The sequence below is a fragment of the Carya illinoinensis genome, chromosome 3 (genome assembly GCF_018687715.1).
Source record: "Carya illinoinensis cultivar Pawnee chromosome 3, C.illinoinensisPawnee_v1, whole genome shotgun sequence".
In the NCBI taxonomy this organism is placed as follows: Eukaryota; Viridiplantae; Streptophyta; class Magnoliopsida; order Fagales; family Juglandaceae; genus Carya; species Carya illinoinensis.
Window position 1 is genome coordinate 18886476 of NC_056754.1, and position 144179 is coordinate 19030654.

Sequence of the window (144179 nt, forward strand, 5' to 3'; positions counted from 1 at the left end):
CAATCTCTGTTTGGTTAATGTTTTTTAGTATAATAAAATTACAAGTCTCTTAGACATTAGGTCTGAAGAGTTGTTTTCCTTGGACGGTTAGTCTGTAGGGTGTTTGTTCTACCGGAATGTTGAACGGGTAGAGGCAGAGTGCTCTGTTCATAACAGAGTGTTGTTTGTCTCACAAACAATAGTATTGTTTGGGGAGGATGCAGCAAGGGCAAGGCCATGTCAGTTACATGTGTACTGGGGATCTTTCAGAGGTTTAAGTTGGCTTGTAATGAGAATTATAAGTCCGGTTTGTAATGCCCAATTTATATGAATGCAAGATGCGTTTTTATCAAAAAAAAAAAAAAAAAAATTATATTATTTTATAATAATTAACACCTACTAATATATTATTAAATTTAACTATAGTATATATAAGTTTTAGATTTCTTATATAAGTATATATAATCAAATAATATGTAGTTTCAAAAAGAATATTTATTATAACATATTATGTCAAAAATATATGTATTCTTGATATAATATATATTATAATAAGTTTATATTAATAACTTAGTATTAATTCTCATGTTTAAGATTAAAATTTCATATTATATTAATTTTATGTTATTTAATTAAAATTTATATGTTATATCAAATGTTATATTAAAAATTATAAGATTAATTTTATATTATATCAAATGTTATATTAATTTTATGTCATAATATTAATAGATATTAATAGACATGAATAATAAGATTAAATCTTCATTTTATATTAATTAAAAATTTAACATATAATATCTATAATATAATATAAAAAACTTATATATAATATAAAACATTAAATAAAAATATTATATATAATTTTAAAAAGTAATATATATATATATAAACATTCAGTTATTTTGAAAATTGACACCACCAGTTTCCAACCGATTTTTATTTTTTAAAAATTAGAATCGAACCAAACCGGTTAGCAACCAAATTGAACCGATAGGTTTATCGGTTTTTTCGTTTATCGGTTTGTCGACCGAATTTGTTTTCTTCTTGAACTTTTGTTAAATTGGTGATAATTTTAGTAATTTTAAATAATTTTATTTGAAAAATAAAGAAAATTTAATTAATAATATCATGATGAATGAGTGGAATGTAGAAATATTATTGAGAAACAAGCTGCATCATATGCCAATTGCATGTGTCATAAAAAAAGTAAAATAATGATAATAATAATAATAATTAAAAAAATACTAATAACTTAAAAAATTCAAATATAATTGCCAAAAAGAAAATTGAAAAGGTGGAGGCCACCTCCTTTTCTCTTCAAATGGGCCACAGGGTCCTTGATTTGGTGGAATTCTTAGTTTTTTTTAAGACTATTTCTATTTCTTTTTTTAATTTTTCAGTTTTTTTTCTTTTTTTTTTTTTTATAGAAAATGCTTCACTGCATATATTTATAAACGAAGTTACAACTGTGACTTAACAAACTGGAGAACCAGACCATAAGCCAACTAACGCATCTGCTCAGGAGCTTCCCCGTCAACAAATTTCTTTGTAACGGACATTGTCTAAAACTTATATACCTCCTCTCTTGACAGCAGTCAAAAGAAAAAACTCTCTGTTAAAACAGAGATAAACAACCTCTCTTCCGAAGAGGAGAGGTACACCCACGCTCCATCCTCCCAAAGAGGAGGAGTACAACCACACTCTCTCCTCCTAAGGAGGAAGAGTACCAACACCTACCTTCCTCAAAAGAGGAGTAGGACAAAACCCACAATCCTTTTAAAAAGGAGTGGGACACTAGGCAATATTTTATTTATAAAAGCTAAAACAAAATAAAAACAAATACAGAACAACAAAACAAAAATAGTAAAGGGCTGTGCAAAACAGAAAGCCCAGCCCAAGCCAATGACCCAACATCCTCGTGGGGGCCCAAACCGTTAACAAAAGAGGCGCCTAAGGATCGGACTAGGGTTTCTTCGCTACATCCGCCGCCCCTTCTTCCTTCTCTGCTCCTGTCCAGCGTGTGCTGCTGCTGCCGATCACCAAAACCGTCTGCCAGAACCAGATAGAGAAAACCAGCAGCCCCATCGTATATCGAAACCCATCACTATGTTACGAAACAGAGTATTAAGCCTCTTGCCGTCGAGCCACCCTGCCGTATCCTCGCCTCACCATAGCCCATCGCCGTCAGCCTTGCGTCAATAAGAGTAGCTAGCTTCTCACCCGTCCAAAACCTCCTATCTATTACGCCCTCGCCGTATGTCTCCACTACAAAGTGCCACCTCACAAGATTGCTCGGGGCCCTCCTCGATTCAGAATGGCGCTGTAAACAGGGGCCATGAGCTCCTCTGCAAAGTGCCGTCTCGCAGGGTTGCTCGGGGCCCTTACCAGTGATCCTCGCTCCAGGAAGGCGCTGAAACTAGGGGCGAAAAGCTAACCACCACAAAAGCAAGAGCCAACTGATATAAAACCAAATCGAGCCAAGACAACAGACGAAACAGGAAAAAACAAAACAACAAAGGAAACAAAACTAAAGGGAGGAGGGAGGGAGGGAGGGAGGAGCCGAGGCTCCCACCTCCCTCAACGGCGAGGAAACGATTTGTTTTCTTTCTAGAGAGGGGGCAGAGCTTCTCTCTCTAAGATTCCAGACTGGAATCTCCCCAATTTCTATTTTCAGATTCAGTTTTTTTTCTTGAGATGTGGCGTGTGACATCATCATATCAACATTATGGTTAATTAATAAAACGTTAACATATATATATATATATATATATATAAGGCCTGATTTAATCAGAACTGAAACTATAGAAAGCAAAACATCAAGCTTAATACATCGAGAACGTGTCTAAAAGATAAACCATATCAAATATTATAATATTTAATCCTAATAATTGATTTGATTTGAATGTCATACATTGTATTGGTATATTTCTATTAAACAAATCTTTATAATTACAAAAGGGCAGATAATATTACACCCACCATGATTTGGTATTGGCTGAGGTCAAACTTTCAACAACCAAGCACCTTTGTTAATTCCAAACCGTTAAATTAAGTTAATTAAAAAGGCCCACCTTTTATTATATGAGTGTCCCCAATTTTTCTTGCATAATGAGTAAAATTTAGTCTCAAAAGCATTTACAAGTTTTCTCATTACATCAACAGTTTGAGAGCGAGGTGGAACAAATGATTCCATGAGAACACAAGATCTAGATCGTTTGCTAAGGAGCAAAAAAGTTCAATATCAAATGATTGACCTGGATGGGTTCGTGATCCTAACAATTCAATATTTTAATATTAAAAAATTATATTATAATAATATTTTATTTAATTTTTAATAAAATATTTCATCTCATCTATACAAACTGTATAACTAAATGAGATCTTAATATTATTTGTACGAGTATTATTTTTTTATTTTTGAGTCTTGTAATATTTAACGAAAGTTGTTCTATTTTAATAATTGTATTTGATTATATTGAATGGATATAGCATCGTTGTATTTTTCTTTTACTAGCTTGGAGAGTTGGCATGGTTGGTTGATCCGTGTATTTAATTACCACATTATAATCTTTTCCCGGGGTTCAATGGAATTCGATTGATTTTAATACTTCTAATCTTTCCCTAGCTTCAATACTTGTACGTGAGTCATTACTTTCATCCAATTTTTACTATAACTTTAATGAGTTCACATAATATATTAGTTTATCAAAATATAGACTTGCAAATAGATTTTTCAAGTGCATTTTTTCTTGCTATATATGACACATCATATAGAGTGAAAAAAAAAAAAAAATTGAGAAAAGGGAGTAATTTAGTTCCCTAAATATATAGCAATTGACATTATAGATCTTCATACGGTCAAATGTTCTCCCCATTATTACTCGTCAAATGTGTATGTGAACAATGAGTGAATTGGGTGGTCATTATAGGTCATTAATGCGGTCTGCGGACATGTAAGCCTCTCAATGACTACTCTTCTGCATACTGGCGAGTTTTGACAACACATGGGATGATGGGGAAGTCCATTTTTGCATTTATTATCATATATTTGTGGAGGAAGCGTCCATTCTAGGAACGCGTGGTCATGAATCATGCAGAGAGAGTCTAATAACTTCAACGAATCCCATTCACAAATTCGAGGAGTGGGGCGGCTCAGCAATCCGGCTTTTTTATTTAGGAAAAATTTATTTGTCATCCTCACACTTCACATATTATATTTATTTTAATTTTTTTTTCATTTTTTTATAATAAATATGTAGTGTGTGGATAATAAATAAAATAATTTAATTAGTTTAATAAGAATAAAATAAAAAAAATAAAAAATAATAAAAAATAATATTTTAATATATAAAATGTGTGGTGTGGGATGATGTGTAGCATTTCTCTTTTATTTAAGGCTAGATATACGCATAAAGATAGTTTCAAATCGATTATTTATCTTATTTAATTATTATAATTTTTTAAAATTTTTATATAAAATATAATAAATAATTTAATTTTTTTAAATTTTAAAATAATAATAATATTAAAAAATAATATTTTAATAATATTTTATTCAACTTTTAACTTTAATCTCAACTCATACATTTCAATTCAATTTACTATTTAAATTTTACCTAATTCGTCGACCTTAGTAGAATATGGGAGTACAATCCACTCAACCGCTAGCGTTGGGGGTTTCCTCACTTAAAAAAAAAAGGGTTCGTAGTCACCCACTCATTTGTATACTTACAAATTTAAAACAAAAAAGTAATATAACCATAGCATGATTAAATAAAAATAATCTCATAAATTAATATAATTTTATATAATTCGAAAAATCTATTTTATAATAAAAATAATTTTATAATTTGATAAATTACATCAAATCATATCAAGTCATATCAGTTTATAAAATTATTCTTATATATTCTATTTGTATTAGAATATTTCTCTAAAAAAACTTAAATAAAAATTTACTGATTTCTCTTTCCTATTTCTCTTGTTGCTCTAGTATCCCTTCCTCTTCTCTCTCCCAAGTCCCTTCCTATCTCCTTCTATCCTCTCTCATCTTCTCTTATCCTCCTCTTCTATTCTAATCATCCTCCTCTTCTCACTCTGGCTTATGTTTCCATTGTCGTAGATCTTCAAATTTGTGCTCATGTACCACTATGAGAAACTCTACTATGTTGTTCCATTGTTATCGCTTCAGTTGATCGCTCATCCAAATTTTTTTACTTAATAATGATTAAGTAAGTAATTTTTAGTATATTGATATATTTTTTATTTTTTAAAAATATTTAAATATATTAAAAATTATGAAAAGGAAATGAACCAAAAAATAAAAATTTAAAATATGTTAATGGTAAGGAATAGCGATGCTATTCAGGCAGCAAAGTAGTACCACTCATACCACCATAGACCCACGCATGCAGTCGTGGGTTGTAAAAGTCATAGACCCATGGTCATTGTCGTGGATTGTATAAACATGTAGAATATGACCGCAAATGAGTGGCTGACATGGATGGAAGAAGAATCAAATATATGAAAGAAAAAAAAGCTACACAACCTCCTATTATTCACACAACCTCTACATACTACACTTTTTTATTCGTAGGGTGTAATTTTGGACTGGCAAACCAGTGAATCGGTCCGGTTTGACCGGTTTATAACCGGTCTAGTTCCGAAACCGATTCTTATGTTGTGCAAACTAGCCAGAACAGGTTCGGTTTCGGTTTTCTACTTTTCGGGATTAGATTGAACCGGTTGTGAAAAAATTAATATATAAAAATTAATTTTATATAATTTTGAATATTATATAAAATATTTTATGTATATATAATTTTTATATATAATTATATATGAATTTTTGATATATAATTATATATCATATATGAAATAATTTTATATTATAATTTATAACATAAATTCTTAATTATTGCCCAGATGACTAACACAAGAGGGGGGTAAATTGAGTTGTATTTAAAAATTAACAATTATAAATCAAATACACAATATAAAATATAAACAAAATATGAAGTAGCAATAAATATAAAGAGTAAGGGTAAGAGAGAAGCAAACTCAGTATGTTAACGAGGTTCGACCTCACTGCCTACGTCCTCGCCTCAAGCTACCTATTGAGGATCCCCAAATTCACTATTCAACCTCCTTTAGGTGGAAATAGAAATCTATTACACTTTTGAACAACACCGCTATAAAGGATCTGAATAGAATATCCTATACACTTGCAATCACCTTATACGTAGTGATTCAACTATTCCCTGTGTAGAACACTTTCTACATGTACAAGGGTTATACACATCCTTATACTGATACAAGAACTGATGGTGGGTAGGTTATCAGAAAACATTCCTCAATGAGTTAAATAAGAACAATACAGCGCAAACTATATCTCTCAAAATAAACAAGGGTTAAGGCTCAATACTTAGAAAAGAGAGAATGAAAGTTTTGAATGAATATTGTATGCTCTTAGTGTTGTAAATGTGAAACTCTCAAATTATATATTTATAGGCCTATGAGACTTCATATTCAAATTTAAAAAGATTCACATGTCAAAGACAACATCATTCACTTTTCAAAAATTTCATACCTAATCTTTTTACTTTTTGCATATGACAAAAGGAGCACACTTTACTTTTCAAAATTTTCAAACAAAATCATCTACCTTTTGCATAAATCAAAAAAAGCATCAATCACTTTTGAAAATATTCAAATAAAGTATGCACATGTGAAAGATGACAATCAATCATTTTTAATATTTTAAAAATTTCAAACAAAATCATCTACTTTTTACATAAGTCAAAAAGAACATCAATTACTTTTGAAAATATTCAAATAAAGCATGCACATGTGAAAGATGACAATCAATCATCTTTAATATTTTTAAAATTCAAACCTTTAATCATGTCATGCACATGTGAAAGATGACAATCAATTATTTTTCAAAATTTTCAAATATAATTTTCAAAATATTCATGCACATGTTGAAAATGTATTTTAATGCTTTATGATAAAATATTAATTTTGAGTCTTAATCCTAATTTCAAATTTTTAAGAGATTTACAACATTACTCCATGATTTTAATGTGAATTTGTTTCCTTCTTGCTCATGTTTGGTTCCTTGTTGTGCTTGACTTCATTGTATGGACAACTTGAGGTTGAGATTCTTTTATTATTTGAATTAATTTGTTATCATCAAAATCCATGTGTACATATATAATTATTCGAAACTTGAAATATTGGGTTCAACATTAACCTTAAATATGAATATTTGCAACTTGTTTGGTCATATGTTGTTAATAACAAAAAATAGATTAATTACATTTTATGGCATAATAAATTCTTAACATATTCTTCTAAATCTTTGATAAATACATAATAGGATTAGTAATCTACTAATCAACTTTAATTCTATATATAAACATAAAACAACTATATAAATTATTATAATATTAGTAGTTATATTAATGCTCTATCACTAGATGATACTATAGTGATATAGTACCATAGTGATATCACTACAGTTTATCTTTTTATAACATCATCTTTACTATATATATAAACTGTAGTGATATCACTATAATAGTATAATATATAATGAGGATGATGTTAGCATAGTTAACTATCATAATATATTAGTAACTTAATAGTATTAGTACCGATAGTATTACTAATATTTATATATGTTAATATATACATATATATATATATATAAAGTATACTATATTAATGTAAATATCATAGTATATTGCATTTTTTTTTTTTACAAATTTGCATTTTAGTAAAACTGGATTGAAATAGTAAAATTGGACGTATCAGTTTAGAGGGATAACTAGTATGTAATTGATTTTTGAAAATGTAAAACCGGTACATACCGGTTCGGTCCTAAGTTTTCTTCAAAACTGGACCGAACAGGACCGATCACACCCCTAAATTTTCGTATAAACGTGACTTGTAAATTACAATGAAAATAAAACATATGATCATATGCCATAACTTAAATAACGATTGTGTGCGCATATTGATTTCTTGAAACACAAATCCACTCTAGTATGGGCGTAAAATACATCAGTTTCATTGCGAAGCGGTCTGACTTGTAAACCTAGAATAGCACCCCTTCATTCACAAGGCGACACGTAGGCAAAAGCACAATAAATCTGTTAGACCTCATCAAACAAAATCACCTATTTTCCATCACAAAAATCATGTTCTTCATTCTAATTTCTCTCGATTTTATTCTCCACCTTCAACGCCGACATTAGTGCGTCTCTTTGCACTGCCACTAAGACTTCCGTCCAAGACGAAGCTTAGTTCCATTACCACCATCTTAATCCAACACCGACCATCAGTTGCCTAGCTTGGTTTTTTAGACGACCTGACCCACACAGATTGAGCATCTCACCCACATGTCTGGGTCACAGCACCGTCAGCACAGATTTTGCACCACCCTAATCGGTTGTATTGAATAGACTAGAAAAATGTATGGTTACATTGAATATACCAAAAAAATGTACAAAAAGATGTTTCACGTCTTTATCGCTAATGAAGAAAGAATCTATGAAGCATAAACCATAAAGCATAAACAATCTCATCCTTGGACTCTCTCTTGCATTCTACAAAATACAAAGACAATATGACCTGGGAGGCAGCAGTGGGGGAATGTGCTAAACTGCACACAAGCAAGGGTTGATGTAAACTATGATACACTTCACGAACATAGATTATTCTATTCCTACCTGTCATGAACAATAATTCAATACCTATGGAGGATTACAATATGACCAATGCCCTATGGAAAGGAGGAAAAATGGTAAGTGTAAATGCCAAGGAGAGTGATTGTGAACATCTATCAAACACTTCATTCATACAAGGAATATAAGAAATTCATTTTATTGAATTCAATGAATTGGAGGGTTACCCCTTGACTTCAATCTCCCAAGGCAATAAGGATTGAACTTCCTTCCTTGCACTGCCCATATGGATAACTGCTGTTGAGATGCACATTTACTAAATCTAAGCAGAAGGGTGCTTTTCTTTCTCCTTTTTTCTCTTGTCTCCCTCTCATTATTAGCTCATTTGCTCCCCAATTGAATCAAGACCCATAAGCAAGAAGGCCACCCCTTGGAAAATCAGGAAATAGAAGTGGACTCCTTGTGCAGACAACAGGCTTTTGACAAAAGCAGTGAGCAAAAGGAATGCCAGAGCAAGCTCCTTCCTACATATCTTGTTAATTTTCTTAACAGGATCTTAAGCTACTTCTTTCTGTTCCTTAATTTGGTTCAATTCACAAAGCTCACTCTTAGAAGCTCCTTTAGATAATGATGAGAAATACACTGTTTGGGTCTGAGCACCGTCATCGATTGCGCCAAGCTCCACCACCGTCTAGGTCAAATGTCATGCAGGATGAGTGTGTTGAGATCTTTGTTCGTGGGGGATGGAGTGCAAGAAGTGAGGGAGGAAAAAGAAATTGAAGGAGCGAGGAAGGGATGTAGAGGTTGTGATCCAGTGTATGTATCTGAGTGTTGTATAATTAAAAATCTATAATAAAATATCTGAGTGTTGTATAACTAAAGAGAAATAGCAAGATAATTGAAAGATAACAATATAAACTTAATTAATTAGGAGATCAGTATCGTTCTTTTTTAACTTCTTTTGTTATACAAATGACCCTCAAGACACTATTTTATAAGCAAGTGACTCTACAGCCACCGACTTAGGAAAGTGTACATTTTTTCATGTATTTTTAATATACTATTCAATTTTTTTTAATAAAATAAAATTTACAATATCAATAAAAAAAATACTTACTTAATCATTAAGTAAAAAAATAAACAGTGTTGGGAGAAATGCTCGATTCCCATCCCAATTATTTTTCTTCATAAGTATATGAAGATAAAGAATATTAAAGAATAATATATGAATTAATGAAATATATTAATGAATTTAAAAATTCTAAAAAGTTGGTACATAAATGGGCCAACTTCTAAAAATGTATAAACCAAATAATCACCAATTCATGGATGCATTTATAATATAGTTATTCTATACACAATCATCCCATATAGACACTATGTATATGGGATGATTGTGAAGCTCCAAGCTCGTCGATTCTTCCCACGAGCTTCTTCCTCTTTTGGATGCAATAGATTGGGTGGGGGGAGGGGGGGAATCTGCTTTGAGTAGGTCAACAAAACGCTAATCGTTTGCATTCATTGATGTGGGTTAAGGCCGAGCATCGCGTTGGGTTAGCTCCATGGGCTTGGTTTGGGTCAGCTTCATGGGCCAACATTTTAGGTCAACTTTGTGGGTACCGTCACCATCAATACGTACCATCATTGGTTGAGTTTAATCCGTAGAAAAGTTATCTTCTTCAATATGCAATTTTTACATTTGCTTAAATGTTTTGGTACTGATAAACAATCATGTTGTGATTTAATTATTGTTAAATATAAGATTTTTGCATTGCATATAATTAGATATGTAGAAATTTCTTGGTTGAAATATTAATTTTTTGGTTAAATATTGTGGTTTAATTATTGTGGTTTAGTTATTGTTAAATATATGTTTCTAGTTGGATGAACAAAGGATGGCATGTTTCTAGTTGGTTTATTAATCGCTGCTGCAGTGGTTGTTCATGTAATTTATATGTGAAGCTATTGAGTCTAATTTACATGTTTATGATGATTGTGGTCAATGTGATAAACAATCAAGCATGTTGTGTTTTAGTTATTGTTAAATATAATATTTTCGCATTGTATACAGTTAGATATGTAGAAATTTCTTGGCTGAAAATATTAATTTTCTGATTCCATATTGTAGTTTAGTCATTGTTAAATACATGTTTCTAGTTGGATGAACAGAGGATGGCATGTTTCTAGTTGGTTTACTCATTGTTGCTGCCTTGGTTATTCATGTAATTTACATGTGAAGCTATTGAGTCTAATGTACATGTTTATAATGATTGTTCCCTTGATGTATTTGTATGGTATCATATCTCCCAAATTTTTGGCAACTCAACCTTTTTAGCTTCATTTACTACCTCAATTAATAGGTTGCATTGATATACTCTAGGAACTTAGTGGTTAGCTAGAAATTTAGCCAAGTATGAAGGTGTGATAAAACATGCCTCATGCATTATTTTTTAAAAAGTTTTGAAATGGTTGCAAGAACTTGACCTGAATAGGAGTTCCATTAAAGGGCATGACTTGATGGGTTTTTTGAGCCGTTGTAATTATCATAAATAATTAAAACAAAAAACTCAAAATCAAATTTATGGAGCTCTGTCCAACACTTTTTCCACAGCTGAACAATTTTGCTTAATGAATCTTTCAAATGCCATCATCATAATACATTAGAGAAATGTCTTTCCATTTAACTAATCGGTACATAATTAATTCAATTTAAATGCATTACATTAACACTTTAATTGAGAATGACAAATTTAAAATGAAAAATTAATTTAATCAGCTATAGTTTCACTTTGATAAGAAAAAGTTGGCCTCTCTTACATAAGCTAGATTTTTATTGATGTGTTTGTTTTCATTTTCTTTTGTTTGCTACTATAGGTGCACCTTGTATTCTATGCTCTTTAAAAGTATATAAAAAAAACCTCACGTAGTTTTGTTTTTTTTTTCTTGGAAGAAGTATATACAAGATTAGTCTTCACTCTCTCTCTTGGTCGATATAATTAATTTTCCTAAAAAAATATCAAAGACTGACCTTGGATATTGAACAACTTGTATAGGGCATGGGAAAAAGGGAAGAACACCCATATATGCTAACACCATCTAGGTCAAATCCCCCAACCTCAGTATGGTATTTTAGAATTAAAAAACTCATTGCAACTCAATGTTTAGTATCCTAATTATCATTATTATTTTTAAGTTAAGATATCCCTCAAATTGATTTAGTAAACTTTACAAATTACATGAACGGTTGCTTTGGACCAATGCCTGCATGGTCACCAACTTTCCTGCCATATGCTGGCAACCAAAATCTAAGCAACATTTAGGAGGTTTTTCAACTTCTACATTATGGATTTTTAGTTATAAGTTAATTATTTCTTAAGCAGTTTAAATGTTTACATTTTTTTGTTTTAAGCAAAACGTTGGTTACCCATTTCAATATGGATGAGGCCTCCCAGGCCATTTATCAGTACAAGCTCCGCAACTAGCGCAAGAGTTGGTTAAGAAGATAGACCCGATTGTCTGGAAATTGAAGAGCCCTGTACTTTCGCTAGAGTTGATGAAGAAATTCTGTTGGATAGACCATATGGACAGGAAACCAATGATGGCACTACTGGTACACAACAGATAGTGCCATCATCGGATGGTGTTGATATCATTGAGGAGCCAAAGTCGGGGATGGAGTTCAGTTTGTTTGAAGATTTGTTGAGCTATTATAAGCATTATGATAAAAAATGCAGGTTTGGAGTGATGATCCAAAGGAGTGAGAGATCAGAGAATCAAAGTGTCATATATGTCACTCTTGGTTATGCATGGGAAGAGAAGACCCATAAGAGGAGTTCCAATGTTGCCAACCCTCATTCGACGGGAAAGACGGACTGTAAGGTAAGGATTAATGCCTTAAGTGTCGAGGAAAAAATACAGTTGACAACAGTCTATAATACACATAATCATGGACTCAGCCGATAGAAATCCCGTTTCTTTCGATGTAACAAAGAAGTGAGTGAGACCGTTAAAAGAGTCTTAAACACAAACGACTTAGCTGGCATTCAACTAAATAAGAGTTACAGATCTCTTGTCGTTAGCGCAGGTGGCTTCGAGAACCTTCCATTTTTCAAAAAGGATTGTCACAATTAAATTAACAAAGCACGACATCTACGACTTTGTGTAGGTGGTGTTGGAGCACTTCGAGATTATTTTATAAGGATGCAGTACAAGAATAACGGATTTTTTGCATTGATGGATTTAGACGATGACAGTAGGTTAAAGAATTGTTTTGGGCAGATCCACCCAGTCGGGCAACCTACTAGTATTTTGGTGATATGGTGACATTCAACACCATATACCTGACAAATAGGTATGGGATGCCCTTTGCACCATTTTTTGGTGTAAACCACCATGGGCAATCGATTTTTTTTTAAAGCTAGGTTGATTTCTACTGATGACATGGAGACCTTTACATGGTTATTCTAAAATTGGTTGCAATGTATTAACAGTATAGCTCTAAAGGCTATTATTACTGATTAAGACAGAGCAATGAAAATTGTAATTGCTATTGTCTTTTTAGAAACTCGACATAGATTTTGCCTATACCATATACTGAAGAAAATCCACGAGAAACTTGGGTCATATGCTGCCTACAAAAATGGGCTTAAAACTCAGCTGATGAAATGTGTGTACGACACATAAAATATTGAGGAGTTTGAAAAATGTTGAGCCGTGTTTATTAAGACATACGACTTACATGAGAATGCGTGGTTGAAAAGTTTATATGCTGAGCGTGAACATTAGGTAGCAATATTCCTAAAAGAGCACTTTTGGGCTGGAATGAGTACAACCCAGCGCAACGAGAGTATGAATGATTTTTTTGACGGTTATGTTCATTCAAAGACAAACTTGAAGGAGTTTGTCGACCAGTTTAATAATGCACTGAGGAAGAAAATTGAGAATGAAATCATGCGGAATTCTAGTCACTTAGCGGCACCATTCCCTGCGTATCTAGATCTCCAATTCAAAGAAATTTCTAGAGTTGTACTCCAGCACTAAATTTAAGGAAGTCAACAGTAAGTAATTGGTGTGCTCGATTTGGATCCATCTCTACTGACATCGGATGGTGTAATGAAGAATCATTTGATAGAAGATGAAGTTCATCTTTAAGAGTTCACTAAACTGGTTACATATTCAGTGGACTTTAATGTGGAAGATTGTAATTGGCAAGTATTCATGTGGGTTATTTTAGATGAAAGAGATATTGTGTTGGCATATTTTGGCCATATTCAAATCCAACGGTATAAAATTATTGCTAGATCGGTATATTTTAGATTGATGGAAGAAGGACATCAAGAAGATATACACATTAATTTGCAGTAGCTATGACGCAGGGGATCAGAGGCCAAATGGTAATAGATATTCAATTTTGTTGAATATGTGTTATGGGATGATAACTTATATCGTGGATTCTAATGAACAATTTGAAGATGTAAAGAAGAGGATACATGAGATGACTGAATTATATCATGAGAACCAACGCCCCTTATCTTTGACCCAAATAGGTTCGAAGGCAACGAATTTTTTTATTCTATTTCCTTAAATAGTTCTTTATAACTACTAAAGAGGAATTAAAATTTCTATAATTATATGATGTCCTATTTAACAGTTCTTTGCCCAAACGGGTTTGGAAACTGGTTTATGACACTGGATACAACTGCAGTTGGTAGTTCATAACAAGTTAAAAGTCCACTTGTTGTCAGAGAGAAATGAAGACCCCTATCTTTGAGGAGATCATATAGGATGGAGATAGACATGCCAAACAGAAGAAAGTACAAGTGGGAGGAAAACGCAAACAAGTACATGTTTTAACATTGGGAGAATTAAAAATTATTTTTATGTTCATGTGTGTTAGATTTATAATGTAAAATTAGAAAAATAAGTGTTTTTACTTGTTACTTTATTATTACAAAGATGAAGGAGATACAGCAGCCATGAGCACACACATGAATTTATTTGGGCTATCAGAAGTAGATGTCACCAATTCTGGACAAGTGCGGGTATTAGAAATAGATAGCAATCAAATAATGAATTCGTCCCCATCATGATTAGTCAATATTTATGTTGTGATTAATCAAATTCATCCACAAAGTTGAGATGGTAAATAATCCTGCCTGTAATATGTCCTAATAATTATGTTAGTTATAAACAGTTTATTCTAGACAGCTCAACTTTTGACAGTAGTGGAACCCAGCACCGAGAAACAGTGATTGATGGTCAAAAAAGTGTATCATTTCTAAACTTTGCACAATTTAATTGTAATATTTGCATGATAATCCTATTAGAATTTTTTCGGTTGGATGGCGCACAACCAGAATTCCCTGGGTGGTGATGGATCACAAGCAGCGCAATAATGTGGTTAATGGTTAAGCCACATGAGATTTTTTGGTATTTGATGATATATCTAAAAATGTTAGAAGTGTTATAAACAAATTTATAAGACCATCTTTAGCCGTCAATTAAGACCATATTTAGCCATCAATTAAGACCATCCTTAACTGTCAATTATGACCGTTCTAAGCCGTCATAATTGACTGCCCTTAGCTATCATCATAGACTTAAGCTATACCTAAACTTATTTGTACTCCTATAAATATGGGTATCATTCAAAGTTTTCAATATTGGATAATCTTACGCATTTTTTCATCTCTTTCTCATTCTCTCTATCTTTCCCTCTCTCTCTTTTTCATTAGTTTCATAACACGTTATCGACACGAGATTCTGTTGATTTTGAAGCTAGTGGTCTTCTGCTTAAAGTAAGTTTTTCAATATATTATTTACAATCCACAAGGTGGGTATTAAAGATTATATTCTTTATTATTACTTGATAAAATTCTACGTTTATTCACATAGTTTATATACAAGTTCTATTTATTTATTTTATACTTGTTATGAATTATTGATAATAAGATTCATCTTAGAATAGAAATGAAACATCCCTGAAGGATTGCCCTAACAATAATTTTATTGAGTACCTCATAATAAAAGATCTATTGATTCTGTGAGATAGTTTAAAAGAGTGATACGTATACCAAAAGATCGGGATCCTCCCAAAAACTCATTATGATTAATGCACCTGAAGTTGCATAAATAAAATTGTGTAGAGAAAAACCACTAAAGAATATTTGTTTAAAATTAATGCCTCAAATGTGCTCTTGAAGTAGCAATATCAAGTGCGAAAGTTTACAAGATATTCTAAACTTATATCTTGTCTTCTAATAACTGAGCAAAATAAAAAGTTTTTGTTAAGAAATCATTAGTCACGTCCTACTAGTTCCACATCATTCCCTGAAGTGAATTGTATTGGATTTATATCATTCTCAAAAGAGAATTGTGCTTTTTTTTAAAGAAACCAAGAGTTTGGACGTGGTAATGAATATCTTTATAGTAATTCTATGATTTCGGGCCAGAAGCTCGTATTAGAAATGTGATAACCCGCTTTTGAGTGTATTTTCGCTGAAATAATTGTTTTTATTTTAATTAATATATCAGTTATTTATTTAATTTATTTGATGTTGTGTCTTTTTCCTTTTAGTTGTTTTATGTTTTTTTTTAATCTCTTATCGGCGTGTTTTCCGGAATGAGGATTGGATCTCATTTCTTTTTACATCTTTTTCCTTTTTCTCTTTTTTTCCTTTTTTTTTTCCCTTCTTTTCTTTTTCCTTTCTTTTTCTTTTTTCCTTTTTTTTTTCTTTTTTTTCTTTTCCTCCTGCCTTCCCGCTCGACCCCCCCCGAGCTCTCTCTCTCTCTTCTCTCTCTCCCTCACGGCCGGAAACTTCAACAACCCAGACCGTCGCCGTCCGGCCACCGTTTGGCTCGCCGCCGGTCCCGTTCGAACCCCCTCCCTCCGGTGCACCTTCCCACCAAATATCTTCCCCTGCCGGCCGGCCGTTTGGCCGGAAAAGCCATTTGAAGCCCCACGGATTTTGCTCCGATCCTCCGCCGTCGCTCCACCTCCGGCCACTATTTCTTCACCACTTCATCACCGGTCCCTTGCCGTCCTAACCCACCCATTTCCGGCCTCCAACGACCACCGGAACAGCTCCTACGAGCTTAGTTTCAGATTTGCGTTTTCCGGCCATTTCCGGTGATTCCGTCGCCACCCACGGCCGTTCATCACTTCCAATAGCTTCACAACCATCCCTAGACCATTCCCTATCAATTTCGTGTCCTAGTTTGTCCCCGTTCAAAAGTGGGTTTTTCAAACCCACGGCCGCAGTGAATTTTCACTGTGACGTTGCTTTTCCGCCGCCGTTTGCAACGCTGCTTGTTTTCTAAAATTACCGTATAGCGCTGTAAGTATTTTTCAAACCCTATTTTCAGATTTAAATATATATTGCTCTTTCAATTAATTAATTTGCTGGTTGGTTGATTCCGGACTGAGTCCGAGGAGTTCGGGGGTCGGATGGATGGAGGACGGAGTTGCTTGTTTTATTGTTTTATGTTGGTTGGTTATCTTATTATGCATTGATATGGCATTACATGGTGCATGCACGTGTGTTTTTGTTTATGTGTGAAAAGCCTGTGTATTGGCGTAAGTGGTCTTACGGGTGCGTGTGTATCACGACCCCAAGCCGGGATGAGGTATTATCCCGGTGGAGCTCCTCTGGTCACTCGGGAGCGGAATAAACTGAGTGACGTCCCCTGAGTTGTCGCTAGACGACGGGAGCGGGGGCTAGGGGTTGCTTGGCTACGAACGCGCCGGGCGCGGAACCGAGCATCGCCCTACGCACCGACTCCATGGCCCTTCGTTGGTGAGGGCTAGAGGATGCTTGGCTACGAACGTGCAGGGCACGGAACTGGGCATCGCTCATTAGGTGTCACATGCGTGGTGGTACTCTGCGGTGTGGCACTGGAGCCAGGGTGTGCGGATGACCCCTAGGGGAGGTCATGGTGCATACGGATAAAAAATGTGATTTTGGCGTGTGTGAAAAACTGTGTCTTTGGGTTTTGTGCATTGGGCATGGTTCATGCATATTGTTTGAGTTCTATATGTGTTTTTATCTGGTAGTGTTTGGGTTTTACTTACCTGCGGTACCATTTTTGGTTCCGTAGCTTTTGGTGCAGAGTTCGAGGAGGAGGAGGAGGAGGCTGAGCCCGAGGATGCGGCTCCGCCGGGTTGCTGATGTTATGCCTTGTATTTGATATTTTATTATGTGCGTGTTTTGTAATATTTTATTTTATGTATGTTTTAAACAGCTTGTATTACGTTAAGAAAATTCTGGTACTTAGTTATGACTTTCGTTATCCACTGCGTGTTCTTCCGTGCACATTTGTTGCTTTTGCACACACTCGGCACCCGTCGATAGGATGGTGACCCGGGTTGTCACCATTCGGATGTCTCGATTTCCCCGTGTTCGGGCGTGGGGATTTAGGGGCGTCACAAGAAAAACTACCAACTTTTTCTTTGAGATGATATTATATAATTATTGAATCAAATATTATGATACATCAAAAGTGATATAATTCAAAATATTTGTATGTTTTTTATGATTATCTTGATCATTTAAAATCAATTACAATAAATCGAATAATTTTTATATGGACGTTTATAAAAGAATTATGAGATTTTTTTATTATAAAATCTTCCCACCATGAGCGGAAAGAAAAATTTGTTAGAAGCAAATAAAATGAAATAATTTGACATTATCTTGATTATCATAGGTGAACTGGAACTTCAGATGATAATTACTTTATGGATACAATAAGATAGAAAGGTCTCATATTCTAGCTGCTAAAATTCCAACGAGAATTGAAATCCTTGTAGAATAATTAAGAAATTTAGTAGTCTAATGAACATAAGACATGTCTATAAGAGTGAGAGACCTATTGATACAAAAGATAAAACATCCCGAAAGAGAAAAGCACAAAGAAAAGAAATTGGTACTCCTGAAGAGACCATACTAAAAAAAGAAGCAATAAGATCCATCCAAACTCTCTGTATAAAATTCTCTCATAATAAAAAATCTTTGAAAAGTATAATTCTCATGAAGAATACATTCTGAAGAGATTTTTCATGAAATGTCTTCCCTTGAAGATAGACATGTACCTAAAAATAACGAGATCTCAATACATTTCATGAGTATTGGAGAAATTCTGAATAGAAATAAAACCATTGTCAATAACATATTTTCATATAAGATGACATTTGATGTTACTAAAGATAATGAAAAAAGTGAGCTAAGAACCATCGAAGAATACCGACGTAAAAATATTGGCCAAAATTAAAAGAAACAATTCCTGCAGAATGGATATCACTAGTAAAATGTGATACATATGTACTTATAGTCCAAATACCTAAGAAATGATGCTTGTTGAATATCAGTTGGTATTTGTATAAATGAAATAAAAATGTGATATATAAATCATGAATCGGTTTCTCGGAGAAATAATATTGATATGCTTTTGAAGTTGATGAAATTATATTAAGGTTTTTATTAGCTTGATAGCTACCGAGAGTTTGGGTATGCATGATTAACTGCATATTTATATAGATCACTAGATATGAAATGCATGAAACATATAGTCCTGAAATACTTTTTCTATCAAGTTTTAAAAATCCTTAAATGATCTAAAACAATCCAAAAGCATGTGGAGCAAGCTATTTTTCATATATTTTTAGTATCTAGATTAGTTTTTATTGCAGTTTATATAGATGATTTAAATGTCAATGAGGTTCCAGAAGAGCTCATAAAAACTGCATGTATTTGAAATATAAATTAGAAACCCTTTCGGTTTCGAGGGGGAGATGAATGAAATTATTAGTTCTGAAATACCATCTCTTAAATACAATTAGTATTTTAGATTCATATTCGATTTTGTAAGAAATGTGCATGATTAAAGGAGAAATAAAATGAAACTCACAGAACATCTACCAGAAGATAGAAACACAACGTGAATATTTGTGAAATATTATTTTATTATCTCAAAATAAAATTACAGAAATTTGAGGCTCTTTGCCTCATTCTTTAAACGATCTTGCTTTTCATAAATTTGCATAGCGTTCCTGTTTAAAGGAGTAGGCAATCGAAAAGAAGAGTCAAGTAAGGATTTTAAATTCCTCTTCTCTTGTTTTATTGCTCTTATTTTCATGTTGGACTCTAGAAGAAGTCGCTGAATGATAGAAATTTTCTCGTTAAGTTTGTCAACCTCACAAGTTTTAGATTGTAGTCGCTAAGAAAATGCGACAATGGTTGATGAGTATCGAGTACCGAGACTCACAAGCTCGCAGATAGCATTATCATCTGACTTATTAGTCAGATTATTATTATATTGCACTATAGCACATACAGTAGAAGCAAAAACAACTGGTGACGAGATATAGAATACCTTATATATTGATCACGAGAAGATTGCTGGGCTATTGTAGAGTAAGAATACAGAAAGAAATTGCAGAGTAAGAATGTAGAAAGAGATTGTAGAGTAAGAATGCAGACTAATTATGGAAAATTAAAAAAGATGTGATGCGAATGAAGATGAGCTGAATATTTATTTTATAGAGAAAATTATGAAAGTAAGACAAAATTACATATATTGATAGAAGATACTTAAACACAGATATCCTACAATTATTTACTAGGTCGTGAAATTAAAAGCAGCTTGCCCCTACTCTCTTAGAAGTTGGATTTTTTTAATATCCACAGCGAGATTAAATGCAACTTATCCTTATTCTTTAATTATTTGGACTTCTTCAAATATCCGTTACTGTTGATCCTGAAGATCACGAGCATACTGTTTTAGCGCCTTATTCTTCTCATTCAGTTTCTTGTTCTTACGACTCTTCGCAGAGAGCTTATAACACAATTAAGATATTTGATTATTGAGTTGGTTGACCTGATTCACTTTAGCTAATAACCTCTGAGACATGGTCATAACAAAGGTAAAATATTGAGCACTAAGAAATCTTGATTCTGAAACGACATCAGAATAAATCCTTCCAGAAAAATGAATCTATGCGCCTATAATAAGAGTAACATCCTTAGGTGAGTAAAAGGAAGGACAAAGCATCTCTATTGTTTCACATCATCTCTCGTGAAACATCTCTCTACAATAGACAAGAGATGTAGCATCATAGTCTTGCGGCGCCTGACAGCTACAGAAGAGTTGTAAAATTTTGTGATGCTAGTCTGGTCTAAAAATGTGGCTACCATTTTTGTTGAATATGGAGGTTGATGGCTTAATTTTGATGACTTCTCCACTAACTATTTTATTTACAAGAACTCCAAAAGAGCACAACTCTAGAAGAGTAATGAATTTAATGTTAAAACAATCTTGAATCAATATGGTGAATTTGTTTACCAAAACATTACCAATTACATAATTTAAAGAGTTGGTACATAATATTGAGATGTATTAACCAAAGACCTTTCATTATAAAGTCTTGAATAACTTTTATATGGACAAAATTTATCCCCTGAGTACTCCAATGGTTGTTCAATCACTTGATGTGCAGAAAGACCCGTTTTGTCCTTGTGAAGACGATGAATAAATTCTTGATTCTGAAATATCTTATCTCAGTGCAAGTGGAGTCTTGATGTATCTTGAAAATTGCACTCGATTTGATATTGTATTTTCAGTTAATTTACTTGTAAGATATAGTTCTGTGTTGCGACTAAATTTGACTCAAATTAATGAATCAAGAATCTAGTGCAGTTTTACCTGCAAGTATACAGGCGTTGTAGTATCTTACAGGATCGAATTCACAGGGAAAGGTTACTTAAAATTAAACTTGTTAGAAAAATGTGAAAAACTTCACAAAGAGAAAATAAGAGAATGATATGTACAATAGATGGAAAAGTGCAATGAAAATCAAAATTTATTGGTCGTGAACCAGATTCATGTTTGTTTATTGGATTTAAGTGCAGCGATGAAATGTAAGGAATTAAAATGCAAGGAGAAATAAATGACAGTAATTTAAATAGACAGAAATTAAAGGTGAAAGGAAAAGTAAAAGACATTAAACTGAAATTAAATAAAAACAGGAATTGTAAGGAATAAGCTTGATGTTAAGAAAACTGAAACTTGCTGCTGAAACTAAACAGAAAATAAATTAAGAAAACAAAAACTCAAAACTGAAAACTGCTTCTTCCAAAACAGAAAATAACTTGAGTAACAAAAAAAACTAGAACTCTGTCCAAAACCAACTAGCTTCTAAATGGAAAGTAAAAACAAATAATACAACTGAACTCCTAAAACAACTACCACCAAACAAACAAGTAAACAACTGAACAAGTAAACAACTGAACAAGTAAACAACTGCTGCCCAACAGAAAATAAAACAACTGAACAAGTAAACAACTGCTGTCCGAATGAGAAAACAAAGAAAATAGAAAATAAACAAACTTAAAACTCTGCTGTAACCGAATGAGAAAACAAAGAAAACAGAAAATAAACAACCTTCCTACTGCTGTCCGAATGAGAATAAAAAGAAAAACAACAAGTTCAACTCCCCTAAACTCCTAAGTCCCTCCGTATTCAAAGCAAAGCAAAAAGAAGTCCATAACTCTCACGAAAGAGCCAGTAGCTCTCCCCTAAAATTCTGCCTTCATCCCCGGTTGAAAGCAAAGCCAGCCAAACCCCTCCTTTTTCAAGCAAAGCAAGAAGTTTCCTCCACTAAATATTCTGCTCTCCACCTTGAAAGTAAAGCAAGAAGTCCTACCACCAGCCGTCCCTCTCCACTTCAAGGGCAGCATCATTCGGTCTCCACTCAAAGCCAAAAAGAATTCAAACTCTCTCCACTCCACTCCAACGAAAAAGATAGGGAGGGACCACTCTCTCCACTCAAGCTTTCCAACTCCTTCCGTGACTGCCAGCCAAATAAGTCCAATTTGAATATTCTCCATCGGTGGAACGAAAAAGAAAAGCACCAAGCACCAAGCCGACGACCCCACACCTCACCACACTTCACCTTTCTCTTTTCTTTAATGACCAGCTGTGGCATTTTCCACTCATCACTCTCCCACTCATCACTCTCCTTTCCGTCCAGCCTTTCACCTTCACTCGGCAACATCTCACTTCTTTTCTTTAATGAAAGGGTCCACATTCAGCACACTCATTCCCTTCTCACTTTTTCTTCATATCGGTGCACTTCTTCCTCTTTCCGTGTTCTTTCCTTTTCTATCTTTGTCGAGCATTATATATATATACATATCATCAGATTACTTTAAAATTCCATGCTCACCCACTCTCACACCTATTCTTTGGCTTTTGCTTTTTATTTGTTTGCTCATGTTTTCTTCACACGTCTCTCCCTCTCTCAACTCAAACGGAACCTTTTCTTCTCCTGTGCCTCTCCGTGAAGTGCCAGCCTAAGTAAAGTAACATAGCACTTGGAAAAAGAAATAAATAAAAAAACTCTGCAGGTCCCTTCCGTGCTCCAGGCTCCTTATGTCCGAATGATGAAATGCTTGTGTGTGGTTTTGGCATGTTTGCTTCGTGTGAGTTGCATTTGGCATGTGCATGGTCTAGGTTGCTGCACTTTGTCATTCTCTTATTCAATTTCTCTATCTCTTTCAATTTCAGATATCTTTCCGTCCTTTCCGGCTATAGTCTTCTCCAAAGTCTCAACAACCGAAGCCTTCTTTGCAACTTCTTCCCTCAACCCATTCATCGTTGCTTCAAGCTGAGAAACCTCAATGACAATCTCATAATTCCTCTGCTCCATCTATTTGATGCGGAGTAAACTCTAGCTCTATCTCAAAATCAGCATCATTATCTTCATCTTCATCATCAAAATTTTCGTTCTCTTGATTTGGCTGATCATCACCATCTCCACCATGTAGAACAGAAGCAAGAAATCGTCAACAGTTCCAATTGGATTTATTTGAACTGAAAATAAAAATAACACTCAAAAAAATAAATTAAAAGAAAAATAGATTATCACAAATAAACTATATATGTGAGGAAATATTGTCCCATTAAATCATAGTTATAAAATTAAGCATAAACATGATATTAATCAATTAAAAATCGCAACTCGTATTTATGCTTATTAACTATTTTTCCATCTAAAACCAATAATAATGTCATGATGAATTTAAAATACATTGGTTTTAAATAGCTAAAATATGCAATATTTCAGCTCAATCATTCTGCATCAACTCGAAGACATTGGAATGGTATTAAACATATCATTCGTTATCTTCGAGGTACAATTAATATGAGATTATTTTATCAACATGGATCAAGTCCACAATTAGTTGGATATGCAAATGCATGTTATCTTTCAGATCCACACAGAGAGATCATTGCAATTCATGAGAAGAAAGGTGAAATTGATGTCAAGCAGATATAATCAAGTGATAATTTGGCAGATTTATTCACTAAGGCATTACCAATTGCAACATTTAAAAAAGCTTTACAAAATATTGTAATGCGAAAACTTCAAAACCTATCATAATTCACTTTTCAGGAGGATTAAATGTTTTGAAGACTAGTGTTGATTGTGCTCTTTTTCCTTCGCTAAGGTTTTTTCCCATTTAGTTTTCCTTTGCAATGTTTTAATGAGGCAATCCTAAAATACTTGGCGGTATACATGACTACTGTACTCTTTTTCCTTCGCCATTTTTTTTCCCCACAGGATTTTTCCTTGGCAAGGTTTTAACGAGACATATTTTTTATGTATGGTCATCCAAAAGGAAAGTGTTATAAAAGGATTTGTATGACCATCTTTAACTGTCAATTAAGACCATGTTTAGCCATCAATTAAGACCGTCCTTAGTCATCAATTATGACCGTCCTTAGCCGTCAATTAAGACTTAAGCTATACATAAATCCCTTTGTACTCCTATATATATAGGTATCATTCAATGTTTCCAATATTGGATAATCCTATGCATTCTTTCATATCTCTTTCTCTCTCTCTGTCTTTCCCTCTCTCTCTTTTTCATTAGTTTCATAACAAGAAGATATTTTCTTAAAAATCATTGTAATGTTTGGTTGCATTTTAAAAGAAATATTTGTGTATTTCATGTAATTCCTAGAAATGGGAAAAGGGGAATTGTTTTTGTGTATTTCATGTAATTTATGGAAATTAAATAGGTTATGAATGTATGTGGATAGAAGGAGGTTATTAAATTTTTTTTTGTGTATTTCATGTAATTTATCATTGAGATCTCTATTTATCTCTCTCTCTGTTTTTTTTTTCATTACTGGTTCGAATGGAGGGGTTAGTGTATTTCATTAATGGTTTGAAGTCTGAATTTTGGGCAACGGAAGAGTGTGACCCATATGTGATTTTAAATTTCCGTATCTATATTTGAATTATGGGTTTGAGCTTTTAGGCAATAAATAGTTCTTCCAGTAAAGATTGACTTGTACTAAATTGGGTTTATGTTGCTGGCACCTGGTGGAAGGAGGCATTTGACTTCAAACTTTGTTAAAGCCAAGACTTCTTTTGTTTTCCAATGCTTGAGAGTGATGTAGTTTTATAATTGTAGGTAAGTTGGAAAAATAGGATTTTTATCCAAAACTTATAACACTATCCCCCCCCCCCCCCCCCAACCAAAAAAAAAAACAAAGATCCTTTCATGTAGTTTGGATAAGCTCAATTGCTTATCTGCCTATAATTAGAGGCCAAAGGGTACGGGTATACTGATCCTATATTCCTCCCAAAAACAATAGGGGGTCTAAGAAAAACATCACCAATATACTCCCAAAATGGTCATGGCATTCCTCCCAAAATGTTCAAAGAAAATATAATTCATCAAACAACATCATCAACATACATGAAACAATTAGTCTAAATAAGTTTTAAAATTTAGAATACAAAGTAACCAGGTAACATGAAAAAACAAATACAAAAGCCTAACACACTTGGAGTAATGTGTGTGAACGCCTTATTTGAGCATGTTGCTTAAGAAACACCAACTCCTTCTTTAGAACATCCTCATTTAGAGCGGATAGCACCATCATTCTCTCCTCGATCTCATCCCCTCTCTTATGGAGCTCATGCTCCCTCTTCTCGATCTCATCCTCTCTCTTACGGAGCTTAATCTCCATCTTCTCAATGTCGTCGAGTATCTTCTCGAGCTCTTACTCTTTCCTTAAAATATCATCTTTTATTTTTTAAAGCTCTAGCTCTATGTATTCATTACTGTCCGCCCACTTGAAATACTTACAGTATGGTAATCCCTACATATAAGAAAATTGTCAGATGTACATAATATTCACCATTGTAGTAAACCTTCTATGTTAGAAATGATGTATGTACCTCTTTGTTGTACTTTTGCCACCCAAAGAAGGGTCGTCCTAGATTTCTTGGCTTAGTTGAGTATCACAATATGGCTTCAACCACACAAAAGCATAATGGTTAACCCATAGTACGTTTAGCAAATGATGAAGAAGACATTGATGATGATGACATTCTAAAATGAACCAGAATCACAATGTGATTTAGGTTATTAAAGAACCAGAATCGCAATGTGATATAGGTTATCAAAGAACTAGAATCATAAAGTGATTTAGTACATAACAGGCTTGTTGCATGAAATGCTGTTTAAACAAGGAAGTTTTTTTTTTTTTTCAAAGTATGCAAATGAGTTTTTGCATACTTAAGAAGAGACCAAAATGCTTGCATATATCAATGCTACAAGACTGCAAAAGTTTGCAATGTCATAGAATTAAAGGAAGAAAAGAACCATAACACCTCACTTGAATAGCCAAAATCTCACCTAAGCTAATAAAACATAGACCTATACTCAAACCTTCAACAACAATGAAAACAATTATTTTGAAGTTTTGATTTGGTTCTAAACATATAAACAAACATAGATTTTGTCATAAATCATGCCTACAGTCAATCGAGTCTAGGTGGTAAAGTCCTAATTTGCTTACAAAAGGGTCAATTGTTTGGTTATTTACTTGCTCCAAGGTCAAAATGTTTCATTAGCAACTTATTGATCTTGTCCATTATCATAGCTTGCTGCTATATTTGGTAGTCAAAAACCTATTCAAATAAAATCTGATTCAATAAGTTAGTAGCAAGGTCAAGCACATACTCCATGAATATATAAATATATATCAAAGTTCTGGATTAGTTTTTAAGCATATAATCTTTCACACTTAGTAACATAAATATAATATCAAAATTCTATTGTCTGCTGGAGTACCCAGCTTGTTGTTGACCTAAAAGTCTCATTTGTAATTTAGACAAGATGGCAACCACCCAGTTCAAAACCAAACGACTCAGTGTGTACAACAGCTGGATGTTTGAACAATTTCCACACACACACACACACACAAACATATTTATATAATCTTGTCCTCCAAGATTCCAAATTGGCTAAAAAGTTTTCTAACTTTGAAATTTTACCCATAGTTGTAGTTGAAAATTCCACAAGTCAGTACATGACTTAGAGTCTTGGACCACAAAAGTAAGAAAATCCTAAAAAAAATCAAGCTCTTCAACTTTTCTTCTTCAAATATAAAAACTTACTCAAATAAATAACTAAAAAATACTAGACCACAACTCAAAAATAGTAGATCATTTCATATACAACTCAAACGACCATCAAAAGCAACTCAAAAATACTGAACATCACAATAAGCATGATCATCACAATACATGGTGGAATATGAAAAGCATATTTACAAAAAATTCAAGAAATGCATGCCTTCCACCTGGACAAGAAATGGGCGATTGAAGGGGAAATGGCTGGGTTAGGTTTAAGGCTTCGGGATGAAGGGGAAGGGACTAGATAAGGGGACGAGTTTCGGAAGGGGCTGGGTTAGGGTTTTGGGGTGAAGGGAAGAAACTGAGGGAAGGAGGATGGAAAATGGGAACTGATGGGGCAGGGAGGGATGTGATTTCGAGGGAAGCGAAATGCAAACCTAGAGGGGAAGGGAAATGGTGTTTGAGGAGAGGGAGGCAAAATGCAAGGGTCTTGCAAAGTCAGCATGAGGAACAAACGAAACTCACTGAGAATAGGGAGGGGGCTTGGTCGCGTGATATGGGATTGACCAAACTCACTGAGTCTCGTGATTTGGGACAAGACTCACTGAGGAGAGGGAAGGGTCTCTTGCATCAGGACAACGAGCAGTTCAAAAAATGCAAAACGCTGCGTTTTATTTTTTGCCAACTCAGCAGCCGTTTACGTGGTGCTTGAGGGCAGGCAACTATCTTAAGCGTTTTTGTTTATAATATCGAGCTAATTATTCTTGTTTTTTATTTTGGGAGTGCCCCAATCAACTCAAGGCCACAGCTTCAAACTGTATAGCATATATTCCAATTCTACAATCAAATTTTGACTGTTGATTTATCATCACATTTTCACTTTACCCTACCATCTTTTAAAATGTTGTTCTCTACTAATATGATAATGTGGTGCATGATAGTAGATGTTTAGAGAGTATAAAATTTATAATATAAAAAAAATCTATCACAATATAATATATAACTAAAATATAATTTTAATTGATAGGCTAAAAATACTATATATCTGTATTATGGAAGTATTTAATAACTAGTCGATATAAAATAATAATATTTTTTAAATTGGGATAATTATTAGTTTACCTAAAATAAATATCAAAATTTTTTATTTTAATTATGAGCATATTTAGAAGAATCATTGTGGGAGAAAATGTTAAAATCAAAAATATTTAAATTGGGACAAAATGAATAGTATTATTAGCCTACATTTGAATGTTGAGATAATATCAAATAATTTATAAATAATAATAAAAAATAATAAATCATTTATAAATAAGAATAAAATATCACCAAACACAGTTTTAAGGTCCTGTTTGGAACTTGGACTTCAGTTCAATCTAATTTTAAACTGAGTATAATATCCAAACACTCAACTATCAAATTACTAAATTCATCTCAACTCAAAACCTCTTAACCCATGGACCCACAAATTTTTTTTTTTTTTAACTCAACACCTTTTTACACATGGGATCCATAACTTTTTTCAACTTCTTATAAATATATCTAAACTCATCTTAACATCTAAATATATCTAAATTTATCTTAAGTGAGCTTCACAAAACTTACTTCACCATTTCAACTCATTACTATTCATGACAATCTCAACTCAGTTTAACTTAACTCAACATCCAAATCTAAATGGGACTTCCTGGAATTCAACTCTTAAGTCGTGAAACTCCTTCTCACAGGAGGACTTTCTAAAAGGTCTCACGGGAGAAATTTCTGGAAGTCTTCAAGCTATACATCATATGTTTGCTTCAGTTCGGTTCTCCCGAAGAGGATACAAGTCTCTTTTTCACTTGGGAGCAGATGAATAAAATATGAGCAACGACTGTATAAAAAATATGTACGTTTACCATATGTCCTCGTCTTAATAATTAATATGATCTGACATCAAGGCTGATCCAAGTCCAAGTTTTGATTGGCGTGAAAAATGTCCAAATTTTGTTTATAAATTCAAATTTGAGAACGGGAAGTTAGTGCATTCAAAGCCTTCTTTTATAGACAAGCTCTTTGTATAGTTCACACACTTAATTCCTCAAACAACCATTTAGTTAAGGTTTTTGGCCTTGGTCAACGACTTTACCTCATTTAATAGCCTGGTTTATATCAGTGAAGCGGATAGTTAATTGATATGTACTCAATCCTAACTAATATTATAGGAAAATGCTGTATGAACTAATGGTTTCATGATTTTAGTATTTTTTTTTAAATTTTTTTCTTAGTGATTAAATAAATGAAAAATTCTGAAATGAAGCAATGGTTAGATTATTAGTAGGGCATCGGACCCTCTAGCATGATCCAACATTATATGAGAAATATTTTGTCTAGGCAAAATTTTAATAACTTTACAATTTTATATCCATTTAATGTGATCTATTGTATTATAATTTTTTTTTATAAAATAGATTTAACAGATTATATTGGATGACTTCATCATATTACATGTTATGTATTGAACTTCGTTGAGCAACATTCTTTCAAGAATTATTCTGGTTGTAGTCCCCATTTGGGTACTGGATTGCAAGCCTAAATGAAACGGTGTGTTTCATAAGAAAAGGAACCAAGCCCCTTGTGATTTAGAGGTCTTCTGGCTCTAAGGAGATTGGGTTTCCTTCCTCAAAGGAAATCACCCTCCCCGAACCCCATCACTCCACCGTGAGCTGCAAGGTGTAGCTTTAATACGAACGATTTTCGTTTTTTGTTTGGTTCTACAAAATCGTACAATATGTAGTTGAATGGGTGTTAAGAGAATGAAAATGGAATTGTGAAAAACTTCCGAAATCTCATTGAGTCCCTTTTGGTGATATTTATATACAAAGAATAATGGAAAGAATATTTTGGTTGTTACAAATAATTTGAGAGAATACATTAACAAAATTATCTACTATTCTATTTTAGAAATATTGTGAATTGTTGTATAATGTGTGACTTTGCTTTGCTGTGCATCTATGTTAAAGCTATGGTACCCGTAATGCATGCCTACTATTTGTGTAAATGCTCAGTGGAGTCACTAAGCTTAATAATGGGTTTTCTAAAATTACTCTATGCGTTCTACAAAATTTATGCTTAAATATTTGTTTTAGTTTTCTGCTTTGTAAAATTACTAAATGTGTGCACCATAATTGTTTATAAATGTTACTGAATGGGTTTAAGTGGTAGATTTGCAATGGACACCTAGTGCATGGTGGTGACCACCCACATAATCAGTTTTCAGTTTTATTTATATTTTCATTGTTATATTTTTATTCTATTTATTACTTTGCTTTAGAAAATGTTATATAACTAGTCAAAAGAGCCGATTGTTATGTATGTAACTAGCCTACTTGGGATATTTGACCTCGTCTGGTGGGGTAAGAGTCGACCTCGACAAGCTTAAAACAATGCTAGATTGACCCTTTCCAATATCCTTAAAGTCCTTTCCAAGTGGCTATTTGATGAGCTTAAATTGATTCAATTGGAGGGTATTAACTTACTTGTATGTATTATGTATGTTGTGTGTGGATAAAGCTTGTATGTTGGACAAAATTGTAGTAGTTAATTTCTAGTCCTTGGTTTTGTCTCAATTTTTTATCTTATCTCTTTCTCCCTGACTTTTATTTGATCTCTTTAATTCCTCAAGCTACAATAGTGTAAAAAATAGCCATAAGATCAGTATTGGAAGATAAACTCACCACCACTTCATTGTTGTTATTGCCAACAACCAAAAACTGTCCCAACTTACCTATTCATCCCATGTTTACATCACTTTGTTCCTTTTTCATTCTCTATTTTATACAAGCCATCAAGTTAGCATGAACTTATGGCCCCTTTAAGCTCAAAACAACAAGCTTCCACACCTCTGAATTCAACTTTTTTATCTCTTCCTCAACACCTATGCTTAAGCCCCTATAGAGCAACACCATTCTTAGCAGCCTCAATCATTATAGCAATGGGCTTATGCCTCAAATAGCCACCACAAGTTGTTGTGTCGCAGATTATGCCTCATGATTCAAGAGTGATAATATCCACGACCTCATTATGTTGGTTGTTTTATGTAGTTTATTGAATGCAGCTGTCAACATTGATATTTTCTCTTTAACCTCCAAGTTTTGCAATGCAGTCAAGATTTTCAAAGTTTTGATATGCAATGTCTTCATCACATGCTTTATCATCTTCAAACACCTCTCCAACATGTTTATGCGGGGAGATGACATGTCTAAAATTGTTAGTCTTGTTTGTTCAACCTTTTTTCAGACATTGAACTTGGCATTTTAATTTCCCACAATGATTTATACAAGCTGTTTGTTGTATGGAAGGCCATACTGCGAGTTTTTTTATAGGCATATATTGAAGTAGAAAATGAAACTAAAGTTATCTGCGAAAGAGAACATCACCTCCAAGAGAGAAAAGAAGAACTCCAAAAGTGGGAGGAAGAACTCCAGAATGATCAGGATGAGCTTCATGCTCTAATAAAAGATATTAACCATGCACGCATGCTACCCTGTGTGTATTGAGGACTTGCAATTCTAATTTTTTGTTGTTGGATAGGATCAAGAACAATTACAGATTAAGTAAATGTATATCAAACTGTGTAATATTGTTAAGTAATAGATTGGTTTGCCACCTTTATCAATATTGTACAAGGGACAAACCTAGCAATTATGTATGAAACTCTTACTGTGATATCTTATGAGAACTTGGCACTGTTGTTATATTTTCAGACAATTTAGATTGCTACGTATTTAATAGTAAAAATATCAATGATGGCAAATAGAACATGATGAAAATTTGAAAATGACCATCTTGTAATAATTTGAAAATGAGGAAACATATCTCATTGTTCACCAACATTTATATAACTCCATACCTATAAAATGGTTCAAATATCCAACGTTACAACAATACATCAAGTTTACAAGAATACAAAATCACATCATACAGCTAATGAGAGTTTGAAGTTTTGAACATAGTCAGTCAACATGTACAATCTACAACGTCTTCAAATCTCATTAAATAGTCAAAATGCAATAGTTTACAATGTCTTTCATCAATCATTAAGAGGGCCATGCATTTCGAAGTTCACCTGCAAGAAGTTTGAAATATTTAAAATCATGCAAACTATAGAGCATTACTTGTTCGGAAGACAGATGCAATAGGGAATATAATTTAAAATCTACCTGAGAAATAACGCTTTGTTGTGTACTAGGCAATTGCGATGGTACATTTTGTGGTGTACCAATTTGGATTACCAAATCTGCAGATTTTAATACATCTTTCATATGTGATGTTGCCTACATTTGAATATATAAAAAAAATTAAATAACTTAAATGATTTAATACTATATCAAAATCACATTATTTAAATCTTCTCACATTTTTTTCTTTGTCGCTTGCCACTAGACTTTTTATTTTTGGTTTGCAACTTCTCCATTGTAGGTTGTCTCCTCTTTGATAGGGGTCTTCCTTTGCTTCTGACAACATGAGGACTTAACACTTCCTTCAAATTTCCAGTTTTGGTATCAATGGAAAGTATGAGTGCTTGCAATTGTGGCCTAGGGCTTTGATTTAGTGTAAATTAAATTCATTGTATTAAGCTTCTCTGTCATGTCCAGGGAATTATCTTCGCTTTCACATGCATTTGTAGCTATTTCGTAATATAATTGTATCAAATCAGAGTATTGAGTAGCGGCCAGTTTACCACTCAAGTCATCGTAACTACTTCAAATGAGAGCATATCTACTTTTAATGTCCGTCATCCACTTCTCCATAATGTACTTTTCTGGCAACACTTGAACATCCCTTGCGGCGAAAATTAAAAGAATGTGCCTGCATATAATTCCTTTCATCTCAAATAGTTCACACATGCACTTTGCCTCACACTCATATTCATTGAAGTATGCATGCAAAATTGACTTCTTGATGTCATCTTCAACTTCCCTTTAGTCATTAACTTGATACATGGTATTCGCCCATTCTGTTTTTATGATAACATAGTGAGAGTAGATAATTCTCATTACTTCTGACTACACTTCCTTAAATTTTGAATTTGTGTACGCTACTTGAAATTTTGTTCTCCAAGGGTAAATGAGATATACAAGGTATTGTGCAATTGAATGAGTGGAAATTTGCTGCCATCTTATTCTTTACTTTCTTCCTCAGTGCATTGTCAAATTGATCAACGAATTCTTTCAATGTAGTCCTTGAATATACATATCCATCAAAAAAGGCATTCATGCTCTCACTCCTCAGAGCTATACTCATCCCAATCTAAAATGTATTTTTCAGGTATATAGGAACCCAATACATTCACTTACTATAGAGACTTTGAAGTCATGCATTTTCTTTCAAATTGTAAGTATAAATAAATACCTCCCAAGACTTCTTAAACTCGTCAGAAGTCTGAGAATCATAAATACATCTTTGCAATGCACTTTTCAAACTACACTTAAATTCAGCATATGAGCCAAACTTCTTTGGTAATTTTCTCATTATGTGCCACAAACAGTATCTATGCTGGGTATTTGGAAAGACTATTGCAATAGCATTTTCATGACCATGTCTTGAACAGTAATGATAGCTTTTGGCGTCCTCCCATCCATTTCAACCAAGTGTCAAATAACCAAACAAATGTTTCAATATTTTCACTTGATATCAAGTCTGCTCCTAAAAGTATTGACTTTCCATGGTGGTTAATACCAACAAATGGGGCAAATGGTATGTCATATCTATTTGTTAGATATGTTGTATCAAATGTCACAACATCTCCAAAATACTTATATGCTGCTTTACTGAGTGCATCGGCCCAAAAGACATTTCTAATTGACCATCATCATCCAAATCCATCGATGAATAAAACCCATCATTCTTATACTGCATCCTCTCAAAATAACTATGAAATAGATCAACACCTCATTTGCCAAGCCTAAGGTGTCGAGCCTTGTCAATATAATTCTTTACATCTTTTTCAATAAATGGAAATTTCTCAAAACCACCAGTCTCGACAACCAAAGTGTTAAAACTTTTGGCCATACATATGCCTGCTTTGTCATTAATATCTAATTGCCTCTTCATGGAATCGTCAATTGCGCGATTACATCTAAAAAAGCTTGCCTTTTGTGGACTTAACTCATGGTTATGTGCACTGCAGATAATAGTTATATGTAAGACATCATTAGCCAGAACTGTATTAATTCTTGCCTTACAATCAGTTTTTGTTGTTGGGCGTGGTTTAGAAATGTTGGTAATACGTTTTCTAACCTTACTACCACGAGCACAACCAAGTGATATATCTAACACTCCCATCATTTTCTCTTTTACTTCTTTGGATCATTGTGTCAAAGCCAGTCTGTCTCTCATATGGCTTGTAATAGTAAATGAGTTCTTTCTTAATTTTAAAAAACATCTCCGGTGTTGACTCTGAAATCCTATCATCATCATTTATTGGCGTTGGCTCTAAAACCACCACATCATCATCATCATTCTCCAACACTACATTATGATTATCAGTCACTACCTCATCATTTCCCACATTTGTGGTATTCATATAGTTATTGCTCTCTAAAAAAAATAACAGTCGCCTAGTAGATGTGCATTCTTCCTCTTTCTCCATCAAGAACAATCTTGATATATTTAAACACAACATGAAAGTAAACAAAAAAAAATTAGAGTTCTCCACAACTTTGTAAAGAATTAGAGTTCGAAAATAAAAGAAATGTCTATTTTATGAACAAGTGACATGATCTATGCTTTAAAAGAACTAGTTAATATTGGAGATCCATTGAAATATTATAAATATCAAGAACTTTTCATTTTCTAATAAGATCTCACACACCACTTACAGTTTGAGTTTAATCAGAGAAATTAATATTTGTAGTTAGAATTTGGAAAAGAATGGCAGGTTAAGTAAATGCATGGCGTCGATGAATAGAAATATTAAGACCGCAGAAGACATCCATCAAATGTAAGAAAAAAGCGTGTAAATAGTGATTACAAGAAAATAATAAAAAGAAGACAATATGAGTAAGTGTTCAACTACAGTAGTCTCATCGATGATTAAAGATTGCAAAAGACATCCATTAAATGTGAAACATGAACATTGATCCAAACTGATGAGCAACTCCATAACCTCGTACCTAACTCCAAAGTGTCCTTCTGAAGCATTGTCTTTAAGATAAAGAAACATGGGGAAATGGCCTCATCAAATGATTGAAAAATTTCATTGTTTATACCAAGTAGCAACTCATGAATTTATTATGTAGAAACCTAAAGAGGTAGTATTTGAAAAGTGGCAGAACAATTTAAAACAAAGCAATAAGAGAGATTTTATAAGAACCATAGGCAGGAAACATTACTTACATATGTAAATAACATATTTTATTTCCCTTTCAGAACTTAGACACTTAAGACATTAAAATAAAGTTTAAGCAAATTAGTGTCCCTCACAAGCAAAACCCTCTCGAATGCCACAAAACTAAAGATATCATTTTGTTTCAAATGATGCCTGAATAGGGGGCAACTAGAAACTCTTCAAAAAAAATTTTTCAAGCAATTATATTGGTTATGAAACATGGACATTCATCCAAACTGATGTATATGTAACCATGTTTCTTTGCTAAAGAGAGGAGGCCAAATACAAGAATGAAAATTTGTGAGCACGCACTTAGAGATTGTCTAAAGACTCTAAAATGGGATTGAATCGCATATATGGTACTTTCCTTTCAGTCAATCGAAGACATCTTCAACAACGCATAACAGCACAGTTGTACACAAACACACCAATATGCTCATTCACACTCAACCTTCTAGTCCAAAATTACATTCTCAAGGGGAAAAAAAATCAGTGGAAAGTAGAGAGAACAACATTTGAAAATACTTTTCAGGGGTGGGAAGTAGCAAAACCATAGATTATAACAATAGAAGTTAAAACAAATAAGAAAAATAAGGAGATTGATCGAAAGAAAGAATGAGAGTGATCTGCTGTAAGAAAAATTACCAAGGAGGTCGTCGGCAGTCGATGGTAGAGAAGGTTGTTCCGTCGATGGTGGAGGAGATTGGGTTAAGGGTGGTTGTCGATGGTAGAGGAGAGATTCGTTCGGGTCGAGGGGCATGCACGGTAGAGGGAAAAATTGCACATTAGAGATTTGAAATGCTTTTAGATTTAGGTTGTAGAGAAGGAAGGGTAATGTATCAATTCATGCTTAAAAATGGGGATAATTTGGTCATTTCATATACTAAGACTGCAATACAGTCCTATAAAGAGGACTGGATATAGAACTACTCTTCTTCCAATAACAAGTGAATGACCTAATGGCTAATGAAGATTATTTAAGTAACATAGTAACCATTAGGGAGAGGCTAAATGTTTGGGGAGATTGCAGATGGAGGGTTGTAAGGCCTAGTTTGAATGTTGATATGATTTCATCTCATTTCATTTCAATATCTAAATATCACTCAAATACATACTTTTTTTTTTGAAAGGTAGATCATACATTCATTCATTGAAACAAGTTTTGGATACAAGGAGGATAATCCTCTATCAAAATACATTCTTCCAGGCATGATAAGGCATGCTTGGCCAAACCGTGAGCAATGCCATTGCTCTTACTTGGTATGTGATTAATGGACCAGCTACTAAAATTAGAGAGGAGAAGTTTTAAATCTCTGATCATGAGGCCAGCTGAGGTCCAGCATTTTTTTGAGTGTTTTACTGCCTTGACTATCTCTAAGGAGTCACATTCAAGCATGATTTTGTTTAGACCCAGTTCAGCACAGAGAGATGTAGCTCGGAGGGCAACAGCTGCTTCCCCAAGCATGGGATTCGGGGTCATTACTGTAAAGGCCTTGCTATTACAAGGCCTTTAGAGTCTCGAATTACAACACCAATTCCAACCTTTGAATTTACCTTATCGACTGCAGCATCCCAATTTGCTTTGTAGACTCCTAAGGGGGGAGGTGTCCATTGGTGACTACTCAGGTCTTGCTTCAACTATTTCTGTGTTCTGAGCTCATTTCCTGATCTAATTAGAGCCAGCTCTGCTTGGATCTTGTTGGAGAGTTGAGATGTTGAAGTAAATGAGTTCTCGAAAACAAAGTAGTTTCTCCTATGCCACAAGTGTTTAGAAGTTACTGCCATCTCACAAATTTCCTCTGAGGATAGTAGATCCAGCATAGATTCAAGGAGTTCTCTGAAGGACTCTTCAGAGATACTCAATTTCTGTAGTTTCTTCGAGTTTAAATACCATACATCTTGAGCTACCCTGCAGGACCATAGAGCATGAAAAACTATTTTATTTTCATTGAGACAAATAGGACATAAGGGGGATGCCACCACTTTCTTTTTTTCCAGATTGAGGTTTGTTAGAAGTGACTCATTTAAATATCTAAATATAACTCAAACACATACTTTTTAATTTTAAATGTATAAATTTTTTATCTAGTCATTACCTAATCATTATAAATTTTTAAATAAAATACAAAAAATAATTTAATTTTTTCAAATCTTAAAACAAAAATTATATTATTACAATATTTTAATTTTATAATATTTTTATTCAAATTTTTTTCTCTCTCATCTCTCGAAACTCTGTCAAACATTTTAATTCAAAATATTTTATTGTTGTTCACGTATTTGTATCTTGCCCTTCTTTTTGGTACAAAGTTAAGGATAGGTTTTAGGGAGTGAGATGAGAATTTTTGATTTCATATGAAAGTTTAAAATATTATTTTTAATATTATTATTGTTTTTAAATTTGAAAAAGTTGAATTGTTTATTATATTTTATATGAAAATTTAGAAAAATTATAATGATAAAGTGACAATTTTATATTCATCCCATGCCCCAAAGCTGCCAAGTTTATTGTATTTTCCAACGCTTTCCATCCTATCTTCAAATCTTTACAACATTTACTTCCAACTACCTTAAGTGCCACTTCAACTTCTTCCTCTCCAACCAAACCTCACCCCTCTTATCTCTCCTCCAAACTCATGCTGCTATCATCACAAATGGCAATACAAATAACCTCCCCATTGCTTCAGAGCTCATCTCCCTACACCTCTGTCAATGAACCCACTTCTTCCACCAAAGTACTTGATTTAGTGTGTCCAACAGATGTAGTTCTTTGGAACTACGCAATGAAATCCCATTTCTCCAATGAAAATTACTCGCAAGGACTTGAGTTCTATCTCCAAATGTGAGCATCTATTACCCAACTTGACCAATTAGTCATTCTGATGGTTGTTTCCACGCATGCCGAGTGATGTTATATATTGCACCATGGCAAGAATATTCATGGGTTGGCTTTAGAACTTGGGCTCTTTGCAAGAAATTCCACAAGCGGATCTTCATTTGTACACTGGTATAAGAAGTGCATGACAAGTGCGCACAAATGGAGGATGCATTTCTGGTGTTTGATGAAATTTGTATTAGCGAATGTTGGTTGGTTGGACTACGCTTGTGATTAAATATGTACAAAATGGTGAGGGTGAGTGTAACAGCCCGCTAGAAATTCAATTGTGAAATTTCTATTAACTTTAGGAACCTCGTGAAAACCCCATAAGTTTTCACGAATCCATTAATCGTATAGGTTTTTGTTTAACTACATAGTTAGTGTTATTATTTACTATGGTATCAGAATTGTGTTTTTGATTATTGGAGATAGTTAGAAGTGTCCAAATGTATCATGGTTTGTGCCATTAGAATCGGAGGGTTATTTAAAGTCTTATGGCGCAATAACATTTTTTCATATTTTCGGACAAAACGTCTGTTCAAAACTGTAGATATTATTGGATAAAAAGAAATATCTTGAGGTAATTTTCATGAATATTATTGGGTAAAAATATTTTGAGTTGATTTTTATAGATATTATTAGATAAAAATATCTTAAGTTGATTTTTTGTAGATACTATTGGATAGAATATTATGAGATAATCTTTTATAGATATTTTGGGTAGGAGAAAACTACACTCAACTCTCAACTCCAGCCTCATCTCTTCCATATCTCATCCATAAGTATCTCCAGCCACCTCTCCCCACGAAATTATCTTCATTTACACTTTCCATTGAATGAATATCAAACACTCTCTCTCGGATAGCTTTTAGGAGGTCTTTTGCACACCCATTTCGAAGCTTTTGTAAGTGTTTTATCATAAAGTCTCTTTCATATAAGTTGTTCCTTTTTTAGTCTAATTTACATGGATATCTTATTTGTCCCATTTGAAGATCATTTGGTCAGTCAAATATTGTGTAAACTATAAAAAGGTCATTCTGGAAGATAAACTGGAGAATATGTTATAGTTTGAAATTTTTGACCAAACTAATGGATAGATATTGGTCCGAAATTTTTATGGAGTATTGTTAACATGTATATATGACTATTGGTTGAGGATTTTTGCATGATTAAAGGTTTTGATGAAATATTTTCTTAGATTTAGAAACTTAGAAACTGGAAGAAGAAAAACAGTTTTTGTTTTGAGAAAGTTTAACTCTTTGGTGGTCTAAACCTATTCTAATGACTTTAATAATTTTATTGGAGGATCTTAAGTATCTTATATACATGTTATATTATTATTTTGAAGATATTTGATGTTAGTTTCAAAGATATGAAATTTTATGCAAAGAGATATTCAAATAAGCCAAAGTGTGGATATTCTTGGCTAAATTTATGTTTTGGTTAATTTCTAACTATGTGATCTTGAATTAGAAGCTTATATATGTTTTAGGACATCTTTTTAAACCATGTGATGGTTTGGTTTGAAGATCATATATTTATAAGTCATAGATCAAGAGATTTATCAAAACTAGTTGAGGAAAAAGTTTCTGTTTTTGGACTAAGTGTAAAACCAAAAACTTCAAATGTTATTTTGTGATTTTGGTGACTTTAGTTTGATGATTTAAATCATGGTTGATGTTAGGATGATATTATGAATATGTTAGAAGTAAGATTTGATTTTTGAAATTCTTGGAGATGTTTTGATTTAAGGTCAAAACTTGTGATTCAAGTGCTTGGATCTTTTTACAAAAAAAGTTTGGTGTTAATTATTAGCTTTTTCTAAATGGATGTTTTAAGTATGGTTTTGAACTTAGGATTGGAAGATGTTTGTTGCAAAATTTTGGTTTAAGCATGAGTTTTGAAGTTGGAAGGAATTGCAACAAAAATCAAGGGAAATGGCCTATGGATGTTTCGGCCATAGTGTTTTCTTCATAGTTGTGTTTTGTTTTAAATTTTTCTGAGTTGATATTTAAGTTTAGGACAAAATTTACATGAGGAATGTAAATTTTGGAAACTTTTGGAGTTAGTATGCAAAATCCTTAAGTTATGGGTAAAACGGTCATTTTTCCACATGTAGAGAGTAAAATGAAAATTTTACTCTTTAAGTTAGTATTTTCCATATTTCAAATTATTAGTGATTTAGTTCTAACTTTTAGAATCACTAATTACAGTTTCTCGTGGTCGCACTTGAAGTTTTATAAGAAACGCGGAGATCGAGGTAAGTTAGTTTTTAACTTACTAGCAGTCTACTGTGTATGTGTGCTAAGTAAAGGAACTACAGTGTATGTATGTGTGTTATCATATATGTCATGCCATGCCAAGTTATCACGTAATTGTCTATTATGCAGAATTTATTCTGTCGTCATTTTTATTTGTTACATAACATATTCTGTCATGTATTACTGTACCTTACAAGTACGTCATGCTAAGTATGCCATCTATTACATGTATGTCAAGTCATGTAATATTCACTGTTGCAAGTATGTCATGTTAAATATGTTGTCTATTATATGTTATGCAATGTTACGAAATATTTCTATCTCAAGTTGGTCATATATTTCAAGTTATATTCAAGTCATGTTATGTTACGTCAGGGCTTCAGTCATTTCGTATTCTAGTCACGTTTCATCTTGATTACTTATGTATGGGGTCACAGCAATTGTAACGCATACACTACGTGAGACACAGCAATTGTGACACGTAGAATACATGAGGCCACAACAACTGTGGAGTATGTATTTTTCATGTTAAGTCAAGTTTGTGTAGAATACATGGGGCCACAACAACTGTGGAGTATGTATTTACACGTAGAATACATGGGGCCACAACAACTGTGGAGTATGTATTTTTCATGTTAAGTCAAGTTTCAGATCAAGTTCATGTCAAGTCAAGTTCAGTTCATGTTTCAATTTAAGTTATGTCAATTATGATATGTTGTACGCCAAGTTATGCTTTAATTACTTATGAATTTGATTATGCATTTATGCTTTTACTGTCATCCATGCATCATTAGCTTGTGTGAAAGTTTTTTGTTAACTTACTGAGATTTGTAATCAAATCTCACTTTGGTAGTCCCAACTACCATTCCCCCCGAATGGTAGATCTTGTTATAGGACCTGAAGGAGAATCAGGAGCTGATCAACTAGACACAGTTGACTAAGCGACGGTGCGACGTCAATGTTAATATAGTAGTTAACGTAAATTACTACTTGTACAATGGAGTTGCATCTTTAGTACTTTTTGGATCATAACCATTTTGGACTAGTGTTGTGATCTATTCAATGGGTCTTTATGTATGAAGTATGTTTTAAGCATTTGAGATATTTTTAATTTGGTGCATAGTATTGCTAAAGAAAAAAATTATCTGCTGCGAATATTGCATAATGTTAGATACATGTTAGGAACATTGCATCTTATATGTCATGAACGGGGGCAGGTAACATTGTGTTGCATGTCTCGATGCTTCAAATGTTCGTCCAATCCCGAACGGAATTTGGGGGCGTCACAGTGAGAAGGGTTTGGAGTGTCTTTGTGAGATGCATTGGAAGATGGGTTTCAAGCTTGTCGAAAACTGGATGCTATAGTGGAAGGTAGATGCTTATACAGTTTAGTGGCAAAAACCAAAATTGGGTGTTAGCAAGTTTTTCAATTTTCACCTTTATTCCAACTGCTTGACCCCCCAGCTTACCTTTCCTCTTGTAAAGAAATAGATAAAAATCTTCTCTCATTGAGATTTGGATTCATGACTGATTGCCTGAGTGTGTTTCGGAAAGTGCATGCGAATGAAATATATACCCAGGCGTAATTGTCATTAGTCCCATGCTTTTGGGGTTTGGAAATTCCACAAGTGTCTTTGAAGGAAAGGCCTTTCACGGATTAATTGAAAGGCAATATTATGCATTGGATGAAATGGTTCATGACGCATTATATATTGGTCATGTATTGAAAGTTTGGATTATTAATTCTTGCGGAGAAGCTCTTTGGTAGAGTACTTGAGCCTAAAAAAGTGCGCCCGAATACCATGATATGTCACTATAGTAAGACAGGGTTGGAAGTAAAATGAATAAAATTGTTAAAAGAGATGCAACATCTGGGCGTTTGACCTGATTCAAACAACAAGGCCTCTGTGGTTTCTTCATCTTCCCATCTGGAAGCAACATATATAATTTGGTATTTTACTTCATTGCCACATAATTAAATGTTCAAAGGTGTTACAAGCCAGAGTGTTACGAACTAGAGAACGAAAGGCTAAGTCATGGGATGCAAGGTACAAGATGAATGAACTGAAGAATATATGTGAGCTGCTGATTAAATGAAGGGCTGCGATTGGAGCTAGGCCAGTTAAAGCCGTATGGGAAGCATTCTGGAAGCCCTTGTGGAATTGCCTATGAAGTCTTATTTTACTCTTTGAATAATATAGTGAATTACTATTGGTTAGGGTTGTTATGTTGTTATTTTACTTTATGAGACATTACCTTTATGTCCAATTTGTTAGAATCTCCAGTATAAGGAGAGGGAATATGATGTAAACACTATCGAAATCATCTATCAAAATTCAGCCTTCTTCTTCCTTATTTTTTGGAGGTTTTCTCACCCTCTAAGTGAGACGTTTTCATTTCAATTTCTACTATACTATTACAAATTGATATCTAGAGCCATCCTTTCTACATTATCACCATTGCTGAAAATGCTAAGCTAACTCAATTACAAGAGGGGTTGAACACATTAAAAAAAAAAAAAAACTAAAAAGACTCAATTTAAGTCCATTGAAGCAGAGATGCAGGGCCTTAGGCAACAGTTGGCAGCCTTGCTTCTGCATTTGCAAAGGAGCAACAATAATCAGAACCATGAAGACTCATCATCAGGCAATCAATTTAAACATGACTAGTCAATACTATCGAGAGGTGAGGTCCAGAGAAGGTCCATCAAGTTAGCCTTTCCAGCATTTGATGGCATAGATCCCAATGGGTGGATCTGCAAGTTGAATCAGTTTTTTCTATTTCATAACACTTTGCCCACACAGGCTACGCCCAGTGTCCTTCCATATGGAAGGCAAAACCCTTGCATGATTCCTTGATCTTGATGAATTTGGACTATTGGCTGATTGAAATACCTTTATCAAGGCCCTACTTATTCGATTTGGACCTAATTGCTATGATGATCGTATGGAGGCCCTTTTTTTTGTTTTTGTTTTTATTTTTGTTTTTTTTTTAAAGGATGGCACCTCTACTTTCATTGATAAACCTCACTCAAGTTGGCGGAAAACCATGGAACACAATCAACCACAAAATCACGAACCAAAACTAAAAAACCATACAAACCACCCCAACAAATAAACTAACGGAACCAACAAATTCAATTTCTAATACTAGGGAGCCCCAGTTTATCTAATCTGATAACGCCCTCAAAAGATTTGGTAAACTTTCACCCATGACAAACCTCTAGTTTAGACCCTCTTCACCTCTTTTTGCAAGATAGTTTGCGGCCTAGTTGCCTCTATGGTTTAAACAAACAGGTTCTGTAGAAGAGTACAAAGCACAAGTTGAGACTTTCTTTAATTGGCTTAGTGGTCTTTTGGATTATTACAAGTTAATTTTTTTTTTTTTAAGTGATCTTAAAGATGAAATCTGACTCACTGTCTGAATGTTTCACTCCCACAACCTAATAAAATCCTATAGCCTAGCAAAAATCCAAGAAGAAAATGTAGAGCTGACTAGGAAACCCACTAGATGGAATCCTCCCAACCCTCCATACTATCCAGAACTCGACTTGTTAAAATTGCCCAACATAAACCTAGAAATGTCTAAACAGCCCAAAAACACCCTACCAATTCAGTGCATTAACCAAATCCAAATGAAGGATTGTGTTACTATTGTGAGGCCAAATGGTAGCCTGGCCATAAGTGTCAAAAACCCAAACTCTATTTGATTAAGGAGATCTGTGACCATCCAGATGAGGATAAGAGGCATATAGGTGAGGAAAAACTTAAAGAAGTAGTGGATTACATAGTGACCTTACAACCTTCTAATTCCAACCCTGAGACTTCATTAAATGCTATAATGGGTGCTGCAAACTCGAGAACCATGATGGTTATGGCCATAGTGGGTACTTTTTATTGGTAGTGCTGATTGACAAAGCGAGCATGCACAATTTTCAAGATCTAGGAGCGTTATACAAAACTAAATTGTCTTGTAAAAACGAGAAAGTGGTAGTTAAAGTGGCTAACGGTGTTGTGTTAGAGAGCGAAGGCGTGATTGCCAACATGTCTCTGTCTATACAGGGCATTATATTTGAGACTAGGGCTTACATTCTCAGTCTAGAAGGTTGTGACATGGTTTTGGGAGTCTCTTGACTCTAGACATTGGGTACTGTTCATTGGAATTTCCAAAACTTACACATACAAGGAAGGAACTAACACTTAAGGGGCTTGAAACCCCAAAATTCATTGAAGAAGGTAGCTTACTTGGTAGAACTAGCACCAGCATGGATAGTAAAGGCGTGTTGCTGCAGTTGATGGAAGTGCCCATAACCAAGCCGGACCAACCCACTTGCCCAAACATTTAGCATCTTCTCCATCAATTTCAAGACATATTCTCCGAGCCAAAAACACTTCCTCCACACCAATCCCATGAGCACTCCATCATCCTACATCCAGGCACAAAACCCATTTTAGTTAGACCATACATATATCCATTTTTTTAGAAAGATGTTATTGGAAAAATTATAAAAGAACTACTAATATTAGGAGTGATATAGCCCAACCAAAACACCTATTTTCACCCGTTTTACATGTAAGGAAGGTTGATGGGTGATGGAGGCTATGTGTCGATTATCAAACCCTAAATAGTGTAACAGTTACATATCCTATACCAGTTGTGGACGAGCTATTGGATGAGATGAATGGTGCTACAATGTTTTCCAAACTTGATCTCAAATCTGGATATCACCAGATTAGGGTCAACCTCACAGACATTCCCAAGACGACCTTTCATACTCATGAAGGCCACTATGAATTTCTGGTTATGCCATTTGGCTTAACCAATGCTCTAAGTACTTTTCAAAACTTGATGAATACTATTTTCAGGCCTTATCTAAGAAAGTTTATTTTGGTGTTTTTTGATGACATTTTGGTTTATAGTTGGGATAAGGAGCAACACTTACAGCATCTCAAGATTACTCTTGAAACACTAAGGCAACACAAGCTATTTGCAAGATTGTCTAAATGCAGCTTTAGTAGCCTCGAGATCTCATACTTGGGGCATTTCATTTCAGTTCAAGGAGTCAAGGCTGACCTTGATAAGCTTAAAGTCATGGAAGATTGGCCACGACCCACTTCACTTAAGGCCCTCTGAGGCTTCTTAGACCTAATTGGATATTACAGGCACTTTATACGGGGTTACGGAGGAGTGGCTGCTACCTTGACTAGTTTACTGAAGAAGATGGATTCCAAAGGAACCCTGAGGCTAAGGAAGTTTTTCTTAAACTGAAGCAAGTTGTTATGAACGCTCCAGTATTGGCTCTTCCGGATATTTCCCAACCATTTACTATAGAGTGTAATGCCTCAGGAAAGGCTATAGGGGCTGTTCTTCGTCAAAAGGGTCATCCTATTGCCTTTTACAGCCCAGCTCTAAAGGTTAAGGCCTTGAATATTTCTACCTACGAGAAGGAGTTACTGGCTTTGGTTTCAGCCATGCAAAAATGGTGACACCACCTACTGGGGTCTCGGTTCATAGTTAAAACAGACCATCAAAGTCTGAAATTCTTATTAGATCGAAAGGTGGGTACTTCCATGCAAAAAAGATGGGTATCCAAACTCCTAGGCTACGATTTCTTGAGGTAGTACAAGCAAGACAAAGACAATAAAGTAGCAGATGCATTCTCCATAATGCATGAGGAAGAAGGTCAAGTAACCCTAATGCTTACTATGATCTCAGTACCAAAACTGGAGTAATTGGAAGAATTGAGATAGTTGTATTTAGATGACAAAGTAGTACAAGAGTTGGTGCAAAGGTGGAATAACCAGGAGTAAGGGCCTAAATATAGCTTTCGGGATGGGTTATTGTAATACAAACAGAGGCTCTTCATCACTCATCATAAATCTTTCATGTTGAAATTGCTAGAATTACTGCAACAATCTCACTAGGGGTCACTCTGGGTTTGATAAAAGTCTCCATCGCATGAGAAGGGAGTTCTTTTGGCCAGGGTTGAAAGCTAAAGTGAAGGACTACATTAGGAGCTGTGATGTGTGCCAGTGTGTCAAAAATGAAAACACACTCGTTGGGGTCTCTTACAGCCACTACCGATACCTTCCAGACCATGGATTAGCATCACCATGAATTTTATTGAAAGTATTCCTCCTTCTAAGGGGTTCGATTGTCTGTGGGTGATAGTTGACAGATTGATCAAATCAAATTCAGCCATTTCATACCCCTCACTCATCCTTATACAGCCCCAACCTTAACCCAACTCTACTTGAAGCATGTGTTCAAGCTTCATGGTATGCCAAATACCATTATCTCGAATTGGGACAGATCCTTCACCAGTAAGTTTTGGGGAGAGTTATTTCAGCAACAAGGGGTACAACTAGCCTTTTCCACAGCTTACCACCCCTAGAGTGATGGTCAGTCAGAGGTCGTGAATAAAATCCTAGAAAACTACCTACACTACTTTGTAGGAGATCGGCCTAAAGATTCAGTCGTGTGGCTGCCGTTGGCGAAGTGGTGGTACAACACCTCCACACATGCATCAACCCACTTAAACCCCTTCGAAGCCTTATATGGCTATCCCCACCCCAAGTTGATAAGTTACCTGTCGGGAGGGTCTGATGTGGAAGCAATCGACGCGAGTCTTCGTTCTTGTGAGCAAATCTCTCAGCTGCTATGCCAGAATCTGCAAAAGGCACAAGAATGGATGAAACATTACACAGATCTCAGAAGAAATGAGAGATCTTTTGAGGTTGGGGAATGGGTTTACGTTCGGTCACAACCTTATCGACAACAATGGAAAAGCATGATATTATCCCCTAGATTTTACGGCCCCTTCCAAATCCTCAGCCATGTCGACACAGTAGCCTATCGCTTGGAGCTGCCAGTAACTTCTCCAATCCACCTGATTTTTCATGTCTTCCTGCTCAAGAAGAAGATTGGCAACATCTTAACCCTGATTCCCACACTACCATTGGTTGATTCCCACAAGGTGTTGAAACTAGAGTCTGAAGCCGTGTTGGATTGGCAAGTTTAAAAGATAAGATATTTACCATTGTAGGAGGTGTTAATATGCTGGCAAGGACAGAGTAAAGTAGACACAACTTGGGGAGAGTTTCCACCAGTTGAAACACCTACCCACACATTGTGGGCAAGGTGTTCTGAAACAATGGGGTTTTGTTACAAGCCAGAGTGTTACGAACCAGAGAACAAAATGCTAAAATTGTGTTTAGATAGTGAGGTGATCTCGGATATTCTGTGAATAATAATTAAAAATTAATGAATAAATATTAAATAGTAATAAAAAATAGTGAAAAGTAATGAAAAAATAATGAATAGTGGTACTCCACCACTTAAACCAACCCTAAGTCACGGGATGCAAGGTACAAGATGAATGAATTGAAGAATATCTGTGAGCTGTTGATCAAATGAAGGGCCGCAATTGGAGCTAGGGTTAAAGTCGTATGGGAAGCATTCTGGAAGCCCCCGTGGAATTGCGTATGAAGTCTTGTTTTACTCTTTCAATAATGTAGTGTATTACTTTTGGTCAGGGTTGTTATTTTACTTTATGAGAAATTACTTTAATATCTAGTTTGTTAGAATCTCCAGTATATGGAGAGGGAATACAATGTAAACACTATCGAAAAGAGTAAAGTTACTTATCTTCCTTTCATCATCTTATTGTGTAGTATTAGATGATTGTAGACTATTTATTATTTTTTACTTATGAATCAATTATGTAATACCACATTATAGAATGATGAGATGATAATGAGAATTAAGATGGTAAGAATTAAGATAATGAATAGATTTGTTACTATGGAAATCATTTATTAAAATTTCAGTCTCTTCTTCCTTATTTTCTGGAGGTTTTCTCAGGTGAGACGTTTCCATTTCCATTTCTACTATACTGTTACAGAAGGATGACAGTAGACTGGTCAGCAATTCACTCATAGACATTAATGGGAGATGCGAGAATCTGGATATGGCGTGGAAAATATTTTGCGGAACACCGATAGATATTATCACGCGTGGAACACATTGATTACTTAGGCTTTATCCTTATTTGATAAAATGACTACAGAAAACTTGAGAAGCCGGCAAATACGGTAACAATGCTTTTGAGTTGTTCTCATCTTGCATCTCTTGAGAAAACCAAATGGACTCACCTTCCTCGCTCTTCTCTCTGCTTGTGTTCCTGGAGGGTTTATTGATGAAGGAGAGTGTATTTAATAGAATGGAAGACTATTCCATTAAACGCAACTTGAAGCATTATGCCTGTATGATCTTCTGGCGAGATGTGGGGCTTTGTTAAGTGCTTGCAAAATTCACTATCAAATTGAGATAGGAATAAGGATTGCCACGTGTGCCATTGAGATTGACCCTTCAAATGATGGGTAAGGTAGAATGTTTGGCAATTTGTATGGGAGGTGAGAGGAGGCAGAGTGGGTGAGATAAATAATCTATGAAAGGAATGTGGGGAATAAAGTTGGTTGGAGTACACTCTAAGTTAGACGGATTAATGCCTTCGATTCTTGTTGGGAAACCTTTCGCTTAACCCTGGGCCGTAATTTATCTTCATTCCAAGATGTCGCTGGTACTTTTGTTGCACTATTCTGGCTCACAGGTAATCTTCATGTTGACTGTGTTCCAACTTCCAATACCTTCTCTTTCCACTGGTGTTATTCTTTTACCGACTGACTGGAACAGGATTCTGGGAAACTAGTCTGTTTCTATGGTAGTTGAGTTCATGTTCAAACCAAACTTTTAATTTCTATTTACCTTTGATTAATTTTGTACGGGTTTAAGGATTGTGTTCTTTTCCATATCCGTAGACAAAGGGGTGGGGTCTATGGATAGACACCATGTTTTCTACATTAAAAAAATAAGTTTCTTTGAACTTATGACTCGGCTTTCTCCATTGTCTTTTCCAGAGAACCCGTTTGAAATGCGGTCCAGAGTGAGTGAGCTGTTACCAAATGTAACAGGCGTTTTTCTTGTCCATTCTGAGGAATGAAGTCTCCTGGGGTCCAAAAAAAGAAGCTTTTTTGACCTCTTTTTGGGTTCAAAAAAAGGGGGAGATATTTCTATTTTTTATGTTAAAATCCTGCTTTATGTTTGTTATGTTAAAATTAGGTGTGGATTAGGTTTGGATATTGAGAAGTATTGAGATATATTGTGAATAGTAATGAAAAAATAGATGAAACGTAATAATAGAATATTGAATAGTAGTAAAAAGTAATAATAGTAATAAAAAGTACTAATTCAATAATTAAATTCTTAATTAATTTTGGGTCCAAATGGCAACGGTCAGTCTTCACTTAATCATAAACCCTGCTCCAAATCCATTAAGAGTTAATATGAAACACCCGTAACTGCTAATTCTAGCAGGACATGGGATTTATTTGAATGTTTGGTAAACAAAAGAGGGAATACTGGCTTAGAATGTCTGCCTCGATGAGGATATGTAGAATAGTTTGATATTAGCAAGGCACTACGAGAAAAAACTATTATGATTATGAGGGTTAAATATTTAACTAAATTTGTACCTAATAGTCTTAAGATTTTTGGATAAATGATTGGATTTTTAATAATTGGAAATAACGTTTTGATCTAATAGTCTTATATATAGGTATTGTGTTCAGTCATTAAATATTGATAGATGAGTAAAATTACCATAATGAAAATGGCTATTATCGAGTTAGTCTCGATAGAGTGGGTTGTCGTAGATGTCATATTTGGAAGCGTGTTGGAATGTCATGTTCATGAAGGTTAAAGACTTTTTCAAATTAATATCCAACAATCATAAGGCTTTTGGATTAATATTTTGGTTTCTTACAATTAGTATTAAAGCAGGAACTGTGTCATGAGTTCAAATCACGGAAAATGTGACCTATATGATGTAGTAAAATGCCTTAATGTTATGTATGGATATGGTGTTAAGTCATTGAATACTGATAATAAGTGAAACTGTAAAAATAGAAAAGACTATCATCAAGTCAGTGTCGATGGAGTGGATTGCCGTGAACGTTTGTTTGGAAAGCATGTGGTGAAATATTATAATGGTGAGGGTTAAATTGTATCTAACAATTCTAAGAATATTGAATTATTGGTTGGATGTTTAACAAAAACATCTTTAATTATTTTTTTCTCTTTTTAAATCATCGTATTAGGTGAGTTTGGCATGAAAAGTCTATGTGATTGGAGGGCTAGAGTAGTCCAAGTGGCTACCTCAGCTCATTGAGACTTTGTCTCCAGAACCAACCCTGAACTCTTCAACTCTAGTGAAATGAATAGTTTAAGCAACTGCGCCAATAAAACAAAAATGCAATGCTCTTGGGCTTCCCCCTGAAAACGAAATGGAATAAACCTGTTCGCCTGTTCTGGCCAGTACAAGGCAACAACTTGTCTCTCATAATAGTCGGAAATCTTAGTGTGTTAATGCCTTTCAAATCCTTCTAACCATTATCATATTGCAATAATTTTTGCTAGGAAGAATGCCCATGTCGTGGCAATTCCACCCACAAGCAATGAGGTTACTCCAAATTCAAAGCAATGACAATCAGCACTCAGTGACTTTTGTATATTATTTGAAGAATTGCTCTAAAAAAGAATTCTATCCGATTATATAAAATGAAATGTAAAATACATTTAACTACAGTAACCCGTTACATTTAGTGGATATCATTCATTCTTTAAACATTTTTGTATTATTTATATTTCATTTACTTCTTCATTTTCTTTTATTTTGATTTTTACCATGTAAGCAAATTCTTTTTGTTAGTTATCATTTAAAATACATATATTTCATTTTCTTCTAAAAAAACATCTTGGAAATATTTTTAAACCATTTTGTTCATATTTTGATTTTGTTTTTAATTTTTATTTGGCTTATATATATATATATATATTTTATGTGTATAGGAGTGAATTATTTTACATTGTATATAAAAAGAAATTATAAATATAAAAAAATATATGAATATTGTAAATTTATTAGTAGAAATGAAATATTTAAAAAAAAATTATTTAAATGATACGAAGAAAAAATTAATAAGTTAATTGATGACGTATTATAAAAGTTAACATTAAAATAAAAATAAATAAATTTTAATTATATATTTTAAAAAATAAAATGGAGAATCTATTGAAGCACTCCCACTCTTCAAATCAACTCATACGTTACGGAGCTTTGAAAAAAAAAAAAAACAAAATAAAAAAAAAATTAGCCCATCACGTGGCCTCGTTCCTTCTTTTTCTTCCCAACTCGAACCCCAAAAGCCTCTTTGCAATCTCAATTCTGGATTGAATAATTCTTAGCTGATCTGTACAAGTAATAATATTATATCTAGACATATACTATTATTTTATTTATTTATTTCTCATGTATTTATTGTGATAATGTGATATCTTAAACGACTCTTGAATCAATTTTTATTTTATTTTAAAAAAAATAAATCACAGCAATATGGTTGGACGTTTATAACATTTTATCAATTATAATCACATAATTAAATTTTATATTGTGATAAATGTAAAATATATATATTAAAAATATCTCCACGTAATAATCTTTAGCATCGAATGCTAAAATGTATAATCTAATTATGATAATATATTGTGCTAGTAAATTGCTTTTTTACTGGATAATATTATATAAGAAATAAAAGTTACATTTGTGAACGTGTAAATATTACGTAATTAGTTTATAAAATAAATATAAAATTTATATAAAAAATTAATTTTTTAATAATAAACTTCATTTTTTTTAAAATAATTACATAATTGTGTAACGATTATTCATTAGAAAAATCTAGTTACAAGCATAATTATATACTAATACGTTCATCAATCTAATATAATTAGTCAAAAAATAAATTTTATTAAAAATAATATAAATTTAAATTTTAAATATAAAAAAAAATTAATATTAATATATAGATTAATATGTAACTTTATTTATATTAAATAAAACTCATTATTCATATTATATATCAAACAGATAAAAGACAGAAATTTTATTATTTTTTTAACAAAAAGTGAAAGCCACTTTTTTTTTTTATTGTTACCAACTTCTTGTTGTTTTTATTGTTTTTATTTTATGTTTGGTGGTAAAGTAGTGCTTAACAAATGTTCAATTTATGACCTTTAAACGCACAAAAGTCTTGTTGTCCTCTGGTTGGCTACACATCCTTTCGTCTCTGCCTCTGTTTCTCTCCGACTGGAAAGCTTTGTTACTCCCTCTGAAATACATAGCTCGATATCAATCGTTCAATTATCTGTTCTACCCACCAAATATTTCCCTTCAGAAATGTCGAAGTGCTTCAGCTTCGCTGCCGTGGCGAATTGGTGTTACCGCTACGCCTTCTCCAAGGCCGGCCTCCGGTCCACCACAACGGACCTCGGCGACGGCACCGTCATGCACTGTTGGGTCCCCAAGCTCCACAGCCAGTCCAAGCCCAACCTCCTTCTCATCCATGGCGTCGGCGCCAACGCAATGTGGCAGTGGAACGACTTCATCTCACCGCTCAGCCCTCACTTCAACGTCTACGTCCCGGACCTGGTCTTCTTCGGGGATTCCTACTCGACCCGTTCCGAAAGGTCCGAGGCCTTCCAGGCCCGGTGTGTGATGGCTGTAATAGAAGCCCAGGGGTTAGTGAAGACGATGAGCGTGGCTGGGATAAGCTACGGCGGGTTTGTGGCATACAGCATGGCGGCGCAGTTTGGGGAGAGGGTGGAACGGTTGGTGCTGTGCTGCGCCGGGGTTTGCATGGAGGATAAGGACATGGAGGAGGGTATGTTCCAGGTGAAGAGCGTGGACGAAGCTATTAGTGTTCTGCTGCCGCAGAGTCCGGAGAAGATGAAGGATTTGATGCGACTCACGTTTTTCAAGCCCAATTTCAAAGCCGTGCCGTCATGCCTTCTCAACGATTTCATCCATGTAAGTGGGCTTGGTCTTTGCTTTTAACATGATTGGTTTATCGGCTATTACATTGAGACTTGGGATTAATTAAACTGGAGTTTGAAGTTTGGAATTATTCAAAGTTTGAAAATTAATCTCTGCTCGGTTGAAATTGATAAAAATATATAATATAATAAAAAATTTTAAGGGTGGGCAATTGATCCGAATATCCAGCCATAAACAGATTTGAATTCTAAAAATCAGGCGGTTAATCGGGCGGATATCCAAATTAATATGATAATATCCGGTTTTGTTTTAGGGAGAAAAAATGTCAGGATTGTAACAGGATTTAATAATACTTTTTGGAAAAAAAAAAAAAAAAACTGTTTAAACTTTAAAAAATATTTTTATAGTATTTTTTTTTTTTAAATTATCATATCATGTTTAGATTATCAAGATTTAAAAAAATAATAATTTTAATTTTTAAGATTTTTTAACAAAAAAGATTTTATTCATTCCATTATTATCATTTCCATTCAGTATACTCATTCTATCAATTCCAATCCATTCATTTCCTTTTCATTGTTTTTATGAAAGTATAAACTCCCAAACATAAGCCTGTGCAAGTGGGTATCGTATTCTTCCTCGAGACAAATTAGCTAGGTCAATTGGGGTAGTGCTTATCCAATAAGGTTGGGCTTTTGGTTTAGACTGTTGAAAGTGAGAGGCCATTTTACATTTCTTTATCCCAACACCAAGTAACCCTAAGCCTACTTGGAGCTCAAAGAATTCGGTAGTATTATATAAACGAAAAATTTATATATCTAATAGTACTATTCGAGACCTTTTATACCACACTTAGTAGAAGAAGATGAAAAAGAAAAAAAAAAAAAAAAAAAAAAAAAAACCGAATCCAGTTACGGATGCCTGAATCACAAAACCAAATCTATAACCAGATCGAGGTTTATTTTTCCAATCCGAATGCACCCGGGGTCCAGGTTTCGAACTAGATCTAAAAAAATTTGGGTCCTGTTCTACACTACTAATAAAAATAGAGATAGAGAGGAATAACAAGGGAGAAAGACTTTTATATTTACTATTCTCAATTCAGGTTTTGAATTCAAGACATATATTCTGAATTTTTTGATACCATGTAAAATTATCATTTATCTTAAAAGTTTAAGTAAATATAAAGATGTAGGTTTAATTGTTTATGTTTATCTTAATACTCCCTCTCATATGTAGGTCAGACTTTCTCAATAACTAGGTTTAATATGTACAATATTTAATCAAATTGAATAGAGTGTAGAGTCAGATTTATTATATTTTATCATGGTATTAGAGCCATGTTTCAAACTCATTACCTCTGTTTTGATATTTTGTAAAATCACCACTTATTCTAAAAAATTATGCTTATAGGAAGAGATAGATTTATATTTATCTTAATAGAAATTATATAAGAAGAAACAAAATGAAGGTCATGTAAGAGCGGAAAGTTATATATATATATATATATATATTCTTTTGATAAGTAATAGATGAAAATTATATCATCTTCCATTGCTTGTTTACAAAAGGGAATTGTAGAGAAAATAATGAAAATAGCATCGTATTAACAGTTAATTCTCTCCCAGTCTCATCTATTCCGGAGAGGAAACTTTGGTGGGTCCTAAAGCGAAAGATTTTCCTAAGCCTGTCTTTTCTTTTCTTTACCTTTAGAACCTAGACACTGAAATGAAAGGACTTTAGGAAAAAAAAGGTCTCTTCTTTTCTTTCTTTAGTTGTAATCAGACGTTGTGTAATTAAAAAAAAAAAAAAAAAAAGAAAAAAAAAAAAAAGTCTCAGATCAATTTGACAGAGATTATTTTTTAGGTAATAAGTGTATTCTGTGCCAGCCCTTTTTTGGGTCCTTGGTGACTACGCCATTGCATCTCTCAACAACGTTGCCTTTATTTTTTAGGAATGATAAAGTGATAATGTAGTCCCAACTTGTATACAACTATAAAATAAAATTTTATTTTGAATTTTAATTTTTGATTTGATAGGTTTAAATTTAGAAAAAGTATAATTTTATTTCAAGGGTGTGCATAAATTGTAAATGGGTAGCCCTATCACTGTACTTTATTTTTATCATCCGTCAAAGTAGTACGAAGGTCCCTCCGCTGTAATTGGAAATGCCAGTTGACAGACCATTAAATTAAGGCTATTCGTGTGGTGCGGTTCATGTAACCTCTGCTCAAGCTATTTAGTTTTCTATGTGTGGTTGTTTCTGCACATTATGGAATGGTGTAGGTGACATCAGTTCTTTTGATAAGTGGTTTAGGTGGCAATTTATCTCTCGTTTTCACTAAAACTTGTTTTGGAAATTGTTTTCAATGGCAGATGATGTGTTCAGAACAATTTCAAGAGAAGAAAGAATTGATTCAAGCATTGCACAAGGATAGAAAAATGTCTGATCTTCCCAAGATTACCCAGGTTTTTCTATGTTACATGTTATATTGTAATCACCATTATCTTGTAGTTTCCTGAATATATTGTGGAATTTCAAAAACCTGCCCTCTTTTTTAGTCTTCCCGAGTATATATCTTTTTAAAGGCATAACCTCTCCTTGATGCAGCCAACGCTAATCATCTGGGGAGAGAAAGATCTGGTATTCCCGCTGGAATTGGCACACAGATTGAAAAGGTAAATCTGAAGGACGTGATAAATTAATCAGTATCATTTGTATTTGGAATCTCGCAAACTGTACGAATGACTATACAAGAGAAACGTTGGAGCATTGTATATGTATAACCTTCACACTGGTCAGTTGATTTTTAATGTTTGAATTGTAACATTAGTTCCCGTTGTCACAGGCTTGTGGGTGAGAGTGCACAACTAGTAATCCTAAAAAATGCAGGGCATGCAATCAACATTGAGAAACACAAAGAGATGTGCAAGCTCATTAAATCTTTCCTTATCGACCCAGTTCCTTCACCTAATCAAGTGAATCACAGCAATGACCGCAAGGTGGACTGAAAGGTGTACCAGAAAAGTTTAAGAGAATTCGAGTAGGTTATTTCTCAGTCGAGCATCAGTCTCGAGATGGGGTGGTGTTGTGCGGATAACATGGATGAGATGAAGTTAAATGTGTAAGTATTCGTTATTTTTATGTGGACGATTTAGCTAAAATCATAGCATTGCAGCAAAGCACGAGATGATCAGGTCGATCACTATCAAGAAAGTTGGGCTTAGAAGATGATTTTACTAGATTTGCAGAAGACAGTTAAGCCCTTGGTTTGAAACTTTGTATCTAAGAAAGACGAGGATATATTATCTGGGAAAATGTTCTTCATTTCCAGCTACATTTATTGATATGACGCATTAAAGTAGATGTCCATTTTAAGTTGACATGACCCATTAAAGTAGATGTCCATTTTTAAGTGAGCATGGTTTTGTGAAATCACTTAAAACGTGCCACATCAACAAGCGCGACAATTTCTCACTCGGTGAACAGTTTTGTATAATATATTTCTTATGTTGTGTCGAGTTTGTTAAAGCTCCTTTACCACTTGAGTATATGGTCTACAATTTGACAACATTAAATTGAAAAGAAATATGGTAGAATATGGATGACATGAGCAAGTTTTGGTATTTTGAGGATCTTTCTACTTTTCTTTTAGTACGTCGTCTGTGTTTCTCTTTGTACAATGTACGTCATCCTTGTTTTCTCTCTGTAAAACTTCCTCTGCGTTGATGGCCTGTGACATTTAATGGTGATTTTTTTTTCTTCTCTAGAGATTACGGTGAGTTTAATGAGAAAAGTTTTTACAATCATGGGAAAGGCAATTCCATTCATTTCACTAAGAAGAGTTGGAAAGTCACGAAGGATATGTCTCTGGGGTTGTATATGGTGAAATGGTTCATCGAAAGGACTTTTATTATCTTTGGAGTTGGAAATTTTATTGTTCAACAGATGGTAAAAAGGACTTTTATACTTCTTTAAAGGATGGTAGTAGAAGTTCTATACCTCAGATGTTCTAATGTCCATTGGCATTCATGGCACTGGTGGAGTATGAAGGTGGTGGCAGATGAAGCTTTATACTCATACCTAAACATATGGAAGGTAGGGGATGGAAGAAGCTAACGGTTTCTCTGCAAGAAATTCGAGATAGTTAGGAGGCTGGAGGTAATGCGGGTCATAGTAGAGGGAGGTTGGGCTCTAGTTGAATGGAGGAAATCTCTACAGGAAGGAACTTGTCTCTGGGGCCAACAATAGGTTCATCAAGGGAATAATCGCTCTTACAAGGAGGTGTTGAAGCAGTTGTTGGTATTGGCCCTAGCTCAAAACAGGGGAGGAGGAGGCTATACAGACTTGTTGGCCAAAGGAGTGTCAAGCACGATGAAGGCACAACGTACTATAGGCCCACTCGTTGCTAAGTTGAAAGGAGGTGGTGACAAGCACGATTAAAATTTGGTAGATGGTGGCATTTGTCGTACTTTATGGGATATGAAGATGCAATAGGCGGATTTGCAGGAGAAAGTGAATAATCTAATACGAAGTGTAGAGAAAGGAATGGGAATGAGCTTGGGCTTCAACGCAAATAGTGGCCTAGGCAATATTATTAACCCGATAGATGGAATCTTGAGCTTATAGGGCAAAGGGAAACAAGTTATGAAGCCTAGGGCCAATATAATGGGCCTTAAGCAAGGGGTTGAAACAAAGGGAAATATAAAATAGAATTGGGCCTTGATACATCCCGACCTATATGGCAAATTTGAGAAGAGTGTGAACTTGTAGGGTCGTCGACTGTCAAGATCTAGCCTCCACATTGAAAAAGCTTCAAACTGACTCATGACAAGACAACCTACAGTCACCGATGATTCAAATGAAAAAAAAAAAAAAACAATAAAGGAGAGAGCTATCAGTACAACTAGTAACAATCACAAACTTGGGCCAAACTAAAAACTCATTGTTCAACATTGGATCATCAGGCTAAAATGGACAGAATGTGTTGATGGATTGAAGGGAACCTTTTCCGCTGGAGTCCCATGCGGCATCACCATTGGCAAAGGTATTACAGAATGTCTAAAGCCTTACAGAGTGTTCCGTTGAGCTACTGTTCGATGTAGGTTCCTTGGCCCATAATGGACAAGGAGCAATGATGGACTGTGGGACCCTCTTCCACTAGAACCCCAGGGGCTTCACCTCTAGAGAAGGAATTGCAGAAGGCTGGGAGCCTTATAGAATGTAGTGCTGAGCTTAGGGGTTAATTACAAAAGTTGGTAGTTACAAATGAGGACCAAGAATGTGAGGGCATGTCTCTATTGTTTGAAAGAGAGATGGGGGGACTTGATGGATTTGAAGTGGACATCGAGGGAAGGTATCGAGATGGCAGATGAACATATTCCTCTCCATTCTTTGCCACTATGTTAGCCTAGATGAGCTTGCTCTGATTGTGTTATATAAAGTGAAGGAAATCCAAAGCTATACGGGCATTGAGTGTGAAGGTTTTGAAGAGGACATGCTCAGTCTAAGAAGTTACGTTCCAAAAAACAGAGGAAGCTAAAGAGATTGATACTATCTATTAATTATAAGGGCAGCTCAAGTAGAGGAAAATTTAAGGAGAGGGTGTTGACAATTTCTTTATGAAGCTGAAGATTGTATTTTGGAATGTCTTAAAGATCAATTACAAGATTAAGAGCCATGAAGATCAAGGGAACAATGTAAGAATTAGTGCAATCCAATTGGAATGAAGCTAGCAAGAGCCCAACACTCATGATGGGTTTGAAAGAAGGAGAACCAGTTTTGATCCAGCTTATTTGGAAAATATTATATTATTTGAACTAGGGTTTTATAAGTTACTGTAGCGAGACACTGTTCACGCTACAGTACCGTGACTCACTTAGGATTTTGGAGAATTGTATAATTAAACCAATGGTAGCCTCATTTGAGAGGGAAGACATTATTGAAATTGATGAATTTATTCATTGTGAGTTGAGTTTATTTTTTCTTGTTCTTGATTGAACTTTTGAATTTATCAAAGGTAAATCACAACCTTTGTAGCGTTCCTCCTTTGTAATCCTGGTTCTTGAAACGGGTTCTTCAACGGGTTTAGATTTTAATATAATCTAGGTTCTTGAAATGAGTTCTCAATTGGTCTAAATTCTCCATCCATAGACTTGATTTTGGCTTTCTTAGGTTGGTTTTCCAATATTATTGTTGGGTCTCAAAGCGAGTCGATTGGAATTCACATCATAAGGGCTTAATGAGGACAATCATTCTTCGAATAAAAAACTTGTTTTGAGAGTGGAGGGCAGATATTATTTGCTTGCAAGATGGAAATTATTTCAAGAAGCATTGTTTATAGCTTGTAGAATTGTCCATATGTTGATTGGATTTATCTCGCATCTGTTGGGGCTTCAAGTAATGTATTAGTTATGTGGGATCAAAGGGTAGTGAATAAAATTGAGTATACAGTGACATTCTCTTTTAAGAATGTGGAAGATAATTTTATATGGGCTTTTTCCATAACTTATGGGCTGAATCTAAGCAGTCAAAAAATCATTTTGTGGGAGGAGATTGTTGGGTTGCATAGTTGGTGGGACATGCCTTAATGCACTGGTTGTAATTTTAATGTTATAAGGTTCCTAAGTGAGAGATCAGGATAGAGTAAACTTCGGCTTGCAATGATAGAGTTCTCATATTTTATATTTGATTTGGGTTTGGTGGACATTCCTCTCATGGGTGGAGCATACACCTGGTCAAACAATCAAGCATGGTTTAGATTAGACAGATTTTTAGTTTCCTTGAATTGGAAAACTCATTATCCGGATTTATGTCAGAAAAGACTAACTCACCTATGTTTAGATCATCATTTTCCCATCTTGTTGGAATATGGAGGTATTTGTGGAAGGCGTAGGTGTTTCAAGTTCGAGAATATATGGTTGAAAACTAAAGGCTTTCATGTGGAAAGGGTCAAGCACTGGTAGTCCTCCTACTAATCCATGGCACCTCGATTCCATTTTTGCAGATAAGCTGAAAGTTTTCAAAAGAGATTTCAATATATGGAATTTTTGGAGATGTAGGCGATTGGAAGAAGTCTCTACTAGAGGGGTCGGACACTATCTACAGAGGAATCTCTCGAAATATAAATTAGTTTCAAAACTTGAGAAGGTTACCTCATTGGAGGAGATTTCATGGCGTAAAAAATCTTGGCTATTGTGGATGAAAGGAGATCATAGTACAAAGTTTTTCCATAGAGTAACTAAATTATAGAGGAGGACTAACACCATTGAGATGTTAACCATTGATGGTGCTATGCCAATGGAGCTTCCAGACATTTAGGAGTATATTGCTAGCTTTTTTGAACAATTGCTTAAGGAGTATGTAGTGTGGAGGCCAAAACTCAATAGACTATCAATTGAGACCATTGAGTAGCAAAGTGTTGCCCGGCTGGAGAGGCCTTTCGATAAGATAGAGGTTTATGAAGTTGTGGGAAAGATGGTCAAAGACAAAGCACTTGCTCTAGACGATTTCTCTATGGGTTTCTTCCAATCCTAATGGGAAGTGGTGAAGAATGATTTGACAAAGGTTTTCAAGAAATTTTTCTCATTTGGAAAGTTTGATAAAAGTATCAATGCCACTTTTATTGCACTTATTCCCAAGAAGGTTGGGGCTTTGAAAATTAAAGATTTTCGTCCTTTTAGTATTGTGAATGGGTGTATAAGATATCTCCAAGGTTTTAGCAAACTGCTCGGGGTTGGTCTTGGGGAAGATTATTTCGAGATCCCAAAATTCTTTTCTAAAGGGAAGACAAATACTTGATCTAGTACTATTCACCACTAAATGTTTAGATAGTAGATTAAAATCTGGTGAACTGGGTGTTTTATGTAAGTTGGATATAGAAAAGACTTATGATCATGTTAACTAGGACTTCCTATTATACTTCCATGAGAGATATGGATTTGGGGAGAGATGGTGCTAATGGATTATGTATTACATCTTGATTGGAAAGTTCTTGGTTTTGGTGAATAGTAGTCCAATTGGCTTCTTTATCAGTTCACACAGTCTAAAGTAGGGTGATCCATTGTCACTACTTCTATTTGTCTTATTATAGAGGCGCTTAGTAGAATGATATCCATTATGGTTGACAATGGCTTTATGGCTGAATTCTTGATTGATATCACCAATCGAGGTACTCTTAACATTTCTTATTTGTTGTTTGCAAATGATAGTTTTTATATTTTGTAAGGTAGACCAAAATCAAATTCGTTCTACTCTTACTTTGCTTCAAAGTTCTGTTCAGATTGAAAGTGAATCTATCCAAGTCTAAGTTGGTTCTATTTGGGAACATTCACAATCACTAGATGTTAGCCAACATTCTTGGATGCAAGGTCCTCTCATTTCCCATGAAATACCTTGACATTCTTTTAGGGGCCTCTTTTAGGACTAAATCTATATGAGATGAAGTAATAGAGAAAATTGAATGCAGATTGGCAAGTTGGAAGATATTATATTTTTTTAAAGGAGGTAGGACCACCCTAATTAAGAGCACGCTGTCCAATTACCAACTCATTTATTATCTTTGTTCCCAATTCCGCAAGTGTGGCAATCTGAATAGGGATCCTTCAGCCTGATTTTCTTTGGAGTGGGTTAGGGGACAAGTTTTAGTTCCATCTGGTCAAGTAGGATAAGGTATGCCCTCCAGTTTTTATTGGTGGGTTGGGAATTAGAAACTTGAGGGTCTTTAGTCGAGCTCTTATTGGGAAATAGTTATGATAGTATAACATGGAGAGGGAAGCTTTATAGAAGTTAGTGATTGATTTTTGTTGCGGAAAAAATGAGCGTATTGGCATATTCTTGTGAAAACCTGTGTAAAACAATATTGTAACAAGTGTTATTGAGGAAACGCTTGAAGCGTGTTTGAAGTGTGCTCGTTATTGGTCAAAACAGATGACTTCGCTCGACCCTCACTCAACAAGGCGCTCGAGCGAATTCAGGCAGATTGCACCGCTCAACCCTCACTCGACATGCAGCTTGAGCGAACTCAAGCAAATTGAACTGCTTGACCCTCGCTCGACACTGAGTTCAAGCGAACCCAGGCAGAGTGAACCGCTCGACCTTCGCTCGAGCCAATGTTCCAGATCACTTACAATTTAGGGTTTTGAAGTGCCTCATTTGATTGGAACTATAAATAGAACAGCTTAACCTCTGTTCTAGGTGTGGACAATCAGAGCAAAAACCCTAAGGGCCTCCAAGAATTTCTTAGAGCAACCTCTCCCCCATTTGGTTGATTCTCTCTTGGATAAACACTTCTCCACCACAACATACTCAAAATCAACTCTTACATGAGTCCATTGAAGTGGATATATTTGTTGGTCGGAAGAGTCCGGAGCTGCTGTTGATGCAGAGATCGAGAGGTTCTCGTGGAAAGCTATAGGAAGGTCAAAGTTCCGACACTACATGCGTGTAGAGATCGAGTGGGTCACTCGTGGTATTGTAAGCCAAGTTTAGCTACTACGAAGGTTTTGTGAGTATTTATAAATTGGTTGTAACAAACTAAAATTTCTATAGTAGATTTGAGATGGTGTTTTACATCCGGAGTGGTTTTAGATTTTGAAGATGTTCTTCAAATGAGTTTCCACTCCGTGATCAAGATCATGTGTTGATTATTTGTGCTATTTGACTTATTTATTAACTGTTTGTTTGACTAATTTTCAAAAGACCATAAAAATTGGATTACACCTATTCACCCCCCTCTAGGTGTAGTGTTGTGTAGAACTACTGATTTTTCATTTTTGAGTACAAATGTATGTGGGGTTGGGGGTGGAGTACTGGAGAGGTACAAGGAGTGTATGAAGTTAAAGTTTGGAACCACATATGAAGAGATTGAGGGGTGTTTATTCGACACACTAACATGAATCTAGAATAAAATTCTAACATGATTTATGGTGTGTAGATCGAGCTGATCTTAAGAACAAATTTCCTACAATTTTTTGGATTGTATGTGAACAAGAAGCATCAATGGTGGATCTAATGGAGATGTTTGGTGGCTCAATCCAATTGAACGTGAACTTTATGAGGGCAACCCATGATTGGGAGGTTGACAGCTTTGTCAATTTTTTAAAAACTTGTACACCATGAGATTGAGCACTCAAGAACTTTTTTGCTTGGACAACTTCTCTAGGCAAAGCTTTGACTATGCATAACTTAAGAAAATGTTTGTTGTGGATCGGTGTTGTATGTGCAGAAAGAATGGTGAGACTGTGGATCATATTTTACTATATTGTGAGATCGCGCTAGATCATTGTGGAATGATGACTTTAGAAGATCGAAGTTAGCCTGGGTTATGCCTGTGATGGTGGTTGAGCTCCTACCCAGTTGGAAGAATTTGGGTGGAATTCCACAAATCACAACTTAGTGAAAGATGGATGCTATATGTATGGTGCTTATGGAAGAAATGAAATAATCGGACTTTTAAAGATAGAGTTTTGTTACGTACAAACAAAGTCGCGTACTAATTTGCATACCAATACTGATTCTTTCATATTCAAAATTTAAATTAGTATTGTTTTCAATAAAATTTATTTTTTGACCAATCACATTAGATTAGTGCACATATCAGTGCACAATTATATTTACAACTATATTTTTCCTTGAACATAAGGAGCAAATATTGGAGGAGATTAGATTGTTTTTTGTTAAAATTTTGTTTCAATGGGTGAATGTTGTAGATTTCAATGATATAGATTTTCATGATTTTCTTGTTTCTATTTCTTCCTCTTAATTAAGTATAAACTTTTGCACTATATGTACTTGAGTTATGCCTATTGTTATTAATATAATCTAAGTTTTGGCATTGTGGTCCTTGCGAATCATGCAGAGCGCTCCCCTCCTTTTCCGTTTGCTTTCTCCATTTCTTTAATTTTAGAGTTTTGCTACATATAAACACAGTCGCGTACTAATCTGTGTACTAATACTGATTTATTCATACTTAAAATTTAAATTAACACTATTTTTAATAAAATTTATTTTTTAACCAATCACATCATATTAATGTACAAATTGGTGCATAATTATTCTTGTAACTATATTTTTCATTAATTTTAATCTATCTTTTTTTTAATGTCCTTTACCTTTGTAGATCTTATTCTAATCTTGGCCCAAGAGGAATTCAAGGGGCGAGAAAAAGACCATTGGACACCCCACCCCTCGAAACCTATAAACACTACTGCTGGTCCATGGACAACCATGCAAATAATGCCTAAGCCCAACTTCGTAAAGTTGACTGTTTTCTTTTGCTGAAGGAAAAAAAAAAAAAAAAAGCTAAAAAGAATCAAACACGGGGCAACCGAACGTCAATTTCTTTTTAAACTCTGTGCGTTTGGTTTGGCAAATTGCATCACGTGGACGGTGGCACATTCGTACACGGTGGAGATAATTGCGTAAAAGAGGAGATGCTTGTGCCTCAGCTGCCTTTATTCCCTTCTTTTTCTCTTTGATCATGATCTTGGCCTACTTCACTATTCGCCACTTTCGCGAACCGAAAGTTCTTCAGACTTAAGAGTTCCAGTAATACAACTTAAAAAGAGCTACTCAATCCAGCTAAAGCCAAGCCTACATATTATTCTCTCTTCTCAAGTAAACAAACAGAAAATCAGGCCTGCCAGAAACCCAAACCAGATTTCACCTGCAAAATTATTAAAAACAAGAAGTTAAAGACGTCCAAATTCCACTCAAGATCAACATAAAATGAAACTTTAGTTCATCAGTTGCAGCATCATTCAGTTTTGTTTATCTTTTTTCCCTGGAAAAATAAAATAAAAATCAGGCCTTAATTTTACGGCGCCTTAGGCCCTCGAGACAAACCTGGTCTAAATAAGGCATTTTCCACTGTGAACACCATAAACGTCCATGCATGGTTTTGCAAAATCAGATTGCAGTTTGATTCAAGCGAAATTAAGCATTGTCACGCCATGCTCAGTACTTTTTAACTATATCTAAAGACAGTAGTGGATCATAAAGCAAATAAAAAAGAAGAAAAGTTGGGGGAAAATACCAGTTGGCAAAGAAGCAGTGCTCCAAAAGATCCCGGCCTGACCCTGACCGTAGTTTTTATTGCAATCCATACTCGTATTGTATCCATTCTTACAGACGCAGACAAAGGAGTTACTAGGAGGCGCGTACCCACACACACCACCACTCATCTCGCATGCGTTACATTTGGTGTCGATGATGTTATTATCCAATACTCCGTTGACATATTTCAACGCCACCCCATACAGCCATTGCGACGGGTCAGTAGGGTACATCCCTAACGACAGCACAGAGGCGTACCCTTCACACTTCAGTGCACGCAAATCCAGTTCCCCCTTGCCGTTCAGATTCGCCGGAGAGTACACGCAACAAGAGTTGGTAGGCGGGAACAGAGGCAGACCGAGCGAGACGACTGCGGGGCACGTGTATAGAGAAGCGCAGAGGTGAGAGTAGGAAGGGTCGCAGATGGGGGTGCCCTTGAGGGTGAGGGAAGAGGTCGGAGGCGTGCATGAAATGAGGATGAAAGTTGACGGACCGAGCTGGAAAGGACTGGCCCAGTCGACGCCCAAGCTAGAGGAGCACTGGCGCATGGATGTGCATGTCGACATGTCGGAGGGTGAGATGATTAGGGTGGAAGTGGTGTAGGATATGGAGGTGATGGGATACGAACCTGTGTGTGTGGTGAAAACGAGCAGGTCTTCGTCGGATTTGCATGTTACATAGGGCTGAAACCGAGGCGAGCCGCAGCCTGTGCCGGTACCAAAAGGGTACTTGACCTGTACGGAGCCGCAGGTGCCCTTGCATACAGGGTCTGGGGCTAAGGTGAGCTGGGCTGTGAAGAGGATGACGGGTAGAAGGTGGAAGAGGATGAACGATAGAGGATGTCCCATTCGCCTAGTTTGATCCAGTCCTCTCTCACAAGAAAGTTGATATTGTTTATCATAGATCGGTGTAAACGCCTTTAAACAACTCCGGTTTGGCTGAAAAATATTTAATACAAAGTTTACTTTTTGTGCAACTTTTTGTGAAAATTCTTCATAAAATTGCGAGATTCGATTAAAATAAATATACATTTTAATAATATATTTTTTTCTTTTCAAAATACCTACACTACAGTAGTCATCTTAAATTTATATCTATCACTATCCTAAAAATATTAGAACCATCATCCAAATCTAAAATGGTTTTTTTTTTCTTTTTTTTCTTTTTTTTCATTAAATTAAGAAAACTCAAGCCAATGAGTTCACTTTTTTCTGTCTCAAACTTTTCTATTTTGTTATTGGTCTGGACACCTTCGATAAAGTTATAACTACTGCTTTTCGTTTGCTTGATTTACCAAATATGCTCTTGATCAATTGGTTAACCAAATATATATCCTATTTGAACTGACCCACTAATCATCTCAATTCTCAAAGCTATAAAAACTCTCTTACTTTGCCTGATGAGAGTCTTTAATTTATATTATTAATACCCTAAAAAGAGTCTTTCTTAGTGCTGTGGGATTCTAGCTGGCAAGCAAAACCTAGACCTGTTTTCGGGATCGAACTAAATGCCTTATATGTTCCAAATTAGTTCTATACTACGTACGGTTTTAAAGAGTGGATCGAACAATTTTGAAATTAGATTCTTCAAGATAAGGGTGGAATAACTTTATTTCTCCTATATACCCTGCACCTGTAGCAGAGAAAGAGAGAATTTTATGCTGTAAGAGGCCGTCTCACAATTTGCAGCGCATGCAGCGCGTCTAACCTTCCGTTCTATCTTAATGTCACTCCATATATACATGTCACATGCAGAGCTTCAATGATTTTTCCAATTGCCCACTTCCTTCTTTTCCTGGTGCGTGGAGCTTATCCATCCATATAGATTTCCATATCTCTCAATTGTTGGCAAAACTTTAGTGGGTCCGATCTTCTTGCCTACTTGTCTTATTACTTTTTTTGAAGAAAAGAGTTTATGTATTCTTATACGTACTGAGATACAAAATTACTGTAAAAAAAATAGATATTTGTAACTAATCTTTTACAATCAAAAGATTATTTACGACTTATTTTAATTAAAAATAGTATTAATTTCGTTAAAATAATTTATCATAAATAAACAATTTTCTTATAGTGAATATGCACTTCTTCAATTGATTCCACCGATGCAATCTATGGAAACGCAACCCTTCCTATCGCAATATCCCTCTATAATCATCTAGATTATTGAATCAACTAAGGGTGGTATCTACACCCCCATACGAGTAGCAGCATCCTCACGTGGCCCCTAGACAACCTCAGCAAGATCCAAACACATGACTCTTACTATTTACACTCGCCAATCGAACATGAGGTGGATTGGGTGGTGGGTGGACGGGGCAAGTTTGAGTGACTCGCATTCGCCTCTAAAATCAACCTCCATCGCGATGATCATTTTCTTGATATATATCTAATCCCTAAAAAAGTTTTGGGACGGAAATATATATTTAGGCTCGATTCTCAAAAATCTTTTATTTGTTGTACTAATTACGATGAAGTTTTTCTTGGGATTCTATACCTCAACTTTTGTTACTATAATTATACTTATTATCCCTACTTATAATCACATTCACATATTTTATTTTATTTTTTTATTATTCTTATAATAAGTATATAATGTATAAATAATAAGTAGAACAACTTAATTAGTTTAATAAAAATAAAATAAAAATATAATTTTAAAATATATAAAATATATGATATGAGATAATGAGTAGCAGTCCTCTATCAATATATATTAATTGTTTACTAGGCCAACCCTATTTTAGAAGAATAGGAGATTTGTTCTGATTTTGTTTATATATTAAGAAAAGCTCAAATTATTTGTTAATAGTAATAAGAATAATAGTGAAATAATTTCTGCAATTGTATTCCTAAATATACCTTAAAATAAATCATTCCCTATTTCCATGTTTGGGCAATCCTAATAATTTTTTTGGTAAACAAATTCCATTGTTCTTGGTATCACTCTCAGTACAAGGCTTTATAACAAGTCCTGTATTCGGATATGTTCGTTGATTCTGAGTAGGGATTTAATATTAACTTTTAGATATTTTGATAAATCCAAGAATTATTTTGGAAATCTTAAACACAGTTTAGAAATATCTAATAATTTCATTCCCTGGATATTTATTTATTTTAATATCTCGATGGTGGATGATTTGACTCTCGAAATTCCTAATCGAATCGTAAAGAGAAATTATACTTAATTAAGGCTTACTATCTGTAATTAAAACGTGATATTTGAAACTCGGATCTTCTAAAACTCTAAGACTTGAAATAAGAAATTATATAGACAAATAAAATAAATTTTATTGAGTAAATCTTTCTGACAATATTATTAATTCTCAACAAATTCTATAGAATCCATTTAAATTTTCACATGTTCATCTATTTTATTCTCTTAACCCCTAAGATTAAGACAAAAGTCGTGAGGCATCTTTTTTTTTTCTTTTTTTCTTTTTGAAATCAACATCATAACATTTCATTCATAAAATAGAATCCATACAAAGTTTGTCCTTAATTACATCATTACGAATACAATCTGGTCCTTCCTCTATCTATATCTTCTTTGCATCATCAAGCAGTGCATATTTTGTCAATTTGTGAGCAACCCTGTTAGCTTCTCTATAGAAAAATTGGACTTTCCAAAATGTATTGCAGCAAAAAATCCTTCTGATATCTTCATAAACCAGTTCATTCCAAGCCCAGCTCTCATCTGTTGTAGTTACAACTTTAATTACAGCCTGCGCATCATCTTCATAAAGCACATTCTTGAAACCCAACTCAGCACACACCTCCATAGCTCTTCTGAGGGCCATAGTCTCTATTGTAACAACCTCTAAAACATGCATCAGCCTTACACAAAGACACATTTGAATATTCCCTTCAAAATCCCTAACCATAACTCCAATCACAATTATTTTAGATTGTGGATCCACAACTATATCTTAGTTAACTTCAATTACATGATCCTCTAGTTTATGCCAACTACTAATACTTCTGTCATTTCTTTGTACCATTTGGTCTTCTGAGATGTTACCTTGTGCTTTCTTAAAGTTTTCTAGTCCTTGTTCAGCAGCAACAAACACTTGCTCAGATGATTTAAATTTATTTTCAAAGAGATCACACTACAAGAAATTCGCCCTTTTGTAGCGCCTAAAATCGTTGTAAATACATACAAAAAATGCTGTAATTAATCAATTGCAGCGTTATTACCCTCCTTGCATCTTCGACAGTATAAATGTGATATTTTTGATCAATAGCAGCGTTATTGAAAAAACGCTGCAAAAAACCTCATTTTCAGCATTCTTACACCGCTGCAAATTCAATAATTTCACGCTGCAAAAGTCCACCACATATGAATGGCTGGGCGCTGCAATAGATCAATTGCAACGAATTTTATCCTTGCTATAACACTAAATTTCGCTGCAATAGACTTCGAACAAGAGCAGCGCTACAGTTGTTTCGTTGCGTTTGTCGCTTTTTGCAACACTTGAAATCGCTGCAATTAATATATAGGCGCTGTAATTGATATACGTCCAAAGCAACATATAAATTTGGCACTGCTTTTGTTACTTATTGCAGCATCACTTAATCGCTGCAAGAAACAATTAAAACGCTGCAATTGGTTACGGCAAAAGCAACAATTTTTTTTCGTTGCTTTTATTTAATTACAACGTAATTAAATCGCTGCAAATATAGAAGAAGCGCTGCAATTGAGTAGATCAACTGCAACATATTTATACTCGTTGCTTTGAATTGTAGTTGCAACGCTCTGTAATCGTTGCTTTTAAATTTTTGCAACATTAAGAAACGCTGCAAATGAGGAATTGCAGCAATTTTGAAAATTAGTTATAATTGCTTGGAATTAATGGTTTTGTATTTGCAGCGATCAAAAAACGCTGCAAAAGATGGCTTTACAGTTTTTTTTTCCCTCTCCGCTTCGGCTTATAACTAAGTCAATTAACTTAGTTAAATGTCCAATTTAGTAACTAACTTAAAATAATAAATTATTTTATGTCCAAATAATATTATTAATTGTTAGTTATTTATATGTCCAAATAGGAAATTATTTGTGTTTTAATACCTTAAATCCAATTTATGAATTTTCATTATTTTTTCACCTATATGAAACGACACCTATTACAACTGAAACCCAATATTAAGTACTTATAAATTAGTAAACATGCATAAAAAATTCATAAACACGCATTATATAGTCAGCAATGAATATCTTGGATAAAAAATCTTGTGATATAACATCAAACACAGAGGGAATCTAATCCTCTTTGGGAATTCACAAAATATAGTTATGGGCTATACAATGGGGTGGACCAAATGGAACCAAGATCCTGCAACTTTTCTAACTACTAAATATATAGTGCAACCAGTCTTGCTCTTTTATATTTAAAAATGTTATTTACACCAAGTGCACCTGGGCATTGTAGGCAGGATATATCAACTTCTCTTCTGCATCATGCGGGGGAAATTGATCTGTTGCATTGTTTATAACGTCTTTCTCTCCAACTCCAACCTAGCAGTGATAACAAAAATGACTAGTCAGGTGATTGCAAATACTTAGTAGTAGCGATTTATTATTATCAAACGCAGAAAGAAGTCCCAAAAATTCACCACATGTCTTTTTTCTAAAAACTACCCAAGTATTTTTTATTATCAAGAACTCAACAACTTCCTGCTGTAGCAGTTGCTGAAAAACGTACACGTGGTAAGTGTGCACTGGAGAATCATTGCACACTCTCTACTTCACTATCTACTAGTTCTGCATCCTTAGGATACATCTAGAGCAGGAAAATCATCAAAACCAATCAACCAAGATTACAGCAGTCACTGGTATCAAATGCCCAATACATTCAGGACTAGATGTGATCATATTCAATGAGGAGATCCAAAAAAACTCTACATTACAACTTCCAAACATCTCCAAATCAGAAACATTTAATTAGAATATGGACATATCTAATTAAGGACTGCACCATGCAATACCCAGCAGTATACAACATGGGAGTTTATGATGGATAGAAAGCAATTTTGCTACATGTAACCAATAACAATTGCTGCTCCTAACATTTAATCTTCACAGAAAAATACAACTGAATACAAACCACTTGATTTGGGGAGAGGGAGAGGGAGAGAGAGAGAGAGAGAGAGAGAGAGAGAGAGAGAGATCTCAGTGCATATACAATAGATCCACCCCCTACATTTCCAATGGTCTCCTAACCTTGGATTGCTAATTTCTTTTCTCATTGTTTGCTTTTATTCCTCATAGTTTTTTTTTTTTTATTTTGCAGTTTTCCATTTGTTTCCCTTTTCTGAATGGATCCCTGCTATGCCAGAAAATAGATAAAACAAATTGTAAAGTTATTTTTGTTTAGACATGCAGTTCTTGATGTACTTCATCAATCAATGTTGTAGAACACTTGATCAAGTTAGCACCGAATTTTTAATTGCAACTTGTGCATTACAGCAATCTGGTCTCCTATTGTTGGCCACACATTATTCTTTTATGAAAGTTTCTTTTGCCAAATTTTAGACATCCAATCCCTTGAAATTCACCAGTCAAGATAAAAAAATCTCATGTGCCAAATGCATTAGGTAGTTACAGCTTAAACAGCCCAAACACTGTGTTTTTACCTGCTCTACGGCTCAGTGCAGAACTTCTACACTGTATCAATAGCTATTGTCAGGTTTTTCCTACTTACAACCAACAATAAACTAATTTCTGAAGGACTCTTATACTGGCTTAGAAGAATGTCACTGACTCAAAACTACTGAAGTTTCATCAAAGCCACCCTCTACACTTATATCACATCCTAAAGTTGAATCAAATCCAACATTTCACCCAAGCATCATAAAAACAACCCCCAGTTTCTTCAACACAACACTACATTATACTAGATGTTGAGCTATTTCCTTATGCACCCAAAGTTACATTGCAAACCACAGTTATAGTTCATATACAGCCTTGATAATTTCTAGTTCGCAACAAAATGATTCTAATTGCCTTCATATTGGATATTAATAAATATGAAGGCAAAAACACACCAAATCATAAGATAACACATTCTTATGATGCATAAAAGTGCACTTGAGAAGAATATGTTACATTGCTGGCTGGTCTACTTTCATTAACCTTTATGATAATGAAATACTTGAAAATGACAAAAAACAGTTTTTTCCTAGTGCATCAATTATTTCTATAGTCATCCATTTTTACCTGTCAGTGCTCCACTTCCTCATTTCCCGTATACTTCAAGAACAACTGCTCTGGTTACTCCGTTAATGCCCACTCTAAATATATATTTCACAGATAATCAGTCAAGAAACATCACTCTCACTTTTAATAACATAATCAGAAACAATTGGCAAGACAGTAATACATCAGGACAATTTTCCTACTGTAACAAAAGGATGCTAAGACAACATTGAGATATGAACAACATGTAGTTTGGAAGAACGATGACAAGTCCAATGACATTGCATGAATCTGATATGCAGGTTTTGTAATTCATGTCCTTATTTAGCATTGGTTAGTCAAAACAATGCTAAATAAAGGGCATTTAGATATACAAATATTGTTAGAAAAAACACCATAACCCCTATGGCAATTTCTTGTAAGTAGATTAATCTTCATGTAATTGGCTGATGAAGTTTCAGTTCATACAAATTTTCTGCAATTTTCAACCAATGCAAGCAGCTATTCGCAACAAAACCATATTGTCTCTCTTCTCTCTATAATCAAAAAATACATTGATTATGCAAGAAACAATATATGAGATTATGTTTATAAAATCTCGTATTGAGTGCATGCAATAAGACAGTATATAATTAAAGTAAATTGGAGAATGACTTGTTTTAATAGATCGATCCCATTAATTAGTTCATCCACTACCCTTTATGATCAATAATGAAAATGGTTTTGGTGCAGCCAATTATCTTTTATTTATTTTCATTAATTCCCATATATTCATCAGCATTAGTTAATCAATCAATGTAGTAGTTAGCTTAGACCTTACAAGCTATTTATGAAGACGAGTATATCCAATCTACCTAACAATAACAAGCTTTCGTACTCGTTTTATCCTTATGGTGTTTGATGAAGGCTTTGGGATTTGGGGGGGGGGGGGGGTGAGATCGTGAGTATCCAAGGGTCATTCCAAGTTTTGGTATTTACTTCATTATTGATTTGAAATCAGAAGCTAGAGGCAATGAAGTCTCTTTGCTTCAAGAGGCCTTTCCAAAATCTTGAGTTAGTAGGCTTAGGATGGATGGACAGCCAAGATGAGCCATTTACATATTTATAAGAAAACAGGGTTTTCCACACACTTTTGTTGTTGCTTAGTAGAGTCCACCCAAACTTACTCAGAAGTGCTTTGTTGAAAGTAGAGGTGAGTCTTAGCCCTAATCCTCCCATGGATTTTGGTTGGCAAATTGATTTCCATGACTCAGGAATGAAATTATGGAATTTGTGTGTCAAAGCCCGACCAAAACCTCATGTACATACTGTCAATGTTTTTTTCAAGATTGTTCTTGGGATTAGGGTGCTAGACATCATGTAAGTAGGTATGAAGCTATCATAGATTTGATTAGGGTTGTCCTACCTGCTTGGGATAGTAGTTTGGCTTTCCATCCTGCCAGTTTTCCTTAAATCTTGTCCAACATTCATTGAAAATATCACTATTAGGCCTATCATAGCTCAAGGGAGTCCTAGGTATTTTATTCTAGAAGATGAGATCTTGAAGTTTAAAGTGTTTTTAATAGCTCAGATAGTGAGGCCAGATGAGTTTTTGCTAAACTAAATGCAAAACAAATTTATAAATGTTTTGCATCACAGATCATATATATATATATATATATATATAGATATATATTTGATGAGGATTGATCTCAATACCCAACTTCATGGTCATCAATATTCATGCATGTAGCACTGATGCCAATAACACAATTAAACCAGAAGACAAATCCTCCAAAATCACACCAAGAGAAGAGAAGTAGAACAACACTATGCATTATTATGCATAACAGACCAATCACAGAGACAAGATAACTATGTCTCTGTGATTAATATTCCACATTTATTTGCAAATTGTAGCCCTTGAAATGAACTCATGACTCAAAGCACATGAGGCAAAACAAGAAAATAGTTATGGGCCAAACTTACGAGATAGATAGCCACCACCACATGATGAGCATGAAGCCAAGAAACACAAAAATTTCCACTTTCTTGAAATTGTTTTTCGGGCCTTCTAAAAACCTAACTTGATATTGGATAATTAGTAACTTAAATACAGGATTTCGATTTCAAGCAAAAATTAAACACATCAGAGGACAAACAGGATAAAACTAGACTCCAAAAATATTGCACCTCAAATACCCACATCAACCCGTAGCCAAAAAGCAGTTATAATACAAAAAAATTGTGCAAGAAATTAGATGCTTTCAGATTCAAATAACTATCAACCATAAACCTAAAAAAGTTGCCATTTTTTAAAAGCAACCAGGGCGGATGAAGGGGGAGAGAGAGACAAAATGGTTGCAGAGATACCTGTGGTGAAGTTGGGTATGTAAATACCCAAGAGTCTCGTCCTTCCGTTTGGCTTCCGATACAAAAAGATATCGGTAATTTAATACTTCGATGGTAACGAAGGAGGACCAGAGCTCGTATGGGGAGGAAACGATGGCCGTTGTTGGTGCGGACGGAAAAGGAAGTGGAGGAGAAACTAGGGTTCGGTATGTAGTCGACGATGGAGGTAGATTTCACGGCGTGTATATCACGGTGGTTACCGGGGCATTGAAGGTTGTATGAAATGGGCGAGCAAGTCGAAGTGGAGGAGGAGTTACGCGGTAACAGAGTGGGTTTGATTTCGGGAGGAAAATCTAAAACTTTATGGGTTTGGCGTCTCGATCCATTAGCAATGATGGTAGCCCGTTGTAATAAACATTATACCTATTGCAACGCATACTTTCGCCTCTATAAATCAAACAAACGCTGCAAAAAAAATTTTAATTGTGTGACTCACCTATTACAGCAAACGCTTGCAAGGACAAAAAATTCGTTGCAAAAAATAACATATTGCAGCAAATTTTTTTGCAACACTATAAAAATCGCTGCAAAAGGCCTAAATCCTTGTAGTGAGAAACACATTCATTCTATACTAGATTCTCTTCATAACAGCTACCACCAGATCCAGTTGGTCATCTTGCAAGCTAATTAGCAGTTTCTTCCATAACTCTAGGAAGTCACTGAAATGCTCAGACCACTTATGTACAAGACTCTGATTTATAGACCTCACATCAGCAACTACTAGGCAGTTCCATAGTACATGACAACCTGTCTCTTCCTCCAACTCACATATGGGGCATAACTGTGAAGTATAATATGTTCCTTCATCAGATTCCATCTAGTAGGAAGGATCTCATGACTGACTTTCCATATGAACATTTTAGCACTACCTAAGACATGTAAGCTCCACACTTTATTCAATAGTTCTCTCCATCTGGTTGAAGTTTTACCTCTACACGATCTCTTTGTTGAGTGAGCTAAATGATATATACTTTTACCTGAAAATATTGAATTCTTTATACCAAACCAACTTATCCTCTACTCCCATTTTACAAATAGGAATATAAAATATGGCTTCTGCTTCCCTTAATTTCAACAATTCTCTCCGTCTGGTGGATCTAATGTTTCATCTTTACACGATCTCTTTGTTGAGTGAGCTAAATGATATGCACTTTTAATTGAAAGTATCTCATTCTTAGTAAAATCCTAAATCATCTTATCCTCCACTCCTATTTTACTAATAGGAATGCTAAATATGACTTCTACTTCCCTTTGTGTGAACACTTCTTTAATGATAGATCTGTTTCGGCAGCTCCTATCCTCTTGATAGATCTGTTTCAATAATTCCATAGCAAACCAAATGCTTCTCCATATTTGAGATGCCCCAAATCCTATCTTGGAATCCAGAAACTCATAAGATCTATAATATTTATCTTTCATAACTTGAGCAGCCATGGAGGATGGATTATAGAGAAGCCTCCAAGCTTGTTTAGCTAGCATAACTTTATTAAAGCATTCGAGATCTCTAAAACCCAGGCCCCAATTTTGTTTAGAAGCTCCCATTTTGTACCAACTCCTCCAAATCTTGGCTTCCTTTTGCTTATGGGCCCACCAGAATTTACCCATCAAGACTAAGATTTCTGTGCATAGCTTTCTTAGAAGCAAAAATACACTTATTGTAAATGTGGGAATAACCCGAATAACTGCTTTTAGCAGCACCTCTTTCCCCGCTTGTGATAAGAACTTGTTCTTCTAGTTGTTAAGTTTAACCCAAACCTTTTCTTCGATACCTCTAAATCTGTTATACTTGGACCTGCCCACAAAGGTGGGTAACCCCAAGTATTTCTCATAGTTGCTACTTGGATTTATACCAGTTTCTTGTACAATCAATCCTTGTCTCTTTGTGCAGTATTAGAGCTAAAGAAAATATATTTTTTTTGCTTGTTAAGAAACTGCCTTGAGGCTGCCTCATATGTGTCCAGCAATTTTTGCATATGTCTCCACTTTTGGAATGTAGCTCTACAAAAAAGAACAAATTCATTAGCAAAAAAGTAAATGGCTAATCCTCAGTCCCTTTCTCACTACTGCTACCCCTTTGGTTTCTCCTTTCTCTTTTGATTATTCCATTAGAGCACTTAAACGCTATGCACAAATGATAAACAAATAAGGAGAGAGTAGATCCCCTTATCTAATTTCCTCGAAGGCAAGAATTTTTCACCTAGTTAACAATTAACAAGGACAACATACTAGACTGTTTCTACACATTCCATCACCATCATTTTCCATCTCTCAGCAAACCCCAACTTTCTCACAATAGCTTCTATGAAGTGCTACTCAATCTTGTCATAAGCCTTAGCTATGTCCAACTTCAGTGCCATGCTCTTATATTTACCTTTATGTATAGTCCTCATTGAGTGAAGTTATTTATAAGCTACCATCACATTGTCAGTGAGGAGCCTACCTAAGATGAAAGCACTTTGGTTACAAAAAATGATGAGAGGCCGAACTCTCTTTAGCCTGTTGCAAGCACTTTAGAAACAATTTTATAAAACACATTATAGAGACTAATAGATCTATAATCACTTACATACTTTGGGCATTTGACTTTTGGGACCAATGAGATGTAAATGAAATTCAAAGAGGGGTCTAAACTATCACCTTTTAGCACACTGAGCACTACACTGCACACATCTTGCCTTACTATATTCCAATGATTCTGAAAAAATCTAGCCCCACGTCCATTTGGCTCAGGAGATTTAAGAGGGACCACCTGGTTTAAGGTCTCCTCAACTTCTGCACTTGTAAACTCTTTCAACAATCCATCATTCATCTCATATGTCACTCGAGTATCTACAACTGCCAAGTATGCCTCTATATCTTATTTAGTTGGTTGGGAAGTGCTGAATAGAGTCTTACATAACTCCAAAAAGCTGATTTAATATCTTCAAGTTCTCTAAGAAGAGCGCCTTCATTATCTATAATCTGTGAGATTCTACTATTCCTCCTTCTCTAAAAAGCACATGCATGAAAATATTGTATATTTCTGTCACCCCACTTATACCAATTAGTTTTCTAATTCAATTCTTCTAGCATCTGCTTAATCTCAACAACATTATAACTATCTTCATTTGCTTGCATGACTTTCAACCTAGCAGTCCTTTTAGCTATGGCATTTTCCCTGAATTCTGGTATGACTTCATTTGGTTAAAGTCCCACCACACACCTTTAGGTTCTCTTGTATTCTTTTCGCAGGATTTTGAGGATCCAAACTTTCACTCCATACTCTTTTGATAAGCTATTCATGTTCCTCATCTTTAGTCCAATTGGCCTCATATCCAAACATTTTCCTTCTGAATCTGTTTTTGTGAATAGACCTATCCACCCTCATCAACAAAGGCTTATGATTAGAACATTTAGCAGCTAGCACATCAACTATAGCCTCTTTGAAAATTGAAATCCAAGCTACATTAGCCACTGCCCTATCAAATATCTCCTTAGTAAATGTATCATCCTCATATTTATTACTCTAAGTCTATTTATCACCTCTTCACCCTAAGTCAAAAAGGTCATTTTCCACCAGCACATGTCTAAAACCACTCATCTAAGACTTAACTTGTGGTTGTCCTCCTAACTTCTCATCATGATACCGTATCTCATTAAAGTCTCCAGTTATACACCAAGGTTTATCTTCCATAGGTATTAATGCTAAAATGATCCTCCATGCTTCTTTCCTTTTACACAATTCAAGATGGCCACAGAAGCCAGTGAATTTCCCACCCATTCTCCTATCATGTATCCTTAATCCATGCATGAATATGTCTTTGTGAATAATTTGGAATTTTCATAGTTCATTCTTCTTTCCACAACAAAGCCAAACCCCCTTTCCTTCCAAAGGGATCAACCACAAAACAGCAAGAAAAATCTCATTCTTGATCTTATCTTCTCAAATTTAGAAATTTGTAATTTTGTTTCAATAAGAAACATTGAAACAAAATGTTAGGTTGCTTCTCCTTTACCCTTAAATAAAGATTTTGAATTAAACGAGGGTTCCCAAGCCCCCGACAATTCCAAATTATGGTAATCATAATGCTTGGCGAGGCGGGTTAATAGCCTCTACCATTGAGATAATAGTAGCTTCAACTTCCAGATAACTCACTTTCTTAAGCTTCTTCAAAGAAACACCCATGCTGGACTCATTTTCATCAATACTCATATTTCTTTTACTAGACACATTAACAAAAGATGAAAACTGTTTTTTACCTTGATCTTTCCTCCCAACTACCAATTCCTCACCACCTTTGCCATTGCCATTAGAGGTGAAGTATCATAATAGTAGTTTTTGCTGGGCTACTATCCTTGATAGTGGCTTTCATGAATACTAGGCCTAACTCATCATTTTTGAGGTTTAGGTCCATTACATCCTCACTACAGTTGTTTCTAGCCATCCCACCACTTTCAAATACAAACTTCTATCCTCTAGTCTCGTATAAATCCCTTTAAATAACATTATTCGTAACTGCCTTCCTTACATTTAAATTCGAATTTTGTTTCCTTCCTTTGCTAGGCATGGCTTGATTATCCATTATCTGTTCCACCTCCTTTTGAATTGTACCTACCTTATTTATAACTATACCACCATGATCCTCGCCTTCATCTTCGGTGTCACCATTGGAGAATGTTCTACCCTTCTCACCAGCATCGATAGAAGGTGGCGCCGCTGTGCTACAAGAGTGGTCAAAATCCTCAGAATTACCTAAGGAAGAACGCCAATGTGAATTGCTTGTTCAATTATTTATTGTAATTGCTCTCAACCATGATCTAAATTGCTTTCCCACTTCATTACTTTGTGACTGATTATTCCCCAAGCTACTGCTACCATCTCTTTCATGAGCAATTCTCCCACATTTAAAGCAAATCTTCAGCAATTTCTCCTACTTGAGTGGCATCCAGATCTTTTGTCCCTTCACAATAACAGTTTTACCTCTCGATATCGTTTTCCTTAGGTCAATTTCAATCTTCATCCTAAGAAAATCACCCCATGCCAGTCCATCTTCTTGAGCATCCACTTCTTTTACCACCCATATAGCATCTCCAATCTATATTCCTACATCAGAATTCATGCAAGCCAGTGAAAAATGGTGTAACTATATCCAAAAAGCTTCACGATCAAAACTCATAAGGTGTGGTTGCGTCATGCCATCAAAAAGTTGCAAAGATAGAAGATGGTTATCAAACAACCATGACCTCCCTCCTAAGATTCTGCTCTTATCATGCTAATACATGATGATGAACATATTCGGCCTCAATTGTGGGAAAGAAAATATTTTCCCAACCTTCCATACCTTTGTCATTGTAGGGTGAATGATTTCTTTCCCCACTTGTCGCTCTGAGTGTAGTTTGCCCGCTAAACACAAATCACCTCTCTTCATCACTTCTTCCAAATTTTCTATATCCAATTGTATTGTGGCATTTTCTTCCTCTGTCAGACAAAGTTGCTCCCAATTACTAACGAGTTCTTCCATACTCCTCCCTCTTGAAACAACCAAAAAGTCAATTAGAGGACTCTAATCATCCTTAAGTGTCGTTTGGATAGTGAGTTGAGATCAAATAAGTTAAGATAAAAATTAAAAGTTGAATAAATATTATTAGAATATTATTTTTAAACATTATTATTATTTTGATATTGAAATTGAATTGTTTGTTATATTTTATGTAAAAATTTTAAAAACTTATAATAATAAAATGAGATGAGATGAAATATTCTCACTATTTAAACAGGCTGAGTAAGTAATAAGCCGTGACTACACTAGCTTCCCTCTTCGTTGGTGATGTCCAAGTTGATATTGACAACTAACATTCCAATTTAAACATTAATTGTCATCATTTCACAATTAAAATAGACAAAAAAAAAAAAGTGAAGTAATCAACCTTATGAATCAACTTTTAACTAAGTGTATATTTTGACTAAGATTTTAAATATCTTAAGACTATTATAAAAATTGATAATTTGAATGTCATTTTAAAAAAATTCCAATAAATTGAGGGAAATATATTTTTCTTAAAAAAATATGATATTTACAAATCGACGGAAATGATAAACTTTTCATACAATTAATATAACAAAATTTAATTTATAAAAAATTTTAAACTTTTAATTTATCTACAAATTCTAGCATATTCCTCAAACTTCTATAAGCAAGACTTTGTCCAGCTCGGTTCAAAGAAAATAGAATATTTGGGCAGATCAGTGACAAGGTCAAACGATGATGATTCACGACAAACGAATCGTGCGGTGGAGAAGAGGCCGACACTGAACAAGTAGAGTAAAGAAAGCACGGAATCTCACCTCGAGAGCCACTAAAAGCCAGGTATTTTATTTGCCAATTAGAGAGGTCTAGACTCTAGAGCCTCATCTTCCTCCACCGCACTGCTCCACTCCACACCAAACCCCGCCTCCTCTCCCTCTCTCTCATCGCTCTCTCTCGAATATCAGTCGAAGAAGAGAGCGAAGCGACGGGCTGAGAAGTCACCAAGACGAGCATATCCAAACAGGTTAATCTTTCTTTATGAGTCTTCAGAAACGCCCTAATCCTTTACTAAGTGCGCATAAGAGTTTGTAAATGCGGGATTTTTGTCTGGCTATATTTCGGTTGTTATAAATATGTTTCGCCCTCAATTGAGAAAGAATTTTATGCTTCGTATTGTTTTTTTTAATTTTATACAGGTTTCGTGTGTGGAGTTAGGCAAAGTTTGCATTTGTTATTTAGGTGTGTTCTGTTGCTGCTGGCGGTGGTGGTGTTGAAACCCCTACTGGCTTTGGACTTTGGCATGCTTTGGTTGGCGATTTTAAAGTGTGTATTTTGATTTGAAAGCGAAACTGGTATAAAAGATATATGCTTCCATAATGCTAACCAAACTGAAATGTAGTTCTTAACAGCCCCTCCCCACAAGAAAAACCGCAAATTAATTATGACCAAATAAAAATTTCAAAATTGACGCCACAGAATGACCCGGAAGTTTGGGATCTCAAAATTGGCAATAGATAAAAAGTGGAAATGTTATTATGCATTTTGGGGCATATGTTAGGTCACTCAATTAAATAAAGCGGGAAAAATGTTTCCACTCTTGCTTATATGATGATAATGGTATTTGTGGGTTATTTATTTATTTATTTATTTTTCTTTATAGGCAAGCAAAAATTTTATTGATAGAAACAAAGGCATAGCCTAAGTACACAGGACATAATATGATATGTGCGATTAAGGAAAGAAAAAAACAAATCTTTAAAGTTGGGGAGTAAAGATTAGTTATTTAACAATCTTTCATATTATCCAATTTGTTTAAGCTTGGCTCTGACAATCTCTCCACTTACTGTTCATGGAGTTATTTGGAACTGTTGACTAAGCTAAACGGAGTTCTATTGATATTATTTAAACCCGGTGCTATTAGAAAGTTTTCAAGTTTCTTTCCATGCTAAACTCAGTTTACAGTAATTTCCCTTGTTTCTTTGTTCTAATGTTGAGTTGTAATCAGGGATTGGGATAAGCTTTGGTTCGAATCTTGCCAAGATAAAGGAGCTTTGGTGTATATATGTTAATATTTGCTACTAATCTGAATCTTTTTTTTATTTCTTATGAAAAATAAAATTGCAACTGGTCCGAATAAAAAAAATACATATGTTTCTGATGCCTTGATGTATCTGATATATTAGACTTTTCTACTAATCGTAGTCAAATAATGAAATTTTAGATGTTTGTGTCCCCACTTATTAGGCAACCAGAATTAGGCAACCAGAGGCTCCCATCCTTAAAGTCTTAGGTTGCTATTGAATGATTCATCAATTCTTGCTTCTAGCATATATAAATGGGGACTGAATGCCAGCTGAAGCCATGCTTTGTTGAAGATGTGTTCACCGCATCCTCAAAAGTTTCCCTACATGGAACTGATTAAATCACTGGCTTTTCATCAGGCGTGTGGCCCCAAAGGATTGTTTGCACCCTTGAGGTGTTGAACCTTGGATCTTGAAGGGAGTGATACCCCAAGACCAAATCCTTCATCACTTGGGCCAATCCCTTGGGGTTAACATGCCCTAAACTTCTGAATTTCTTTTTTGAATAAATAGCTTGGGCACGAGGCATTTTAGGCTTCAATTGTAACTGTACAACCGGGTTGTGCCTATCCAAAAAGATTTATTAAATTTATCTATACAACCATCCATGATATTATGTTTTGATTTATGCTGAATTTTTCTTTCTTTTCGTTTACAAGTTGTGTACTTACCTACGCTGATAAAATCTTTTTGTCATGTGTTCATGTTTTTTTTCTAAGCTCTAGTTCCTCTGAGAGGCAACAGTATATATAACTGTCAATTTGAAATTTATCACTAATTATATTGTAATTAGAGCCAAGAAATTAGTTGTAGTGAGGTCCATGAAATATGTAGCTGTGGCATATGCTTGTCCAAACTTCCATCTAATGCTGTTTAATGGGGCTGTGTTGCATACATATTTGTGCTGGATGTAATATTTTCTTTCTCTGCTATTACTTATAAAATATATATATATTTCCTTTCTTCTGCTATAAGTTTAACCTATGAAATCAAATTTTTTGTTTCTCAAACTAGTTGCTCCTATTACTCTTCATAGTTTCTTTTGATGTTTATTAACTATACCCCTATTTGTACAAATTTTTTCTGGCAGAGGTCCATCAGGCATAGACTCATAAATTGATCTTTTCTTCACCTACAATATTGATGGCAATTATACCTTGTGGAAGTACATGGGTTGCCCAATGGGGCATTCGCCCTCATTGTCCACTAAGGTCCTATGTGGCAAACAAGATACCAACATCTCGGTATTGGTATGTATCAGTGATATATGTTCTATGAATCTTCTATATATTGTACCTCCTAAATTATCGGTTTATATAACAAAACCTTTACTAGGTATTTCCTTGAGAGTTAAGATGCATCCAATATCCCTAGTAGCTTGCCTTTCTTTTTCTTTAAATTAATATTAGGCAATACTGGTCCTTGGAGGAGCTTCTCCACCCTCCAAGCCAGCAAAATTTCTTATCCCATTTTTAACAGCATGGTTATCCTCATCAATAAAGTTCTTATTTGCTTATAAAAAAGGGCATCACCATGTCCGATGGATATAAATGCGGTTGGATGGGACAAAGTGTAGCAAAATTTTTACATTGCATATTTCATTTGTATCCCACAAAAATCCCTAGGGGTTGGCTCAAGTGGTAAAGGTCTTGGTCTTGGTTGTATGCTCCCTCTAGGTCTAAGGTTCGAATCCTCTTGGGTGCAAACCATTTCTAGGGGCTATCGGACTTGGGGAACTTCCCATTGAATTATCTAAGGTGCACTTGCGAAAAACTCCTTGCCGATCGCCTGTGTACCCCCAGGATTAGTCGGGACTTTGTTCTTGGACACTCAGTGCCAATCAAAAAAAAAAAAAATTGTATCCCACAAAAATTTACCAGATTTTTTATTCATTTGTATCCCATTTTGACTTCTTGCAATTGTGATGCAGTCCATGTCTCTGTAGACAGCTAAGCAGTACAATTTTACTATATTAAATGGTTTTTAAGTCATTATGTATTGACTTGCATAGTTAAATAACATGCTTTGTGTGCTGTAATGAAGAGGTGTTAAACAAAGCTGAGTTGATGAGTTAGAATTTCTTGTATATTATTATGAGGATAAGATTCCTTCTAATTTTAACATTAACCAGTCCTTTTTATTAAAAATATAAAATAAAAAATAGAACAAGGATGAGCTTGCTTTTCTGTTTTTTGTCATTCTACTCTGTTTTTTGAACTGTAAACTGGATTTATTCTCTATTTTTGACACACTTGTTTAAAATTTATTTTGATTTTAATTTTTGATGGTCAAAAATTTATTCTTTGGGTATGGTCTCTGATCTTATAGGCTTATTGTGACTGGAAAATTTCAAATCAAATTCTCTCTGATATTGCATCTGGTTGTATATAGATTTCTTTTAAAACAAATTATTTGAGTCTGTATATTTATTTTATTATTTTAATATGTTACCCGAGTGGAATAGTTTCATGAACTTATTTCAACTTGTTTGCAGTACTACAAACATGATAAGCTATTTATCGGCACCAAGTTCAAGCTTGTTTTCTCAGGGTTCCTACCATTTGCTATCATATCCTGGTTTATCTCAAGCGTCACCCCGTCGTAGGGGAGGACGTTTCACAGTCAGAGCAGAAACGGTGGGAACTTTTTTTTTTTTTCATTTGCCTCCAAATGATAATTGGTGCTAATGGGATTTTAAATATCGATATCCATTCTTATTTTTAAAAAATATTTCTGGAATCAGTGTTTCTGTTGTTAGCGTTTATGATATAATGAAGAAGGTACTAATATCTTTCAATGCACAGGATTACTATTCTCTTCTTGGGGTGTCAAGAAATGCCAGTAAATCTGAAATTAAAAGCGGTACATACACCTTTTATCCTTTTTGGCAGATTTTTTATGAGTTTCTTTGCTTCGATATGCTTTCTACAGTTTTTGCCTCATTCCCACTTTTATGATGGATTTTTTTCTTATTTTGTAAGCATCTTTTACAGTGGCTTTACAACTAGGGTTCTCTCTCTCTCTCTCTCTCTCTCTCTCTCTCTCTCTCTCTCTCTCTCTCTCTCTCTCTCTCTCTCTCTCTCTCTCTCTCTCTATTGGCACTGGGTGTCCGGGAAGAGTGTACTGACTAATCCCAGGGGTGCACAGGCCCTTGGCAAAACTTCACAACTAGCCATTTTATGGCTTTAAGATTAACCTAATGTAGAGGCTGACAGACTAAAAATCTACATGTTTATAGGCAAAGAAAATGCTTCTCTATTCCTCCGTGCAACGCGTTACAATCCTTATTTATTTGACTAATTGTGGTTTGAAGTTTGGGTTCCCCATTTTGAATTTGAAAAGTGGTAGGATATTTGTATGACGAAGATTTTGCAGGTGGAGTGATGACTTTACTGAATGAGAGTTTGTGATAATATTATGACTATATATCTGATGATGAAGATTTTTTACTTCTTTTTTGATTGATCAGTACAAGATTTAAGATGACCTGTGGTGGATCACATAGTATGTGTGCAAGCAGAGGATTCATGGTTTGAGTATTATTATGTCATTCCTTTCTAATCCTTTAGCAGCTAACCTGGTTGAAAAGTTTTGGGAAGCTTTATCAGTGCTTTCAGATTGAGCCATGTACATAGGATTCTGTACAAGATAGTTGGAGAATCAGTATTGGATACACGTATTATATGTGTTTATTTGACATGGTCAGAAGTGGATTCAACTATAATTTCCTGAGTTCATGATGAAAATACTTGGCTGTGAACCTCTGCATTAAGCCCATTTGCTCTCAAGTTTGATTGTTTTTATTCTTATTTTCTCTCTTTAAGTTTAAGACTGTGATTGTGCTATTAATATGTGTGATTTATCATGTGATATTTTCTTATTATCTCGATGAATGGAAAGTTTTGCTTTTTATAAATAGGACCCGTGCAATAGTATGGGGCAAATTTTGTTGAGATTGTAGAGGAATTTTCTGTTGGAACTTGGTGATCCATGAAGTATTATCTGATTTATAGCTACCTAAAACCGAAACAGATATTTTTGTTCCAGAATTTATTTTATGGTCTGCTAGCAAAGTTAATTGAGTTCTGGCTTTTGCTATTAGCTGTTCCACAAAGTATTCCTCATATGCTTTTCACTTTTCAGCTTATCGGAAGCTTGCTAGGAGTTGTCATCCAGATGTGAACAAGTGAGTTGATTTGCCATCCCTCCACAACCATAGGTTTTCCTACAAGCAAATAGCTTGTTGGTTTTATAAGCAATAATCTTCTGCACATGTTATTGGATTGAAATCCATCATGCTACATTTATAATTTTTCCTCTATGCAACCATGTTGGCCACATTGTTTTCCAAGTCTTTCTAGTTTTTGTTTAGTATGATATCATCACACAATAATACTGAGGGTAGAATCCATAACAAAAGTGAAAATTAAATAACAGAAGTGTTTCAAGTCAATTCCTCTTTAAGGTTGTTTAAATTAGGTACCCTTTTAGGTTTGATTGAGAGTTACTTGGACTTCAATTTAGCATGACCTATTTGTTTTGCGTCCAGTATTACTAATTTTGTTGGAATTATCCTATTTTATGCTGCAGAGAGCCTGGGGCAGAGCAGAAATTCAAGGACATCAGCAATGCGTATGAGGTAAAGTATTAGAAATTCATGATTGATATGTGTGGTTCACCCTGAATCGAGGTTATTAATCTTATAGGAGTTAAACTTGTTTTGCAGGTTCTGTCAGACGATGAGAAAAAATCTCTATACGACAAATATGGAGAGGCTGGACTTAAAGGTGCTGGTATGGGCATGGGGGTAAGTAAATCTCCAATGAGTATGGTAGAAAGCAATTTTTTCATCATATCTTCTGCCTTTTCATGGTAGCATATTCTCTATGGCAGGATTTCAGCAATCCTTTTGATCTATTTGAGTCGCTGTTTGAAGGCATGGGTGGCATGGGGGGCATGGGTGGCATGGGGAGCAGAGCTTCTAGGAATAGAGCTGTTGATGGTGAGGATGAATATTACAACCTCATCTTAAACTTTAAGGAAGCAATTTTTGGGGTTGAAAAAGAGATTGAGATAAGCCGATTAGAGAGCTGTGGAACTTGCAATGGTTCAGGCGCTAAACCAGGGACCAAATCATCCAAATGTAGCACATGTGGTGGGCAAGGCCAGGTTGTCTCATCAGCAAGGACCCCTTTAGGTGTCTTTCAGCAGGTGATGACCTGCTCTTCTTGTGGTGGGACTGGGGAAACATCTACCCCTTGCAGCACATGTTCTGGGGATGGTCGGGTGAGAAGAACAAAGCGGATCAGTCTGAAAGTTCCAGCTGGTGTGGACTCTGGTAGCCGTTTGAGGGTCCGAAATGAAGGTAATGCTGGAAGGAGAGGGGGGTCTTCTGGTGACCTCTTTGTCATTATTGATGTTATGCCTGACCCTGTCCTAAAACGGGATGACACCAACATTTTGTACACCTGCAAGGTGTCCTACATTGACGCAATCTTGGGAACTACAATCAAGGTTCCAACAGTGGATGGAATGGTTGATTTGAAGATACCAGCTGGGACCCAACCAAACACGACGCTAGTAATGGCCAAGAAAGGTGTCCCCCTTTTAAATAAAAACAACATGAGGGGTGATCAGTTGGTTCGTGTGCAGGTTGAAATCCCAAAGAGACTGAATGCTGATGAAAGAAAGCTCATCCAGGAACTCGCCGATCTAAGCAAGGGCAAGACTGCCAGCAGTAGGAGATAGTTGTCTGCGGCATCTCTTTGCATCCATCCATCTATTTATTACCGATCTCTTCAGTTATATTCTCCCTTTGTGGGTGCAACTCTGTGTGAACCTTTGATTGGCATGAAGGGGAACCAGCAGCTCTCAATCAGTAGAACTCTGTGAAGGGCGAGCAGTTGTTTTGTAGTATTAGGTGAAATTATATTGTGATAAAATTTTGCAACATAACACAGGAGGTAGAAAAGGAGGTGAACATTGAGGATCTCTCTCTTTCATCGTCTGTATTCAAACGTAAAAGTTTATTCTTTGGGATTGAACAAAAATTTTAGCTACAATGCAGTCTTTTTCTTTCTATTTAGGTATTTTTCACGGATTTGTGACGAATCAAAACCATCCACATAAATGTATCTTATTCAACCAAATTTTTTGAAAGGGTTTTTTTTATTAGTAATTTTGGCATTTAAGCATCCGGGGAAAATAAATTGCTCTACTGTGAATTACAACGCATCTAGCTTCAAGCTAATCTGGGGCCCATCAAACAAAGGCTTGTTTAGTGTAAAAAGTGCCTATTTTCTAGAGAAAGAAAGATCAAGAAGGTGGCAAGGGGAGTCCTCTAGGGGTAATGAGGTAGATGATCAATGGAAACATATTTGGAGCATGAATTTGCCTAGTAAAATGAAGTTGTTTATGTGAAAAGCAGGAAATAATCTTGTTGGCCACAAAAAACAACTTAGTTACTCGAAAAGTATGTGATAACTCAAGGTGCCCAATCTGTCTTAAAGAAGCTGAGAATGTTATGCATGTATTATGGCTCTGCCCTGCTACAAATGATGTTTGGGCTGAGCATTCGAGGACTTTGCAGAAATGGAACACTGAAGAAGATGATTTTTTGGGTTTATGGGCAAAGATTTTATCTAAGCTCAATAAATCTGAAACAGAAGAGGTGGTTGCTGTTATGAGGAACTTGTGGATCAGAAGAAACAAGTTTATTTTCGAACAGAAATTTACTAGTCCAAGCTGTTTTATCAGATTAGCAAAGAAAGACCTGAATGAGTACTATGCAGCTCAGTCTAAACTAGAGGAATTGAACAGTGCACAAGTAGAGGAGAAAAAATGGTGTCCACCAGAGCAAAATATGGTTGGGATGCAGCTTTTGATGCTAAAGCCAGGAAGGTGGGTGTGGGAGTGATAATCAAAAACGAAAGGAGAGAGGTTATGATAGCCTGTCATGGGCAGAAACTAAATGTTGCAGATCTAGTTACAGCTGAATGTTAAGCATTTAGAAAAGCCATGGATTTGTGCAGAGATTTATATTTTGATAAAGTCATCTTCGAGGGTGATGCTCAGGTTATCATAAATGCAGTAAATGTGCAAGTGGAGGATCTATCATATGTTGGTAGTCTAGTTGAAGAGCTGAGAAGGAGTCTCAAGGGATGCAATGGATGGAGGGTACAATATTCTCAACGAAATATTAATGTTGTAGCTCACAATTTGGCTAAGGCTACCATATTGATTGAGGAGGAAAATGTGTGGATAAAAGAGGCACCAAGCTTTGTCTTGGATAGTTTACTTCTTGATAAACAATGTATTGATCACACAATTATATGAATGAAAGAGGTATTATTTCAAAAAAAAAAAAGCATCTAGCTTCAAGATTTTATGGATCATCAGGGTGTAACTACGTTAATCTTTCTTCTTCTTCTTGAACTCTTCTAGGCATTCCTTTATGGCCTATTTCGTTTAGCTGAACTCCACGAGATGTTTTCAAATGACTCCATATTATTTAAGATAAAACATCAATCCGATTGATGCCATCAACAAGGTTAATAATGGGAAGTTCACTCCACAAACAGTACAGACTTGTCATTCACTAGTGCCGTCATTCCCAAATATGTTGCTCAGAAAATAAAAAAGGCAATGGGGTGAGAGAGGCTCGAACTCTCGACCTCAGGATGACTCAGAAGCTATGAGACCTACGCGCTAGCCAACTGCGCCACCACCCCAATGATGATGCCTCTAACGAGGTAGCAGATAAAACTAAAGAGCTACTCTGCTGCCACACACCACTCAAGTCACTTTTTTTTTTTCATTTTTCATTTTATATTTTTTAATAGATTTAAATATTTTAAAAAATAAAAAAATTCATCAATATATTTAAAATTACTTCCTTAATCATTAAGTAAAAATAAATAAATAAATTTGACTAGCAATCACTTTGAGCGGTCAAGTGGGGACAACATAGAAGCTTTATGCAAAACTAAAAGCATGTGCGTTGGCTTCGCTGCGTTACCGGACTCATTATTAATGACATCACCACCACCTCTAGAACTAATTAAAATCTCGAAATTGTAATTGGGGCTAACTTTGGTATTTTAGAAATCGAATATAAGTTTCTTATGACATCATAATTATCAATATGGATGAACTTCCTCTGATTATGTCATATATACCAAAATCAGAAGTGCTCGGTTAATTTGTCAAAAAATACAGTATTTGAGAGACTTTACCCTGTTTATTTTTTATTAGCTTTAGATATTATTCGTATCATCATATCATCGTATGTATGTATATGGTATTAATATTGCAGATTGCACATACGATGATGTGGCATGATAACTGTGGCGACCTGACCTGACAACTGAGGTGGCCACATATGGTATGTGTGCTTGACAGGATCTACAGTGGGCAGTTATTTATTTTTAATTTTGAAGTTCGAATTTAAGCATTTATGTATCTTGTTTGGACTGTTAGACATAGTAAATAGTTAAGCGCTTTTGGAAGTTGTCTGCAGCAATTACCAACACATTGGGAAGTTATATTTGGCCTTAAATATAATGATGTCTCCTACCATTAATCATGTACTTTCTATTTAAACACAAGGAAATTGACAGATCATTTGTTCTCTCATCAAAATGATCCACCAAACCTATTTGTATTCATCCATATATGTAGCTTTCGAGCTGAATAACTAGGTTTGCAAAAAAAAAAAAAAAAAAAAAAAAAATCCTTCAATATTTTGGTATAAGCCCTGCGGTAATTAGAGGCTTTGGAACTCATTTTTTAATATATGGAGGAGAAAAGTAAGGGAATGACTAGCTATTTCAAGGAAATCTCATGACCTCCAAATTTTCATACAAGATGAAATATTGATAGAAATTGTTTGATGATTTAATTGCAAAACATAGGATTCCTTATATGGATAACTCATTAGAGATACTATATAATTTTATACCTAATTAGGATCATAACAATATTATGGTCGAAATGGGTAACAACATGGTACAAAGTGTAGAATAGCAAAAACACATGCATGCGATGATCCCTCGTAATGTCTACAAGCACTTGCGTATGTGTTTTTAAGGTATACTACAAGGAAAGTGGGATTTTCCAACGATCAAAATCGTCACAATAGATTATCAATATTGCTGCATATGACTATTCTCACCGATTTCTATGTCACTGCATATTTGTTGTAATTATTTTTTCACTTCTGGTTTACAAAAGCGATTTTCAAAAATTGTCGCAAATAAGTACTTTTCTTGCCGTTTTATTTTTTCCACAATGACTCAAAAAAACGATGCAAAAAGACATTTGATTCTCCTATTAAATCATTGGAAAAACTTATTTTCAAAGAAATTAAATCGTCGCAATAGTCTTTTGTGACAACGAGTTTAGAATTACTGGAAAAGATATGATTTCTTGTAGTGGTAGCAGTGAATGGTGTGAATTAAGCCGATCAAAGCACATACAATTTGAAAAGTTTATTAGATCCAAACACTAGTGTAAGAGTACGTCAAATTAAGAAGCAAATTAATAGGTTGACCAAGTGAGCAACCGGAAGGCATACGATCGGGTGGATGGGGCATTCATGCATGTGTAGGAAAGCACCTTTTCCCAATTTCCATATATATTGCCATTGTTGGGCAACTATATATTCTACAAGGGAATTGAGAAAACTAGAAAAAAGAATGTTAACTTGGAATTAATACATCAATCGTTAGATCTACTATTTATATCTTAAAGCCCAAGTGTTAGTGGATATATATTAATATCATCATATTATATTAATCTAAATTAATACACACCTTTGAAGAGCATATAATACACTAGCTCGGATTTTGATTTATTCAATGTTTTTTTTTTTTTTAACCAAACTCTAGAGTCTAGAGTGGAAGAGTGATTGTAAAGGAAGTGACTTCTACAATATTTATAGTTATTCAGATAAACTTTTTGTACATAATTAAATGTTCAAAAAATGCTATGAGCTAGACCTATTTTATGTGTCTATCTTTATGTTATTTTAAGTCTTAAAGTTCAAATCCATTGTGCACCATGCTTAGCAATATTGCTTCTTTAATTTCTTACGCACTCAATTAGTTGGCAGCTTGTCTTTGGATTTTTTCTAAATAATTAGATGGCTAGTGGATCGATCTCTTGCTTATAGAACTGGTCTATCGTTTGATTTTTCGATATGACATGAATACATTTTATGTATAGCAATATCCTTAAAACCAGCAAGATTTACGTGCGTGATTCAGTCTCATATGATTCCGTTTCATGAAGTTTCTATATATTTTAAAGAAATGCTCTAAAAAATATTAAAACTAAAAGAAAAATGGGTTTTTGTGACCATAATTATTTTGCAATCAAAAGGACTATTTTTTACCCTTTTTGTAGGAAATAGTCCTTTTGGTTGCAAAATAATAGTCACAAAAATCTATTTTTCTTATAGTGTATATATATATATTAACACCACATATTTCCACCTAACTAATATGTGATTATGTTATTTTTACACTTTTATTTATAACATACACATATTTAAACATGATTAAAATAAAATAGTAAAAATAACAAATCACATGTTCATGATTAAGTGAAAATATATGATGTAAGGTTTTCATGTATAATTTCTCTATATATTAATATCAAATATTTTATATATTGTTTTCACCAGTCTAGATTGGATATTTTCCGAACCCACATCAGAATTTGTGGGTTGGGCATAGGAAAGCTGTCAACTTTGGGAGGCAAACAACTCATGGCTCACATTTATTTTTTCTCATTAAAAAGGATGGTAAAAATGTTTATAAGTTGAATATCAATATTAAAGTAAAATTTTATAGGGGTGCTACCCACACCATACGGTGCGGGGTAGTCCCCTCCCCGCACCCCGCCCCGCACCATGCGGGGGTGGGGTTTTCCTCCCCGCCACCCGCCCCCGCATCCCCGGGGCGGGGTACCCCGCCCCGCTAGGTGGGGTGCAGGGCGGATACCCAATCCGCCCCGCTTTATTTTCACTTCAACTATTAACTATATTTTATTATTTTAAAAAATTATTTCTAGATCTAAAAGTGATAAAAAATATATGTTTAGATCTAAATTGTAAATTTAAATTTTGTAAATATGACTATAATTTAAAAATTATGTCATTTTTAAATTTACTAATGCATATTTTGTGTAAGTTGTAGTGTAGTAGTTTTTAAACTATAGAGTTTTTAAATTTGCTAATGCATAATTTGTGAACAAGTCTAACAAATTATAATATATATATTTATATATACACAATTTGTAAAATATAAATATATATTTATATATATAAACATATATTTATGTTTTTGTAAATATAAATATTTATGTTTATATATATATAATATATATATATATATATATAGGTGAGGGCGGGGCGGGGTTGGGCTCTCCCCGCCCCCGCTAAGGGGACTAGATACGGGGCAGGGGCCTCCGCCGTGCGGGAGCGGGGCGAATGGGGGCGGGGTAGCGGGGTGCGGGGCCCCGTTGCCCACCCCTAAAATTTTATGCACCACATAAGCTACAATTTTATTTTATTTCATTATATAAGTGTGACACATTTATTATGATTCTTTATCGTTTATTAGTGATAAATGTGTCGCATCTTACGTAATAGAATAAAATTAATATAAGAGTATTATGGTGTATATATATTATTATTTTTATTTTAATATCTATCATCTAGCATTCATTTCCTAATTAAGTATATATTTACCATATTTTATCAAATTTAAAAGTGATAGCGCAGGTGCTGACATCTATTGTACAGTACTGACCATATTAGCATTGTAAGAATTATATTGTACGTACAGGGTACTCTTGATCCTTTAGATACGGCTAGCTAGCTAGGCCTTCCGATAGAACATGCACGCAAGCACTCTAGTCTTGCTCCCAAAGCATGCAGGACCTGATTGAAGATTAAGGTTGGAAGAGTTTCCGATCAGCTATTTTCACATGATTAGAATGTAACATATGATCATAATGCAGTATCTCTCAAATTTGGATCGGTCGAGGTTTTCTCTAATCTATTTATTAGAAAAATCACGACAAATCTAGCTGTATTATATATATGTATATATATTAAACATGCGATAAGCATAATTTAAAAAACTGGCATGAGTATAATGTCCTTCGAATATGTGCTGATCACAAATTTATAAATGAGTAAAAGGAAATCTATATATATTACCAATACAATTAGGAATTAATTAAGAAAATGTCCATCATGATCACATTGATCATATAATCGATCATGCATCGTATGCATGCAAATGGTGCGTACGCAACAAAAAACTTCAATGTACAGTATTATATTATGGTCGAAATGGATAATAACATGGCACAGACCGTAGAATATAAAAAACGCATGCATGCATATCCCGCATGTCTACGTACGTGCTTTTTTTTCAACAGTGAATGGGTGTGAGCACTGTGAGGCCGAAGCACATACAATTTGAAAAGTTTATAATTCGATTCTAGCATAGTTGATGGAATAATCTCATAGGAGCAAATGTGAAAAACAATCTTATAATTCTCATTGATGTTGTATTCCGTACAGGGGTGGTGTATATACACCAAAGGAAAGAATATTCTTGTTATAACAGAATTCATAAATGCAATACGAAGTGACACGTAGAGAAATAGAAAGAATTCTAGACTATTCTGGTCTGAGGCAATTTTGGTGAGTTGTTTTTTTGAGTCTTGATTTGCTGTAGTGTTGGCATTGCTAATATCTCCCTATGAGCCAAGCATGCCTAGAAAAACTGTGAGGCTCAAACGAAGAGTGCGCATAATCTTGAAATGGACACAGATTTTGTAAAAATATTTGTATGCTAGTTCTTGCTAGAAAGAAAATAGACTTGAAGAGCTTGGGCATGAATCTGATCTCTTACAAAATGATAATCAATATCAATATGTTTGGTGCGGAAATGCATCACAAGATTTACTGATAAATATGTAACCCCCAAGTTATCACTTTAAAGAACATGAGGTTTTGAAAGAAAAATGCCCAACTCAGATATAAGAGATTGCAGCCACAACAGCTCACATGTAACATGAGCTAAGGCCTTGTATTCTGCCTTTGTACTGGATCTTGCTATTGTAGATTGTTTATTTAAGCTCCAACAAACCAAATTCTTGCCATAAAAGACACAATAGCTACCAGTTGATTTTCTGTCATTTGGGCATCCTGCCAAGTCAATATTGGTAAAAGCAGCCAAGAGAGGAGAATGAGAGGGTCTGATGAACAAACCATAATCTAGAGTATGTTTGAGGTAGCGTGAAGCAGCCTGCCAATGAGATAAACAATGTGCATGCATAAATTGACATACCTGATTGATAAAGAAAGCAAGATCGGCCTAGTAAACAGCAAATACTGCAAACTACCTACCACACTTTTATATAACGACAAATCTTCCACTAAAGTTGAGTCAAAAGCAGACAATTTTGCAAAGGGTGGCATCAGACTACTTATGGGTTTACAAGTAGTCATATTGGTCTTCTTTAGTAAATCCAGAATATATTTACGTTGAGATAACACAAGACCAGTGGGATCACGATGACATTCAATACCTAAAAAATAGTATACTCTCAAATCTTTGAGAGGAAAGTCAACACTTAAAACATTAATAAGCTGAGTTAGGATATTCGGGATCACATATTCGGGTGTGATCCAATAAGTACCACATCATCAACGTAAACTAAAAAATAGATAGTAACAGATTCGTGGCAATAGATAAACAATGATGTATCAGACTTGAACACAACAAACCACAATTCTAAGAGTCAATTATTGAGACATGCATACCATGCATTAGGAGCCTATTTGAGGCCATATAGAGCTTGGTTGAGCTTGCAAACATACTAGGAAAATTATGGGTGAACAAACCCCGGTGGCTGCGCCATAAACACGTGTTCATTCGAGGTGCCGTGCAAAAATGCATTTTGCACATCTAATTGGTGAATCGACCAACCAGGAGAGATTTCAATAGAAAGAACTAACTTGATAGATGTAGGCTTTACCATAGGACTGAATATTTATGAATAATCAAGCCCTTCAGTTTGATTGTAGCCCTTGGCTACCAATCATGCTTTCCTACGTTCAATGGACCCATCCGAGAGATGCATGGTCTTGAACATCTATCGACTACCTACAAGATTCTAGTTAGATGCAGGAGGGACCAAGGTCCAAGTATTATTTGAGAGAAGAGCATCAAATTCCAACTGCATGGCATGTCTCCATTCGGTAAACTTTGAAGCCTCAGAGACAGAGGTAGGCTCTTCAGGAATAGCAATGGAAGTGACATAGGCGTGGGATAGAGGCCAAGAGATGGTGTCGTCTATTCGTATTTTGGGAAAATGAAGTTGGGATTTGGCTATGGTTTGCATGGGGTGAATAGAGGTAGGAGACGACTGGGTTGGGAGAGATGGTTCAGATGAATTGGGAGAAGACGATGCCCTAGACGAAATGTTGAGTGAATCAGATTCAGGACTGGGTTCGAGTATGGAAGAGTTGGGTTCAAGTGTATTTGAAATTGGGCTAGAGGTTGGAGTGGGCTAGGAATTGGATTGTGAGGGAAATGGGGAAGTAATTTGGGGAGGTGAGTGAGATCTGGGCTGAGAAGAAGGGCTAGAAGGCCTCGTGAATGTTGAAGGCCTTTCAGATGGTACAAATGGATGATTAAGATTTTGTTACATAATAGTAGTAGAGTTGGGTTGGGAAGAAAGCAATGGTTGGGTGAGGGGGATGAAAATGAAAAATTGGTTTCATCTAATAAAACATCCCTAGAGATGTACATTCTGGAAGTAGCAAGATGAAAACACAAATAACCATGATGATATGAAATGTAACCAAGAAAAACACAGGAAAAAGATTGAAAATTCATTTTGTGTTGATTATAAGGTCGAAGGTTTGGCCAACATGTGCAACCGAATGTCTTTAAAAAAGTGTAATCAGGGCGTTGATGAAATAAAACTTCAAAGGGTGACTTGTTGTGCAAAACAGTGGTAGGGAGACGATTAATTAGAAATACAGCAATGGTAAATGCATCGGACTAGTAATATTGAGGAGTAGATAAATGAGGAAGGAGAGCAAGTCCAGTTTCTACAATGTGCCGATGTTTTCTTTTCACTGAGCCATTTTGAGAATGGGCATATGGACAAGAAAGAAGATGGGAAATACCAAAAGAATGTAAACTAGAATTAAGAAATCTAAATTCTCCACCCCAATTAGATTGTAATGCATGGATTTTTATATTCAAAAGAGTTTCTACAAGACGTTTAAAAGATAAAAAGATAGTAACTACATCATATTTACATTTAAAAGGAAAAATCCAAGTAAACCTACTATAATCATCTGCAAACGACAGATAGTATCTAAAACCACCACGAGACAGAACAAGTGCAGGGCCCTAAACATCTAAAAACAAGAGTTGAAGAGGAGTAGTCGATCTAGATGTGGACCGACCATAAGGGAGTTGATGAAGTTTAGCATTGCAATAGGAGGAACATAAGCCAGGCGTGGAAGAAGACTTGACAGGAAGAGAAACTTGGGAAATAACTTTGTGAACAAGCTGCATAGAGGGATGACCTAACCAAATATGCCATTGAAAAGGAGATACATGTTCACCAGCATATGCTTGAGGAGAGAAAGGAGCTAGTGGAAAAACGTACATCACATTCTTAGTAGGTCTTTGGAGCAGAATTTTCTTGGTGCAAAAATCCTTCACACAGAAAAAGGAAGAATGAAATTCAAAAAATACAAGATTATCATTACAAAATTTTTTGATAGAAACTAAATTTTTAGAAATAGATAGAACATGATAAAGTTTAGCGAGAAGAAGATTGCTAAAGGTAGAGGGTAGAGTGGAGTTGCCAACGTGATGGATGGGAAGTGAATTGCAGTCTCCTACACGAACTCATTCATCACTTGTACATTCTGAGGGATTGAGAGAAATATTAGAAAAATCATGAGTGAAGTGATGTGTAGCAACAGAGTCAAGGTACCCATGATGATCAACCGAGGAGTTTGAGTCTTGAGCATGGGTAGGGGCAAAGGTAAAGTGAGCAGATAAAGATGGTGGGGAAGGAGATTGATAACTTTATTCAAAACAGTTGTAACAGGTAAGGGCAGTGTGGCCTAGTTTAAGACATACTTGGCATGTGGGACAGTTGGGAGAAAAGTAAAAGGAAGGAAATCGATCACCATTACGACCTCGTCCACACCCTCTGTAACGCCCTTTGCCATGAAAAGAACCACGTCCTTGGTTAGTGATATTATGAGGCTGCTTGGAAGTGGAATTTGCATACAACTCTGTCGAGGCAGTGAGTCCAATGTGTTGATGAGATAATCGAGACTCATGTGTGAGGAGATGACTATAAACTTGCGATGGGCTGAGAGGATCCACTCGTGTAGTAATCGACTTAACCATCGAGTCATAATATGTGCCTACACCAGCCAAAAGAAATGTGATAAACTCAGTAGAGGATAAAGTTTTACCAGCAGCAACTAAAGTATCATGAAGAAGTTTAGCTCGTTGATAGTAGTCTGTGATGGAATCTGAGCCCTTCTTAAGTGTGGATAGTTGAAATTAAATCTACATAACACTAACTTGTGATTTGGCAACAAAGAGTTTGTTTAGAATAGTCCAAATTTCACAGGACACGGCTGCATCGAGAATGTGAGCAATGAGATTTTCAAATAGAGAGGAAATGAGAATGCTCATTATGGCTTGATCTTGTTGTTTCTAGGCTAAGTATGCTGAGTTGGGTTTTGTATAACTTTCAGCAAACAAGGGGGGGGGGGGGGGGGGAGCATTAATGGTACCATCGTATCCATATAAATTTTGTCATATGAGGTAAGGCATGATTTTAGCCTTCCACAGAAGATAGTTGTGATGGTTCAATTTAACTATTAACAAATGAGTGGAGGATGGGAGAGAAAAACTGGAGGACTGGGTGAGAGAGGGCGGAGGCTGAGGAGTTTCAACCATGACAAAACTTGGACATGAGTCCTGACCAAGAAATCTTGGACGTGTGTCCTAACTAGCTTTTGATACCATGATGGAATAATCTTGAAAGAGCAAATGTGAAAAACAATCTCATAATTCTCATTGATGTTGTATTCTGTATAGGGGTGGTATATATACACCAAAGGAAGGAATATTCTTGTTATATAACAGAATTCATAAATGCAATAGGAAAGGGACATGTATAGAAACAAAAAGAATTCTAGACTATTCTGGTATGAGGCAATTTAGGGGAGCTATCATTTGAGTCTTGATCTGCTGCAGTGGTATTGCTAATAGTAGTGAATAATGTCGAATGAATAAGAAGCAAATGGATTGAAGTGAACAACAGGAAGGCATACAAGTGGATGGGCCATGTGTAGGAAAGCACCTTTTTCAACTTTCATATTGACCTTAGCCTCTCCATCTCCACCAAACTTCCAATCAAAGCATTGAACCATGACTACAGTTGTCCTCTATAGCATAACCAACCCCAACTTTGAGCCAGGGCATGCTCTCCTCCCGACCCAAAGGAAGAAACTGAAAAGTTTCTTCCACATTTTCTTTACCTTCTTTATATGAGGAAACTAAGAATCTCTCTGACTAGAACTCATCTGGGTTTTCCCATATATTTGGATCCCTCATTATAAAGAAGGTAAAGAAAATGTGGGTTTAGTCTTAGCCCTTCTTTGACAACTGCTTGTAAGCATGGGAGATTTGAGATATCCGATTCCTCAACCAATCTATTATTGCCAAAAATCGATTTTATCTCTTCTCTGAGCTTGTTGAATGCATTTGGATGGTTGATGAGCTCAGCTATCGTCCATAGAATGGCCTCTGATGCGGTACCAGTGCCTCCGATGAAAAGATCCTGCCACATATGTATTTGAAGAGACATCGATGAAAGAGACAAGCTGAGAGTTTATGAACTTATTGCACATAAGCTTTTTATTTGGATGCCGATAATAAATTGCATTGCAAATAATTTAATTGACATTGTATACTTAATTGGTAGGGCTTTATAAATAAATAATATAACCCTTATAATTGACATTGCATAACTGGTTGATTTGGACTTTATAATTTAATTTATAATTTAATTGACATTAATGCAGATGTCACAATTGAAGTTTTCATGTAAGTGATATGTTTTAGTACTTTTCAAATCGGTTTTGTAATGGGCAAAGTGGACAAGGCATAGGGGTGTAAAAAAAACTGAAAAACTAGAAAACCAATGGGCCTAGACCAGTTGGTTCGGTTCGGTTTTTGACCGGTTCAGTTCGGAATCGATTTCTTTATTTTAAAAACCGGTGGTCTGGAATCGGTTTTAAGTTTTCCAACACCGGACCGGACCGGTTCACCTATTATATATATTTTTTATTACTTTTAATATTATATATAATATATAATATATTTTATATTATATATAATATATTTTATATATAATTATGTATGAAATAATATATTATAATTTATAACATAACATTTTAATCTTAAATATGAATATTTATTTAATCATATGTTTTAAGTATAAACTATATATATTAAATACATTTTACTGCCTAATAAATTCTCAGTATAATTTTTTTGATAAATATATTAGTAATACTAATATACTTGATATATTAAAACTGAAAAATCAGATCGGAACCGATAAAACCGAACGTACCGGTTTAGGGGGATAACCTGTACGTAATCGGTTTTTAAAAATGCAAAATCGATACATATCGATTCGATCTTAAATTTTATCTAAAACTAAACTAGACCGGTTACACTCTAAAAAGGAAAGAGAGAGACAAGTGAGATTGGTACTCTCCATGCATTTAGGTGTAATTAATATAGTTGCACCATTATCTGCTGGGAGTCCATCATGAGGGGTCTAGCTAGTAGATATTTGACTCGTGGAGAACCCACAAAGCTTGGTTGATGTAGAGGAATCACAATGTAAAGGTTTTGTAAAAACCACCTTAATCGTTTTGGATGGTTTATATTTGTATTTATAAAGGTGTTTAAACGTATATGTTGCTAAGTTCAAATCAAATACAAATTACATTTGTTGCCTATAAAGAAGGAATTCTATCTTGATCTGGAAGTAAGTCTTTATCTTGAGCTTGATCTTGATCTTGATCTTGATATGTAACCGTAATACCCCCCCGCAAGTCTAGTGTTTGAGAGTCCCAAACACGAAGCTTGGGATGAAAGAATATAAATGCAGGACGACCAAGACTCTTGGTAAATATGTCGGCAAGCTGGAGATTGGTAGGGACATATTGAAGTCGAAGTTCTCCGAAAGCCACCAATTCGCACACAAAATGATAACCGAGCTCGATATGCTTTGAGCGATTGTGAGAGATTGGATTTGCGGCAAGAAATATGGAGCTTTAATTATCACAAAGTAGAATTAGAGAAGATAAATATGTCACCTTGAGATCACGAAGAAGATGACCAAGCCACTTGACTTCGACAGCAGTGCTGGCAAGCGCTCGGTATTCGGATTCATAGCTTGAATGAGACACAGTCGGTTGTTTTTGGAATGCCAAGAGACAAGGTTATCACCAAGGTAAATAGCATAGCCAGAGATAGACCGTTGTGTATCAGGACGGCCGGCCCAATCAGCATCTGAGTAAGCGAGAATATTGCAAGAAGAAGATGGAGTGAAAGAGAGGCCATACCGCAAGGTGCCCTTGATGTAGCGTAGGATTTGTTTAACAGCCTGAAAGTGGCAAAGGGAAGGTTTATGCATATATTGACTCACAGCAGAGACAGCATGAGCAAGGTCCAACCGAGTGATAGTGAGATATTGAAGAGAACCAACAAGGGACTGGTAGAGTGAGGGATCATCAAAGTCAGGACCATCAGTAGACAAGTGATGTGCAACGACCATGGGAGTGCTCATGGGCTTACTATCAACGAGTTTGGCACGCTGCAAAATTTCATGAGCATATTTAGCTTGACTAATAAACAGGCCAGAGGAAGTCCGATGTTCTTCGAGGCCCAAAAAATAAATTAATGAGCCCATATCCTTGGTGGCAAACTCCTTGGATAATTTGCTAATAAAAGCATTAAGAAGAACTGAATTGTTGCTGGTTACGACAATATCATCAACATATAATAGTAGATAGATTAGGTCAGCACCTTTGGAAAGCACAAACAAAGATGAGTCAATCCGACTGCAAGAAAACCCAGTAGCAAACAAAAAAGCACTAAACCGATGAAACCAGGCCCGTGGAGCTTGTTTGAGCCCATATAAACCTCTATGTAACCTGCAGACATGAGAGTGATATCTCAAATCAACATAACCCAGCGGCTGCTCCTTATAAATTTCCTCCTAAAGAATGTCATTCAAGAAAGCATTTTTCACATCAAGTTGACAAAGTGGCCAGTGATTAGAGACCGCCAAGGAAAGAACAACTCGAACAGTGGAGGCTTTGACAACTGGGCTGAAAGTATCATTGAAATCAATAGGGCTGAGCAGAAATCCGAAAATCCAACTCCGACTCCGACTCCGCTCCGACTCCGACAAGTCGGAGTCGGAGTCGGAGTTTTTTTCCCATGAAAAGTCGGAGTCGGAGTCGGAGTCCAGGCGGATCCAACTCCGACTCCGCTCCGATCCGACTCCGATCCTCCGACTCCGACTCCAACTCCGACTCCGACTCCGACTTCCTATTCCGACTCCGACTCCGCATCCGACTCCGCTCCGCTAGTGTACATATTTTATAAAAAATATATGTGTTTTTCTATATAGTAATCATATAAATATAAATATAGTAACATCATTAGTTAAATCCAATAATATACTAGCAATTAGCACTAGTTATTAGTTATAAACTTATAGTAAATAAGTTAATAAATATTACTAATTTACTATATACTAATAGACTAATAGTATTAGACTATTAGTATATAGTAAATTACTAATATATATAATAGTATACTATTAGTTGTATATATTAAATTAATATCTTTAAGTTATTATCTATTAGTAATTTAGTACTAGTGTAGTGTTATCACATATTATTAGTTACTAGTTATTACATCTAGACTATCTAGTTATAAGTTATTAGACTATAGCAAATAAGTTAATAAATATTACTATATATTAATAGACTAATAGTATTAGTATTAGTGTATTACTAATATATAATATATATATATATATAATAGTATACTATTAGTTAATATATATTAAATTAATATCTTCTAAGTTATTATCTATTAGTAATAGTGTAACTAGTGTAACTAGTGTTATAGACATATTATTAGTTACTAGTTATTACATCTAGACTATCTAGTTATTAGACTATAGTAAATAAATTAATAAATATTAATATTAGTTATATGTATATTAAATTAGTATCTTTAAGTTATTATCTATTAGTACTAGTCTAACTAGTGTTATTAGATATTATTAGTTACTAGTTATTACATCTAGACTATGATGACTATCTAGTTATTAGACTATAGTATATAAATTACTAAATATTACTAATTTACTATATATTAATAGACTAATAGTATTAGTATTAGTATTAGTGTATTACTAATATATAATATATATAATAGTATATATTTTTACTAACTTAAATATATTTTTACTTACTTAAATATATTTTTACTAACTTGTTAAATATAGTTTTACTAACTTATTAATTTATTTTTACTAACTTATTCCCCCCCCCCCCCCCCCACTATGATGACTATCTAGTTATTAGACTATAGTATATAAATTAATAAGTATTACTAATTATATATTAATAGACTAATAGTATTAGTATTAGTATTAGTGTATTACTAATATATAATATATATAATAGTATATATTTTTACTAACTTAAATATATTTTTACTTACTTAAATATATTTTTACTAACTTATTAAATATAGTTTTACTAACTTATTAATTTATTTTTACTAACTTATTAATATGTTTTTATTATAAATGGGTTTTCACTTCCCCTACCCCCTCCCCCCCAACAACAAGCGGCGTCGTTTGGGGTTAAAATAATCCCAAACGGCGCCGTTTCTGTGCAACCCTAATGGGTTTTCACTTCCCCCCACCCCCACAAACGGCGCCGTTTTTAACCCCAAACGGTGCCGTTTCTATGCAACCCATTAGGGTTTTCACCCTCCCCCCTCGATTCCCTTCCCCTCGCCTTCACTGAATCACTTTTCTCCCTCGCCTTCACTGAATCACTTTTCTTCCTCGGTGCCGTTTCCTCTCATCTGAGTCATCTCAACCTTCACCGAAGCCTTCTTCCCTTCCTCCCTCCCCTCCCCCTGCGCCGAATCGATTCTCTCTCTCACTCTTCAGAAATCAGAATCGGGAACCCTGAATCACCTCGCATTTGAACCGTACGCAACAGGCCGACGTCCCGAGTTCCCACTCCCCACTTCTAGTCGGCCAGTCCCATACCCAGTTCCCAACTTCCCAAATCGGCAAACCAAGTCATCGCACGGTGCCAAGTCCGACGCCAGTGCCATCGCAGACCTGGGTCATCAGTCATCGCACGGTGCCATCGCAGCCAGCCAAGTCCGACGCCATCAACGCCGTCGCCCAACTCCAACTCCGTTCCGACTCCGCTCCGACAAGTCTGAGGCGGAGTCGAAGCGGAGTCTAACACCTTTGGAGGCGGAGTCGGAGGCCGGATTCGGCCTCCGATAAAATCGGAGTCGGAGTCGGATGGCTCCAATACCGACTCCGATTCGTCGGTGCTCAGCCCTAGAAATCAAGGCCTGGTTGCTGGGTGTAGCCTTTAGCAACAAGACGAGCCTTAAGACGATCAAAGGAACCATTGGCAAGATACTTGATGCGAAAGACTCATTTAGATCCCACAGTATTTGTATTTGGAGGTCGGGGCACTAAATCCCAAGTGTGATTGTGATGCAAAGCTTGAAGCTCCTCATCCATGGCAACAATCCATCCGGGATGCTTGGCAGCAGTCTTGAACCCTTTGGGCTTGCACATAGTTAGTAAAGATTGAATGAGTTTGGAATTTGGAGCTGTGCATGTATGAAGGGCCCGAGTAGAAGGCCTGAAAATCCCAGATTTGGCCCGTGTTTGCATCAAGTGAGTGCCAAGGACTGGTGCTGGTAGGACTGTACATTTAAGCCGCAATTCCAGATTTACCCATTTTTTCGACCCGACCCGACCGTAATTAACCAGCCCGAAACAAAATCGGTTGCTACATTCTGCTTTCGATACACTTTCATTAAAAACGGTTTGGAATCGGGTAATTACCCCATACCCAACCATAATGAGCATGACTATGTCGTCTACTAGCCTTGCCAGCTCTTCCGGCAAGAAGTTCGATCCTCTCACTTCCGCCATTGCCACTGAAAAAGCTTTCAGTTAAGATCACTGAAACAAGAACCTTCCTCAAACTTCAATGTTGTTCAGCCATACACGAGAGAGAGAGAGAGAGAGAGAGAGAGAGAGAGATGTGATTGCTTCAATCAAGAAGTTAAAAACCCAAAAAAAATTAAGATTTAATGTCGAGGCACTAGAAAACAAAGTTGGAATTGCAACTTTCCAAGCATGATAAGACAAGCCAATTTTGTTTAATCCCAAAAGAAGATAAACACTGAACCTACCACCATTTTCAAAGCAAACGAAGGTACCCAAAATAAATATATAAATAAAAGTTGACAAAAAAAAAAATCCCTTATAATTAAGAAGAAAAAGGCAGAAGCACCTCTGCCATTTAACTTTCCGAACACTCGTACCTTTGGGACTTAGGATATGAGGTTTTCCTCATATCAGAGAATTCCAGCAGACGAAGCTGTAGCCCCAGAGATTAAAATAAAAATAATAAATAATAAAATAATAAAAAAAGAAGAAAAATGTTAAAGGAAATGAATAAAGATGCTCCAAAAATCAAAAATAAAACCCAGCAGAAACGAAGAAGAAACTCCTGTCCGAAGAAACCAAAAAGTAAAAACCCAAGAAATAAAAACGAAGAAGAAGCTGCGCAGAAGAAAATGAAACCGAAAAATAAAACTAAGCTATAAAACGAAGAAAAAAACTCCTGTCCGCAGAAAGGAAAACTAAAAGCAAGTCCCCTAGATGCGTCCAACGCAAATGAAAAATAAAATCCCTAAAAACCCAAGATGCTGCTTCGGTGCTGCCCCCAAGTGATTCCATCGATGAAGTCGAGGAAGTTGTAGGTCACTGGGTTTAGACTTTATTAGAGTTCTAGGGCCCGAGTATGAAGACGTAGACGAATACGATAATGTGCTTTGGTGCTTCTCTAGATGATTCCATCGATTAAGAGAGAGAGATTTGTGAACGGAAGGATGAGGTGGGGTTGAGAGAGAGAGAGAGAGAGAGAGAGAGAGAGAGAAGAAGGAAAACTCGGTCTGTGAAAGGACACTATAATATTATTATTATTATTATTTAAAGGGAAAATAAGTAGTTCGGGTCGAGTTGAAATACCTGTTTTCTGAAAAGCTTTTCTGTACGGGTAAGCAACAAAAGCGGTTAATCGGAATTGTCTTGCATTCGGGTTGGGTCGGTATTGTTCGATTTCGAGTCGGGTCGGTTTGATGAACAGCCTTAGGTGCTGGAGTCAGAGCGGGAGACGGAGTTGGAGCTGGAGAGACGGGTACCAAAGGGGATCTTGGCTCATCAACAGCATATTCGTACAAAATTGAAGGTGGCACAGAACTACAAGATGGATCAGTTAAACATGGGCCACACAAATCTGGGAAAGGATTGGGCTGAGAAGGTAAAGAGGCCCCTAATGTGATTGGGTGTGAGGAGGAGGGTTCAGTGGGCTCTAGAAAAGTAGAAATTGAGGTAGGAGGTAAAGGCCCAGAGCAATTATTATTTTTGTACGAGTAGCCATGGTCATCAAAGACAGCATGCCGGGCAATAAATACTTTATTCATAAGACGATCAAGACAACGAAAACCATGATGAGACATACTATAGCCAAGAAAAACACAAGAAGGCTATGGGGAGCTAATTTGTGAGGGGCATAATCATGTAAATAGGGAAAAACAAGACAACCAAATGGATGAAAATTAGAGTAAGAATGAGGCTTACCGAACAAAACCTCAAAAAGAGAGCGACTATCAAGAAGAGGTGTGGGCAAGCGGTTAATAATGAAAGTGGCAGTGCTGAACGCGTCAATCCAAAATTTAAGAGGGACATGAGAGTGAAAAAGCATAGCAAGACCTGTTTTGATGATATATCTATGTTTACATTCGGCACAACCATTTTGAGATGGAGTGTATGGACACGACATTTGATGACGGATGCCCGAGGAAATTAAGTGATTTCGAAATTGATGATTAGTGAATTCAGTTCTTCCATCACTTTGGGAAATCTTGATTTTAGTGAAAAATTGATTTTCAACAAATTTCTAAAATTGTAGAAAAATACAAAAGAAGTCAGATTTATGTTTCAAAGGATAGAGTCAAGTAAACCTGGAATAATTGTCAATAAATATAACATAATATCGAAATCCAAGATTTGAAGGGATAGGTGACAGTCCCCACAAATCACAATGAACAAGATCCAAGACATGCGAAGCACGATTTGTATTCAGAGAGAAACGAAGTCTTTTACTTTTAACAAATTGACAACTAGAGCACACAATAGGATTTGGAAGTAAAGAAGTAACACATAGTTGACGATTTTTTATTCAAAAAAAAAATAATATTATGAAAAACATGACCTCAACGAGCATGCCATTCATCAAAAGATGCCTGCGGACAATTATTAGGAAAAACAGAAAGAAAAGATTGATAGCCACGTTCAAGCACATAGAATCCATTTTCACGTCGACCTGTTGCCAGCACCCTTCTTGTGTCGCAAGTCTGCACAATGAAGCGATCATTAGTAAAGGTAATAGAGAAGGGAAAATCAGATGTGAGTTTACTAATGGATATAAGATTTTTAGTGAGGCCAGGCACAACTAAAACATCTTTTAAATGAAGAGAGGATGTCGAAGAGAATGTACCAGTGTGAGAAATTGGAAGAGAGGCACCATTACCAACTACAACACAGTTCTTACCAAAATACGTGTTGGCCTTGTCCAACTGTGTAGCATCATGAGTCATATGAGCAGTAGCGCCACTGTCCGTATACCAATTAGAATCTTGTCCATCATTAAGAGAACAAGAGGTGAAGGCCTCGACCAAGTTAGCAGCATTGAAAGGCCAAGTATAACGATCTTGACATGATGAGGCATAGTGACCTTCTCCACGGCAGATCTAACACCGGATTTGGTGGTTGCAATCTCGATTATGGTGAGCATCACGACCACGTCCTCCACAAGAGAAACGACCTTCTCCACATCCACCTGCATGTGAACCAGTCTTGATAGTACGAGATGCAGTGAAGGCAGCAGTAGTGGAGCCCGAAGAGGGAGTCGACTCCAATGATTGAACAAAAATTTCATAGCTTTCGGCTTTGGGCACAATGTCATCAAAGGTAGGGAGGGGGGATAGAGACAATTGAGTGGTTGAAAAATTAGAAAAAGATGAGCTGAGACCACATAAGTACCAGTGGAGTTTGTCAAGATCATCAACCAAACGTCCCATTACCGCAAGTTGATCACAAAGTGCCTTAAAATCTTAGGAGAACTCAGGAACACTTTTATCATTCTTTTTCATGGTCTGAAGGTCATCTTTGAGTCGAAGCTCTCGAGACTTCGATCGATGGCTGAAGGTATTTTCTAGCCAATACCAAACTGCATGGGACGTGGGTAAGCCAACGACAACAGACATGGCTTCCTTTGTTAAGGTGGAGAATATGAGACTAAGCACAAGCTGATCTGTACAATGTCATTCGGCCAACTTGGGATTTGGTGAAACAGAGTCACCGGAAACGATGGTGGAAGAGGGCTCGGCAAGTGAACCATCAACATAGCCGAGAAGATTATGGCATTACAACAGCGGGAAGACTTGAGTGCGCCAAAGGAGATAGTTGGAAGATGATAATTTTATGGTGAGAAGATGAACCATGGAGGTGAAAGGCAGAGTGGGGTTGACAGAGGCCATGGGATCGAGGATGTTAATCCGAAAAAGTGCTATGTGATACCATGTAAAGGTTTTGTAAAAACCACCGTAATTGTTTTGGTGGTTTACATTTATATTTATAAAGGTGTTTATATGTATATGTTGCTAAGTCCAAATCAAATACAAATTACATCCGTTGCCTATAAAGAAGGAATTCTATCTTGATCTAGAAGTAAGTCTTTATCTTAAGCTTGATCTTTATCTTGATCTTGATATGTAACCGTAATACACAAGCTAGCGCCCATTCAGGACGGATATAAGTTTCAATAAATATATATATATTGATCCTAATCACTCTAAGAACATTTGGGAAAAAAAAAACTCTTTATATCAACATCGACCTCTCAAACAATTTTATCACTATATTCATTCGTACGTATGTTAATTAATGTATAATACAAAATTTCTAGAACTATATAGGACCATTTTTAATTAAGATCTTGAAATTGTTTGAAGTATGCATATTCTTGCATGTTCTTCCAAGACATTAATGTAAATATTTTTGAAATTTAATTTTTAAATCAAATTATGCTACGTATGTAGCTGGTGTGTGGTATAAAAACATTCCAATAAAGTTCTTCTTTCTCCAAATCTTTCAAAGAACTTGAAAAAATATTAGATAAATATTAAATAACCAAGTTAATTAATATAATATGGTTAAATTTCCTTTTTGTTATCAGTTCTAGTTTTTAGGGCAACATGCATGCATGGTTTATCAATGGACAATTTAGCATGAATGGTTTGAGAAAAGACCTAAAACCAAACTCTGATCGATTGCACTCTTTACAAACAAAACAAATTAACAAATAATAATAATAATAATACTGAATTAAAGTAGACAGGCAAAAACTGTTGACTTTTATGTCTTTTTTTTAGTCCCACACCGGTGGGATGTAAACCAATATGCATTAGGCTAGGTTATAAATAAGAGGCTCAGCCTCTTAGTTTAAGTGCACCAGTTGAAAGCTTATCTAGTAACTTTTGATTTTAGTTAAATTTCTCTATTAGCCTTTTGTAAAAGGGGAAGAGGTGTAAAGTTAAAGTTTTACTAGTAGGGTAGCTTTGTAGGTGTGGTGAGGAGAAAAATTGTGTGATTGTAACAATTTTTCACATAGTGAATTTTCTTCTCTGGGTCTGGTGGTTTTTTCTCCTGTTTTGGAGTTTCCACGTAAATTTCTTGTGTTGTTATTATTTCTCTATTTTTCTTGTTATTCCTGCAAAGGGTAGATCCTAGGGGGGTGAATTTGGAGGTCCAAATTTCCAACAATTGGTATCAGAGCCACTAGATTCTTTTTGTGGGGTGGAGTTTTTGTGTGGTAGTGTGAATACGTACAATCTAAGGAGGTTCTGTCTAGGAGACTGGAAATTTTAAGTGTGTCTATTGTGACCCTTCAATTTTTGCTGGGAACTGACTTAGTGAGGTACTATTCATTTCTATAGTAAATTCATCAAAGTAATGTCAGGAAGTAAGGCCTTCAAATCTTGTAAAATTTGAGGTGGAGAAATTTGATGGGAGAATCAATTTTGGCTTGTGGCAAGTACAAGTCAAGGATGTCTTGATTCAATCAGGATTACACAAGGCATTGAAGGGCAGACCAACACCTGAAGTCAATACTAGTACTAGTGTGACTGGTGAAAGGAGCAGATCTAAAATAAGCGATGAAGATTGGGAGGATCTGGATTTGAGAACAGCAAGTGCGATACGTCTGTACCTAACCAAAAATGTTCTTGCAAATGTGCATGAAATATCTACGGCAAAGGAACTCTGGAAAAAACTTGAAGAGTTGTATCAGACGAAGAGCGTCTCAAATCGTGTGTACCTGAAGAAGCAGTTTCATACACTGCGGATGAGTGAAGGTACAACTATTTCAGATCATTTAAGCGTTCTCAATGGCATTGTCGCTGAACTAGAAGCTATTGGAGTTAAAATTGATGATGAGGATCAAGCCTTGAGACTCATCTGGTCTCTTCCACCTTCCTATGAGCACATGAAACCTATTTTGATACATGGAAAGGAAAAAATAATTTTTTCAGAGGTTACCAGTAAAATCTTTTCTGAAGAGAGAAGACTAAGTAGTGGAAGTAATGTTCCACTTGAGAACTTAGCGATGGTAGCAGCTGGAAATGGGAAGATGAAGAACTTCATGAAGAAAAAAGTAGTCTACTGGGGGTGTGGACAATCTGGGCACGTCAAGAAAAATTGTCCAAGAACTGGAGCAGGTTCGGCAAATGGCTCCAAGTCAGTAAATGGAGATACTGAAAATGATGCTAATATTGTGTCTCTCTCCATAGAAGATTTTGATCTTTAAAAGGAGACATGTACATCCTCATGGCATGCCGCTAATTCTCAAAGTTGCCATGATAGAGGATGTGTTAATATTAGTGGGTCCACAAGTTTGTACACAGGCATTGGTTTGGCATTGATGCAGGGTGTGTGGTAGAAATTCATGTCGATGGCTGATGAACTTCCAGGAGAGCCAAACGTAGAAGTTACACCATAATTTTCAGCAAGATTGTTTTTCGACATGGGCCGAAGTGAAATGCTTGGAATTTGTTTATTCTGAATGAGTATGCTTTTATGGTGAAGCATGATAACGGAAGTTATGAAGATCTTCATTGAGGTGGAGCTTGGCTGTGGGACCAGTCAAAGTCATAAGGTGGAGATTGTTGACTTTTATGTCTTTTTTTTAGTTCCACACTGGTGGGATGTAAACCAATATGCATTAGGCTAGGTTATAAATAAGAGGCTTAGCCTCTTAGTTTAAGTGCACCAGTTGAAAGCTTATCTAGTAACTTTTGACTTTAGTTAAATTTCTCTATTAGTCTTTTGTAAAAGGGGAAGAGGTGTAAAGTTAAAGTTTTACTAGTAGGGTAGCTTTGTAGGTGTGGTGAGGAGAAAAATTGTGTGATTGTAACAATTTTTCACATAGTGAATTTTCTTCTCTGGATCTGGTGGTTTTTCTCCTATTTTGGAGTTTTCACGTAAATTTCTTATGTTGTTATTATTTCTCTATTTTTCTTGTTATTCATGTAAAGGGTAGATCCTAGGGAGGTGAATTTGGAGGTCCAAATTCCCAAAAAAAACTTACTCCAGCTAAAGCCTTGAGATGGGTTTTGGTCATCTAGACCTCAGCTTTGTCATCTTTATGTACCTTCAATAAAATATCCATTAAATCTTCATGCTCTCCCTTCTTACCCTCATCTTCATGGTCCTTCAACATCCTTTCCAAAAGCCTGTCAAACCTCACGAACACATCTATGGCCTTCTTTCTATAAAGCCAGGAAGCCAATTTTCTTAGGGGTCCCAACACATCCCCAAGATACATCTTTGAACCCACATCAAATATGTCTTTCACCAACTCCCTAATCCCCTCAGCTTCATCACCTTTCTCCGAACACCTTGTGCTCATAGCCATCCTGCATAGAGTGTTATTTGAAAACTTCATTAGCTCAGCACCTACGTCGATAGCCTCTTTCTTCTCAACACACTCGAGAACACTACGCAAAAACCAGATAAGTTCTTCTTCTCGTACACCCCGTGAGCGTTCAAACTGTCTGGATGAGAGCAGTTCGGTCATGCACAGCTTCTTGACGAATCGCCAATAATCATCATACGGGGCGCTGAAAAACCCGTACTTTGCATATGGCATTTCATCGGTGAAACCTAGTTCCGGATGATTCGAGAAAGTAAGATCTTGGGTTTTGAATATTTCGGTTGCCACAGAGACCGATGAAACAACAATGCGCTGAGAAGCACCAAGGCGAAGGTAGAAGAGAGGGTCGTACTGGGTGGAGAGGTTATGCAAGGATACTGGGAGGTATGATGCGAGGAGGTGGAGGTGACCGATGAGTGGGAGGGCTAGCGGGCTGGGAGGGAGGCTGAGATGTGACTTGGTGGGCTTGCCCAGAAAGGATTTGAGCAGGAAGGTGGAGACTAAACAGAGAAGGAAGCAGAGGAAATAGTATTGGACATTAGCCATGGCTACCTACCACTACCACTACCGGCTAGCTTTTGGTATATATTCTGTGACCATTTAATACAACCTATATAGCATGGCCTGCGATTATTTCAACGAAAATACAAGGTAGTACATTGCTGTACGAAGGTTTCACTTAGAAATAATCTCAGATAATCTGAGCCACAACCAAAAAAACAAACAATTAAACTTGTATTCTAATGTGTTACATATATATAATAAATCAAATCTGGTTTGACATTGTTGGAACTTAATTGAGACTTATAATACAATTAACACGAATTATAAAGGGAATTGTACATAATTATTTTTTTGATTATCGAACTCAAACCATATAATAATTAATTATGAGAATCTAGAAACGGGCGGCTGTTTTAACATTACATCCTCATCATCTACTTGCATACCAATTAATATTTTATTAATTCTTCTATTTACATTTATATATTTATTAGCTAGCTAGCTAGTATGAATCAAATATTGTAATTTTCACCCCCCGGGCAGCCGGGCCCCAGCCCATACATACATGCGGCATGCATGCAGACAGTCTATACGTTCTAGGCATTGGCCATCGAAATCATCAGAATCTTCGGCCGGCTGTTTTATATGTATCCCCAAAGTAAAACAAATAAAGAAGAATTAATCTTTCAATAACTTTGAGAGTGTGCCACCTATATTGCCCTACATATAAGTTACATGCAGTTTCTTCAGAATAAATATTCTGATATAAAAAAATGATATTTACAATCATAGAATACGTAAGAGTCACACAATCCATTTTAAAAAAAATGAGTAAATATGAAATCTACATAAAAAAAAAAAAAAATTAATTTTTTAATAATAGATGCTCATTTAAAAAATAATAATAATTGCGTAGCATTAGCACATTCTACGACTATATATAACATTACTTTTTATAGATAGAATAAAAAATTCCAAACTGTCAGGCGGTATGCTTGGGAAAGAAAACTATATTCTCCCAGTTTGGGGTTACTAATTACCATCCCATTGAAAGACAAAAACAGACCAGACCCCTCAAAAAATAAATAAATAAATAAAAATAAAAAATTAAGGAAGACTATCAATCCTACAATTAAGGAAAGAAGCCAATTATATGGTTTGAGAGAGTTTCTTATGATCTTGCCCCAGCAAGGAAGTAATCATTTACATGCAGCTACTATACAGAACTAGGTTCTTTTGTTGTTGTATTCTCAATTCAATTACTTATTTCTACCAAGAGGGGGAGATAATTGAAAGTGATGATTGAGGGTTCCATGGCCTAATTCAGGTCAATGGCTCCCTCCCCTCTTTACCAAAATGACTACTTTTCCTTCAAATGGTTCTCCCCCTCTCAACAGAAAAGCAGTTAGGAAATAACGACCTTAACAAGTTTGCAATTAATGGAGAACTTTTTAAAACTGTCCCATATGTTCTAGCTATAACACATGACAGGCTTTGGATACATGTGGTTGCAGATTGAACCTTTTAAATGTTTCTTTAAAACAGTCGTCCATACAACCAAAAGATCTCACAAAAGCATAGTTTACAAACTAATGTGGCTAGACATGATACGTTAGATATTCTTTACAATAAAAAGAGTTTCACAATTTGATTTACACAACAAGTTACATTCGGTTGTGAACTTCAATTTTATGAGATCTCTTTATGGAACAAACAATTTTCTTGGATTGAGAGAGCGAGGGAGAGGGAGAGAGCCTAAGGCTTACAATCACATCATTTCACGATGTGGTAATTGGTAATTCAATAGGAGAATAGATTCTGAACCAACCTTTACCTTGCATTTTTTTTTTTTTTTTCGGAGGAAGGGGGTAAATCAAAAGGGTAATTTTAACAAAAAGACAAATGCAACAGGAAACATCCATTGCAGCCAAAATTATCAACCTCACAAGACGAGGAAAACCTGATGCATTCTCTAGCTGGCAGGGACAACATTTTCAAGTAATAACTCCAAGTCTTTCAATCTACATGGATAGTTTGTAACCTATGTAAGCTGTCAGGTGAAATAACCAAACAATTTCAACTATAGATAAATGTAATACCATACCTGACATCACTCAAATCCGGATAGATGGCTATTGCATCTTTAAAATCCTACTTTAAATGAAAAAAAAAAAACCGAGTGAGTCATGATCTAGTGAAACAACTATCTCGCTATAAACCTCCAGCATATGTAGAATATCATGGCTGTAATTTTCTTTGCTTAAGAGCTAAAGAGGGAAAGGTCGGACCTGGTCAGCTGTTGAAGATGTGTAGGTAATCACACACGACATTCCAGCTCCTGTTGCTGCCTGCAAATATAGTTTTTTACTTCAAAATTGGGGGTAAATCAATGGAACCAGGAGAAAGAGTAATAGTCATTAACATAAGAGATAATTATACAATAGAGTTCACTGTTCTCCGAGGTTTTAACTGTTCTTTCAATGCTAATGAAGGTTTGTACCTGTTGAGGCACGCCACTTATTGGTTAAAAGCTTTTAGATTGGATGTTCTAACATCATCAGAGCATAAGCCATGCTTTTGTATTTGTTTTGGTTTCACTTGGATTGTTGACTCTGTTTTGATTTTGGTGTCAGTTGAGCCTGGACATGAGAGGGAGTGTAAAGGAATCCAGCATCAATGATTCAATAGCCTGTGTTTGATTATGGGTATGTACTTGTTGGCCATATCTACCCACTAGCCTTAACGTTTGGATTGGATACTCTAAAACTGTAAACTACTCATTCCAAGCAGATAAAAATAACTGATTATTACAAATCACAAGATCTACCTGTAGTCCAATAATGCTATCCTCCACCACCAAACAATCTTGAGGTGATATGCCTAGCCTCTGCAAGGTATATCAATTTACAGTTATGGTCACGATATATTTCAAGCAATAGAAAGCAGAATCGCAATAATTACCTTGGAAGCTGTCAGATAAATCGATGGATCAGGCTTCTTTTCCTTCACATCATCCCCTGCAAGCCATTAAATTTAATATTATCAAATCTATATAGATGGACTAGAATTGTAAGCAAATAGAAATGAAAGGGAAATATGCTTGCTTTGCTAATAGACTTGAACAAACAAAAAGGAGTGAAAAAATTTTGAAGACACAGGTGCAGAATAACTAACAATAACACAAAGTGAACAACAAAAGTGTGAATGAGTTCCAAGTGCTTTACATGGATGCTCTTATGCACTTGTCACATGCATACGAGGATGAATTATACAGACATTCAACAAGTCTCTCAGGTATAATATGCCCAAAACACATTGAATATTCCATTTCAAAAATGGACAACATACCCGCAAGGGAGCAATCAAGACTTTGAAACCGCTCCTATGATAAGGAAAACACGAGAGATGAATACATGTTTCTGAAATAGAAAAGTACAAACTATAGCAAGACATAAATTCTAAAAAAACAACTTACAAATCCTATAAGGCTTTCGAGACAGAGTATAACCGAACTTTTAGTTGCTGCAGAGCAAACAGCTAATTTTCTACCCTACAACAACAGTGAGCAGAAAAGAAGGTATCACTAGAATTAGCACAGAAGTTGCTCATACTGAGGACAAAGCAAATGCAAAAGAACAAATCTAGAATACATGGACTAAGAAATTAAACCTATGCGTAAAATGAGAACAGATGATCTTGGAACCCAATTACAGATCAAGAAAATGCAAATGCATTGAGTTCAATATAACATGCAAACACAATTGCATTTAGATGGTAAATTTATCTTACAGCAGCCTTGGCATCATCCATCAATCTCAAAACCCCAGGTCTAGGTTCCACCTAAAGAAAACAATATCAGTCTGTATTTTCTAGTTGCCCATCAGCTTAGATAATAAAACGAGAACAACAAGAAAATTAGAGTACAAGAAACGTAAAATTTCTCCTTACAGTTCCAGATTTGATTATTTCTTTGTACCTTTCAGTCTTCCAATCCTACAGAACCATAAAAGGATCAATATGGCATCAAACTGAACTTCAAGTGAATCTATACAACGTATGAAACTGTTAACTTATTTACCAGTTATTTGTTGGATGTTTATAGATGAACTGAAATTCAATGGATAATTTCAAAAGCTAGAGTTTCTATGTTATAGACTATCCTTCTTGAAATAGAGAAGACTAAATTCCGTTGACAATGTATAAACGCTTTGGAATGAGTTGCCACCTCATGCAGAAAGATTCTGAACTGGAGGCATCCAATTTTATTTCAAAATCCATTTCTATAAGTCCACTTCGTGGTAATAAATAAATCATTCAGGAATCTCTAGATCTTGTTGAACTACAAGGCTTATTCTCCATTCAAGTTTAATGGAAAATAAGAGTAATATGATAAAGTACTCACATATTCTCACTATAAATTTATTCAGAAAAAAGAAATAAATCGAGTAAAGTTTTTCGGAAGGTTTTATTGCCAAGCCATTAATATTTACTCAACTAAGGCAACTGCAACTCTAAGATTCATCGATTGAACTTCTTACTTCATTTCATAACTCAGATTTCTTTTCCCACAAGTTGAGGCAGGCTTCAAGATCATTTAATAGCTTCTCTCATTCTCAATATAAAAGCTCATGCATTTAGGATCCTCACTTTTTCTCAGCAGCCATAAGTAATAGAGTAATTAAAAAAAGAGGGAAAAATACCATACCTGAAGAGTATCGACCAACTTGGCTCGGTCCTCATCCGCCTCTGGAGGCTTCTCGAGTATCGTCGACGATGGCCACCCGTTCTCCCCAAAGTACCTTCACAATCCCATACCCCAAACCAATCAACCAAACTAAAAAAAACCGAAATATTGTAAAATATATATTAGAGAGAGAGAGAGAGAGAGAGAGAGAGAGAGAGAGAGAGAGAGAGAGAGAGAAGGTAGAGACCATCGCATTTTGGGCTTGCCGCCTCCAATGCGGTTCTGGAGGTCGTCGTAGAAGTCGGAGTCCCAATATAGAGGCTGTTGTGATTGAGAGGAAGAAGGGCAACGGACATTGAAGTAAGCGAAGGCGTCATTGTAGGCCTGGCGGTGCAAGTGCTCGGACTCGAGTATCACGCCGTCGCAGTCGAATACCAGAGCTCGGAGACTATTAGAAGTCGATGATGCCGAAGCCGAAGCCGAAGCCGAGACCGAGAGCGGTTTCTCGAAGGGGAAACATTTACGGAGGGTTCGAAACCGAAGAGTAGTGACATGGAAGAGAGGATTAGGAGGAAGAAAGCTAGGGGCAGAAGAAGAAGAGGGAGAGGGGGAGAGAGTGGTGCGGGGGAGCGTTATCCTGCACGCCATGGCTATGTGGCCTTGGGGCACTGCCTCTACTTTTAACGGATACAAATGCTACGGACAGTGAACGTGTTAGCTGAATCGCTTTCAAAGAGAATAATTCTAGTTCTCATTTCTACGCACTATATATCATATTTATTTTAATTTTTTTTATAACAAATATGTGATATATGAAAAATAAGAAGCAACTCAATTAGTTTAATAAGAATTAAATAAATTAAAAAGTTAAAAATAATATATTAAAAATATATAAAATGAGTGGTGTGAGGTGATAAGTAACATACATAATCATCAAAATAGCTTGCAGTACTCCAGTTGGGCTGTGACCTTTGATCGCAAGTAGTCGATTTGTTATATATTAGCAAAAAGCATCAGATGGTTCCCTCCTTGGCAACCAATGAAGAAGGTCCCTAACCATTGGTCCGTTGCACTTTAGCATTGAAAGCGCTAATTTTGGGCACCCGATTCATTCTTCCATTACCTCTATTTTAGTTGAATGAAAATTTACTCATAAAAAGATTATGTTGGGAGTTTGGAATATGCGCAGACAAAGCTCTCTCCGAGTCGAGTTTTAGGGAACAAGACCAGAGAGTTCAAACTAGATACGTCTATCTACCACTGACGATGCTGCTGGTGTTGGGAGACAATTAAGGAAAGCGTTCATTTAACCGAGTCACAAAAATAGAAAAGAAACCCATATCCCAAAAGTAAATTCCAACTGCACAGCGTCACGAATTTAGATGCAGAGGCATTTTTATCAAATTGATAGGGATTGCTATGAAAATCAGACGATGGCAGAGGGTAGACCCTGAAATGGGTGATGGGCCATGTAAATCCCTAGATGATGATGAATCAAGAGGAAATGATAACAACAACAACAACAACAACAAAAATGGATCTTGGAGACACTGCACGAGACTGCAATATCAGAAAGCAAAAAATTCCAGTAAACAAGCAGTATCAACTCAAAAATGTCGATTTCTCTCTATTGGAGTTGCCTCAGTTCCCCCACTTCCGATCAGTGAAAGCTTTTTTATTTTAAACCTCGAAATTATGTTTTAAACTCGAACAGATTTCATGGTCGTCTTGATACAAAACTCTTGTATTTTGCTTTGTTATTTCTTTGCGTAATGTTTGTTTGCTTCGTACTATTTTCCTACGAAATTAACATCACATGTTGCTAGGGAGGAGCAATATCAACTAAAAGATCCCCTTGCAAAGGTACTAGAGATGATAACAATTGATGGCTTAATTACATACCGGAAGAACAGAAAGGACCATAATATTTAATTCACATTCAGAAGGTCAGTTGCAATCTCTGTACATTGTATAAAATTCCAGTGTATACGGTTAATGCCAACACCATTGACATGTCCTATTTTTGAAAGAAAATGAATTTAGTGTTCCTCCTAAACAAAACTAAAATAGTTCAAATAGCTAGGGAAAAAAACCCGGAAGAGATGAGGATCAACGGCAGTTTACAAAACCTACACAGTACTCCATTTTTTCATGAAATTAAACTTGCTTTGCAACTTTGGCTAGGGGTTGAAAATGTGGTCTTGGCAGCGGCATTTCCAACCCAAAGGCTTGTAATTCGTGTACTTGTTGCCTCGAGGTGATGCGTCAAAGAGCTTCATGGGAGCAGGTTGGGCCAAACGACTCAAACCAGGCTGGACTGGGACTTTGCTTGGCATGGTGGGCACCTGAATCGCCATGCATGGGTGGCACTTGTTGCACTTGTTGTGGCAGCTCGGAGGGGTCGATCCCAGCCTGCTTTTCTCCTCAACTAACAATCCCTAAACAGTAAACACCACCCAATTCCATTCTAATCAAACAAATAAATGAGACCCATAAAATCACAAGAGACAATCAGACAAAGCACCAACAATTTTAGCTCACCGGAGGAACAGAACTTTGAGGCTGTTGTTGCTGATTTAAGCAAGAAGATGGTGAGAGAAGATACAGAAGCATAGCAAGTAAAGCAATGGTGCAAAGAAGACATGAATTAATTGAATTCATCATCATGAATATCATGTCACCATGAAGTCATGGCCAATCATGCCAAAGAAACTCAAAAGATGTGAAAAAGTGAGAGAAAATAAAGACCCAGTTTTTAAGTACTGTTCAAACTTCCTCTACCAGAAGCAAACCAGACTGATGGGGTGAGATACAAGATTTGGTTAAATTGTTTTCATTTCCCTTTTTCTTTTCTTTTTTTAATTCTTTCTGATGGGTTTGAAAAGAGAGAAAAGGAAGGGGAGGTGCATAAATTAGGGGGTGGGGAGTGGGTGATCTGACCAGAAGGGACACTGATGGAGGTACAGATTGCAGCAGAAATGAAAGGAACCGCACAGAAGAGCAAAACAAATGAGGAGGATCCACGTTAGAATGCAGGACCCTTTGACACAGTTCAATTATATAAACTACTGAGAGGCTCTCAGCCCTTGTAGCAGTATAGCTGGGGTAGAAAGCGAAAGGATGATGCTATTTCTCAGTGTGTGGGGTAAAATTATGGCAGAGGGTAGCAGTTAAAATTGAGTATTTAATATGGCAGGCTCACTTTTGTTTCAGTGCTCAGAATTCAGTACATTTTGGGTTTGACTGCGACTGATTCCTTCGTTAAGTAAAAATGATTTTTATAGTTAATTTTATCAAAATAAGTAAAATAAACTTATATAGAATTGTTTAATACAAGTATAGTCATGTAAATTAAAATTATTTTTTAAATAAAATGACATAATTATATTAATTAATTTAAAATAAGTTTTAAAATTATTATAAAATAATTTTAAGCACGGTTACCTTTCACAAATAAGAGCATCTTTATTAGATTATACAAATACAAATTCAATAAAAAATTTAACTAATAGCACTTGAAAATATACCACATTAGAATATAAAACTTTAAAGTAAGTTAACTTTTAACTACAGGAAATTAAGGGTGCCGATCATATTTAGTTGATATTGTAGTTCAACCAAATGAATAAAGAAACATTTTCTTCAATCTAGACACTCTTTTTTCTTTGATTTTTTCCTCCGCCAAATTGCTCTTTTTTCCTCTCCTCCCGTGTGCTCTTCCCCTCCATTTATTCTGCCAAAACTTATCTTCAGCTAAGGTCTAATTTTATAAAAATTGATATTTTTTTCCTCTAAGTCAATTTTGATAAATTAAAATTATTATTAATAAATTATATGATTATATTGATTAATTGAATTTATTTTCTTTTTAATTATGCAAAAAATTTATATTTTAAAATTTTTTCATATTCAAATCGTGAAAAAAAAAAACTAAATAATAAACTAATAATAAAAGATATGTAAGGATATGATTATCCTTCTTTGAATATGCTTTCCTAAGGCAACCACCTGTTTTAACATGCCTATGTCGTTGAGGAGAAAAATATTTATAATTATAAATTGTATAATCATTACGTAATCCATTAAAAGAAAGTGAATAAAATATCAAATTTATGTAGAAAAAAAAAATTATTTTTTAATAATAAATTTTAAAAGATTAAGTAATATTTACCCGCACTACAATTATATATAAAATTACGAGAAGGAAAGCCAAAGCTAATTAACTATCGATATTTGGTGAGTTGGGAAACCGAGAAAGTGGAAGCGAAGTCGCCACGACTCACAATACTCACTGTTGAAGAAATAGACCACACTCTGCACAAACATCGGCATCATCTTTGTTGAATTTTTTGCAGTTAAATTAAAAAAAATAAAAAATAAAAAATAAAAAATAATAATAATAATAATAATAACTCCTAAAAACACTCTTTAAAAATTGTAAATTACTTGAAAATTCAAGGAGCTCGAGAGCCTAGCATCCACACTACAATCATTTTGCTCGTCTTGCTTCATTTAGGCATGTTTGTATATTTTTCATAATTTTATTTTCAAACATCATTTAAATAAAAAATATATTTTAATTTTCAATTCTTTTTATCTAATCATCATCTAATAATTATAAAAGAGTAATATTATATACAGTCGTAAAATGTGTAAACGCGATACAATCGCTTTAAAAAGTTAATTTTTTTTATGTAAATCTCATATTAATTTACTTTTTTCAAAGAGACTTTGTGACCCTTGTACAACCATGACTGCAAATATCATTTCTCATAATGAAAATATTAAAATCAATACGACTTTCATAAATTTTAAAATAAAATACAAATATTAAAACTTTTACAAACTTCAGAATAAAAATAATATTAAAAAAAATTAATATTTAAACAAAATTTTAATTTTATAATATTTTTTTATTGAATTTCTTTCTCACGTTTTCCGAAATTCAATAAAATATTTTCACTTGAACTATTTCATTCTGAAAAATTCAGTGTGTAAACATGTTCTTTAGAAATTCACATGGACCCAACTTCAGAAATTCACTTCATGTTGGGTTGTACAATGTATAAAATATTTTAGATTTATTTTATACCCTCTGCCGGGAAAAAAAGAAATGAGGAACACAGCACATCTTTATAAGCTCATTTTTTCCTTCAATATTATCAGATAATGAAGCATACTCTTTCTCGGGTTCATTTTTATCTCATTTAATAATAAAATGAGATCATGGATGATGTATTTCATGTATGCAAATTGAATGTACAGGCATTTCTGTAACCTCAGAGTCTCAGACTCAGTAAAAATAAGAGAGAATAAAATATGAATACAGAAGATTTTAAAAAGTATGCTGCATCAATCAGATTATAAAAGTCTGTAAGTTTCAACCCACTTCATTCGGCTATATGTAAACCCCAGTACCTTTGTTCATTTAGAATTTTGCAAGTTGGATCGATATAATTCCTCATCTACGATCACAGGCGGTATGCTCCAAGCTCCAAGTTGATGTCCAGATATCTTTCCACCTGAAAATTTTCAAGTTGTGGAGAAATCATGTTCACAGAAGAAAAAGGGTCAATTTCATACTATCAGGCCTTCAGAATGGCAAATTACCTTCTTTGGTGGCTTCTTCGCATCTTTTCTGGTAATTCAAGGATAGTTGGGGATCCAAGTTTTTCAGTAAACCGTCATACTTCCGCTCAGCCTCAGTAATGTATTTTGCCTGGGTAGAGAAAAAGTTGAAAGTCGGCTTTAAATACCACTGTGTTTAAGAGTTAAAACATGAATGCACTTTGATTCTTCGAAGAATCCTTCTAGTGAAGTCATTGAGACTACGAATAAAGGGTTTCTACACCTAAAGGACAAAACTACATTATCTAATCAGTCCAAGCAATTCTCATTTAGAGTTAAAAAAACAGGCTGGATGATTGGGTCATAGACTTAATATAGCAGGGATACTGAGTTGTACTTATTTATAAAAAAGAATACAACAGAATAAGGAACAGAAAATTCATTAATAGTCAGCAATATATCTATTTTCTATGATTTTGAAAGAATCTGTAGTAGGAATGCCAAGATGGCAATGTCTTGATGTACTTTTTAATTTCATAGACCATGGAAGTATGTTCCTGTGTCCATGGTGGGGGATTACTTGTCACGCCTGTAGAACAAAGGTTTGCAATTTCTTCTGAGGCCTTGGTAGAATTCTGAGATGTAATTCAGGGATCCAAAAAACCTCTGGAGTTGGGTTCACATAAATATATATAAATATATATATATATTTATGTACATATGTGCGCATGTATGCATATCATCTGTGTGTGTGTCTATATAACATGAGTAAACTGCATCTTTTATTAGGAAGATTAGTAATTTATTGCATAGAAACAAGAATCCAAATATACTGATTGCCTAAAAAACAACTAAGCACGGCTGATGATTGACAAATAATACAATGTACTGTGAGCTTCATAATTACTATGGACATCTTTAAAGCGATTTATGGAAAACCAAAGATTCAGTGCTCCATTTGGCAATAAAGTACCAACATGAACAGCCAGGCCTACTCACCAGCATAACTGGGGCCTTTGAAGGACCATATATTCTGACAAACATGCGTAAAACATTAAAGCTATTCGCTATTACATCATCCTGCATGTAATTCCTTACTTTATTCAGTAAGAGTTGGATTAATAGAATGAGACAGGTAGTAGTAGGAAACCATGACAAAGCTAAATGACCTCACCTCATAGTCAAACCTACACATTTTGTTGTCAACTCAGTACGAATAAAATAAGCATCGTGCTTGCCGCATTAATTTCAACATTGAAAAATAATAGCATTAGTCATCTCAATGAGCAATTTGTTAAAAAGCAGTAAACCATTTTGAGTAGTCTGCATTACTTTACAACCTCAGATTGAAAACAAGTGCAGATCCACATGTACGCATGTAGTCATGCACAGATTCCAAAATCTGAAGCAGTGAATGTTCTTTGACTCGGAAATACAGATCATTTCAAAAAGAGAGAAAGTTGATACCAATAATATTGTGAAATATTGATCACTAAAACTTTCCATGTGGAACTAATGCATGGAAAGGGACAAAAAGAGTACTTACAGATCATCGGACACTTCCACAAGGAATTCTGAGACAGAGAGAAATTCCATATGCAAATCATTGACCTTCACAACAGCTTCAAAGAAAACACAATTTAATCTAACAAAATATGCTTGCTCCAAAGAATTGGAGAACAATGGAAGACTCATCAAGTCAAAAGTACAGTAACTGCATCACCATGTTAGACCATAACAATTAGGATAATTTTCCACTTAAATTCAGAGTTTTTCGTATGATTTTGGGCAAAACATGGTAAGACTGGAGTGTAATCACGTTACTTATAGCATTTTGAGAAATTGTAATACAAAAATTCCAGACATTGATCTGGCAAGACCTGAGAAAACTTGGTTATTATATGACATCATGTCATTGCCAATTTAACCTCTAAAAGACTGAAAGAAAAAGGAAAAAAAAGAAAAAGAAAGAACCCCTCAAAAAAAAAAAAAAAATCAACGGAATTTTATCCCGACATTATATTGTTGATGCCTTATCTAATTTAAGAATGGAAGGATAAACAAAGTGCTCTGCACATCTCATGAAGGAGAAAAGTACAACAACTTAAATCATAAAAGTTGCAACATATTTTTTTTTATAAGTGGTTCATAAAAGTTACAACATATGAACAAGCCTTTTTTTATCAGTGAAATTTAAGAACAAGCTAACAGGAATTTACCTTTTCTCCTCTCAACTGATATAGTAGAAGATTTAGAACACGATAATCGAAGGACTTTAAATGAATTGCCCTCATCACATCTTCAACAGATATCTGGGTGGCAAAAATTCCATCAAAATGTAAGAAAATTTTGGTCGTGCCTATGCTTCATTGCAATATTATACCTTCAAAACACAGATAGAATTATACAAAATATTTTCCATGGGTTAAGAAATTTAGAACTAGTATACCCTAAATATCTTACAAAAGTGATAAGATGTATAAGGAGAAATTACAACAGTTTCTGTCCATCCCCAGTAATAAACTCAACTATTGCAAACCCACACGGTAAAATTGGTACAAACTATATAAGGAATTTATCTACTCAAATATAATCATCCATTCCGTTAGATGAAAGGGTTCCCAATGTCACTGATGGAAATACATATTTGAAACCATATTTCTGTTATTTCATGAGAGATCTCAATTCACTAGTCACAAATTCCTCAAATTACTAACCATTTTAATTTCTCCATTCTGTGAAATCATTGGTACATATTCTCAAACATAAGGCATATCTTATCCAGATTGATAAAGTAAATACGAGTAGCAATCTTTCTGTTCCTTTTTGTGTGTCCCAAATTAATGCCTTTTAATCTGTATGCTTCAGTAATAAATTGAAACAATGTTAAGTTTGAGTTTGGAATTACTACTCGATTTTTTAGCCAAGAAGGGAGCACAAAATAATAGTCTACAATTTGTTGGATCAGAGATCAGACCAGGGAGACTTTGGGGACTATTGCGCACGGATCATTGGAGACTTCCTTATTTATGCTGTTGATTCATTGTTTATTTGTTGGCTGTAAATGGTAGTTCCTCCACCTCAGCGAGGGTGAATCAATAAAGTTTACACGTGTTCGGTTTAAAAAAAAAATCAATTTAAATCTTCCCTGGAAACATAGGCTCCTACCATCTGCTCACTAGTAATATGGAGAGAGTTTTACCAATTCCAATATATGTATATAACTTATAAAAAAAACTCCCTTATATATATAATCTTACATGCCTATATATAACTTGGGCTATGCCTATTTTCTTCTATCAATAAAATATTATTTTACCTATAAAAAAATGATTACCTTCTTTCACTAACTCCCCCCCCCCCCTTCTCTTTCTTCTCTTTTGAAATGTAAGACTATAACATTATTTTAATATTTTAATAACTTTTTTATAGAAGTAATTTTAATAACGATTTCTTACAAGTCCAACGATTTCTTTATCAAAATGCCTTGTTTTCTCCTATTAGTACCCTGCAAACTTCTCAGGCATGGCATGCACATCATTTATGAAATTAACTGGTAAACCATTGCTGATGCTACACAACTTTATTGGTTCCAGCAAGAATAAAAACAGTATTCTGAAAGAGACTAAATTTCCTGATGGAGCCATTGCTGATGCTACACAACTTTATTGGCTTGTGCAAGAATAAACTCAACAATGAGTAACTTGGGGAATGATAAACTAAATATGGAGCAAAGTTAGTTACAGAACATAGAAACTTCATTTTCACTAAAATGTGTCTGAATTACCAAACACATATACAGAAAGAATACAAAAACAACGTAGTATGTCAATAATAATAAGCCATAATGACTATATATTTTTTTTTGTAAGTAACATAATGACTGACTACATTAATATAGGCAAAAAAGATGATGATGATGATACACATACCTCCTCTTTGCTCATGAGTGCACAACAGAGCTTTCTTTCTAGCGCCCAATATTCTTCTCCAAACTTAAATTCTTCTCTAATCCTAACCCCCTCAGGCAAAAATTGAAACAAATATTTCAACTCAAATATTTTTTTTTAATCAGTAAACAAATTTTATTGACAGAAATAGGCATAGCCCAACTCAAAGTCAAACTTTACAGTTCTTAATTTGTCTGAACATGATAATGCAGAAAGAAAGTAAGAAATTGTACCTCTTTGTTAAAAGTCCATGATATTCAAGTAGACCCACGAGTGGCCAGAATGGATTGCTTTTAAATGGATCTGTGAACTTAGTAATCAACCTCTCATTTCTAGGCTGTAATCACAATTGGAATTAAAATCGCCAAATGAAAATTGATTAGCAAGCAAGAAGATATTTGTTGTGAGGTCCCAAATAATTATTTGTACTATCACCTTGTGTCCTCTTTCTGAAACAGACACTCCACTGGTTGGTTGATGCAGTATCTTCTCATTCAAACTATCCAGCTGCATTAACAAAACAATGAAGGTTAAGGAGAAAACAAAGCCAACATATGGTTCGAAAGACTAACTTATCAGAATGCTACAAATCACACTGAGATTCAACACAAATTGAAATTGTTATAAGATGATTTCACTATTTATTTAATGTATGTCCCCTTCAATAAAAAGATAGCTGAACATAGTACTTCTTCCAGATCGTTACCTGATAAATAAAACTTTCTGTGAATGAAAGCACAGGTAAATACTTGAATAATGATGGCAGCCTGTTCACGTCCATTTCATGAAACATAAAATAGGATCTGCACTGTAAGCAATATGCATAACCTTATTTATTTGAATAAAAGAATCGAGATACAGGGCATATATAACCACGAGATTTCTCATTCCAAGTCCACATTAATAAAGATAATGAATAAATAAATCCAACCAAGAATAATAACTATATTTTCTTTTCACTCCCCTTTACCAACAATTTCCACTTGTGTACTTGATTTGGTGAAGAAAGAAAGAAAGAATGCGGCTGTAGAAGATCTAGTCTTGTATACAAAATAAAAATTTCACAAAATGAATATACCATGGAAAATCAACATCACAAGCTTAATTATTTAAGAGATTATGAACTATTTGAAAACCTCGGTTGTGTGTCTGAGAAAATATATATGGGTTGGAGTACGATCACATCCCTTAAAAGAAGAAACAGAACACTTGGTTCTAGGCAACATTTCAGACAAAGTTGGAAGTATCATAAGATCATAACAAGGCTCTTTTCACGTATAAAAAAAAAATTTAAAAAAAAGAAGATCATAATAAGGAAAATATATTAAACTGAATAACAAAGTAGAAAATATATGAAAAGCAATCAAATGCCTTTATGTTGTGTAACTATCACCAAAATGAAAGGAACTCATTTAAATGATATCAGGTATACAACAGATTCTTTCAAATCTTATGTAAAATAGAATGGATCCATGCATCCTCCAAATGGAATCTTAAATGGCATCTTAAAAATACACAAGTAATTTTTTTTTTATAAGTAGAAGTGTAAATAAAATTTTATAGAAAACAAGAAATGAGAAAATTAAAATTACTCAGATAGATCGGTTTTTATGTTAGTTGGCCATTGCACCAATAGATGCCATGAAATCTCTAAGGAAAACGACTTGTGCAAGCCCCATTAAAGCCCTATAGAAAAAAGTGAGACCCACCTGAAAAAACCTACTTTTTAAATGGTGGTCCCACTTTTTTTCAAATGGCTTGCACTCCTTGAGTTTGTATCTAGCATTACTCAACCACTAAAGATACAAAAAAGAAAGATGATATGTTTTCTCCAATACTCCATTTTTATTAAGTAAAATTTTATTAATATCAGTAGGCGTAGCCAAGTACACTGGATGTATACAAGAGAAAAAACCTAGCTAGGAAGAAAAGGTTTCAATTCTCCAACATATTATGAAGGTAACAATCGATATCCAAGCATCTTCTCATTTGCCTAACGCTCACCATGGAAACTTTAACTGCAAAGTGCAAAGTACCATCTTAGCCCAATGGGAAGTAATGAACATTTACTTACAAAATCCTCGAGGGTAGAATTTGCTCGCTGCATTGCATCCAGCCCAACCATAGCCATGTCTTCAAAATTAGTTTCCAATGATCCAGCATACAACCAACTGTCATAGTCAAGCTGCAAAGAATTATTGCCAAGATTTTGACAAGTGCCTGCAAAGAAATTTTGAAATTTAATTAAAATATTTTCAAACTTATGGGAAGGAAATTTTCTCACGGATGCAAGTCTTTAAGGCATCAGAAAACAAGCAAATAATATTAATATAACATTCAAAATTACCAAAGCCATTTAAAAATCTAAGCTGATACAGCAACGTCAAAAAGTCTCAAAATTTGTGTTAGGATGTTCAATCATAACAGATCATGCACAGAGCGTGCAAATTTTCTTCTTTTGGGTTTGGGTGAAGGGAGGGCAAGCAATGAGGTTTTTTTAGTCAATAAGTTCACTCATTTTCCCACAGCAATAGGAAAGGGGGTTATCTATCAAAAAAAAGCAATAGGAAAGGGGGTTGAAAGACATGTAATGTTTTTTTTTTTTTTTTTTTCCGGCACTGCCCACTACCACAGGATGATGGACTCCATTTGGTTGACCTATGAAATTATATGGTTGAAGATAGCATCATATTTTTGCTTCATCATTCCTAAGAACTAAAAGAAGGAATAATGCTACCGCATGTTCATCTGATTGAAAGAGTTCTGAAGGTTATTTTCCCCTTTTATTTCCTCCGATGCATCGCTCAAAGATTGTCAAAATGAGTGTCAGATATGCACATCGTAGCTAATAAAGCATTCAGATAAAAAGGTTTCCGCATTATAAAAACCTAAAGAAGCGTAATGCGCTGGCATACAACAACGATTGTCCTTGTCTTTCACTTCTTCTGTAACTTCTGTTATGTCTTCCCGACTAAGCCAGATGGATGCATCATCAAGAAAAGCAGTTGAAATCTGACATAGAAGTAACACAATAAGCATTACCGATTGCACCCCGACGTTGAGAACTGAGATATATGAAATCAGACTAGAATCGGCCACTTAACACTCACCTTTGACATATGTTCAGAGACCAAACTGCGCTTCTTGTCTAAGTCAAGCTCTCCGCAGGGTTGTATCTTAGAGTATGTTAATATTTCCAAAGAATAAAACCATATCAGTAGAGGGGCCAATGACTTGTGCTAAACATCATCGCCCATAAACTAGATAAATATAATTGCCTACTCAAATCGAGTTCGGGTAAACTTTTCTCGAAAATACCGAAATTAGAATAAAAGAAATGGCAATGGAATTAGCATGAAAAGCTTGAAGAAGAACAAATTCACGTCTAATTCTTTTCAATGTAGGTGATCATAGATGTTGCTTAGGTTTGAGTGATTGAAATTACCAAAAGAAGGATGAGATTGGCGAGGAAGCGATTAGAGTCGCCATTGGATGGGATAGCAACGCCACGAAGTTCCATGAACTGAAGCATCCTCTGTACTTGCTCTAGCTTCCTCAGTTCTTCCATTTTTTTTCTTTTTTTTCCCGGCTCACTAATGGCCCCTAATCTCTCGCTGCGATGGTGCGAAGTTCGTGCTAGAAATGGCAAACGCTCTTCTCCACTCACTGCGCAAACTCCACGCGAAAATGGTTCCAAAAGGCTAAAAGAAAAGGAAGGGAAAAATCCGCACGACAAGTAACTAACAAACGACGTCGTTCTATAGTAGCAAGTTCTTTTCCTCGTTTTATTTCTGATTTTATTCACCATCCTCTCACACTAAACTGGAGTTCTTCGTAAAGAAATAATCATAAGGCTAACCACAATGGAACTTGGATCAGCAAATGCAAAGACCACATTATTTGGCAAGTAAAGTCTTTTTCCCTTGCATCTAGGTAATTGGATACTGAATTTTGGAAATAATAGGATTATAGGAAGAACTCAATGGCAAAGACGGTTGAAAAGAAATGGAATGAATTCACAATGGGGTCAAATGAGATCAAGCATTGCCCCCAATATTAAAATACATTTAAATGGTGTATATTCACGGTACAACCTCCAGTCACATACATAAGCTCCAGTAGGATTTCAGTAAAATGACATGTCAACAAAGAAATAAGTACATTTCCCATTTTATTAGTCCTTGGTCGTTTTTCCTTCGACCTCCAAAATGGTGATTGAAAAGATCAGGAAATTTTCCCTCGCACCCATAAAATAGCTTTGATGGTAACCTGCGAGTTCAACTGCCCCAGAAAAAAATAGGCTTAGACATTTGATTCATGTTGCAATTAGAGAACTTCCTCCAGCATTGTTTGCTTCAAAATGGCAACTTGTATTTCTCCCCTGCTTGTACCAAAGCTTAAATTTGTTGGGTTTCCCTGTGTTTTAACCCCTCTTCAACCGTATTGCATATTTCAATTGTATCTTGTTCTCGTTTTTGTTCCCGTTTGCTTTCCAATAGCTTCCCAGTCTTGCCAATGGCGAGAATCAGCTCAAGTTGCTTTTGCTGCTGCTCCTACAGATAACACCCAATCACGAAGCTAAACTCAGCATATAAGCATTTTGGCGCCTCAAAATTAAAGTCATGAATAACACCTATAATGACACCAATCCATAGTTCTCACCAACACTGATATTGATTAACAACCTAGACAAATAAATAAAAAAGATCCCGGAATCAAGAGGAATACCATATAGACAGATAAGAAACAGGCAAATGGATAGTTCGCTTGGTAAGTGAGATGAAAATTTTGAGTTTAAGATAAAATATTAAAATATTATATTTTAATATTATTATTGTTTTGGGATTTGAAAAAATTAATAAAAAGTTGAATTATTTATTATATTTTGTATGGAAATTTGGAAAAGTTGTAATGATGAGATGAGAATTTTGAGTTTGAGATGAAAAATCTAAACAGCCAAACCGAACACAGCTGACAATCCACCAATCTTGACATCAAATCTCGAGGAAAATAACTCATTACACTTAAAAAAATTTATAGTCCTTAGGGATACTTTTATATTGTTAAATATACCTGCATAGCCAGCAGCACTTTATGAATTTCACCAAGCTCCTTTTCCAGAATGTCCTCTTGTACTGCTAATGCTCGAGTGGCCTCTGAGTTCTTTTGAGCCAAAGCTGCAGTCTTTAAGATTTATACAAACAGTTAGGATGAGTTGAGTTGGGATTAAAGCAATTGGGTTGAGTTAGAAGTCAATAATGAGAATCTGGTAAATTGAATTAGTTACCAATAAACATTGTGATATATAACATTTTATCAATATAAACAATTCCTCATACCAATATCTGGTTTACGAGAATGGATCCTAACCAAGTCAACCTGTCAAAAAGCCAGCCCTTATACAAAATGCTAAGGGCATAGATGTCTTCTTGAACTCCATCCATGTTTAACCATCAACTTACAAAAATTCACATCTCCTTCTAGGCTCAGAACTGCCTGTCCTTAAAAGCACTAAAATCATCCGATTCAACCATCTAGTAAATGACAACTTATTGGAGCTTCCAACAATGCTTCTAAGCTTACAGGCACCCACTTGTAAGCACCCACTAGAATATGCCACACCATTTTATAGTTAATAGTGTTGACAGCAAATGAACATTCTAGTGCCTGAAGTTCTGAGCGTGGTAACCTTTTTTCCTTTTTTTTGAGAAGTAGACGATTGTATTGATAATAAAAGGCTTAGCCCAAGTACACAAGAAGGTATACCCGAGTTAACGCCTATCTAAGAAGAAGAAAAAGAAACAAGGACGTCATGAATGCCCAGGCCATTAAAAACTACAGCTATGACCCATAAAAATGAAGTTCTAACAAAAAGAGATCTAAGTTCCTCTAAAGAGCGTTATTTATCTTCAAACGTCCGGACATTACGCTCCTTCCATAGGCACCACAATATGCAAATAGGCACCATTTTCCACAAAGCTGTGATTTGGGGGGTTCCTCTTAGATTTGTCCAGCTGGCCAAGAACTCAACCACTGTGATAGGCATGACCCAAGCTAGCTCTAACCTGCAGAACACATCATCCCATAGCACTGTAGCGACCCCTCAATGTAGTAGAAGATGATCCACAGCCTCACCACTTTTCTTACACATGCAGCACCAGTCTATTATGATCACCCCCCATTTCCTTAAGTTGTCTACCGTCAAAATCTTACCCAAAGAAGCTGACCAAGCAAAAAATGCCGTTTTAGGAGGTGCTCTATTTCGCCAAATCTTCTTCCATGGAAATTGGTTGTCTTGCGATTGTGTGATAGACTTATTACAAAAAGAACGAACTGAGAACATGCCTTTATCTATTGGTTTCCACCACAACCTGTCAACTCGTTGAATGTTTGGTCCCCTGGAGTATAGAATACAAAAAAAAATCCTCAAAGCTACCAATTTCCCAATCTTGGGCAGCCCTACTACAGTTGACGTTCCATTGGACTTGATCCCTAGATAGTACCAAAACATCCGCCACTGAAGCTTCTTTTTCACAAGCAATCCTAAAAACTAATTGGAATGAATCCTTAAGGGCATTATGCCCACACCATAGATCACTCCAGAATTTAATTCTAGAACCATCTCCCAACATAAGTCTAGTGTGGCAAGTAAAAACCCCCCCAACCTTGACTAATATGCTTCCAAACTCCCACTTCATAAGCCCCACTTTTCAACAAGTACAATCTCATCCAACATGCTAATCTACGTTCAATCTTCCCAATCACTATATCCCAAATCGATTTGGCCCATGATGCTGCCCCTAATGGAAGACCAAGGTAATTCATAAGAAGAGAGGAAAACTTACAACCGAGAATGTTAGCCAACTATCGGATATTGCTAACATTACCAACTGGCACCAACTCTAACTTGTCAAAGTTCACTTTCAAATCAGTTAATGCTTCAAAACAGAGTAAGAGAGCCCTCAATGCCTGCATCTGGGTCTGTTATGCCTCACAGAGTAAGAGAGCCCTCAATGCCTACAAACAAAAGGTGAAAAATGTTGAGAGTACCCCTAGTGGGGTCCCCAACCAAGAAACCAGTCACAAAACCATTGTTAGCCATGGCTAAGATCATTCTGCTAAGCGCTTCCATAACTATGACAAATAAAAGTAGAGACAAAGGATCCCCCGTCTTAGGCCTCTCGAGCTGTTGAAAAAACCAGCTGGTTTGCCATTTACTAACACTGAAAACTTCACCGTTGAGATACACCATCTGATCCACGAACACTATCTCTCTCCAAAACCACATCTTCCTAGCAAGTAAATTAAGAAGTTCCAATTCACATGATCATAAGCTTTCACCATATCCAATTTACATAGGATCCCCTTACTGCCGGATTTTATACGACTATTGAGGCTTTCATTGGCAATGAGAACTGAATCCAGAATTTGCCTACCCCTTACAAAAGCATTTTGGGGTTTCGAAATAACCTTTCCCAACACCTCCCCTAGACGATTTGCAAGCAACTTGGATATGATTTTATACACCCCATTTACAAGACTGATGGGTTGACAATCTTTCACTTCCGTTGCCCCAAACATCTTAGGAATAAGTGCAATAAAAGTGACATTTAGGCTTTTTTCAAATCTCCCAACCGGAGGAAAAAAAAAAAAACTTTAAATACCTTCACTAAATCCCCCTTCACCACATCCCAACATGTTTGGAAGAATCCCATAGAGAAACCATCACAACCAGGTGTTTTATCTTTAACCATTTTCCTCACCACCCCATGAACCTCCACCTCCTTAAAGGGTCTCTCCAACCATGGAACACTCTATAACTCAATGGACTCAAAGGCTAGTCCATCAAGCTTTGGCCGCCATCCCACTTATTTAGTAAGCAATTGTTCAAAAAAATAGCAACATGCTCTCAAATCACAAGAATCTCTGTACACGCCACACCATTTATATTCAGCATTTCAATGTTATTATTTCTCCTATGAGAGTTGGCCACTCTATGGAAGAACTTCGTGCTTCAATCACCTTCTTTCAACCACAATGCTCTAGATTTTTGGCGCCAAGAGATCTCGTCCGATAATATAACCCACTCTGATTCTGACATCAAATATGCCTTCTGAGCTAACTCTTCCAAAGAAAGGACCCAGCCTTCCTATATCCTTTCTAATTCTTGTATCTCTCTCAACATAGACTTTTTCTGGTCACCTATATCACCAAATGACTGAATATTCCAAAACTTTAAGTCTTGTTTCAACGCTTTTAGTTTACCTGCCAAAATGAAGCTAGAAGTGCCATGTATCTTATATGAGGACCACCATTGTCTAACCCTATCCACAAATCCTTCAATTTTCAACCACATATTTTCGAATTTAAAATACCGACGCCCACCTTAAATCCCACCGCAATCCAACATAATAGGAAAGTGAGCCAAATAAATGCGAGAAAGCCTCTTTTGACATAAATCCGAATAGTGGCTTTTCCACTATGACAAGACTAAAAATCTGTCCAGTCTAGTCCACGTATGGTGGTTTGACCATGTAAAAGCTCCTCCAATCAGAGGAAGATCCACCAACCCCAAGTCAGAAATACACTCTGAAAATTTCATCATTGCAGGTCGCATCCTACTCTCTCCTGATCACTCGCTTGGGAACCTTATAACATTAAAATCCCCACCTATGCACCATGGTGTGCCCCACCAACTATGATCGCCCACTATTTCCTCCCATAGAAGTCATCTATTGCTATCTAGGTTTGGGCCATAAATGCCAGTTAACGCCCACAGAAAATTATCTTCCACATTCTTGAAGTGGCAAGCCACTGAGCACTGCCCAATGAATTCCTCCATTTTCTCTACCACTCTTCTATCCCACATGATTAACATACCTCCTGAAGCTCCATCAGATGCTAAATAAGCCCGATCCACAAAAGTACAGCTCCATAAACTTTTTTTTTTATGTCGGGGAACCTCTCCAAGGCAGGGCCCTTTGGACCCACCCCTGCAGAATAAACTCCGGTCCTGTGCACCGCACCCTCGGAAGTTTCCCTACACGGAACTGGTTAAATCGCTGGCTTTTCACCAGGGGGTGTGGCCCCAAAGGATTGTTTGCACCCATGAGGTGTTAAACCTTAGACCTTGAAGGGAATGAGACCCCAAGACCAAGGCCTTCACCACTTAGGCCAACCCCTTGGGGTTAGTACAGCTCCATAAACTTCGAACAATTTTTCTTGTAATAAGTTTCCGCTTAGTCTCTTGTAATAAGTTTCACACAATTTTTCCTTTCACCACTTGGGCCAACCCCTTGGGGTTCACTGCCTTCACCTTAAAAGTGCATGCCAAGCATATAACTTATTAAAAAATATTTTTGAAATTCCTAGAATCCAACATAACTCTGCAAGATTCCAATCATAAATAGACTCGTCTACATGGTCATCCAAAAACAAAAGTAATAGAAACTAGCTCATATCACAAATTCCACTCACCTTGATTATGAACTACTTAAGCAATTAAGCTATGCCCAAAAAAAAAAAAAAAAAATTGTTAGCATATACCATATGCCCAATTGTTTACAAATATAATTCTGCAATTCTTCAGTACCCCAAGAAAAAGTAGGAGCTAACATACTCCCCACGTTTGAACTCAATTTACACACATTATTCATCTCTAATATTTTAAATAAAAAAAATAAAAAAATAAAAACACGATTTATCTCTAATATCAAAAGGACCAAAACAATTTTTGAGGCTCAAACTATGTCAAGAAATAAAACTTGGAACAAGTATAGGCAAAATCAGAGAAAGTCTATCCAAACTGATTATAACATACCTCGAAACTAGTCAAACTTGAAGTGAGCGCACACCCTTAATCATTCATTCTTCCCCCCTTTTTTTCCAATATTTTCTTTGCGATCTCTGGCTTACTCTTATCCATTGCTAATTTAACTTCTAAAGTTTTTCTCACGCTATTCACAACGTTGACACTTGACATTTCTTTCCATGTAATTATATAATTCTCCTGATCTTATGCAATTGCATTTAATTAGTTTTTTTTTTTTTTTTTTCCCTTTTTCATTTGGATGAATCGCATAGCTCCTAGCAGCAATACCATTTGATCCCACCATCAAAATTAGCCCCCTACACGACAACCTGATAGACCCCAAAGCTTTCGGAAATGTGTGGACATGGAGAATGGGAGTTATTTTGTAATAGAGGACAGTTATTTGCATGCCCAAGATCATGTACAACAGTTATTTGTACATATGTGTGACTATGTAGATACGTGGCAACTGAATAGGTTTATAGCAGTTATGTAGTGTTGTATGTGGCAGTTATGTGGGGTTGTGGTATATGTAATGTGTGTTTAGAAAAATAGTCATTGTCTGGTAATTTGTAACCTGTTCGTACTGTGGTTTCCTCCGCACCCCAAGTGGAGAATTATCTCTTTTCTATCATTTGTTTTCATCCACATTGATCTTAATACCAGTACCTATCACAACCTTGCCTTGAAAATTATTATAAATGGGAATTTCACTTGTTCTTTGTTACACTAGACTTTAACCAATAAAAGAGGATCCATGAATGTTTCTGTTACCTCAGCAATGGGATCCTTGAGAGCCTTGCGCGTGACCCGAAACCTTATCCCCAGCTTCTCAAGCTGCCTCGACAAGACCCGAATTACAGTCGCGGAGCTACGCAAGTCCTCCTCCAATTTCTCAACCCTCTCCAGCAAATTTACCTCATTCCCGCCAGTCACTCTCTCCCTAAATACCCGCCTCCACTGCTGTCTCCGAATCCACGAACCGATCGCAACCCCACCCGCCAATAACACGACCCCCCACACCGAAACCCTGTTCCCGACATCCACCAGAACCGCCTTCTTCGAGCTCGAGAGAAACGCCAGATTGGCAGCGAAACCGATCGAAAAGATCGCCGCGGACGAAACGAGACAGAGCAATTCGGCAATGGAAAGAAACGAGTCGAAATTGTGACCTCCGAAGACGTCGTTTCTCTGAATGGTGTCTTGGGATCCGTAAACCCTGAGACGAGTTTTATGGTGGGTCTCGAAGGAAATAAGATTATAAGAACGTTGGGAGAAGCGGATTAGGTTTTGGGAATGTAGTGGGGTAGAAAGGTAGCGAGAGTCGATTGGGGAAGAGAGAGAATAGGTCCTGGGAGGATAAGTGGTGCCGGTGGCGGTGAAGTAGAGGGTGAAACGAGAGGGCGAGTTAGTGAAGAGGTTTTGGAGAGAGATGGACATTTTTTGTGGGATGTGGCTTCTGAGTGGATGTTGCAGTCGGTCAATTCTGCGTTGAATTTGGAGACTGGGAGGACATGGCTGGGGGATCTTGCGGAGCTTCGGTGCTGCAGCTGCTCCTTCCCACACACGCTCTCACAGACCTTGGCGATGGATGCGATGATTTGCGGGTTTGCGCGCGGGGTATATCCGCGCACGGTAGATATGTACTTTACACGGGCCAGTTGACGTTTGGGTAGGCTTGGATGGTAATAGGATAATTTTTTATTTTGAATGAAAGTTAAAAAATTATTTTTTAATATTATTATTATTTAAAAATTTTAAAAAATTGAATTGACATTTTAAAAAATTAAATAATTTATTATATTTTAGATGTATAAATCCGTTATGTACAGTATTTTTATCTAACTTTTTTTTTTCTATTTTATCCTTAGTTTTACAATTACGGTGGTTTCTATTTTACTAACAAACATTTTGGTCTTTCTATATTTATACTGACTAATTTACTTTTTTCTGTTTTATTTCTAATTTTGTCCCTTAATTTTATTGTTCAGTTCTTTCTACATGCACTTGAATCTTTTGATAAAATTATTTAAGTAGAAATGCCTAATAAAATAAAAGATGTATATTTATATAAAACTGTTGTTAAACATATGATGCATGATCCTTGCAGAATATTGAATCCAACTAATATATATATATATGAAAAAAAATAGAATTTGTAAAAATCAATATCCCAAAAAATTTATATCTAAAACAACTGTTGGAATTAATTGTTTTTCAACGTTCTAATGACGAAATAATTGTGAAAGTTAGATGACAAAATTTAGATAATCGTTGGGCTATACCGTATAGTCCATACCTTCTTTCAAAATTTAATTGTCATATAAATGTTGAAATTTGTTCTATAATTAAATCTGTCAAATATTTATATAGATATATTTACAAAAGACATGATCGTATTGCTTTTAATTTAATCAATGACGAAAATAACCAACAAATTAATGAAATTGAACAATTTCAATCAGGTAGATGGATTACACCACCTAAAACCACATGGAGAATATATGGTTTTGCACTTAACAAAATGTATCCATCAATTTATAGTTTACATCTGCATCTTGAAAATCAACATTTAGTAGCTTTTCGTGCACATGAAAACTTAAACAACATTTTAAATTCAGATTTGTCAACAAAATTAATGTTAACTGAATTCTTTTTAACAAATCAAATTGATCAAAATGCACACAATTTATTATACAGAGAATTTCCTGAAAAATTCGTTTGAAATCAACAATATAAAATTTAAACTCCAAGAAAGAAAGGAAATGTTATATGCCGAATTGTTAGTGTAAATCTAATTGAAAATGAAATATATTACTTGCGAATATTACTGAACCACATTAGAGGGCCAAAATCATTTGAAAATTTAAAAACAATTAATGGTATTGTTGTGCCCACATTTTGTGAAGCAGCTAATTTACATAGTCTATTGAACAAAGATAGTAGTTTAGAAGAATGTTTAGAATAAGCTTGTTTATACCAAATGCCAAATAGTTTTAGACGTCTTTTTGCAACAATTTTAGTATATTGTAATCCTACAAATCCAAAAAAACTTTGGGAACGATTTGAAAAAGAAATGTCTACAGATTTTTATTTAACAAATATAATAGCAAAAAATATTAATAAAATGGTATTACAAAACATCTCTTTTACACTTGAATCAATGGGAAAAAATATAAATATTTATCATTTTGCTCCAATTGATATATTTTTAGATAATGAACAATTTAGACATCAAGAAATTGATGATGAATTAACTATTACAGTTCTACAAGAAGATCTACTTGCATCAAATCATTTAACTTTGAAACAAAAACACGTATATGAATTAATTCTCGAGACTTTACTTCTCAACAAACCTGTTATATTTTTAATTGATGGTCCTTCTGGCACTGGAAAAATATTTATATACAAAGCACTTCTTGCTGAAATTAGATCAAAACATATGATAGCACTTACAACTGTATCATCTGGTGTTGCTGCATGAATTTTACCTAGAAGCCGAACAGCACATTTACGCTTTAAAATTCCATTAAATATAGAAAAAACAGTACATGCAATGTTAGCAAACAATGAAATCTTGCTAAATTATTGCGTCTTGCAAAATTAATTATATGGGATGAAACACGTATGTCTGGAAAATATTATATAAAGGCAGTGGATAAAATGTTACAAGATATAAATGATACAAACCCTCATTTCGGTGGAAAAGTTACTATTTTTTGCGGAGATTTTCGTCAAGTATTACCTATAATTCATAAAAAACACAAAAGAAGAAAAAATTGATGCAATCTTAGCCTGTTCTCATTTATGGTCTTCTTTAACCAAAATTAAATTAACAAAAAATATAAGAGCTAGATTGGATCCTGATTTTTCTCATTATTTAATTGAAGTTGGTAATGGTAATGAACCAATTACTGTTAATGATATGATCAAAATTCTAACAGAAATAATTATTCAATATAACAATGATATTGAATCTTTAAATTCTTTATTAGAATCTATTTTTAGAGACATCAAATTATTCAAACAATTTAATTGAAATGACAATTCGAACTATATTAACACCAAAAAATTACTCAATTGACAAAATAAATGCCATAATCATTGAAAAACTTCCTGGTGATATGGTGCAATATTATAGTTTCAATTAAACAATTAATGCATCTGAATTAAGTGTAATAAAAGATTTTTTAAATACTTTAACATCAAATGGATTGCCACCACATGAATTATTGTTTAAAAAGAATTCTCCCATCATGTTACTTAAAAATATAAATCTTTCAGAATGCTTATACAGTGGCACACGATTGATTTGTTGTAATTTTAATCGTAACGTTATTGATACAAAAATTTCAGTTGGTCATCACAAAAGGAAAAGAGTTTTTATACCCTTAATTCCATTATTACCAGATATAAATGAAAATAATAGTTTTCCATTTAAACGAACATAATTTCTCATCAAATTAAGTTTTACAATGATAATAAATAAATTACAAAAGCAAACATTAAATTCTGTCGGAATATATTTATTTGAACCAGTATTTTCTCATAGACAATTATATGTAGCATTATCAAAAGTCAAAACTGACAATTCAGTAAAAATTCTTATAAGATTAACTACAATTGATAACTATGAAAAGAATTGTACAAAAAAGATTGTGTATAAAGAGCTTTTAAAAATAACAAACTCATTATAATGCTATATAAATAGTCATATTTAATATCTTCTTTAGTCTGCTCAACTAGTGTTTTTCAAATATTGTTGACATTTATACATTCTATTGTATTTTTTAATTATATTATACAGTTTATAATATATATAGTAATACTTCTCTATCTTTTAATTTGTAAACATAGCAAATATGCAAACCGTTTATGTATCAATCAAAGACATTACTCCAGTTACTAAAAACTAGAAAGTAAAAATACTCGTTGCAGAAAAATCTCTAAAAAAAATTACACGAAACTTAATAACAAAATATCAAAACCTCACATTGATAGATCCTCAGGTATGAATCATTTTGTATTTATTATATTTTATACATTTCAATCTATAAACATCTTTTCATATTGTATTTATTATATTGTATTTACTATTGATATATAAATATTTATTTGTTTAAATTTAATTGATTAATTCTTCAATTTTTTTTTTATAGGGAAATCCATTACAAGCAGTAATATTTGGTAAAGATATCGATCTACATGATAATACATTGTAGGTTTTTCAATCTTATTATATAGGCAATGCATATGTGAAAGCAATAGATCCAAGACACAAAATAGAACTGCATGAATATCAATAGATCATCAATTCGAGGATAATTATTGAAAATGTTGAAGATGACGAACCAATGCTAAAGCCTCCAGAGTACAATATCATCCCTTTCAATGAGCTTAATACTTATAAGAATACCGATTCTGAAATAGGTAATAACCGATTCTAAAATAGGTAATAATCATATAAATAATTATTATATATATTTATATACTTTCGTTTCATTACGAACTAACAACAAATATTTTGGTGAAATAGAGATTTTAGCTATTACAATCCAAATGATACCACCAAGAGAAGTCAACACTATTAATGGAAAGACAACAGTTCAAGATATACAACTTATTGATGAAATGTTTAAACATATCTCTAATTACATTTATAGTATTTTTTACTTAACACATTATAATATTTTTATTATTACAAATTTAATTCTATTTCTAATTTATATAGCCTAAAGCCTTTATATTTAATAATGTTGGCTCGATTTGTTGATGACGAGTGTCAACAAATTTCAAACATCATTACAGCAAAACCAATAATTCTCAGAATGCGAATTAAAGTTAGTTCTTATAATGGTACTTTTCATTGAAAATAATACTCTTCTTAATTATTTATCATGTATTTATATATTTGCTAACACATATTTATAATGCAGATCTATCTTTACATCACAACTGACAAACGTGTTTACCATCGATCCTTTTTTAGCAGCTACAGTTTCGTTACTATATGGTAAATTATCTTTTAAAAAAAATTATTTCAATAATTAATTTTATAAAATCTAAATTATTTATTATTTCATTCATTATAAAATAATATCGTATAGTTTTAACATATATTATCATTTTTTTTACTACAAACATCGCTTTAATTATTAATGTAACTTTTTTTTACTACATACATTGTTTTAATTATTAATAAAACTTTTTGGGTAATCCAAAATGATGCATTACTAGAAAAAATCATTGTCAAGGGTTTCAATACATCAACAAGATCAAGTTCAAGCAGTGTCATGCAGACGAAAACAAAAATTTTTGAAATTATAGATTCTATAAAGGCAATGATAGTATAATTTTCTTTTTTAAAACTAAATTATTTCTTTCTATTTAAATTCACTTTATTGCTACATTCATATTATAAATTTATT

General features: G+C 35.1%; 8 protein-coding genes, 1 long non-coding RNA gene and 1 other non-coding gene across 23 annotated transcripts; 2 read left to right on the forward strand and 8 right to left on the reverse strand.

Moving 5' to 3' along the window:
• Positions 1-31975: 31975 nt before the first annotated feature.
• LOC122303634 lies at positions 31976-48046 on the reverse strand. 4 transcript variants are annotated; one of them, XR_006240782.1, is made up of 6 exons: positions 47380-48046; positions 47202-47282; positions 44857-45038; positions 32500-34745; positions 32304-32380; positions 31976-32209 (listed from the first exon to the last, which is right to left on the reverse strand). It is a non-coding gene; the product is annotated as an uncharacterized LOC122303634 (long non-coding RNA). The 4 variants fall into 4 exon arrangements; XR_006240779.1 differs by having other exon boundaries at positions 32304-32417; XR_006240781.1 differs by lacking the exons at positions 31976-32209; positions 32304-32380; positions 32500-34745 and adding an exon at positions 35107-37382 and having other exon boundaries at positions 47380-48009.
• Positions 48047-52733: 4687 nt separating this feature from the next.
• On the forward strand, positions 52734-56883 carry LOC122303635 (2-hydroxy-6-oxononadienedioate/2-hydroxy-6-oxononatrienedioate hydrolase). The gene is made up of 4 exons (XM_043115498.1): positions 52734-53537; positions 55881-55973; positions 56116-56183; positions 56354-56883. Exons 1-4 carry the CDS (start codon positions 52908-52910, stop codon positions 56514-56516), a joined length of 954 nt encoding a protein of 317 aa, XP_042971432.1. The 5' UTR covers positions 52734-52907; the 3' UTR covers positions 56517-56883.
• Positions 56884-64825: 7942 nt separating this feature from the next.
• On the reverse strand, positions 64826-66494 carry LOC122303636 (wall-associated receptor kinase-like 15). The gene is made up of 2 exons (XM_043115499.1): positions 65540-66494; positions 64826-65170 (listed from the first exon to the last, which is right to left on the reverse strand). The coding sequence occupies exons 1-2, from the start codon at positions 66405-66407 to the stop codon at positions 65118-65120; spliced, it is 921 nt and encodes a 306-aa protein (XP_042971433.1). The 5' UTR covers positions 66408-66494; the 3' UTR covers positions 64826-65117.
• Positions 66495-81476: 14982 nt separating this feature from the next.
• LOC122303637 (chaperone protein dnaJ A6, chloroplastic-like) lies at positions 81477-88813 on the forward strand. Of its 4 annotated transcripts, none has more exons than XM_043115502.1 (9): positions 81477-81675; positions 81848-82003; positions 83823-83982; positions 85227-85368; positions 85537-85594; positions 86876-86918; positions 87323-87371; positions 87459-87539; positions 87626-88813. In XM_043115502.1, the coding sequence occupies exons 3-9, from the start codon at positions 83876-83878 to the stop codon at positions 88478-88480; spliced, it is 1335 nt and encodes a 444-aa protein (XP_042971436.1). In that variant the 5' UTR covers positions 81477-81675; positions 81848-82003; positions 83823-83875; the 3' UTR covers positions 88481-88813. The 4 variants fall into 4 exon arrangements, with proteins under 4 accessions (XP_042971436.1, XP_042971437.1, XP_042971435.1 ...); XM_043115503.1 differs by having other exon boundaries at positions 81848-81974; XM_043115501.1 differs by having other exon boundaries at positions 81848-81890.
• A 1564-nt stretch (positions 88814-90377) lies between these two features.
• Positions 90378-90462, reverse strand: TRNAM-CAU. Its single transcript is given in 2 exon segments — positions 90378-90413; positions 90425-90462. It is a non-coding gene; the product is annotated as a tRNA-Met (tRNA).
• Positions 90463-102193: 11731 nt separating this feature from the next.
• On the reverse strand, positions 102194-105255 carry LOC122304581 (uncharacterized mitochondrial protein AtMg00810-like). The gene is made up of 2 exons (XM_043116844.1): positions 105113-105255; positions 102194-103037 (listed from the first exon to the last, which is right to left on the reverse strand). Exons 1-2 carry the CDS (start codon positions 105253-105255, stop codon positions 102194-102196), a joined length of 987 nt encoding a protein of 328 aa, XP_042972778.1.
• A 3578-nt stretch (positions 105256-108833) lies between these two features.
• On the reverse strand, positions 108834-113777 carry LOC122304582 (cytochrome P450 705A22-like). The gene is made up of 2 exons (XM_043116845.1): positions 112950-113777; positions 108834-109079 (listed from the first exon to the last, which is right to left on the reverse strand). Exons 1-2 carry the CDS (start codon positions 113775-113777, stop codon positions 108834-108836), a joined length of 1074 nt encoding a protein of 357 aa, XP_042972779.1.
• Positions 113778-115330: 1553 nt separating this feature from the next.
• On the reverse strand, positions 115331-119144 carry LOC122303641 (haloacid dehalogenase-like hydrolase domain-containing protein At4g39970). Of its 3 annotated transcripts, none has more exons than XM_043115507.1 (11): positions 118667-119142; positions 118441-118534; positions 117684-117728; positions 117525-117575; positions 117211-117285; positions 117084-117117; positions 116697-116752; positions 116563-116622; positions 116024-116083; positions 115840-115889; positions 115331-115756 (listed from the first exon to the last, which is right to left on the reverse strand). In XM_043115507.1, the coding sequence occupies exons 1-10, from the start codon at positions 119065-119067 to the stop codon at positions 115887-115889; spliced, it is 879 nt and encodes a 292-aa protein (XP_042971441.1). In that variant the 5' UTR covers positions 119068-119142; the 3' UTR covers positions 115331-115756; positions 115840-115886. The 3 variants fall into 3 exon arrangements, with proteins under 3 accessions (XP_042971441.1, XP_042971439.1, XP_042971442.1); XM_043115505.1 differs by having other exon boundaries at positions 115840-115886; positions 118667-119139; XM_043115508.1 differs by lacking the exons at positions 115331-115756; positions 115840-115889; positions 116024-116083 and adding an exon at positions 116190-116374 and having other exon boundaries at positions 118667-119144.
• A 4457-nt stretch (positions 119145-123601) lies between these two features.
• Positions 123602-131641, reverse strand: LOC122303642. Of its 5 annotated transcripts, none has more exons than XM_043115510.1 (14): positions 131383-131635; positions 131048-131113; positions 130853-130949; positions 130012-130157; positions 128644-128745; positions 128373-128444; positions 128171-128274; positions 127920-128001; positions 126207-126299; positions 125534-125598; positions 125162-125174; positions 124987-125067; positions 124030-124138; positions 123602-123941 (listed from the first exon to the last, which is right to left on the reverse strand). In XM_043115510.1, exons 1-14 carry the CDS (start codon positions 131503-131505, stop codon positions 123844-123846), a joined length of 1251 nt encoding a protein of 416 aa, XP_042971444.1. In that variant the 5' UTR covers positions 131506-131635; the 3' UTR covers positions 123602-123843. The 5 variants fall into 5 exon arrangements, 3 of the variants coding, with proteins under 3 accessions (XP_042971444.1, XP_042971443.1, XP_042971445.1); XM_043115509.1 differs by having other exon boundaries at positions 130826-130949; positions 131383-131634; XM_043115511.1 differs by having other exon boundaries at positions 130826-130949; positions 131048-131121; positions 131383-131634.
• A 307-nt stretch (positions 131642-131948) lies between these two features.
• LOC122303643 lies at positions 131949-139390 on the reverse strand. 2 transcript variants are annotated; one of them, XM_043115513.1, is made up of 3 exons: positions 138523-139390; positions 133011-133121; positions 131949-132484 (listed from the first exon to the last, which is right to left on the reverse strand). In XM_043115513.1, the coding sequence occupies exons 1-3, from the start codon at positions 139186-139188 to the stop codon at positions 132335-132337; spliced, it is 927 nt and encodes a 308-aa protein (XP_042971447.1). In that variant the 5' UTR covers positions 139189-139390; the 3' UTR covers positions 131949-132334. The 2 variants fall into 2 exon arrangements, with proteins under 2 accessions (XP_042971447.1, XP_042971446.1); XM_043115512.1 differs by having other exon boundaries at positions 131949-132490; positions 138523-139386.
• Positions 139391-144179: the final 4789 nt, after the last annotated feature.

What these genes read in the sequence shown, in the direction of transcription:
- LOC122304581 (XM_043116844.1), bottom strand. Translation starts at nt 105,255, where the DNA reads ATGGCACTGGCGTCGGACTTGGCACCGTGCGATGACTTGGTTTGCCGA. An exon ending in GCGTACGGTTCAAATGCGAG is followed by an intron (nt 103,038 to 105,112) that starts GTGATTCAGGGT and finishes TCATGTCTGCAG; the next exon opens with GTTACATAGAGGTTTATATG.
- LOC122303637 (XM_043115502.1), top strand. Translation starts at nt 83,876, where the DNA reads ATGGCAATTATACCTTGTGGAAGTACATGGGTTGCCCAATGGGGCATT. An exon ending in TCACAGTCAGAGCAGAAACG is followed by an intron (nt 85,369 to 85,536) that starts GTGGGAACTTTT and finishes TTCAATGCACAG; the next exon opens with GATTACTATTCTCTTCTTGG. An exon ending in TGTCATCCAGATGTGAACAA is followed by an intron (nt 86,919 to 87,322) that starts GTGAGTTGATTT and finishes TTTATGCTGCAG; the next exon opens with AGAGCCTGGGGCAGAGCAGA.
- LOC122304582 (XM_043116845.1), bottom strand. Translation starts at nt 113,777, where the DNA reads ATGGCTAATGTCCAATACTATTTCCTCTGCTTCCTTCTCTGTTTAGTC. An exon ending in TAATGGATATTTTATTGAAG is followed by an intron (nt 109,080 to 112,949) that starts GTACATAAAGAT and finishes GTTCACATGCAG; the next exon opens with GTGGATGTGGAGAAGGTCGT.
- LOC122303641 (XM_043115505.1), bottom strand. Translation starts at nt 119,067, where the DNA reads ATGGCGTGCAGGATAACGCTCCCCCGCACCACTCTCTCCCCCTCTCCC. An exon ending in GGCAAGCCCAAAATGCGATG is followed by an intron (nt 118,535 to 118,666) that starts GTCTCTACCTTC and finishes GGGATTGTGAAG; the next exon opens with GTACTTTGGGGAGAACGGGT. An exon ending in TGGATGATGCCAAGGCTGCT is followed by an intron (nt 117,286 to 117,524) that starts GTAAGATAAATT and finishes CTGTTGTTGTAG; the next exon opens with GGTAGAAAATTAGCTGTTTG.
- LOC122303643 (XM_043115512.1), bottom strand. Translation starts at nt 139,188, where the DNA reads ATGTCCATCTCTCTCCAAAACCTCTTCACTAACTCGCCCTCTCGTTTC. An exon ending in TCAAGGATCCCATTGCTGAG is followed by an intron (nt 133,122 to 138,522) that starts GTAACAGAAACA and finishes TAAATCTTAAAG; the next exon opens with ACTGCAGCTTTGGCTCAAAA. An exon ending in AAGTGCTGCTGGCTATGCAG is followed by an intron (nt 132,491 to 133,010) that starts GTATATTTAACA and finishes TGTTATCTGTAG; the next exon opens with GAGCAGCAGCAAAAGCAACT.
- LOC122303642 (XM_043115509.1), bottom strand. Translation starts at nt 131,505, where the DNA reads ATGGAAGAACTGAGGAAGCTAGAGCAAGTACAGAGGATGCTTCAGTTC. An exon ending in CCAATCTCATCCTTCTTTTG is followed by an intron (nt 131,114 to 131,382) that starts GTAATTTCAATC and finishes ACATACTCTAAG; the next exon opens with ATACAACCCTGCGGAGAGCT. An exon ending in CACTCATGAGCAAAGAGGAG is followed by an intron (nt 126,300 to 127,919) that starts GTATGTGTATCA and finishes TTTGCCACCCAG; the next exon opens with ATATCTGTTGAAGATGTGAT.
- LOC122303635 (XM_043115498.1), top strand. Translation starts at nt 52,908, where the DNA reads ATGTCGAAGTGCTTCAGCTTCGCTGCCGTGGCGAATTGGTGTTACCGC. An exon ending in ATCTTCCCAAGATTACCCAG is followed by an intron (nt 55,974 to 56,115) that starts GTTTTTCTATGT and finishes TCCTTGATGCAG; the next exon opens with CCAACGCTAATCATCTGGGG. An exon ending in TTGGCACACAGATTGAAAAG is followed by an intron (nt 56,184 to 56,353) that starts GTAAATCTGAAG and finishes CCGTTGTCACAG; the next exon opens with GCTTGTGGGTGAGAGTGCAC.
- LOC122303636 (XM_043115499.1), bottom strand. Translation starts at nt 66,407, where the DNA reads ATGGGACATCCTCTATCGTTCATCCTCTTCCACCTTCTACCCGTCATC. An exon ending in CACTGCTTCTTTGCCAACTG is followed by an intron (nt 65,171 to 65,539) that starts GTATTTTCCCCC and finishes ATAATTTTGCAG; the next exon opens with GTGAAATCTGGTTTGGGTTT.